At 42.8% G+C, this 144,179-nt stretch overlaps 2 protein-coding genes and 1 long non-coding RNA gene across 4 annotated transcripts in view; 1 reads left to right on the forward strand and 2 right to left on the reverse strand.

The window, feature by feature from the left end:
• Positions 1-11,965: 11,965 nt before the first annotated feature.
• ENPP3 (ectonucleotide pyrophosphatase/phosphodiesterase 3) lies at positions 11,966-80,798 on the reverse strand. Its single transcript, XM_082216103.1, has 23 exons — positions 80,551-80,798; positions 68,194-68,266; positions 64,372-64,432; positions 60,641-60,738; positions 58,830-58,909; positions 57,324-57,443; positions 55,690-55,799; positions 55,201-55,266; positions 54,725-54,797; positions 53,899-54,007; positions 52,501-52,629; positions 51,847-51,878; positions 51,123-51,250; positions 45,855-45,921; positions 45,309-45,396; positions 42,947-43,116; positions 42,192-42,243; positions 41,261-41,415; positions 18,584-18,722; positions 17,610-17,687; positions 17,303-17,435; positions 14,459-14,615; positions 11,966-12,561 (listed from the first exon to the last, which is right to left on the reverse strand). Exons 1-23 carry the CDS (start codon positions 80,665-80,667, stop codon positions 12,391-12,393), a joined length of 2,406 nt encoding a protein of 801 aa, XP_082072229.1. The 5' UTR covers positions 80,668-80,798; the 3' UTR covers positions 11,966-12,390.
• Positions 80,799-88,464: 7,666 nt separating this feature from the next.
• MED23 (mediator complex subunit 23) lies at positions 88,465-129,634 on the forward strand. Of its 2 annotated transcripts, XM_082216036.1 has the most exons (30): positions 88,465-88,607; positions 91,735-91,766; positions 91,885-91,972; positions 93,298-93,422; positions 93,571-93,682; positions 94,608-94,706; positions 95,845-95,946; positions 96,699-96,768; positions 97,765-97,877; positions 99,611-99,706; positions 100,354-100,371; positions 107,491-107,691; positions 108,638-108,781; positions 110,861-111,006; positions 112,306-112,551; positions 112,685-112,827; positions 113,940-114,114; positions 114,644-114,807; positions 115,414-115,538; positions 117,037-117,242; positions 117,749-117,929; positions 118,770-118,940; positions 120,298-120,514; positions 122,481-122,717; positions 123,361-123,526; positions 123,828-123,900; positions 124,380-124,594; positions 125,415-125,535; positions 127,353-127,484; positions 128,512-129,634. In XM_082216036.1, exons 1-30 carry the CDS (start codon positions 88,557-88,559, stop codon positions 128,680-128,682), a joined length of 4,140 nt encoding a protein of 1,379 aa, XP_082072162.1. In that variant the 5' UTR covers positions 88,465-88,556; the 3' UTR covers positions 128,683-129,634. The 2 variants fall into 2 exon arrangements, with proteins under 2 accessions (XP_082072162.1, XP_082072163.1); XM_082216037.1 differs by lacking the exon at positions 100,354-100,371.
• Positions 129,635-133,706: 4,072 nt separating this feature from the next.
• The window catches only part of LOC309528609, a 13,529-nt gene continuing 3,056 nt past the window's right edge, over positions 133,707-144,179 (reverse strand). Inside the window, exon 3 of the long non-coding RNA XR_014217839.1 lies at positions 133,707-134,744. This is a non-coding gene — a long non-coding RNA (uncharacterized lncRNA). The remainder of the gene's footprint in view (positions 134,745-144,179) is intronic.

The following is a 144,179-nucleotide window of genomic DNA, read 5'->3' on the forward strand; positions in this document are numbered from 1 at the left end:
AACACTGTGCACAGTTCTGTTTGCCTCACCTCAGAAAGGACATTGCAGAGTTGGAAAAGGTTCAGAAAAGGGCAACCAAAATGCTCAAGGGGCTGGAGCAGCTCCCCTATGAGGGAGGAAAGGTTTGCAACATTTGACACTTTGTAACTGAGTTAAAAGGGACATGGGTGGTGCTGTGATCTAAACCACTGAGCCTCTTGGTCTTGCCGATCGAAAGGTCGGCAGTTTGAATCCCAGCGACAGGGTGAGCTCCCATTGTTCGGTCTCAGCTCCTGCTAACCTAGCAGTTCGAAAGCACACAGTGCAAGTAGATAAATACAGTGGGGCGTCAGGTTAAGTACTTAATTCGTTCTGGAGGTCCGTACTTAACCTGAAACTGTTTTTAACCTGAAGCACCACTTTAGCTAATGGGGCCTCCCACTGCCGCCGCACCGCCGGAGCATGATTTCTGTTCTCATCCTGAAGCAAAGTTCTTAACCTGAAGCACTATTTCTGGGTTAGCGGAGTCTGTAACCTGAAGCATATGTAACCTGAAGCGTATGTAACCCAAGGTACCACTGTAGGTACTGATCCGCTGGGAAGGTAAACGGCGTTTCTGTGTGCTGCTCTGGTTTAGCCAGAAGCAGCTTAGTCATGCTGGCCACATGACCCGGAAAGCTGTCTGCGGACAAACGCTGGCTCCCTTAGCCTGTAAAGCGAGGCAAACACCGGCTTCCTCGGCCTGTAAAGCGAGATGAGCGCCACAACCCCATAGTCGTTCATGACTGGACTTAATTGTCAGGGGTCCCTAATTGAGTTAAAAGACAAGTAGGGGAGGGGGCATGATAGAGGCGCCTTAGTGGAGCTGAATGTTGGAAGATACAGGAGCAACAAAAAGAAAGCACTTCTTCATATACAACCTCTGGAATTTGCCCCCACAAGGTGGGAGCTTGCTTTAAAAGATTAGACAAATTCAGGGAGGATAAGGTTATCAGTGACTACTCTCCACTAGACAAAGGCAGACTGCCTCTGCATACTAGTTGCTTGGAATCACAAGTGAATAGATCACTGTTGCACTGAGGTCCTGCTCTGGGGCTTCCTATAGGCCGCTATGAGGACAGGATGCCAGTCTTGATGGACATTCAGTCAAATCCAGCAGGGCTCTACTTTTTTTAACAGCACAGGCCCTTGTTTATTTGTTTATTTACATTGCCTTGAACATTTGCAAACAGTGTGTGGGGAAATGCAGTGGGGAGATGGCTGTGAAGCTGCTTATAGCCATGGTGCAATTAATTAAAGGCTGGAGAAGGTGAAAGATGCTAGGGGAAGAACAGAGGGTTTCAGCTAAGGTCTACCAACACTCTGCCATCCCTTAGTCACTAGACTAATGCCGTTTATTTATTTATTTATTTATTTATTTATTTATTTATGCATGCTTGGTTGCTTGGAGAATTTGTTCACACCCCCCAAAAAAAAAAAAATCCTACAGAAGCTCATGGAAAAGTCTTTACATACTTCTCAGGACTAAACAAAATAGTCAAAGTCACCACATAGCAATAGCAAAGCCCCGTGCAGATGAGCAACAACATTTGCGCAAAGACTTCACATATACCACTTAAAACAATTTTGAGTCTCTCTACTACTGTTGTGCATGTATGAAAGTTTAAAACTGCAGTTTTGAAATACTTTTTCCTCAGGTTTGTAAACTTATTGACAGCCGTTTGGGAAGTGGATTTGCAACTGTATTCCAACCTTCCTAGTTTGTTCTGTCACCTTTGCACTGACGCTTGTTGCCTTCTGAAATGCATTTTTAGTCCTCCATTCATAATTTTCCCCCATCCGGATAATGGAACTAACATCCATCTTACTTAAAGCTTAAAGGGAAAGAAGCAACATAAGCCGTATTTACATTTCTCTCAAAAAAGGAAACAAAAACCCCCACACCCATATGTAATTTTCAACATTTTCTAGGTACTGGACATTTCACAAGGCATTTTAAACTTTTGAATTGTATCTTCTTTCTTTTTATGATGTTGTTCTATTTGACTGGCTGTGCTAAAATTATATTAGCTATGTTCAGAAATGAACACTGCTGGGCAAGGATGAAAACCACAGTAGCTGGTACAAAGGCCAAGCAATACATATGCAAATTCCATTTATGAAATTTCTATGAACCTTTTCTAGGAAGTTAAAGAGCACTTTGTATGAGAGCAAACATTACCAGAAATTATCTGTTTGGTTTAACATTATAAAACGATATGTTTAACATTCTAAAAATGTATATTTTTTATGTTTGACTGTCTAAAAAGATATAATTAACAAAAATGTTTTTAACTATCTGATGGCTTTTGCTGTTCAACTGACTCTCCAGAACATTAACTCTGATCTTATGTCAATGGGACTGGACTGCAATACTATGTATACTTACCTGGGAGTAATCCCCATTAAACACCATTGGATTTTCTTCTGAAAATACATGCCTAAGATTGCACTGTAGAGATATGGTTGACATTCTTGTGTGTCAGCCTAAATAGTTGTTGGATCATGCTTGCCAAACAGCACATCAAAAATTATTAACACCAATGGGCTTTCAGTAAGATTTGTAGACCAACCCCATGTTGCCTGAGGTTTCTCAGGTCACCAGAGTGACATGGTTGGAATGGTGCTATAGTGGCTTCCATACTGCAAATGTGGTATACCTGATGGTGCTTTTGTAAAATTATACGACAAAGGGCTGTGTGTGTGTTTTTGTGTGTGTGCTTAAATCCAAATCCCCAATTGTTGGAGTTTTTTGTTATCAATAAACTAACCATCTTAGTTTCGTCTATATTATTTACTGTACTTATGGGTGATGGCCAATGTTAGTCATACCCAGAGCAGCCTCGTTGAAATCGTTGGATTTAAGTGGCTCAAATCTATTGATTTCAATGAGCCTACTCTGAGTATGACTTCAGTGGAGATCACCCTATGTGTTTACTTACTTGAATAATGTGTATACTTCAGCCTATTTGGATTTCACAGTGGTGTACAACAATTTGATCATAATGCAGTAATAAAACAGCTGAAATGCTTGAACCACATTAAAACACCAGCAATTCAAAGTGTCTGGGTAAATAAGAAAGTTTTTGCCTGATGCCAGAAAGATTGCACCATCAGCAGCAGTCAAACATCTTTAGGGAGGGCAATAAGAAATGTGCATACGGTAATTCACAAAAGGCAATAATAGTGGTCTCTCTATGACAGCGATGAGGTCTCTGCTGAAGCTTCATCTCAGGGTGTTGGATTACATCAGCTCTCACTGCGTTTCTTTCTCTGTGTTTTCCTAAGGTAAACATTGCCATAACTATTTTTAATTCTAGCATAACTTCCTGAAAATGAGTCTTGTTAGGAAAATGAGCTCAGCAACTTTTATTCAAGCCATTTAGAGTTTTGCACTACATTAGACTTCCCAATTAAGCCTTGGTGTCATGGACAACTAATGCAGTATGTGAATAAATATTAAAAATATTTCTGTTAACTTGCTCAGATTCCTACAAACCCTTTTCATAGTAGTAAATGGGTCCATTGATCTTCTCAGAGGCATCATATGAGATATCAGTAGGAGGAAGGAGGCAATGATGGTAAACAGCTTTCCAGAAAGGGCAACAGCCCTTGCAGAGCAATCTTACGTATACATAAATAAGTCCCATTAAGTTCAGTACCAGTTGCAAATAAATAAATTTCAGTGGGTTGCACTCTCCTCCAGGCTCTAGGGGAAGACTCTTGTGTAAGATGTCTGCTACTGTCCTTCTATAATGAGCTCATTTCCAAGGATTGTGAGACCTTCCTTTTTGTTAGTCTTTGCTCTTCAGGTTTTCCTCACATTTGTCACCAGACGGGAGAGGAACCAATTTAGTCCGGTTGGCGCCAGCGATTAATGGCGGATTTCCCTCCGAGCTCCGGAGGGAGTCTGCTCTGTGAGTTTGGGTCTGACCGCTACGGCGAAGCGGGGACCCACAAAAATCACAGGCGCGGAAGCCTGTGAGCAAGGAGACTCGGCGGGCACCTTTGCGCTCCCCCAAAACCACGAAGGAGCCTTTTTAAAGGCTCTGGAGCGGCAGCGGGTGAGTGGCGCGGTGCTGAGAGTCGTCACCCAAGCCCGTGGAGCGAAGCCGCGTCACCATTGTCGGAGAGCGCTGATTCCTTCCTGAAATTTGGACCAAAAAGAACTACCTGTGAGTAGGATCTAAAGATCTATTGGAATTTAAAGTCAATTTAAAGACGATTTGGCCGGAAACGGGAAAGGCATAAAATAAGGAAGTCTTCCTTTCCGGACTGCAGAAAGTCCAAAGCAAAGAAAGGGCAAAGCTGTAATCTGAGAAGGACTATTCGGAAAACAAGTAAACTTGACATTAGAATTGAAATCCCCCTCTTGCATGCAGGAGCAGAGGGGGAGGAAGGTGGACTTTTAATACCTGCATGAAAAGGAATTATTGGAAAAACTTTATCCGCTGTTTCAAAGCCCTGGGAAAGGACTGCCTGGATAGGGAAGCCGAATAGAGAACTGTCACTTTGTTAAGACTTTGTGAAAGATACTTAATTACTGGACTGTTAAGTTTTAGAAACATATCTGGGAACTGTTATAATAGACCCTTTTGGAGACATTGGGGACTTTTTTAAAGAGACATTTTGTTGCAAAAGTTTTGGAGATCTCTCCCCCTAGAGGATTCTGTTGAAACAGTTGCAAAGTGGACTATAATAGCTAAGTTATTGGAAACTTCCATTTGAAAACAATCTACAGACGTGGGAACGACCTTGGCTGGGAGTGAGAGTGTTATGGCAGATACGTACTCATAAATAAGTCCCATTAAGTTCAGTACCAGTTGCAAATAAATAAATTTCAGTGGGTTGCATTCTCCTCCAGACTCTAGGGGAAGACTCTTGTGTAAGATGTCTGCTACTGTCCTTCTATAATGAGCTCATTTCCAAGGATTGTGAGACCTTCCTTTTTTTAGTCTTTGCTCTTCAGGTTTTCCTCACATTTGTCACCAGACGGGAGAGGAACCAATTTAGTCCAAATGTCAGCAAGGTGATATTTTGGTGGCAACCCTCTCAAACCTCACTTGATATAAACAATGGTATCTATTTTCATCTGGAAGATGTTGGAAAGGTATGATTAAATGGTTTGTGAATTGCAGTTTCAAGACTTCCGAGGCCATAGGGTGATATTTACTACTGAGGTGGGGAAAAGCCAAAATCTTTTAGAAGAGAGCTAAAGCCAGAAGTTCCACAAATTCAATGTCCAGTTTACTCCTCAGAAGTGAGAAAATAACATCTGGAATCACTGGGATTTTGTGGGTTACAGGGTTTTTCTTTTTCTTGAAGAGTTGTGAAACGGTACGAGGGGACATATTGATGTTTCTGTGGTGTTAGGACATCTTGTTCTGATCATCTTGTTCTCGTTTAGTTGGGGAGGATATGAGTGGCATGTTCAGTATTCATTAAGAGTCACCGTGCTGGTGAGTGCGTGTTCTGCTGCTTCTGAGTTCTGCATAACCAATGCCAGTTGTAGAAGATCCGCTTCATTTATGACACAGCTTGCTACCAGACGACTTGTTTATTGAACTTCAGGATTTGTTTGCACAAAGTATTCAGGAACTTATATGATTCCAAACAGTCATTTTGATTTTTCGGTGGGTAGATTATATTACAGTGTATCAAGCAATTGTTATCCTCCCACTTCCCCAGCTGTTTCCCCAACATTTTCGTTACTGGAAAAATTCTGATTCTTTTTGGAAGTGGGTTTGTTGCAAGTGAATTCCACCCCACAAATAGTGATATTCTGGAAGTGGCAGCAGTAGATTTAGGGGTGAAGCTAACATTAACTGAATATTTTCTGTGAACAGAATCAGTTTCAAGCACACCGTATGAGCCTAGGAAAGCCTTTTGATGAGTAAGTCATACTAGGAATTCTAAATAATTTGGAGGTCATACCACAATTGAAATGCCATGCAATTTTTTTTCCAGATGTCTCTGCCTCAATTTGACTTTGGTACAACCATAAATAAATCATCTCTGTATAGCAGAGGGCTTCCAGACAGATGTTTATCATGGGATCAAAGCTGTTAATGCATGCATTTTTTTTCACAACTTTCACATGATGTCGTTGAAATCAAATGTGAGTCCCTATTTTCCCTTCATTTAATCTGGATTGACCCTTTCTCTTGAAAATTCCATTTAAAAACCGTTGCCAGTTTTCAGATACCAGAATGATTTGTTTGCAGCTATTTACAAATTTGCAGACTAATCCTCCATCTGAAAGTACTCGTAAACTAGTGAAATAACTTTTGACACAGTGACTTTGACACAGTTGAGTCTCAGTGCACAAATAATCTGTTAACGCCTCTGAATTCTAAAGTTGCAACACAGACTTAGGGAGCATTTCATTAATGGCTTCTTGTGATTCCAGGAAACTCATCTCACCCTGGGAAAAGCTTTATGCATTGCCTACAGATAGATGCTGGTGTCCATGAAATGCTCGAAAGCAATGGCCATGCAAGCATTACATTTAAACTTTTGCTCAGTCCAGAAAAAAAGATGTGAGTCCAATCCTCTGCAACTTATTCAGAAGAAAGTGCCACTGAGTTCAATAGGATTTGCTTACAACTAGCAGCCAATTGTATCATGAGCACAAAGAAAACCCATCTGCCAACTGAAGTTTAGGGGAGGATCACACTTCCATACCACCAGCTAACATTCCTCATTCAGTTGCGGCAGTTCCTTATATCCCAGAGGAAGAGCAAAACCAAAGGTCGAATGTGACAATGTGCTCCTGGGATTCGCAGACCACAGCCAAGCAACAGGAACAGTCCCATAAATTCAGGCTTCCCTTTACAATTTTACTAGACAGATCAATGGTAGATCATAGACAGATCAAAGACTAGACAGATCATACACTGACATTTCAGAGTCCTATTTCCAGCCAATGCTCATGTAGAACACTCGCTGTCTGCTCATTTAGAGCAGAGATGGATTTCATAAACAGTCCCTCTGGATTGCCTGTGATTAGTTCCATATAATAGAGATGACAAATCAATGTAAGCTTCCTTTAGGCAACATTGCAGCTCTCTCAGCCATGCGATATGGAGGTGCTGACAGGGAAGGTGTGACAGCCCCAGGGCATGCTGGGGAAAGAGCAGCAGGAGGTCTGACTCAAGACTGGCAGATGCATCTCAGCTCTCCATATCTGACCTGCCACTTCTCTGAAAGTGCCCTGTCCTAGCTTTTACCACAATGACCTTACCTTACCTTACCTGTTGGACTGCAGCCTAGAGCAAAGGAGTGAAATGCTGATTAGGGGCTCCCCAATATTGTAAGGGTGGGGTGTTTGAGACCAGCAGGTGGGATGATACCCTTTGAAGCAGTAAGTTGCCTGCCAATTGTTATCCTTACATGGGAATGTAGACTAGAAAATGATGGGGAACATTCACTGCCATTATGCATATTTAATCAAAGAGTATTACTATTAAATAAGGAGTCAATCAAATAATAAAGGAAAAGTCCAGTTTACATGTTAGGGAACCTCACCTGGGCACAATTATTAGTGTCTCAAATCCACTGAATATCAGAATGCTGAAAATGATACTTAGATGTTGCCAACGCTCACACCTGCAATTCCTGATTTTTAGACATTTCACAATCTGGGATTGCCAGTAGTCACTTATAAATGCTGACAATCATCACATTTATGACATCCATTGCAACACAAGTGCTACAGCACACACCACTTCTATCAAACGCCATAGTGCCTGCTGCTAATTTTCTCTGCGTGGTTTTACAGAAAATAACTGGGGTATTGGATATAACAAGTTCTGAGACTTCTCCAGCGTCACTTCATTTAAAAAAGATATCAGAGACCAATGCCTGCCAACAGCCACAGCAGTCACTGAAGTACATAGCAAACAGAGGGGTTCCTGTTTATGCAAGCCACAGGGGGTCTCTGAAGATGAGGAAGTTAATTACATGAAAACATAGTGGGGGGCCTGTTTAAAAAAACAGGTTTTTTTGGCACTTTGGTAGGGTCACAAAATCAGACACTTGGAAGTAAACTCAATATTTCGCAGCACAATTCAAAGTGTTGGTGCTGACCTTTAAAGCCCTTAACTGCCTCAGTCTCCACCCCCATCATTCAGCTCGGACACTCAGGTCCTCCTCCAAGGGCCTTCTGGCAGTTCCCTCACTGCAAGAAGTGAGGTTACAGGGAATCAGGCAAAGGGCCTTCTTGGTAGTGGCGCCCACCCTGTGGAATGCCCTCCCATCAGATGTCAAGGAAATAAACAACTATCTGACTTTTAGAAGACATCTGAAGCAACCCTGTATCAGGAAGATTTTGATGTCTAACATTTTGCTATTTTTTATATGTGATGTAAGCCACCCAGAATGGCTGGGGAAACCCATCCAGATGGGTGGGGTATAAATAATAAAATTATTATTATTATTATTATTATTATTATTATTATTAACTATTTACACAGTGGAAAGCCCAGTATAGGCATGGGAAGCTGTGTCAGACCACTGGTTCATCTCGTTCTCTATTATCTCTGTAATGACTGCAGGGCTGGATTTAGGTTTGCTGAGGCCCTAAGCTACTGAAGGTAATGGGGCCCTTTATATGTCCAGCTGTCCTTTGTCAACAACAAATTGTCACTGTTTTTTGTGTTGAATATATGCTATATGGCAGGCACATCCAACTTCCAAGAGACTGAGATCTACTGCCACTGTAAAAAATACTGGCAGTGATCTACCCATTGGATTGACCAGAGTTGTTGAGCTTTTTTGTGGGGGGGGGGGGAGGGAGAGTGAGCCAAACTTTGTTTTTTTAGGGGGGCGGCTATCAGGGTCCCACGATCAACCAAGATCGACCAGGGACACTCCGCAATCAACCAGTATATCATGATCAACTTGTTGGACATCCCTGCTATATGGTAATTTATAGGCCCATTACTTACATCATAGGAGCCTACACAACACAAAACACTGTTGCTGTATGTAGGTTTCATTTTATTTGTTTTTTATCTTATATTTTGGAAATGTACATCCAGTGTTGTTTTTTTCTTTAATTTTTTGTGGGGCCCTAATCTATAGCTTGTTTAACTTATGGTATACGTAAATCCGGCACTGAATGACTGGCAGCAGCTCTGTGGGGTTTCAGGCAGCTTGCTTCTCCCAGTATTATCTGTAGATGCCAGTGATTGAAAGTGGGATCTTCTGCATGCAAAGCACATAGAATCACAGAATTGGAAGGGACCCTGAGGGTCATCTAGTCCAACCCCCTGCAGTGCAGGAATATGCAGGTGTCCCTTGTGGGTATTGAACTAGCAACCTTGGCATGATCAGCAGCACACACGTTCTACCACTAAGCTACAGTGGTGCCTCGCAAGACGAAATTAATTCGTTCTGCGAGTTTTTTTGTCTAGCGAATTTTTCGTCTTGTGAAGCACAGTGTCGGAAAAGTTTTGGAAAAGCTTCAAAAATCGCCAAAAAACTCAAAAAAGGCTACCACACCGCGTTCTATGAGTTGCTCCTCAAAGTCAAATCGCAACTGTATTAATGGTGTTAAGAAAAAGGAAACAAACTTGCAAAACGTTTCCGTCTTGCGAAGCAGCTCAAAAACTGCAAAACCCTTTCGTCTAGCGAGTTTTTCATCTTGCGAGGAATTCATCTTGCGGGGCACCACTGTATTTTCCTTTCCTGATACCTGATGGTGTCCACATTTTCTTCCAGATTTTTTTTTTTGGGGGGGTTAATACAAGAGAGGTTTAACAATCAATCCCTCTTCACAGGGAACATTGGGGACTACAGCTGCTGGAGGGGAACAGTGGTCTCCAAACAACTCTCAGCACCTTTAGCAAACTACGGCCCCCAGAATTCTTTGGGGGAAGCCATGACTGTTTAAAATAGAATCATAGTGCTTCAAATATATGGTGAGCACAGGTATGTCTGAGTTAAAGAGTTCCTTTTATTTTTCAGGATTTTGCTCTGTTCCCTTTGTGCTCTCCCTTGTCTTTTTTATTCCTAATAAATGTTATATAATTTGACAAGTGGTGTCTTGCTGCAATGCTGCCAGCTCACAGGGTTGAGGGAAACCTCTCAGGAGCCTAAGCCTTGAAGTTCTTTGGAAATGCAGGTTGATAGAGAAAAGCTCCCTGAGTAAACTGAGAGGGGTTGACTAAGCAGCATAGGGTCTGCTGTGTCTGCTCCTTTGACCTCCCAGACTTTACTCTGTAGAGGTTAAGAGGGGCATAGTGGCAGTGGTTTCTGGATCATGTGACTGGCCTGCCTTGCCAGGCAGTTGTGCAACAAATGGTGTAAGCAGGCTCTTTTAGCCTGCCCCTTACAACAGAGACTGTCTAAAGCCTTGTACTGTTACGATATTGCACAAAGCTGTTTAGCGTTCTGAGAGGAGAGAGGCACAGCCAATTTGAGTATTTATTAGCCAGGGTCTGGATCAGGGAGGAAGTAACTGAGTTAGTCTAAAAGCCTGTCTTTTTTAAATGTCTTACCAGTAAGCTGTGTTCTAAAGTTAGCTGAACTCTCTAAGCGGCCAGGAGAAATTTTACAAAGGCAGAGGATCCCCAGTAGTTGCACTGGGTTGTGGAAGTATTTGGCTGGGCTAGAGGTTTAAGGAATTTGGCCGGAGGTAAAAACCAGCGAAAAACTAGTGTCATCAAGCCACTTTAAGACCTGAACGTAGGTCTCTGTATCCCTTTATAAGCCTAGCCCCCACCTTAATAAACCAACAATCTTTGTTTAAACTTCATCCTGTCTCTTGCATAGGTGTCCATCTCATGCCTGAGCCTTCTACACAAGCTACAATGGTTTATTGAGTAAATATTGATGGCAGAAAGTTAGCAAAGCACAGACACCTAAGCTTGTGTTTATACAAGTGAGATTGAAGGGCTGGGTCTCCCTGACACAGAAGTCAACAGAAAACTTTTCCCATTAGTAAACAGTCCTCTACAATACACAGTACAGTGGTATCTCTAGATGCGAACGGGATCCGTTCCAGAGCCCCGTTCGCATCTAGAAGCAAACGTAACCAGCGAGGCACGTCTGCGCACGCACGCGTCACTTTTTGCCGCTTCTGCGCATGCGCGTGACATCATTTTGAGCATCTGCACATTCGTGAGCAGCGAAACCCGGAAGTAACGTGCTCTGCTACTTCCGGGTTGCCACGGAGCGCAACTCGAACCCGCTCATCCCAAAGCACATTCAACCCGAGGTATGACTGTACTGCATTGGAAAATCCCTGCCTGTTCACTGTATGCACTCATGTTTATGTATTTGTGTTCATCTCCTGACAATAATTAAGCTTTCAAGGTTAACACAGCATTCAAAGAAGCTACTTTTTGAAGGGTTGAATGCCGACTCAAAAATCAACAGCTCTGCATATGAACCTGAACACTGAAGAATTCAGTTGCATATCTGGCATTTTAGCCTCTATATTGCAACTAAAGGGTTGGGACTGAGTCCTGATTAGGAAATACCCAAATTTGGTGGTGTTGGCAAGTGAAGTGAACAGGCGTGCAGCCCCTCGTGATAACACAATAACATGTAGCAATATTCTTGACAGCAGCTGAAACTCTTTCTTTCTTTCTTTTGCAAGTTTGTTCCTGTTCATAATTTTAGTGGCACATTCTATTATTAGATACAAAATGCTTTAAAATCTTTATATTTTATTCATATGTTAAAAGTTCAAATTCAGTAGATTCATGTAGTCTGAAGTCCTTGTACCATCAAAAGAGAGAGGGAGGGAGGGAGAAATTCCAGGAAAACACATGGAACATGGAGCTGTAGGAATGCTGGGAGAGATTTTTCCTGTCGTCATTTACTACCCTAATCGCCTGAAGATCTGCAATTGAGGCTGAAATCTTAAACACACTCATTCCCACTGAATACACAAGTGACTGACCTCTGAGAAAGGATTGAGGATAAATTTGATCCAGTATACATTGCATGTTTGTTTGTTTATTTAAAGCCCAATCTGTCAAACAATATCGAAATACAGCTTATCCGTTCCAATTCACCCTTATCTGAATTTTCCATTGTAGTTCTCCAACCAAACAATGTTTACAAAAATGCATTCTATTAGGGGAAATTGCTTGCAAAATGTGTACATGAGTCAAAACTGTTTATAAAAATGTTTGAACTAAAATGTGGTGAATTTTCATGAGGCTTTTTTAAAAAGAAAAATAGCAAATTGTTGCAAAATGTGGACAACCCAATTTAAGATTGGAAAAAAAGAAAAGAAATAAAATTGTCATATCCTCGCATCCCTGCTTCCAGGTAAACATGCATTGGTTTGTGTTCCGGGTTTTCCAACTGGCAAGGAAGGAACCATTTTAACAAGACATAATAAATTACACACACTCATTAAAAAAGAGTTGTAAATATTGGCAAAAATGTCTTCAGTTGTAGGATTTCGGGCAGAGGTTGATTTCTCTCTGGGTAGAAATCCAGACCCGTCAGAAGCTCCACATCACGGACACGAGCTGTATGAGTCTGAATTCTTTCTTCAACCCACAGTGATTCTGGCTGCCCATCCTGACAAAGCAAACAAACACAAGAACTTCAATTGTGCATCAGCAGGCAAAAAAACAATGTTGCAGTAGTGCAAGGAATTTCTGCATACAAATGCCTTACAACTTTATTATTTTCCCTAATTAAATTTCTGTCACTGTGGACTGGGGTAACTAGGCCATGGCGATCTGCTGAATGTTTCCTTTGCCCTTGGAACTTGTTCACTATCTTTTAACAGTTTCCTTACAACAGTACAATGAGCTATGACTTATCAGAATGAACAAACACAGCAAGTCCTTTATGCCATATTTGGGAAGAGGGAGGGGCAGGCTGAAGGCAAATGCTACAAGCAAAAACTACTACTTTTTTTACTTCAGCTATTGGCACTACCTAGTTAATGCTTATCAGTATGCCAAATGCTGACCATCGGAGCAGAAATCATATACACATTTTCAGATGCTTTGAACAGCCACTGAGCAGCATATCTCCCCTCTGGATACTGTGCATTACCATCATCCAGCTGTTATGCCTTTCTCCTTTTAAATGCCACCACAGCCACTCCAGCTAGAGGAGGAGAAGTCGCTTACAAAGCACACCCAGTTATATGTGGCTTACATTGTCCTGAGACTAAATGATGCAAAAAAGCCTTGTCCAATTCCAATAATAATAATAATAATAATAATAATAATAATAATAATAATAATTTATTTATACCCCACTCATCTGGCTGGGTTTCCCCAGCCACTCTGGGCGGCTTCCAACTGAATGTTAAAAACAGTACAGCATTAGACATAAAAAAACTTCCCTAAAGAGGGCTGCCTTCAGTTGTCTTTTAATTGTAAAATAGTTATTTATTGCTTTGACATCTGGTGGGAGGGCGTTCCACAGGGCAGGCACCACTACCGAGAAGGCCCTCTGCCTGGTTCCCTGTAACCTTACTTCTCGCAATGAGGGAACCGCCAGAAGGCCCTCGGCGCTGGATCTCAGTGTCCAGGCTGAACGATGGGGGTGGAGGCGCTCCTCCAATGCCGCCTTGGTGCTTTTTCAAAAGGAAAGTATTACTTTATAAACCAGCATTAGGGCATTGTGATGGGGAGGCATAACTGATAACGCTTTTTTGCCAGCTGTGTCAGTTTCACTGGAGAGCAGAATTGGACAGCGTGTCCCAGATGCCCACAGTCAAGAAATACAATAAACCAAGCAAGAGATGGCAATGCACTTCAGATAAATTACATCTGTTCACAACTGGCACAACTCTTCTTTAGCAACCATTTAAAAATCTAATTCCTGCTTATTCAAAACTGCATCTCTGACTTTCATGCATATATACTAACACAGGAATTGGGGAATTGTAGCCCTCCAGATGTGGTGCATTCCTAATCATGCAGGCAATGAAGATCAGGGGTTAGAATTGTTCTGTTAGGGCTCATCCACACTTCCACTTGTCCAAGTGATTTTCCACTTGTGCCACGCATTCTAGGCATGGGTTTGAACAGTTTTACTTTCCCCCCACCATTTTCCCCTGGGAAACCTGCTCTTTAGTGATAAATTAGAACAAATAACATTCCACTTAAAACCCAATTGCTGTTTGTACCATTTCAGCACTAAAGATCAGCTTTTCCTGGGGAAAAGCGGTGGGAAAATGGAAGTGTAGATAAGTCCTTAGTCTCCACTATGTCACAAGTGGTCAGAATAACAGAGGGCATATGTCACCTAATTTGTGCTTTATGTGCAATTCTTCCAAAATATTTAATATTGAACACAATCACTGTCAGTACATTGAGAGTCAACTGAAATGATCTCTAGGCCTTGTGTTGGATTTTTACTGGGCACTAAAGACTTCTCAGATGGCCACATTTGTAGAAACCCCATCTCCAATAAGAAGAGCAGGGGCATGTGAAGTGAATGATGTTATACTTACACCACAGCTCTCAGAGTTGTCGGGCCGATGAGGAAGGATGAAGGGCAGGACACTCAGTGAGCCTGAGCAACTCAGTGGGGTGTTGGTTTGGTCCTCACAGCTAGTCAGTACAACAAAGTAATGGGTTGGGATGGGGATCTGTGAATTGCCTACATGCCTGTGAAAGGAGATCAATTAAAGGCTGTTTACCAAAATCTATACTTTTTGTAAAATTATACTCATACCATTTCATTCAATGAAATTACCCTACCCTGTGGAAATATTATGGAGAATAGCTCCAAAACTGGAAGCAGAAGGAAATCAGCACTCATTAGGTAGGATTACACTGTCTGTTGCATAACAGATACTGCATATACTTAACCAGCAATTTTCAGTTTCAGTAACTGACAGCACAATCCTGTACATATTTACTCAGAAGTAACTCCCATTTAATTCAGTTGGGTTTACTTGAGGCAAGTGGGTATGGGATTGAAATTGTGAATCAATGTGGATTGATATTCTGTCCAAAATTTTAACCAACAAAGGCATACAATTTCAGCAGTTTTTTAGATTGGAAAATTCCTTTGATGTGCATGGTTGTATGTGGGGTCAAAAGGCTGAAAGAATAAACCTCTGCCTTTTCATTGCATTTAACTGATTTTCTATTTTTTTTTTAGTTGAAACTGTATTAACATTTAACAAGAAACAATAATTGAAAAGGAACTGTGAGAGTAAAATTCTGATGCCCCTGGAATTAGTTTTCTTATCAATCATACAAAGAAGATTCCATTAGCTGAAACTGAAGCAGTGTCACAGATACTCATGCAAATGCAGTCCCTTAATGCATAGGGTAATTCCTGTAAGAGCTCTCTCTTCAAAAAGTGGGTAGGGTTATCTTGCCATGACTAACTTTGTACAGATTTTGATCTGTTTATAAAAGCTTTTAAACAGCACAGTGTGGCTGACAGGATATTAAAGCCCTTTGACTGGAAGGAAGCTCAAGTCTGTCATCTCATCCATCCACCTACATTGCGGCAGAAATTCTTTCCCTCTGTCCAAACCATATTTGAAAAATGTGGCATCAAGTCTAGCCTAGAAAACAGCAAATCCAGTAAAACCCAGACCATAAACCTATTTGCATAGCCAAATTGTCCAGAACCTGCAAATATTCTTTACAAAACTGGCAGCTGGCAATAATTATCCTGCGTCCATTAGAGAGCATATCAAACAGATCAGCAGAACTCCATACTCCAGAAGACATCTGAAGGCAGCCCTCTTTAGGGAAGCTTTTAATGTTTGATGCATTACTGTATTTTAATATTTTGTTGGAAGCTTCCCAGAGTGGCTGGGGAGGCCCGGCCAGATGGGTGGGGTATAAATAATAAAATATTGTTGTTGTTGTTGTTGTTGTTGTTGTTGTTGTTGTTGTTGTTGATTTGCAGCATAGGAGCTAACTCCTAGGGGCCATGGGGGCTTCAGCCCCTACAATAAAATATTTGAGGGGGCCGGGCCCCCACAAAGTTGATGGGCATTCCCATTCAAATAGTGTGTGCACTGCATCATGTGATCAAATATGTGGGGTGGGGCTTACCTGGGCCCCCACAATATTTCATTCAAGTTGGCACCCCTGATTTGTAAGTAAATTGTGGTTAGCAATGCAGCTGTTGTTCCCAGAGGAAAGATCCAGGGAGTGAGGCTGGAATTATTCTATTCTATTCAAGCCAGATGCTGATATCAGCTGGCCCACATTGGATCGTTGGCATCCATTTGTCTCGAGAGACAATGGAGGAGTGTGTCTTTGGGAGTGAAGTCAAACTGCTGGAAAGTTACAGTGCCTGCTGTGGCTGTAGATACCAATACAGGAGAGACATGTTTTGTTGCAGCAGGGCCAGATTAAAGGCGTCCAGTTGTGCTGCTGCAGATGCACCATGGCATTTCTTCTCTCTGCGCTCCTTCCAGCAGACATCCCTCCTCTGCTCCCTGCTATGGATGTACAACCTGATTGTCTGTCTCCAGGCACTGCAGTCGTCTGCAAGGGATTCTCACATGGTGAGGCGAATGTTGCCAGCCTTCATGTCATGTTTGCAGACATCTTTGTAATGCAGAACTGGTCTGCCAATGGGCCTGGTGCTTGAAGCCAGCTCCCCATACAGCACGTCCTCAGGGGTCCTGCCATCTTCCATTCTGTGGACATGACTAAGCCAGTGTAGACATTTTGAGACAAGAATGTGAACATGGTGGGAATGTGATGTCCGAAATCCTCCAGATGCAGCACATGTGGAAGGCATTGAGGTGTCGCTCCTGGCAGTGCCCACAACTCACTTCCATAAAACAATGTGCTCAGCATACAAGCCTGGCAGACCTTCATCTTTGTACTGGACATTAGCATCACATTCTCCTATACCCCTCTGGAGAGGCATTGCCGCAGCTGCCTTGCCAAAACACCTGCCTATTCTTTTCAAGCCAGACATTGGTATCAGCTGGCTCACATACAGCCAGTCATTCTACAGAGTGTAACTTGATTTCTTGGCTGACTTGTGCCTGAGCACCTGCTGTAACTCACTTAAAATCTAGCACTGGGTTTCCCAAACTTGGGTTTCTGGCTGTTTATGGACTATATATGATGGACTACAGTTCCCATCATCCCTGACCACTGGTCCTGCTAGCTAGAGATGATGGGAGTTGTAGTCCAAAAACAGCTGGAGACCCAAGTTTGGGAAACTCTGGGCAGATTGGCTATTGTTTGTAAGCCATTCTGTGATGCTTGACAGAAGAGTGGGATATAAGTTATTTAAATGAATAAATAAAAATGAAACTCGTGCCACATGCTAACATTTAAACTGGTTACCTTTTTTCTTTACTTACTGTGTAATGATATCAAGGGAATCAAAGTGTCCATCACTATTATAATCAAAAATAGGCCCACTGATCACATTTAGCCCATTTCTCTCTGTAGCATATTTTGGAAGCAGCGTATTATGCAAGTAATCCCATAATCCTGCAATTGAAAGTACAGTGAGATAGAATCAGCTACAAGGGGAGCTGTTATGCTGAATCAGTATGGCTTCTCTGTCCCATGACCACACAGACCAGAAGAGGCCAGAATGTAAGCATAAACTCTCAGGTAAATAATGCAATATCAAAGTGTAGGCCATTATCTGAAAGCACTTACTTTTGAATTCTTTGTACATGGGAACAATGTTGCTGGTAAGTAAAGCATCATATTGTTCATCTGCAGTTGAATTGAAGTCTGTGGGGGGGAAATGGGATTAATAGTTTGTAAGTCATGAAAACTAAACCAAAATTATTTTAAACTGAGCACAATTTTGTTTACGATTCTGATGGATCTATTCATTAAAATACCTCTTAAATTTTATTATTTAATACCCTTTCTGCCCTCTTGCATGAAAACATAGGATCAAACATAGTGGTAACAGAAAGATACATGTGGACCCTGCAGCAAAAGAGTGAATTTCTTCTCTTCAGGGTTTCTGCCAGCCAACCATGCCCTTTCCCATGATTGGTTTTCTGGCAACAAAGCACAATGAGATGCCATGGTTTGTTGTTGGCTTATGAACCATGGCTTGTTTTAACTATTATCTGGTGTTATGCCAGAAACCAACCATCTTGCTTAAAAATGGCTTGTTTGGCCACCTCACCCCAGACGCTCACCAAGCTACAGAGGCACAAGGCAGGAGCAACTGGAAAACAAACCAAGCTTTGGAGAAACAATCTGTGGCTTGTTTGCTTGCCTCATTGTACAATGAACAAAGCATGGTTAAAACAAGCCATGTCTCCATGTTATGTGCAAATGAATCACTGTGAGCCTGGTTTCTAACAGATTCCTTTCCATGCAACGTTTACATATCTCCTTACTCAACGTAAATCTAAGCCCGTTGAAGAAAAATATTTGACTATGACTTGAGGAGCCTTGTGGTCTGGTACTACAGAAGGCAGTGACTATAATATAGCAAAGCTATTCTTTCACAAAAGAAACACCACTGAAATACCCCCCCCCTCTCCCTTTTTAATGCCATGCTTATCCCCAGTGGGTTGTTTCAGTGTTGTGTATATGTTTTTAAACACCCAGCCACATCCAGCCGATTACAACATTATGATCTTTTCTATATAAAGAGAACTACTAACTGGGAGGGTAGAGGAAACCGTGGGTGATGTTCAGGTCTGGCTGGTAGTTGGAGCAGTTTTGGCTCTGAGCTTCAGGGATTCTAACATCGGGCCGCAGACAGTCTGGAGCAGGGGGAGGAAGAGAAGATGCATCTCCCGCCTGGAAAGGGGGGGAAAGAGAGAGTATTACACCCACAGTCGTGGCTAACCTACAGTTTTGTGACTTCCTAGCCTAGCTTTCATTGATTCTGTCTTTTCCTATTTTTATAATGAATCATGTCCGTGCTAAAAATAGAAATGGACTTTAGCCCTTCTTTCCAGTCTGTTTATTTCTTGGTCCTTCAACATTTTGATAATGGATGGGGAGGAAGGAGGGGAAGTCAGCCCAATGTAAAGCAGTTGCAGCAAAGATCAAAGCAGCTTTTGGATTAAAGATGCAAGGCATTTGCCCTATTGGCTCTAATCAACAAGTTAAGATGTGTGACTCAAACTAGAGCTTCACAGAAATTGCATCATGTATGCCTTCCTGGCCTCCTTTGGTTCAAGATCTGCAGGTAGGACTGGGGGGAAACCCCCCCCCTAGGGAACCCCAGGACCTCTGTCAGTGTAGAAACAATAAAGAAACAAAAAAAAAATCAAGTAAGGCAATGTGTTAATTGTCTTTCCTCAACTTGTAGCAGAAATACTTTCAGATGATTAAAAAAAAAAACCAACCTTTATCTTAGAGTTTAAAAAGATGGGGCCAGAGACACTGAATTTCTGCTGTTCTGTGCCTTTCCTTAGGTATTTTCTTTAACATTATGTCATTGGGCTGTGCCTTACTCTGCCACCCCTGGCCCCACCACACACACCCAGCCAACAGTCAGTTGATGAGAAGCAGAGACCAGCAAGCAAAGTAATGGCAGCCTGGTGTCTCTTATAATGCTTAGTTCAAGCTGTATGGTAGGTCAGACCGAGAGGAAAAGTACAGTCACTGCCTTTGGTAAGAAGAGCATGCTTTAAACAGGAAACAGTAATCAATGTGTCAAGAGGCATAATTTATTTGCATTTTGTGGGACTTTTAACTACAGCATTTGGAAGCAGTTGCTTTTGACTGCCAGGCCATCACTCAGCCACTTCCAGGGGTGGTGTTGGTGTTTCTTAAGTGGTATAAGGAAGAAAAGAAAATATATAAATGAGGCATTAAAAAAAAGAAGATCCCGCAAACTCATTGATCCAGAGATGCAAACCCTACTCAGTTCAGATGTTCTTCAATGCCCTTTTTATCTTTATACAGCACTTTTTAAAAAACCAACCAGTTATGGGCCCATTTTCAAAATCTCATCCAACTAGTCATATTTCTATACCAGACTCATGAATGTACCAATCCAGGAATGAGTGGCATGTGTGAATGACCCAACATGAAGCAATAGCCATAGACAGAACTTCCACAGCAAATGCCCACAGTTTTCAGTGAGGTGATTTCTGACATTCAGCTGAAAAGTCGTGGAACTGAAGTGTAACCAAGTGTTGAGGAACCAAGTGGTATGCGTCCCATGAATCAAATCTCCTCGTAGGAAAGCCTTCTGAGGGCCACATGTCAGTGGTGGACATAGGCCAACAGAAAGTGGGTGGGGCCAGAAAGGAAAATGGGCAGAGCAATGGATGGGACTCTTGCTTTTGTAGAGGAGACTGCAGTCCAACTACACAAATATACACACACACAAAACACAACATATATACACACAACACAACACAACACAACACAACACAACACATAGTGCATATCCCCAGTGAGGCAGGGAAGCAAGAGACATTATCATGGGTCAAGGGCACATCTCAGTCAGGAAAAAAACATTTGAAGATGACATCGAGCAGAGCCAGCACAAGGTGTGGGGTGGGATTAGGGCCTGAGGAGAATCCTGAGGGCCAATCTAAGAGGTCTGGCAGGCCACATTCATGACAAAAAAAATAGAACATGGGGCTCAATTACAGATCATACACTGCAGGACAATTTCAATAATCTGGAACACAAAGGTGTTTACTTTCTTTTCAAAAGAGTGAATGAGTCTATGAGTGAGTGAATGTGTGTGTGTGTGTGTGTGTGTGTGTGTGTGTAGGAGGGGTTGGTGACTCGGTACAACCAAATCTTTCCTATTCAGGAGGTGGGGTTTTCCTCATAAACTTTGCCAACAGCCAGAGGGAAAAATCATAGTTTTTCCCTAAATCACTGCCTCAGGAAATCTGGCTACTGACTCTGCTATTTCACTGACTCACGACAAACTGCTTTTTATAACCTAAAGGGACTAGCTCAGGATATGCTGGCTATCAAAAAAAAATAATGGGGTGGATTTCTGAGCCAACACTGGTACTTCAATGCCCCTGTTGCTTAAGGGCCAAACTAGATGTAGGCAGATAGATAGAGAATATGTAACTGTGGAAAAAATAACAGAAAATGTCACCTCATGGTGGTATTCCTTCATCAAAATGGATTGTATAAACATCTCAATGTAACCAAAAATTGGTCTATCATGAGATTCTGCTATAATTTTGATTCCATTTGTAGGTCTAACCTGATTGTGGCCACCTCTAGTCTGGCAATATTTTGCAGAAGGGATTAAAACACATACTGGAAACTTAGGCTTGTACGATTAAAGCGACTTAAAGGGCCTTCTCACCCTAGCGCAATTAATCCACTTTTTAAAAGAAGCAGACTTTTTGCAGTTAGGAAAGTGACAGGGAAATACACTGGCATTAGTGAGATGAATGAACGATTGACAGTGAACAAGTGAATCAGTATGAATGCTGAATAAACAGGTAGTCCAGAGAAATCCTATAATGTGGATCTCCTTTTAAGGCTCTTTTGATTTCACTGCCTGCAAAAGGAGAACAAATACCACGCAGTAGGAGCTAGAAAATAACTGGTGAGCCTTCTTTTTAGAAGGCTGCTAGTATATCTGGAGGCTACCATTCTCTCTTGTTGAAAGATAACAAGGACAGATAGCAGTTATTGGTATCCATCAGGTTTTAGCATCTACTCAAAGCCTTACTCCTAGAGCTAATGACATGTTTATTGATGTCTCAGCATCAAAACTTTTTGTACACACCCACTTCAAGAAGTGCTGGCTTCTTTTTCATACCTTATGAAAAGCATTGTAAACCTCTATCTAGAATATTTTCTCCACTGTGTTGGAAAAAAAAACAAACCCTTCAAATTATCTAGCTAAAACATTACATTGTCACTAAAAACATTGAGGGCAACCATAAAAAAAATTAAATACATCAGAAGCAAGAAACTTCTCTGACTTCTCTGACACTGTCTATTAAGACTGGTGCTTTTTAACTTGTTTCTAAGGTTAGGAGTGAACAGTGAAACAGCCACATTTGCAGATAATAGTTCTGTAAATAATTCAGGGTAGTAAAGACAAAAAGGAATGATGAAGAGCTACAAACGGTTCTTTCCAGGCTTGGTGAATTGAAAATAAATAAATAAATGGCAACAAGTTACATTGAACTGTATTTGCCATCAAAAATACAACTTCAGGATGTGGTAAAACATTATGTGTGCTGTGAGGAAAAAGTAAATTCTATGTTGGGAATCACTAGGAAATGGATTGAAAATAAAACTACCACTATTGAAATGCTGCTTTTAAAAAACTGGAGTAGTAAACCCCTGGTCAGCAAGCTGGATATAGCCCCATAAAGCCCTCACTCCCCACCCTCTCCAAACTCTCATCTCATTTGCCTGCTCTGTGGCAATGGTTTCTGTGGGAGTGGATATAAGGACCAAAACAGAGCTGCATGTATGTGAAAGTGCCACCAGGAAGCTTGGAGGGTGGCCAAAGAAGCATCCGCTTTAAAGCAGGGGGTCTCAGCAGCCTCTGGTGCCACCTCTGCAAATTTGCTTTTGCTGGACTGCTTCTAGGGTCCTCTCAGATACAGTGGTACCTCGGGTTAAGTACTTAATTTGTTCCAGAGGTCCATTCTTAACCTGAAACTGTTCTTAACCTGAAGCACCACTTAAGCTAATGGGGCCTCCTGTTGTTGCTGCTGCTGCCACACCGCTGGAGCATGATTTCTGTTCTCATCCTGAAGCAAAGTTCTTAACCTGAGGTAATATTTCTGGGTTAGCTGAGTCTGTAACCTGAGGCGTATGTAACCCGAAGTGTATGTAACCCGGGGTACCACTGTAATGTCAGAAAAGCAGACCAGAGGGCTGAGCCCTTCCGTTTGATCCAATTCTCCTTCGCTGATTCACAAGTGCTGGTAATGATCAGAAGGAAGGGGAGAGCCAAGGCAGAAAGAGGAAGGCCGGGTGGGAATGCTGTATGTTTTGTTTGCCACAGATCAGAGAGGGAGTGTGCTTCTGAATATCAGTTGTGGGGGAACAGTAGCAGAAGAGTGCAATTGCTCTCCTGCCCTGCTTGCGAGGTTCATAACATGGAACTTGTCAGGAGTACATGCAGGAGCTGGGCCCTGTGACTGGTAGGGCCTCGCAGGACTAGGGCAGGTGAGGCATGACAGAAGACTCTTAGCACCTGGTGGCAAGGGCCAGGAGGAGTATATAAGGCCAGCATTTCCCTCTGGCTCTTTGCCATGGCAACATGCTACCCACCTAGCTGTGCTTTGGCTTCCCGACTCCTGGAATCCTGACTCTTGGACCCTCAGCTTCCTGACTCCTGGTTTCCTGACTCTTGGCCTCCTGACTCCTGGTTTCCTGATTCATGGACTCTTGGCTTCCTGAACCCTGGACTGCTGACCCTGGACTGCTGATTCCTGCTTCCCAACCTCTACCCCAGCCCCGACGTACCAAGCCAGGACTCCGACTGCCCGTAACCCAGACTGTGACAGCCCTGCTGGTCCAGGCCAAAGGGCTATTATTGTCCAGCTATGTGGCCAACCCAATGCCCATGGGAAGCCCACAAACAGAACCTGAAGGCAACAGGCACTCTCCCTACTTGGGTGTTCATCTGGAACTGGTGGTGAGGCATCAGGCATAAGCCTGCATTTTATTAATGTTTGATCAGGGCTTGTATATTAAAGAGAGCTTAAAGATTTTCAAAAGTTTCAAGCCAGGCAGAAGACCAGCAGTTTACAACCTTGGTAATGTTTTTCCTAGACAAGGGGCCCCTTGATTTATAGCAGAAAACAATTCTCAAAGTCGTAAAAGCTGAAATTACAGGACACTGACCCTACATGTTACAGAAGATAAAAAAGGCAGAGATAAACATAATTAATAGTTGGTAAATAGTAAAATAATATCAATGTGCCTCCCAGTAAATGACCCAGATCTTCTTTCTAAGGTTAAAAGGCCAAGACCAAATGGGGAAGCATCTAGCTAGCAAGTCTTTTTGTCTAATGGGAAAAGCAGCTGGCTGAAGGAGGGGTTGTAAACTGGAGAGGCTTCTTTTGAAGCTGTTTTTTTACTGAGTTCCTTTTTACTTTACAAAGGCCTTATTCCTTTTAAAAGGCTACCTATGTTATGTATTAAATATATTGTCTTAAATGTAATTATGCAAAGGATTTAAGAAATGCTAGATTTCATATAGTTCTAAGAGTTGTATTTTGAAATTAAGTCAGCCACCAGTCTTGCCCCCCTTGCTAGACAAGAGACGCCGTCCTGAGCAGTCCTGATTTATTAGTTGTCAAACATTTGTTTAGAAACCTTCAAATGAGGGAGATCTTTCAATGTTGATGTGAAACTCAAGATCCTTGACATATGTTTAAGATAAAAATTTAAGATTAACCATTTGTTTTAGAAGGCAATAGGGCAAGGAGGGCAAGAGGTGAGCTGGTAATTAAGATGCCTTGTTGAGACACATGTAAGATATATTACTACTTATTTGTCATTTATAGATGTAACAATATATAGCTCTTTGTGTTCCATATAAGGACAGGAGGATATGGGTGTATCTTTTTGTGATTGGTTCTAGCAATCAGCCAATAGGAATTTCAACCAGGCTGATTGGACAGAGGCAGCCACAGGAGGAGCAAAGGGGGCTGGATTGAGGGAATATAAGTGCTGGCCATAATGGCAGGAGGCCAGGCCAGAGCTTGGTAACCATATACCACTGTGCCTCTCATTTATTTGTCTGACAAATAAATAATTATTTTAATTTCTCTATTGCTGCGTTGAATATTTCATTCCAGCTAAGCGTTAACCACAAGCAGGGTGCTACATTTTATGGTGCCGTGACTCGGATAAGTGGTCTGCTGGAACGCAGCCCCTTCGCCCTACTGGGCAGGGTACAAGAGAGAGGACCACTCACTGCCTACCCAGCGCGCACTGGAAAGTTTTTTTCCAGGGGAACGCAGAAGTCTCATCTGTCTGATACCCTGCTCACTGGCGGCGACGGACCGGGGGGAAACGGAACCAACCAAGGGTAAGTGCACAAAGGGATTTTTTGGCCCTCCAATTAACTGGGAGGAAGAGAAGTCTTGATCAAACTTCTGCGTCTCAGTAAGTGGGAACTGAGTACGCTAGGTGGTTGGGTATATCAGATGGTGGTCTGGTGGGGGAAAAGGGAAGAATGGGAGGTAGCGTGTGGTGAAGTATCTAGCGCATTGTATGTGTGAGAAAGTACAGAGCAATCTGTAGCTGACCTGAGTGTGGAGTGGGCAGTACTTCGGTTCCTGGTAAGGCGACTTCACCAGGCAAGGAAACCCACGAAGCGTGTGTGTGAGTGACTGAGTGGATACTTCACAGGGCCATACAATGGGAGTTGGGGGTTCAAAGGGGGGAAATACACCTCTTGAATGTATGTTAAATAATTTTAAGAAAGCCTTCTCAGGGGCATATGGAGTCAAAATGACGCCAGAGCGCCTGAGAACGTTATGTGAATTAGAGTGGCCGAAGCAAAATACTGAATGGCCATCTCAAGGAACCTTTGATATAAATTTAGTAAGCAAACTTTGGTCTAACATCGCCAAAGAAACTGGAGGGTGCCCAGAACAATTTTCATATATAGATTCTTGGCTGAGCACATTAAATAAAAATCCTCCATGGATAAGGGAATGCAAAGTCCAACGATGCAAATTATTGGCTGTAAAAGCCGAAGCTAGGAAAGGAATCTTGCCAAATAAACTCAAACCCATTTTTGAGGGACCAGAGGAAGAGCTGCTTCCACCTCCACCCTATGCTCCACATCGAAGGGAGCCTAATCCAAACACTCCACCAGTTGTAACCCCAAGGCAAGAAAGTGGAATGAATAATGGGGCTGGAGTCACAGAACTTGATTCCTTGATAGATTATGATAAATATCTTCAGGAGGCATTGGAGGCCTATAATAAAGCCCAAGCAGAAGTGGTTATTCCACCTGTGAGTCCCAGTAGAACTCCATCTACAGTCTCTTTTAGTGGAATAACTGATTGCTTACCCCAAACTCCTGTACATCCAAGTCCTAGAGAATTATTACAGAAGTTACAGGGAGACCTTAATCGGTCAGCAAGCAATACAGCCAGGCGTATAAGGCTGCTAAAAGAACGCCTTGGGACAAATACCATCCCCTATGATTTGAGGCCCCTAGAGCAAAGCGAAGAGAAAGATCACGTACTAGCCCCTCTCAGAAGAGTATTTGATGCACTTGAGGAGCCTGTGCTGGTTAACGGGCAACCCGGACGACGGCCACCTCGAACTTCGACCCTTCAGTACATTCCATTCACAACTACGGATCTGATGAATTGGAAAACACACACCCCATCTTTCGCAGAAAAACCTCAGGCTATGATGGACTTGGTGACTTCAATAATAAATACTCATAGTCCTACTTGGACAGATTGCCGCCAGCTCCTGAATACTCTGTTCACCACTGAGGAAAGGAGAGACATAATTGAAAAGGCACAGATATATTTGCGTGAGCAGGCCAGAGTGGGAAATGTTTTTAATATTGACCGTCATCTCCAAGACCACTTTCCCTTGGAAGATCCTAATTGGGATCCAAACAATGCAATTCATCTGGCCAGGCTTACCACCTACCGCCAGACGCTTGTGCAAGGTATCCGCAGGGCATGCCAGAAGCCCACTAATATGTCTAAAGTCTCAGAAGTAGAACAGAAATCAAATGAGAGTCCAGGAGACTTTTTAGAGAGGCTGCAGGAAGCCTATCGTATATGGACTCCTTTTGACCCTGAAGCCCCTGAAAACAGCAGAATGATTACTGCTACATTTGTGGCCCAGTGCGCTTCCGACATTCGTAAGAAAATTCAGAAATCAGAAGGATGGGAAGGGATGCTGATGAGCCAAATTATGGCCATTGCACGCCGAGTTTATCGGAATAGGGATGAGGCTGAGAAGCAAGAGAAGAAGAAGTGGCAGAAGGAAAAGATGGTAATGCTGGCCACAGCAGTGAAGCAAGACTACCGCCCCTTAAATGGAGGAAGAGGGCGGGGAAGGAATCCACCACTGGGAAGGAATCAATGTGCGAATTGCAAGAAGGAGGGTCATTGGAAGCGGGAGTGTCCTGAACCCCTGAGGTTGGAAGAAGTACGCCCAGGCCTAGGCCCAGGTTCTGGCCCAAGAAACCAGGGACGGGGACGGGGAATGATCCGAAATGGAAGATATCAGAGACCTGGACAAGGACAGAGTAGAGACAATTTCATTGGACTGGCAGAGGAGGATTTTACCCAAGACTAGGAAAGACCGGACTCCATAAAGTTAGGCTTCCAGGAGCCCACGGTCACGATTCAATTAGGAAGCCATTTAATAGACTTTATGATTGATACTGGGGCTGAATACTCAGTACTCCCAGAACTATTGCAGAAAAAGGCATCCAAAAGTGTAGTCATTAAAAGTGCCACTGGTCAGTCAGCTAAGAGGTCTTTCCTCCAACCTTTGGAATGCCAGATTGGGGGACATCGTTTAACCCATCAGTTTTTGTATATACCTGAGTGTCCAATACCTCTCTTAGGTAGAGATATGCTGTCCAAATTGCAGGCCCAAATCACCTTCACTCCTCGAGGTCCAGAAATGAAACTGCCATCAAAGGCAGCAGGAATAATTTCCCTCTCAGTACCTAAGGAACAATCATGGCGCCTAATGTCAGCCCTGCAAGTCCAACCCACATTGGAAACAGAGTTAAACAAGCTCCTCCGAACCCTACAGGTGCCACCAGGAGTATGGGCCGAAAATAGCCCACCAGGAATGGCCAAGAATATAGCTCCAATTGTAGTAACCTTAAAACCTATGGCTACCCCTGTATCTGTAAAGCAATATCCTTTACCCCGGCGAGCAGCAGAGGGCATCCAGAAACATTTGGACCGCCTATTAAAATATGGTCTGCTTAAGCCCTGCCAATCAGAATGGAACACACCCCTTTTGCCTGTTCGAAAACCTGGGACAGATGAATACAGGCCAGTGCAGGACTTGAGGCTCGTAAACCAGGCTATCGAGACCTTGCACCCAAATGTACCAAACCCATACACCTTGCTGAGTTTGATCCCACCAGAAGCAACATTTTTTACTGTATTGGACTTGAAAGATGCATTCTTCTGTTGCCGGCTGGCACCACAGAGCCAACCTATATTTGCCTTCCAGTGGGAAGACCCTTTGACAGGAACAAAAGGCCAGCTAACCTGGACAAGATTGCCCCAGGGATTCAAAAATTCCCCAACTTTATTTGGCACTGCCTTGGCGAAGGATCTAACAAGTTACCCCTCAATACCTGGAGAAAAGGTGGTTCTGCAATATGTAGATGACCTTATACTAGCAGCAAAGGATTTTGATACCTGTAAAGAAGGTACAGAGGAACTGCTCCACTTGCTCTGGCAAGCTGGCTATCGAGTTTCCCAGAAAAAGGCACAGTTATGTTTAGAAAAGGTCAAATATTTGGGCTTTGACATCTCACACCAACAACGAGCATTGAGACCAGAGAGGAAAGAAGCTATTTGCCTTATCAAGGAACCTACCACAAGGAAACAACTTAGAGGATTCCTGGGAACAGCAGGGTTTTGTAGACTATGGATACCTGATTTCAGCAGTCTGGCCAAGCCCTTACATGAAAGCACTCGAGGTGCAGAAAAGGACCCATTCGTATGGGGACCTGAGCAGCAACAAGCCTTTTTAGTTATCAAACAACGACTTATGGAGGCCCCAGCCCTTGGACTGCCTAATTCAGAAAAACCCTTTCAGCTGTATGTACATGAACAGAATGGGATTGCAGCGGCAGTCCTGACCCAGAGATTAGGAAGTTGGAACCGTCCAGTAGCTTATTTGTCAAAACAATTGGACTCAGTAGCAAAAGGATGGCCTCCATGCCTAAGGGCAGTAGCGGCCACTGCAAGCCTTGTCAAAGAAGCTGATAAATTTACCTTCGGCCAGACGATGTACGTGAATGTACCTCATGCTGTTCTGACACTCATGGAATATAAGGGTAGTTATTGGCTAACGAACCCAAGGATGGCTAGGTACCAAGGCCTATTGTGTGAAAATCCCAGGATTCATCTACGAGTAGTGAATATGCTCAATCCAGCGACTTTGCTGCCCCTACCAGAGGTAGATGATGAAGAATCACATGATTGTCTCCAAATAATGGATGAAGTTTATTCCAGTAGACCCGATCTGAAAGATGAACCATTGAAAAATCCAGATGTTGTATATTATACTGATGGTAGCAGTTACCTGCATGAAGGTGCCAGACGAGCAGGATATGCTGTGGTCACCAATGAGGAAGTTGTGGAAGCTGAAGCTTTGCCTGCTGGCACCTCAGCACAAAAAGCTGAACTTATAGGTTTAACTAGAGCTCTGCAATTGGCAGCCGGATGTAAGGCAAACATCTATACTGATTCTAAATATGCCTTCTTAACCCTGCATGCACATGGTGCTCTATGGAAAGAAAGAGGTCTAATAGGAGCCCACGGGAAGGCCTTGAAATATGGACCTGAAGTAGAAATCCTGTTAGAAGCAGTATGGGCTCCAGAACAGATTGCTGTAATGCACTGCAAAGGTCATGGACGAGGAAGGGATCCAATAACCAGAGGAAATCATGCTGCTGACAAAGCAGCCCGAGAGGCAGCCCAAAAGCCTGTGGGAGGATTTATAGCAGCCCTCATACCAGAGGTAGTTCCAGAAGAAGTTAAACCTCACTATACCCCAGAAGAGAGGAAGTGGGCTGAACAGGAAGGAGCGGTTGTGAAGGACGGTTGGATGATCCTGCCAGACAATAGGATTTATGTACCTCATCACCTAGCAGGCACAATTGTAAGAAATTATCATGAATCTACTCACCTTGGCGGTACTGCAACCAGAGAGAGTCTCAGTCGGAAGTTGTATATTATTAATCTATCACAATTAGCAACTTGCATTTCACAGAAATGTGTTCTTTGTGCTAAAAACAATCCCAGGCAGGGACCGGTACAACCTCCTGGAATCCAACATGTGGGATATGTCCCCATGGAAAGCCTAATTGTGGACTTCACAGAGCTGGTCCCTTCTAAGGGATTCAAGTATCTCCTTGTGTTTGTGGATACTCTTACCGGATGGGTTGAAGCTTTTCCCACCCGAACTGAAAAGGCACGAGAGGTAACTAAGAGACTCCTCACTGAATTGATCCCGAGATTTGGGTTACCTAGATGCATTGGAAGTGACAATGGGCCGGCGTTCATTGATCAAGTAGTACAAGAAGTATGTCGAGTCCTACAAGTGAAATGGAGACTGCATGCAGCCTATAGACCTCAGAGTTCAGGGAAAACTGAAAGAATGAATCGGACTCTGAAAACCCAATTGGCAAAATTAACCCAGGAAACGGGATTGGGATGGGTAGATGTGTTACCCATAACACTGTTTCGTGTTCGGTGTGCACCCACAAAAAGACTTAAGTTGTCACCTTTTGAGCTCCTGTATGGGAGACCGCCCTCCTTTGTTCAGGATATTTCAGTTGACCTTAAACAAATAGGAGACCATGTGACACAGGGACAAGTGCAATCTCTCTCCCGTGTTTTTGTTTCTCTTAACAGGTGGGCCCTCGAGCGCACGCCGTGCAGCATTGCCGAGCCGATTCATCAGTTCCAGGCTGGCGATAGCGTATGGGTGAAAGAGTGGAAACGTGATCCACTTGCACCTAAGTGGCGTGGACCTTACACCGTCTTGCTCTCTACTCCAACAGCGGTGAAGGTAGCTGAGGTGACCCCCTGGATTCATCACTCCCGTTTGAAGAAGTCCGAAGGCAGTTGGACGTGCAAAGGTGACCCCTCTAATCCTCTTAAACTGACTCTCTCCAAAAACCCTTGTATCTAGCCCTACCGGGAACGGGCTAGGTCACGGGCAACATTAGACGACCGGCCTGCTGCAGCCACAACCTGGAAGCTGGCTGACCTGCGCACGCCTGAAGCTTGAGGAGCATCAGAACCAGCGATTGTGAAAGGAAAGATTCTCTTATACAATTAATTGACTGCCCCCCCCTTGTGGAACAATTATCAGAGATATTACTCATTGGGGATCCTCGGGATATATGTTTTGGTCTTGGTGGTTCCCCATTTCTGTCACTGGGGGAATTATATTGGGACTAATATTTATCTGCTATCACAATAAGGTAATCTTTTGTGGAAGGAATGCATATGCTAGACATCAACATGATTTTATTATTAATCCTGATCCCTTGGAAAGGGGAAGGGTCCTTGAATCTGACCAAATTGACTAAATATGGATTCCGCCATGACCACAATATGTGGGTAGGTTTAGCTGAGATGGTAGCCAATGTTGCAAATAGGACCAATTGCCTTGTTTGCTCTCTTGGGCCAGATGATTCAGAGGGAGGTATGCCCTTATTACCGATACCATTAGATGCCATTGGTATGGTAAGCGAAATACCACAACAAACAGAAATACAGAATTTCCCCGGATGGAACTCAACTAAACCAATACGAGTTATACCTGTACAAGGGGAATTCTGTGTACATAAATCATCAGATGCAGCTGATTCTATCATGATAGGCTCTTCTCATTGTCGCTATACTTGGGATAATATTAAGAATACCTGGGCACACGGTACTACCTATCGAACTCGGAATGCCTTGCCCTGTGCACCTCCTTTTATTCATGCATGGAAAGTGGTATGGAACATAACTGTGACAGAAAAAGGCAATCTAACATACTGCACTGTGAACTCTCTACCTCTTTTGCTATTTCGCCTTCTGTACTCCACGTACCAAAAACCTCAGACCAGATGGTTGTGGTGGATATGTGGAGAATGGGCATACAAGAAACTCCCCTCCAAATGGAGTGGGACTTGTTTCCTGGGATGGGTATTACCACCAATGTGGATTATGCCCACTAATTTGGCCAAGCGAACACGAAGAAACGCTGATATTTCTCATATAGCAGGAGGAAGTACCCAAAGTTGGAGCGGTACTGATGATTGGCCACCAGAGCGCATTATAGCCTATTATGATCCTGCCTCCTGGAATCCTGGTGAGCTCATACAAGGGGCACGGGATCCTATTTATAATCTAAACAGAATAATTCGATTGCAAGCAGTAGTGGAACTTGTAACCAATGCAACGGCCCAGAGTTTGAGACTTATTGCACAACAGTTGGATGAAAGTAGAGCCGCCATTTTGCAGCTGAAAATGGGAATGGATTATGTACTTGCCAAGCAGGGAGGTCTATGTGGAGTCTTGAACTTGACAGGGAATGCCTGTTGCTTTAACATTTCAGATAATGGTGAGGCAATCCGTGTGTTGGCCACAAAGATGGAGAATATAGCACATGTCCCAGTACAAACATGGGAAGGATGGGATATGGGATGGCTCACCAATTGGTTACCTAATGTCACAGGACTCAAAGGGATACTATTGTCTTGCTTGTTTTTCTTGACAGTAGTGGTAATGGTTTTATGTATGATGCCATGTATCATTTCATGTTTTAGAAGTACAATTAGCAAGATGGTTTCAAATGAAACTCTACCTCATATCATGGCCCTATACAGAGCTTTACCTCAGGAACATGATGAAGGTCAAGCTATCAAGGACACTTGGGATGAAGGTCCTTGAGCTTGAAAGGGGGGAATGAGGCATCAGGCATAAGCCTGCATTTTATTAATGTTTGATCAGGGCTTGTATATTATCAGGGGGTTGATTAGCTGCTTGTGCTTAAAAGTGTGCCCCTTCAGAGTTTGTGCGGCTCCACAAGCCTCTGTGTGTGACAGAGCTCATCAGACATGTCTGCTCTAGTCACTGGTGGAGTCCGACAGTGGCTGTTTGCGGAAACGCCTCCAACAAAGAAGTTCCTTAACGGAAACACGTCTCCTGGACTCACGACGTGACAGCTTCCGACGAAGCATGGGTCTCCCTGCAGTTGCTTCTGACACCTCCCCACTATTTTCGCTAGAAGTGTCTCTCACCCCTTTCTCTCCCCTGCTTCCTGCCTGCGTTGCTGCGTCTCTCTCAGTATTACTGAGATTCCCCTCCAGAGACCCCGTGCTCCCCCTGCTGGTCCCTGCTTTGGCTGTTGAGTCTCTCCCAGTCTCTGGGAGCCCTACCACCTCCTTTCCCTCTGATGTCAGTTCCCTGACATCCACCTCCCCTCCAGGGCCCCCTTCCCCCCCGCCCCCTCCCTCTCCTCTGGGCGGTGAGGAGCTGAAACCCCGAAACGAATCCTCTTCATCTTCAGACGTCTCGAACATTTCCCTCCATCGGTCTTCGTTCCGACTCGCTGAATCCTCCTCCACCTCGGAATCAGCGAACCCCTCCAACTCTTCTTCTTCGTCGGTGGTGGCGAAGTATTCCCTCCGGAACCTCGCCACTGGCTGGGGTTTACGAGGGAATCTCTGATGAAAGGCTTCAATCAGAACCTCGTCATCTACATCCTCTGCCCTGACCCAGGTGTTTTCCGACTCCGGTTCCCCTTCCCACCTTACCAAGTACTCTACTTGCTCTCCCTTCCACCTGGAATCGAGAATCTCCGCTACATGGTAGCTTTGTTCTTTTTCCTCCATCGCTGGTCCCCTATTGACCCTCCCCTCTCTGTCCCCTATATACGGTGACAGCAACGATCTGTGGAACACTGGGTGCAACTTCATGTGGTTCGGTAACCGGAGTCTGAAAGCCACTGGGTTGACCTGTTGCGTGACTTCAAATGGACCCAGTCTTCTGGGTCTTAACTTCTTACAACCTCCTTTAAACGGTAACCCTTGGGTGGACAGCCACACCTGGTCCCCCACCCTAATGCTTTCCCCTTCCCTTCTGGTTTTGTCTGCCTGCCTCTTATATTCCTCCTTCGCCCGGTTTAAATTAAGTTGAAGTTGGCGGTGGATAGCTTCCATTTCTTCAACGAACTGTTCTGCGGCTGGAACGCTCCAGTTCTCCCCCTCCCCCCCTGGGAAGGCTCGGGGATGACACCCGTGATTGGCCAAAAAGGGGCTCATCCCCGTGGACACGTTCTCTGCATTGTTGTAGGCAAATTCTGCCAACGCCAGCTTCTCCACCCAATCATTCTCTCTGTCATTAACATAACACCTCAAATATTGCTGGAGGACACCATTGGCTCTTTCCGCCTGCCCATTGGTTTCGGGATGACGGGCAGTAGAGAAATTGACCTCTACATGCAATAAGCTCATGAGTCTCCTCCAGAACCTGGAAGTAAATTGTTTCCCTCGGTCCGAAACCACCCTCAAGGGGGCGCCATGCAACCTAAACACATTTTCCACAAACAATTTGGCGGTTTCTTCTGCTGTGACCGCATGTGAGCAGGCTATAAAGTGGGCCATCTTGGTTAACAGGTCTACCACCACCATGATGGCTGTTTTCCCTTTGGACCTGGGCAGATCAGTCATGAAATCTATTGCCACTGCCTCCCATGGCCTCTCCGGCGTGGGTAGTGGTTCTAATAAACCTGCCGGTGCCCGCCTCTCCCCTTTGGCTCGTTGGCATCTGTCACACCCTCTCACATATTCCCGCACATCTTCCCTGACCTTGGGCCACCAGAATTCCCTGGTGACCAGCCACATGGTTTTGTGTTGCCCAAAATGCCCGGCTGTGGGGTTATCGTGCAGTTGCTTGAGTACCTTTTCCCTCAATTCCCCTTCAGGTATGTATAACGCTCCCTTGTAGTACAATGCCCCATTTCTCTCCTCAAAACCCCCGGGTTTGTCTCCCTCCCTCCTGAGACTCCTGAGTTTGTCCTGGGCGTATTCATCCTGCACCGTTCCCTCTACCAGCTCCCTTTGCCCCACCAATGCCGCCCCACACACCCAGCGGTCCTCGGGAATGACATGGGTCTCCTCGGGTGCACCCTCTCCCTCCAAATATTCAGGTTTGCGTGAGAGAGCGTCAGCCCTAACGTTCTCCGGGCCTGGTACGTAACAAATCTCAAAGTTAAATTTGGAGAACTCCTGGGCCCATCTCAACTGCCGTTGGTTGAGCACTCGCGCAGTTCTCCAATACTCTAGATTCTTATGGTCCGTGCACACTTGCACCTTCTGTTGTGCACCAATTAGTAGATGCCTCCATCTCCGGAAGGCCTCATAAATGGCAAGAAGTTCCCGGTCGTACACCGTGTAGTTCCTCTCAGATTTGTTCAGCTTTCGCGAAAAGAAGGCACACGGTCGCCACTCTGACCCCTCCTTCCCCGGCTGCAGAAGAAGCACCGCCCCTATGGCTCTGTCCGACGCGTCTGTTTCGACCCTCAGCTTTTTTTGTAAATCCACATGTAGAAGTTGTTCGTCAGAGGCGAAGGCCTTTTTCAGTTCATCAAACGCTCTCTCCGCCTCCCCCGTCCAAACAAACTTCTTTTTGCCGCTGAGACAGTCCGTGATGGGCGCCGTCAGGTGGGCAAAGTTCCGGATGAACTTACGATAAAAGTTTCCAAACCCTAGGAACCTCTGCACATCCTTCTTGGTCTTGGGTGTTTTCCATTCCAGCACCGCTTGAAGCTTGCTGGGGTCCATAGCCAACCCCTTATCGGACAAGCGGTACCCCAGGAATTCCACCTCCTTGGTATGAAACTGACACTTCTCCAGTTTCACCCACAGTCGGTTGGCTTGCAGCCTGCTCAACACTTCCCTGACGTCTCTCACATGTTGCTCCTCGTTCTCCGAATACACCAACACGTCATCTAGGAAGGCCACGCAATTCTTGTAGAGCAGAGGCCCCAGCACGTGGTTCATAAAACTTTGAAAACACGCGGAGCCTGTTTGTAATCCAAAAGGCATCACGAGATATTCAAATGCCCCCAAAGGGGTGAACATGGTGGTCTTCCATTCATCCCCTTTCCTTATACGTATCAGGTTGTACGCCCCCCTCAGGTCCAGCTTTGTAAAAATCTTTCCTTTTCGCACCCTGGTCAAAATATCATCAATCCTGGGCATGGGAAAAGCCGCAGGCTCAGTCACTGCATTTAACTGTCGAAAGTCACATACCAGCCTCGGCTTGTCCGTGTTTTTTTTATCCACAAAAAACACTGGGCTACCCCCCGCTGCCTTAGACTCCCTGATGAAGCCTCTCTTCAGGTTCTTGTCAATGAACGCTCTCAACTCCTGCATCTCCCTGTCTGACATGGCATACAGCTTGCCTACAGGAAGCTGGGCTCCAGGGAGTAGATTAATCTGGCAATCAAAGGGCCTATGCGGGGGTAGTTGATCAGCTTCCTTCTCGCTGAACACATCGTTGAAATCAGCATACTGTGGTGGCACCTTCCCTTTCTCCATTACTTCAGTCCCTGCCAGGGTGGCTTGGGCCCCTGCTGAACCCCTTTCCCCCCTGCAGTGTTCTAAGCAATGTGCTGAACCGAAGGAAACCACTCTTTGATGCCAGCCCACCAGCGGATCATGTAGGGCTAGCCAGCTCATTCCCAAAATAATGGGAGCGCCTCCCAAGGTGGCCACATTAAACGCTATCAGTTCTGTGTGCCTTGCCACCCTCATTATCATTGGGACGGTCTGCAAGCTGACTCCTCCTCCCAACAGCTCCCTGCCATCGATTGTGGTCACCTGCAGGGGGTTGCTTAAAGGGATAGTCTGTATCTGATGTTCAGCAGCAAACTCCTTGCTCATAAAATTGCAAGAGCTGCCGGAATCCAACAGCGCCTTTATTTGTAGGGGGTGTCCATTTTGCAGCTCTAGCGACACTTCAATCACTAGGGCAGGTCGAGGAGCTTCTGGTACGGGCACTTTCACTGCTCTTGAGCCTGGTTGCAGTGCCCTGACGGCAACCAGGCGTTGGCTTTTACTTGCTCCGTTTCTCCCTGCTCTCCTCCCTCCACTGCGCCCACCATCCCTTGCCATTCCTTCCTCTGGGGGCAGACTCTGGCAAAGTGGCCTGGCTGTTGGCAGAGATAGCATTTCCGGGCTCCCTTTCCCTCCTTCTTCGCCCCCTCACTGGGCTTTGAAACTGCGCGCGCGCGGGCTGTTCCGATTTCCATCGGCTCTGCCGGCGGGAAAGCTGGCTCAGGAATGTCTGGAATGCGTAACTCCTTCCAACGTTCCCCTCTCCCTTCCCGCCTCTCCAAGGCTCTTGCCTCCTGGCGCGCTCCAATGGTCAGCGCAGACTTGGTCAGCTGATCCATCGACACAGCCCTGGGGCTCCTGGACAGCTCGTCTTTCACAGCCGAAGAAAGACCTTCTTCAAACAGCATCTGAATGGGTGCTGCCGATAAATCCCACCCCAATCTGTGAATCAGCATGGTAAATTCAGTCCAGTACTCACGGACAGATCTGCTTCCCTGCTTGCAAGCCATCAGCTGTCTGCGCACCAACCCTTCCTCAATATCGCTGGAAAACATGATATCCATTGCACGAAAGAATTTCATAGTGTCCTTTAGGATATCGTTGTGCGTTGCCATCAGGGGCCGAACCCAATCACGCGCGCCCTTCTCAAGATGCCCAATTACGAAAGCAACTCGCGATTCCTCATCAGGGAACTCATCAAACTGCACATTCAGGGCATATTGCATCTCTGTCCTAAAGGCATGATAGTCCTTGGGGTCCCCCCCAAACTTCTGCACCAATCCTGGTACCTTTCTGGGGAACTGAGTGGTTCTCCCCTTCTTGTCAGCATCCTGCGCCCTCCTCTCCTCCAGCCTCGCCGTCTGCAGCGCAAGTTGGACTTCCAATGCTCGGTATCTTTCCTCCAAGCTTGGATCCGCTCCTCCGGCTCCGGCTCCTGCTGGGTCGCTCATGATGCTTTCTCCTGCACAGGCAGCGTACAAAGACTGTCGGACTGCTATCAGGGGGTTGATTAGCTGCTTGTGCTTAAAAGTGTGCCCCTTCAGAGTTTGTGCGGCTCCACAAGCCTCTGTGTGTGACAGAGCTCATCAGACATGTCTGCTCTAGTCACTGGTGGAGTCCGACAGTGGCTGTTTGCGGAAACGCCTCCAACAAAGAAGTTCCTTAACGGAAACACGTCTCCTGGACTCACGACGTGACAGCTTCCGACGAAGCATGGGTCTCCCTGCAGTTGCTTCTGACACCTCCCCACTATTTTCGCTAGAAGTGTCTCTCACCCCTTTCTCTCCCCTGCTTCCTGCCTGCGTTGCTGCGTCTCTCTCAGTATTACTGAGATTCCCCTCCAGAGACCCCGTGCTCCCCCTGCTGGTCCCTGCTTTGGCTGTTGAGTCTCTCCCAGTCTCTGGGAGCCCTACCACCTCCTTTCCCTCTGATGTCAGTTCCCTGACATATATTAAAGAGAGCTTAAAGATTTTCAAAAGTTTCAAGCCAGGCAGAAGACCAGCAGTTTACAACCTTGGTAATGTTTTTCCTAGACAAGGGGCCCCTTGATTTATAGCAGAAAACAATTCTCAAAGTCGTAAAAGCTGAAATTACAGGACACTGACCCTACATGTTACAGAAGATAAAAAAGGCAGAGATAAACATAATTAATAGTTGGTAAATAGTAAAATAATATCAATGTGCCTCCCAGTAAATGACCCAGATCTTCTTTCTAAGGTTAAAAGGCCAAGACCAAATGGGGAAGCATCTAGCTAGCAAGTCTTTTTGTCTAATGGGAAAAGCAGCTGGCTGAAGGAGGGGTTGTAAACTGGAGAGGCTTCTTTTGAAGCTGTTTTTTTACTGAGTTCCTTTTTACTTTACAAAGGCCTTATTCCTTTTAAAAGGCTACCTATGTTATGTATTAAATATATTGTCTTAAATGTAATTATGCAAAGGATTTAAGAAATGCTAGATTTCATATAGTTCTAAGAGTTGTATTTTGAAATTAAGTCAGCCACCAGTCTTGCCCCCCTTGCTAGACAAGAGACGCCGTCCTGAGCAGTCCTGATTTATTAGTTGTCAAACATTTGTTTAGAAACCTTCAAATGAGGGAGATCTTTCAATGTTGATGTGAAACTCAAGATCCTTGACATATGTTTAAGATAAAAATTTAAGATTAACCATTTGTTTTAGAAGGCAATAGGGCAAGGAGGGCAAGAGGTGAGCTGGTAATTAAGATGCCTTGTTGAGACACATGTAAGATATATTACTACTTATTTGTCATTTATAGATGTAACAATATATAGCTCTTTGTGTTCCATATAAGGACAGGAGGATATGGGTGTATCTTTTTGTGATTGGTTCTAGCAATCAGCCAATAGGAATTTCAACCAGGCTGATTGGACAGAGGCAGCCACAGGAGGAGCAAAGGGGGCTGGATTGAGGGAATATAAGTGCTGGCCATAATGGCAGGAGGCCAGGCCAGAGCTTGGTAACCATATACCACTGTGCCTCTCATTTATTTGTCTGACAAATAAATAATTATTTTAATTTCTCTATTGCTGCGTTGAATATTTCATTCCAGCTAAGCGTTAACCACAAGCAGGGTGCTACAGTGGTACACCACAGCCATTATGACTACTAGCAGTCACTGATAGCTTTAACAGCTTCATATAATCTCATTTTGAAGCCATCCAGATTGGTGGCCAACACTGTACCTTGTGACAGCAAATTCCACAGTTTAACTAGGCAGGTGGTTAGGCAGTGTGAGAGGCTGGACTAGGCAGACCTATGGTCTTATGTTCTGATGTTTACCACAATGATGCCACCTGGCTTTACTGGGCTGGCTTAGGTCTCACAGGAGCAACACCGTCCCTGCTGCAGTCTTCCTAAAGTATGGCAACAGATGCTTCACGTTGTGGAACTGTTGAGCTGTCTAAGTATAAATGGATGCCAAAGAAAGCTCCCTCTGCAATGAGGTCATTTTCCTTGTGCCAGAAAACAAGCCTTAAGAGATTATTATCAGAGATGAGAAGCAGAAGAAACAGACACATTCCTTTCGCGTAGGTTTGAGCCAGCTGTGTATTGTGCAAAAATAATTTTTAAAATGAGAGGTTATGCATTTATTTAAGCATCTCTCCTAATGTAAACATATCGGGGTGAGAAACCTGTGCCCCACTCCAGATGTTGTTTGACTCCAGCTCCCATAGTCCCGGACCATTAGCCATGCTGGCAGGGTCTGATGACAGCTGGAGTTCAACAACATCTGGAAGGCCACAGATGCATCAGCCAGCCATGTTCTATGTAAACCCACACCAGATTAATTCAAGAATATCAGAGGTGTAAGATTCTGATCAAGACGTAGCAGGAAGGGGCCAAAGGTTTCCCACTTCTGGATTACAAGAAAAGATCAGCTCAAAAGTCCATCTGGGAATGCTGTTTCCCACTGTGGCCAGGCAGGACATTGCCTCTGAGAAGTATGCATGCAGGACATGAAGGCAATAACTTTCTTCCACTGTTGTCCCACCAGCAACTAGCATTCAGTGATACACTTCCTCTGAAAAGGGAGACTCTATGTTGCCGTGATAGCTAAAAACCACTAATAGACATTATCTCCCCCAGATTTGTCTAATCCTCTTTCATAACCATCTAAGCTAGAGGCCATTTTTCATACAATTATGCATTGTATGAAAAAGTACAGCCTTTTGGGTCTCCTGAATCTCCAGTCCAGCAATTTCATTGAGGATTAGAAGCTGCTTGCCATCTGGGAAAAGCTGTTGCCTGGTGTTTGCCGCTCTTCTCTCTCAGCTACCAGAATAACACGGTACTATTGATGCCAGGGTGGAGGTTGGACAGGAGTCCTGCTGCAAGCAGTGACTCATTCCTCTGTTCTCCTCCCCTTTGAATTTCTTCCCAGTGGTGAAGTGCTCCCCCTGCTAGCTCAAAAAGCAAAGTACACATATTGCAGAATCATAAAGTTCTGCTGCTCAGGTTGTCAGTGCCAGTTCATGTGGGCTTGGTGTTTTGACTTGCCCAGCTGCTACAGTATTGAGTGAACTGGGGTTCATGGAATCTTCCTTGTCCAAGGTGGCATGCACAACTTTTGCTCTACCATTTCATTCTCACAACAACTCTAAGAGGTTGGTTAGACCGAGACACAAGGACTGGCCCAAGGTGACCCAGTGAGCTTCCATGGCTAAGTCAGGATTTGAACTCAGGTCTCCCAGATCCTAACCTGGCTCTCAAGGTGGCTGGCAGTAGTTCTCTGGGGTTTCATATTGGGGGTTTTCCTGGCCCTATCTATGGATTGCATTCTTTCGCATGTTAAGAATGTTGCTCTGCCATTAAGCTGCAGCTTTTCCAATGGCAATTTGGTAACCCTGATCATACACTAAGTACCACCACCACCCCCCCAAAGCAGACCAGCAACCACTCAGTCTGAACAGCTGTGGCCTGGCCAATTTTACAAACACACAAACACAGTGATAACTGCCTGACATTCCTGCAATGAGCAGTTTTGCCATAGCCCTTCCCCGTGTATGGCCTTTCATTGCACTTCAAAAGGTATATAAATCTGAAAACTTACTGGTTTGTTGACAGTATATGAACTCCATAGTGGCATCCAGATGTTTTGGCTGTATCCACTCACATATTTATTCTGGTGAAGGAGGCAATAGGTATTCTCTTTCTGTAAGACCTTGGGTCTACCATAAGGCAAATTAGAAGCTTCGGACGTCTTCTCTAGAATATAAACCATAATTACTGAGTTCCACATTTATGTGATGATCTGGGGGGGAGGGGGGATGGCTTTGGTGGGTGTGCAGCAACTGAATACAGTCTTTTTGAGAAGTTATGATGAAATACATGTGTTTATTCAGAGTCTTTGCTTTCCAATAAATTTGAAAAGGGGAGCATGGGTATAAAGATTATTTGAAAATTTGGGCAAGATGCTGCCTGGTATATTCTCTCCCAAACTTAGCTTGCTTCTGGTTCTAATTTTTATTATTTTTTGCATTTATATCCCATCTTTTTTCTCTAATGAACTCAAGGTGGTGCATATGGTTTTCCCTGTCCTCATTTAATCAGAGACAGTGACTGGCCCAAGGTCACCCAGCTAGCTTCATGGCCAAGTGTGATTTTGAACCCTGGCCTCCCAGGTTCTAGTCCAGCACTCTAACCACTGCATCACTGTATCGACCACTTCATCTTTCACATTCAGCTAAACAACTTGCCCTCTACTTCTGCCTTTTCCCTGTCTGCTGCTTTCCTTGCATACTCCCCTACCCTATAGCCCAGATACTGTTGGGCCATCATCCCTGACCCATGGCCATGGTGGCTGGGGCTGATGGGAGTCCAACAACACCTTTGAGAAGGGTTGGGCTCCACAAATATTTCCCTACCCACTGTCACTATTCAGCTGCTTGAGGGGAGTTTAGGATATCGTTAATTTGAGGCCCCAATACCTGCCCTCCACTGCCGCAACAGATGGATGGAAAAGGAGTAGCAGCAATACTCACTTGCTTCATCAGTGAGCCTCAATCTTTCATTTATCGCATTAACATCTGTTATCTAAAAACAAGCAGACAGACAAAAGTGCAAGGAACTGCTGCCATTGCTTGCTTCACTTGCCAACCCCACCAAGTAGCCAGCCCATATCAAACCCACCATGCCCTTCAAAACCTCCCACCTTTATACCTTGTGAACCTGCTTCCCCCCTTCCCTTGCAGGAGCCCCAAACACCCACTGCTGCAGAAGGAAGCCTGAAAGAGAGAGAGAAACCTGCATTTCCCCCCTCCCTTCCTCCCTCCCTCCCTTCCTCCCTTCCTTCCTTCCTTCCTTCCTTCCTTCCCAACATCAGCGACCAGAGGAGTTTTCTCTCCTGTATCGGCATCCTTAAATTCTTATTCTTTGTATAGAAACCCCATTGATGCACATGTAAAACATGGTTCACATTTTAAAAGTTCAGTTTAAAAAAACAAGAATATGAAAAGAGCTTGCTGGATAAGGTCATTAACCCAGCATCCACAGTGGCCAACCAGATGTCAATGGGCAGCCCATATAAAGGGCCTGAGTCCAACAGCACTCGCCCCTATTTTGAACAGCAGAGGTAGCCCATAGACAATGTGGTTAGTAGCTTTATCCTACACGATTTTTTCCAATCCTCTTTTAAAGCCATCCAAGTTGGTGGCTATCACTACTTCTTGCTTTTGGGTGAGGGGTGGGAAATGAATGTCTAACCATTTTAGGAGTTAATGATCGTGTTCAGACTTACCAAGCTGCAGACACATCCAGAAACACCTGGTGATGCGGGGGAATTCATGGGGCATAAAGAAGGAGCTGACTCTTCTTTCACAGGTGATGGAGTGTAAAAAGGAACCTTCAGTAGGTGATTCAAGGTACCATGTGTACCATTGTTTGCTGCTGGCGTAATCTTAAGCAGATCTGTCATGGAAAGTGAAAATGATTTCTTTGGGGCAGGCTCTGTGCAAGGCTTAACTTGAACAAGAGCTAATTTCCGCTAGGTGATGTAAACTTGGCTGTTAATAAAAATGCACGAGGATTTCCTGCTAAAGAACCCAACATTGCCGTCTTTGCCAGCTGCTTTGATTCTTGAGAAGAATGCACCGGGTTATTGACTGGAATGTTTTTAGGGTCAATTTGATACAGTGGCATGGTAGTGTCTTCTCTGGTTAGACTCTGTACCTTACCCACTGTAAAATTCAATGAAAATTTGTCATGGTGCTTTTGGGAAAGGGCTGGAACTGCATGTTAGAGCAGGTTTAAAATCTGGTATATCCAGGTAGGGGTGCGAATGTCCCCGGCCTGAAACCCCGGAAAGCCACTGTCAATGTAAACAATGCTTAGCGAGATGGACCAATGGTCTGGCTCCTTATAAGGCAGCTTTGTAGTGTTCCTATGAATCACTCATGAAGAAAGCTGTCATGCCAATACTACTTTTCCTTCTACTGGTGTGGTCATTTCCCACATGGTCTTGCTGTCCCATGTTGGTTCCCTCAGCCAAACATGAGGGCCAGCCATGGTTACGGGGCAACTACATGTACTGTTAATGGGTGAATTGGGCCTGTGCCAAAAGTTGGGCTGCTTAAGTAGTACACTCCAGATTTGGCCATATCATTTCAGTACAGTGGTACCTCAGGTTAAGTACTTAATTCGTTCTGGAGGTCCGTACTTAACCTGAAACTGTTCTTAACCTGAAGCACCACTTTAGCTAATGGGGCCTCCTGCTACTGCCGCGCCGCCAGAGCACGATTTCTGTTCTCATCCTGAAGCAAAGTTCTTAACCTGAGGTGATATTTCTGGGTTAGCGGAGTCTGTAACCTGAAGTGTATGTAACCTGAAGCGTATGTAACCTGAGGTACCACTGTACATTCATTTGATTATGCTGAAGCGGGACCACCTGGAGGCATTTTACCCTTATGCTTTTCATATAATCAGTTAGCCATATAACCATATATAACCATATATCCTTATAATGATTTTTATATAATCTATGTTTGAATCATGAAGGCTTCTGCAAAGCTTAGAGCAAATTGCTTAGATTTGAAAAATCCTAAATGAACTCTGCCCCAGTTCCCTTCCCTTGTTCTTCTTGAGGGGGGAGCAATAAATCTGATGTGCTGGCACTTTCCCCGCTGTCCAGACAGGGTCCTGAGCAGCTAATAACAGGAAGGTGCTAACTGCAAAATGTCCCTGTATAGCAGATGCTGCGTAGGAGAGTGTAACGGTCAAAGTTCCTTTCACCTTAAGTTTCCTTTTCTCCTTCTTACCATAAATCAGGGGAAAGGTTACAATGAATGTTCAGACTGAAGAAAGCAGAAGTTGGGAGGGAACTCTTTACATGATAAGGAGGCAAGGCTTGAATGCGCTCATTGGTTTTATTTTTGCTGCCGTGTGCGATTGTATTCCATTATGTTATGATCTATGATGTATGTACTCAGGTATAAAGCCACAGGGTGCTAGAGCCCGGGGCCCAGTCTTTGGAAATCATTCCACTGGGTCAATTATTGCTCAGCAATAAATATCACTTTCTTTTTCTCCACTGCTGCGTCTGTCAATTCTTGGACACAATTTGAGTGGGTCACAGGTACTTTAAAAATCCATGCAACAATGCCCTCACAACTTCAGCTGTGGAAATGCTTGCCTCCCTACTGTTGACTTCCAAAACCTGCCCTCCCATCTTATGAGTTAAGCAGAACTATTTTCTCTGTGCATAAAGCTGAAGAAGAAAAACATGGCTGCCATCACTGGCAGGATGATGTCCTCTAAATACAGAGAGTCACACCATGTACACATAGGATGAAGGGCCATGGAATCTACTGTGCAGTCGCATTCTTTGTAGGTGTTCCAATCTGGAAGTCAGAGCAGTGGATATGCCTGCTTTTCATAATACAAAATACAGAACAGCTGTTCTGTTCCTTAGTACACCTACCATGTAGGAAGAAGGATTATAACCTCAGGGTACCTGTCTGAACTCCACCATATATGTTTGCATTATGTCCTAAAGTAGTACAATATGTTTTGTGTAGCAATTCAATGTTCTCTGCATACAGTTTACTTTGCTCCAATCTTAAAACTATTGGTGGCAAAACAGACAGAAGCTAGTTAATACTTACCACACATTAAATTGTAAACCTCAATGTTTTCAAAAGGCTTCACCTCAGTTTTTTCTTTAAATCCTGGTCCATGTGCTACAAAGATGGCCTGGGTAGTCATAATAAAAATGGTGTTACTAAACAGCTTTCAGAAGGTTTGTTTAAAACAATAAAATAAAGCTAGTTTAGCAAAAGTTTGACTCAAGCCATAAATGGGAGAAACTACTGATTTGAGACATGTGGTTTATTCCAGAAGAAGAAAAAAAAAGCAATTTTTAACAGTCTAGCTTAGACAATTTTGGGTGCATAAGCAACCCAGGGTTTTATGATTTGACATCAGCCTTCAAGTAGTTCCTTTACCCTCAAAGAGGACTCATAACACACTTCACATTTTGTTGGTGCATCTACTCAACACACCCTCTGGCCCATGGATTGTAAGTCATGTATTAGTGTAAAACAGCACCCATGCAGGACATGAGAAATGTTGGAGTTGATTCGGTGGCAAATGCTTACAGAAAATAACAGATAAATAGGTTTTTCTATATTTATTTTTTTAAAAACCCTTACCTGCATACTTTTGAACTCATTGTCAAAGCCATGGTTACCACCACCACAACGTGTATAGCTTTTAGACCTAAAAAAAGACAGATGTTGAACTAACATGTAAGCCTCAACAAGAAATATTAAGTATTTCAAATAAGAGCTGACTCTAGAGAGGGGCTATTTTTGCAATCAATGTCAAAAGGCACTCCCTTCAGCAATTTTTGTCAATAATTCTGCTTCGAAAGGATGATTGTATGAAAATACTCCACCTACTCAGGAAGTTGCTGTCCCCTGAATGGAATTAATTTGATCTCAATGATATATTCACACAGCCAAATAGCACTGTGGCATCATCACATTCACTAACAGCATGGTTTCTGATTGGATGGTATTATTCTAGGAAGAAGAAAGACCTAACCAAGATAAAATGATACTAAAGCAGGAGCTGATGGGAAAACATATGGAACTCTCACCAGAGATGCTCGTCTGGTGCTATGTCCTCGTATTATTTTCTTGCTTTTTTGCTGTTTTTATTTGTGTTTTAAACTTGTCATCTGCCTTAGAAACTATAAACACTGAAATGTGGATACAAATTCAAATAAAGCAGTGGCACTCTTCACATATTAGGCCATTAGTAAGTGTGTCAGGGAAGTGTTGTATTTTGAAGCAGCTATTATGTATGCATACCAGAATTGCAACTGGGTTCTGAGTAGCAAAGAGGAAGAGTGAGAACCAAAGATGCTTATCTTTATATCTCAAGGACACATGTCAGGGAGCCATGGACCAACTCCAGCTCCCAAGCACATGTGGATGGGTGTGGAAGGGGATGTAGCCGCCATTCACTTACGGGTTTATGGCAGGAAACACTACTGCAACAATGGGGTAACTACAGCAAAATGACTACAACATCAAACATAGAGTTGCTCATAATCGTCTTGGAAATAGTTGTATTAAAATTATTTAGTTTTATAAAGGTGTAGTTCATTTACATATTTCAGAACTATTTCTTTTCTTTCCTTTTTTTACACCTTTTCCTCCTTTCCTTTGAGGCATAAAAGAAATTTCACAATATTTTGACTAACAATGACTGCATTTGCCTGGAAATTTTATGCTTACTCACTGCTGTGACTTTTGGAAGGCAAGATGGAATAAACAAGACTGCCAAACTACAGGAGTCATTTACTGGAAATATTTTATGTTGACTCAATTATCATGTGTAACGATTTGGAGTAACTTCAGCACATAACTCCAACACACACGCACCCAATATTTGAAAGCACTTTTGATACTTTGGAAATTCCTCATATGCAAGGTTGAACAATGAACACATGCCCAAACAAATTATTCCCCTCTCCTTGAATTGTGTGGCTATTGTAAATTCAAACTGCATGAGATGTCAAGAGATCAGTACAATTGCTGGGCGATGGGCTCTGCGGGGTGGTGAATGCTTCCCTCCACTGAAAGAGGCGGTCATTAAACCGCTTCTTAAAAAAACATCTTTAGACCCGGCCAATATGGCCAACTATCGCCCAGTCTCAAATCTTCCATTCTTGGGCAAGGTGATTGAGCGAGTGGTTGCTGAACAACTCCAGGCACGCCTGGAGGATGCGGACCATTTGGATCCCTTCCAATTGGGATTCAGGCCTCATCATGGGACTGAAACTGCCTTGGTCGTGCTGGTTGATGATCTCCGGCGAGCTAGGAACAAAGGGTGAGAGCTGTTTCCTAGTTCTGCTGGATCTCTCAGCGGCCATAACATTCTTCTGGACTGTTTAGAGGGGCTGGGTGCTGGGGGCACTGTTATACAGTGGTTTCGCTCCTTGCTCCTGGGCTGTGTTTAGAGAGTGGTGGGGGGGGATGAGTGTTCAGACCCCTGGGCCCTCACTTGTGGGGTGCCTCAGGGTTCCGTCCTCTCCCCCATGCTTTTTAACATCTATATGAAGCCGCTGGGAGAGATCATCAGGGTGTTTGGACTGGGTGTCCATCAATATGCAGATGATACCCAGCTCTACCTCTCTTTCAAAGCAGAACCAGTGAAGGCGGTGAAGGTCCTGTGTGAGTGCCTGGAGGCGGTTGGAGGATGGATGGCGGCTAATGGATTGAAGTTGAATCCTGACAAGACAGAAGTACTGTTTTTGGGGGACAGGGGGCGGGCTGGTGTGGAGGACTCCCTGGTCCTGAATAGGGTAACTGTGCCCCTGAAGGACCAGGTGCGCAGCCTGGGAGTCATTTTGGATTCACAGCTGTCCATGGAGGCGCAGGTCAATTCTGTATCCAGGGCAGCTGTCTACCAACTCCACCTGGTACGCAGGCTGAGACCCTACCTGCCCGCGGACTGTCTCGCCAGAGTGGTGCATGCTCTAGTTATCTTCCGCTTGGACTACTGCATTGCGCTCTACGTGGGGCTACCTTTGAGGGTGACTCGGAAACTACAACTAATCCAGAATGCAGCAGCTAGACTGGTGACTGGGGGCGGCCGCCAAGACCACATAACACCGCTCTTGAAAGACCTACATTGGCTCCCAGTACGTTGCTGAGCAAAATTCAAAGTGCTGGTGTTGACCTTTAAAGCCCTAAACGGCCTCGGCCCAGTATACCTGAAGGAGCGTCTCCTCCCCCATCGTTCTGTCCGGATGCTGAGGTCTAGCGCCAAGGGCCTTCTGGCGGTTCCCTCATTGTGAGAAGCAAAGCTACAGGGAACCAGGCAGAGGGCCTTCTCGGTAGTGGCGCCCGCCCTGTGGAACGCCCTCCCATCAGATGTCAAAGCGACAAACAACTACCTGGCATTCAGAAGACATCTTAAGGCAGCCCTGTTCAGGGAAGTTTTTAATGTGTGATATTTTAGTGTATTTTTGGTTTCTGTGGAAGCCGCCCAGAGTGGCTGGGGAAACCCAGCCAGATGGGCGGGGTACAAATAATAAAGTATTAATTATTATTATTATTATTATTACAATTGTGTAGAAAGCAGTGGTCGGGATGGATGTCTGCACCTGATTTTAAAATCTAAAAGGCCCGCAAGTGTTGGGATCTAATGCAGGAAGATGGAGGAATAACAGTGTTCATCAAGGGTTATGAAATGAAGACATGGATGTTGCCATGCAGAAGGAATGGGGAGCCTGTGCCCTTCTAGACTGCAGCAACTCTCATTCCTGAGCCATTGGCCATGCTGGCTGCTGCTAGCCACAAGTTCCCCTTCTCTGCCTTTCAGGATTATTTGTATTCCAAAGGTAGTAGCCAGCCAGATACTTCTGACTATGCACAAGCAGTGCAATGAACTCAATAGCCTTCTTCTGTTACTGATCCCCAGCATCTGGTATTGAAGAGTCTGCTGTCTTTACACAGAAATGTCTGCATTCTGCCTTGATCAGAAGTTTCATCAACAGTTTGACTAAAAGCTTCCATGAGTCTAACATTCGCAGATATACAGTGGTACTGTACCTGGTTCTCAAATGCCTTGGTACTCAAACAACTTGGAACCCAAACACTGCAAACATGGAAGCAAGTGTTCTGGTTTGCGAACTTTTTTCAGAAGCTGAACCATTTTGAGTGTTACGCTGAGGTCTGTCCATTTTTGCTATTTACCGTATTTTGTGTTTTTGTTTTTGTGGCTCTTTTTGTCTGTTTTTGTGACTGTGTGGAACCCAGTTCAGCTACTGACTGACTGACTGACTGATTATGTGACTGTAGTACATTGTTTATTGCTTTCATTTTGTGGATCGATGGTCTCATTAGAGAGTAAAATTCATGTTAAATTGCTCTTTTAGGGATTGTTTTTGAAAGTCTGGAATGGATTAATCCGTTTTGCATTACTTTCTATGGGAAAGCGCACCTTGGTTTTGGAACGCTTTGGTTTTGGAACAGACTTCTGGAACAGATTAAGTTTGAAAATCAAGGTACCACTGTACTTGCAAAATCCAGATGAGACGGGCCCTCTGCGATTTGACATGGTTTGGTTTATCCTAACTGCATTCTGACAAAACTAAGCTGAAATGTCCAGATGTCAGGTCACATGGCCCTATGATTGCATTTATCATTTTATTTCTTTGGAAATATTAATGAAGGAAATCTACATTCTCAGCAGTTGTGAGACTTCAATGACATGATGAGACAACTACGTCAGTTCAGTGGAAGTCAGCGGAATTCTCAAGAGGCTCATTAATATGGAATTTTATGAGTTTCTGTTTTGATTTGTTTATGTGATTTTACATTTACTTAGAAAGTTAACATTCACAAGGTGACTTACAGAGATATTCCCAACAATCAAACTGAAAAAAATAAACTAAAATAATAGAATTGCAGAGCAGAAAAAATAGTCAAACTAGAAGCAGTTCACACTGGCTGGCTGAATGAAATGGTATTCACCTGACAGCAGAACAAAGTCTGGCTGAATGAAAAGGAAAAGATCTCAGTACCTGAGCTCACTTTTGCAGGAAGGGAGCCTGAGGAACTGAGGCACACGGGGTGACAAGATATGAAGTTCTAGGCCTAAGAGACAAAAATTGATCTGTTTCCCTGTGGCTGCAAAAGGGAGAGAAAGGACACTGGTCTCTATCACAGTGAGAAGAAGGGCTGCTGGAGAACTTGCACACTCTCCCTGCAAGTAGGTACCAGGAAGAAACTCTTTTTTCTTTGGTATGTTTCTACCCTTTTAAAATATTTTTTTATAAACCACTCAGAACATTTTATATAAAAAGGGGTATAATCTGAATGAATGGATAAAGCACCTGCCCTTTAATGATACCCCAAAATCTGGCGCAGAGTCCACCTGGCCTAGGGGGCGGGGCCCAGACTCACCCAGCCCTACCAAAGAGGCTCCTGGTGAGACTGGAGGGACATCGCTATGCCTGACAACAAACCCTAATGATTGGATTCTTTTGCTCCATCTTTTTGTGCCTGCCAAACAGCTGTGTCATGCTTATGGTAATATTTTATTCTCTTGTTAATTATGGTGTTTTAATGACATTTTATATTTGACTTCACTTAGCAATGTGTTGTTTTTTAAAATGTTTTAAGATATTTTTTGTTACTTTGTTAGTGTTAAATATGTATTCTGTAGTTGACCTTCTTTGTAATGTTTTATTTTGAAATCTTTAATATAACATTTTAGTTTTCTGTTAATTATGTTGCTTTGACTATATACTTTATATTTTACTTTCTTCAGAAATGTTTGATTCTGGATTGTTTTATTGATGTATTAATATGTCGTAAACTTGAGATTTGAGATTTTTCTTAAAAATATAAAGTGGTATAGAAATGATGATGATGATGATAAGGTCACCGTCAGTACCATACCTCACACCCAACCACTGCCGCTGCATCATAAGGTGAACTTTGTCAATACGGATATTGTTAACGTAGTGCAATCGCTTCGGCAAATTTGGAGTCAAGTAGGCTTTGAGGTGCTGTGTGGGATTTCGGCACTAAAATTGGAAAAGTGAACTTGTGAGATCTTCACATTGCAGAACACAAAGACACAAATAGATACTTCTAACCACAGAGAAGAAAGGGTATGCTGTAATTCCTTCATGAAAACACCAGACAGGAGTCACAAAAGTTCTTACTGATGGCAGTGTGCTGATTTTCCCAACAGAAATTCATGGCTGTCTTCCACAGAACAAAGTTAGGATGCTACCTTAATTGATATATACCAGTATTTGCACATTTAAAATTATTTATCCTAACCCCTATAAAAAATTGTGATCTATATATTGATATAGGTTACATGTAGCACATCTGCCAAAGAAAACAACATGAGTCTATGCAGAAATTACACTTTGGGGAAAAATGCATCAACTACCTTGTCAACTGCCCTGAAATCTATGGATGAAGCCCCCTTCATCCATAGATCTCAGGGCAGTTGACAATGTACAATATATAAATATATTGTTGTTAATAATAATAATAATAATAATAAGAAGAAGAAGAAGAAGAAGAAGAAGAAGAAGAAGAAGAAGAATATACTTGCTGTTTTTTTACTAAAGCTACAAGGAAAATGAGAGATTAAATGCTTACTCACCGTAAGATTTTTAACAATGCCTGCTGAATCAACTGTTTGGAAGAAAATCAAAACATTAGACTCTGGATTCAAAATTACATATAATTATCCAACCCCTTTAATTCGTTTTGACATTTTGTAAGAATTTAAGAACCCAATCTGGGATCAAGCTTGGCTGTGGGACTGGGTCATGCTTTTTTGCCCTGATGGGTGACTTTTCCAAGGAGTGGGATGAGGAAGTGTGACTTTGCTTCTGCTCCTTGATTTCTCTGCAGCTTCTGGTACCATTGACCATGGTATCCTCCTGGACTGATGCCATGGAATGGGAACTGGGGGAACTGTGCTACAGTTGGTTCCAGTCCTATCTATTGGGCTGCATCCAGAAAGCAGCATTGGCAGAGTGAATTTCAGCTAGCTGGCAGTTATGCTATAGGGCTGATGGGAATTGTAGCACAAAACATCTGAAGGGTACTGGCTTGTTAAAGGATGACCCAGAGGGATGTTGAGTTCTCCCTCACTCCTTTTGGTCTTTTCAGCAATGGATAGACAGCCATCTGCTGATGATGCTCTAGATTTCCTGTCCTGAGCATGGGTTTGTGCTAGATGGTCTGCAAGCCCTAGATCCCTCCCAGCTCTCTAATTCTATGGATCTATCATCCTATGTCCAAAGCTTACATGAAAAGAAGTCGTTTGGAATATTCCTTGATCGAATACGAGGTGCCGGTCCTTCGTACATATAAAAATTAACGTCCTCAAAATAATCTGTCATGAATTCCATCTGCTCACAGAATGTCTGATCCATGCCTAAGGAAAGAGAAGAGATGGTTAAACTATTCAACAAATATTGGGAGTGGCCGCCAAGACCATACAACTATCAGGGGTACGTGCAGGAGCCAGGCCCTGTGACCAGTAGGGCTTCGCAGGACTGGGGCCTTCCTAAGTTTGTTCTGGAGAGGCAAGGCGCAGGTGAGGCCACTTGGTAACTCACTACACTTGGTGGCAAGAGCCGGGAAGGGATATAAGGTCAGCATTTCCCTTCGGCTCTTTGCCACAGCAATACGTTTTCTGCCTTGCTGTGTTTGGCTTCTTGCTTCCTGATTCTCGGACCTTGGCTTCCTGACTCCCTGCTTCTTGATCCTTGTACCCTTGACTTCATGACTCCTTGCTTCTCAACCCTCGGACCCTTGACTTTGGGACTCCTTGCTTCCTGACCCTCTGGACTCTCGTTCCTGCTCCCACCCCGCCATCTTGCCCCCGGTCCCAGCATCCTCAGCTGGGACTTCGATCGCCCGTAGACCGGACCATGACAACAACACCAGTCCTGAAAGACTTACATTGGCTTCCAGTACGTTTCTGAGCACAATTCAAAGTGTTGGTGCTGACCTTTAAAGCCCTAAACAGCCTTGGTCCAGTATACCTGAATGAGCATTTCCACCCCCATCATTCAGCCCGGACACTGAGGTCCAGCTCCAAGGGCCTTCTGGCGGTTCCCTCACTGCGAGATGTGAGGTTACAGGGAACCAGGCAGAGGGCCTTCTCAGTGGTGGCGCCTGGCCCGTGGCACGCCTTCCCATCTGATGTCAAGGAAATAAACAACTATCTGACTTTTACAAGACATCGGAAGGGAGCCCTGTTGGAGAAGATTTTAAACTTTGATGTTTTATTCTGTTTTAATATTCTGTTGGGAGCTGCTCAAAGTGGCTGGGAAAACCACTTTTATTATTAGTTTGCAAGATCAACAAAGCTCTATACTGAGACACAAAAGGGGCTGGCCCAAGATATTTTGTTGACTGAGGCAAAGGGCAGGATAACGTCCTGCTCACCCTGCCCATTCCCTGAGCAGCCAACCAGATGAGAATCTTACTTCAACACTCGTGATGGGACAGCACCCCCCAGCACCCCTGTGAGCTGTAGACTAAGGTTAGGGGGTTCAGGCAGACCACAAGGCACATACAGCTCTGTCCTCTGAACACATCTTGCCATCCTTCCCTCCTCAGGCATCTGTTGTCTGAGGTGGTTGCCTCACCCTGCCTAATGATAGCACCTAATGATGGAAGAACAAAACAGTCATACCATGATCAGCCACAAGTATGATATTGACACAATTGTCCAGTTTTCTTTGTCTTAGACCTTCCATTAACATTCCCAGGGTCTCATCTGCCTTTTGTAAGGCTTTAACCGTCTAAAACAAAAGGAGAAAAGATTTCAATAGCGTTTCCCCTTCAAAGTGTGTTCAAGATCAAGTATACCATAACAGAATATGGGACAAAACAGAACAAGCATACTTTTGATTTATTATTATTTTTTTGCCTCCTGGCGTTTTTAAAGGTATTTTAGAACTGGAGTCCCATTTAGTACGTCAATTCATTCATATTCAGAGATTCTTGTGTATTGGGTTAATCAGAACAAGATATATATCATCATCAATATTACACAATCCTTTTAGGATGCACAGTGGACTATAATATACTATACTGTAACAATCTCCAGGTTCTGCTCTCCGGGTACAGTCACGCAAAGCCCCAATCCTGATTAGGACAATGGAGTAGAGGGAGAGTATTTTTTTCATCCCCATACTTGTTTTCTGTTGGAAAACCCCAACCCACTCCAGTATAGCTAGATTATGATGCTTACATCCACTTTGTCTGCTTACACCCTTACTGTCTGGTCCTCTGGTGTGTTAGGAGGTTGGATGATGGGCTGTGTAAAATATGTTAGTTCATAGAATCATAGAAGGGACCCGGAGGGTCATCTAGTCCAGCCCTCTATGATGCAGGAATCTCACCAGTTCCTGGCTGATGCTCAACTTAACCACATTGCAAGCTGTGTCACATGACTGTGGTTTGTGTATCCTGCATGTTTATTTATGGCTTATAGGATTGGAAAAAGAAAAACTTACTTCACCATGAGCTGGTCCATATGCATGTCCTGCTGAGTCGGGTTCCTCAATGTACAATGTATAGAAATCAGGCCTAGAGTTCAAAAGAAAAGTCCATTGTGACTGCATGGAAAGGAATCGTGGCCAGCCTTCACTCAAAGGAAGGTGCAGAAATGTGCACGAGGTTAAACTTTTTTTAGAACAGAAAGCACCAGCTGGATGTGTGCCTTACAAAAGTAGTACAGAACATTAAAATGAAGTATATTAACCAAAACAGAATAAGAACAAAAAAAAATACATCCAGACAGATCTAACAAATCCCACTCTGCCCAAAAAGAGGCGGCATATACCAAAAACCCTCCAGATAAAACCTAGGTAAAAAGAAAGATTGGAGAAAACACACACACACTGGCAAAAGATCCTTAGTATATAATAAATAGGCTTGATAAACATTTCACAAGAACAAAAGCACTGCCAAAAGCTTCCTAAACTGTTACCTTTCAGATTTTGGGAGTTCAAACCACTTCAGCAACTCTGTAACTCTTTGTTCAAATGTAACTGACCTGCAAAGAATAATAATAATAATTGTTATTATTTAGCCATCAGGGAAATTTATTCTGCAACAGAACAATAATGCAGACCAGGAACAGGGAACTTGTGGTGTCTAGATTTCATGCCTCCCTAACGTTTCTCACGTGAAAATAGGGACATTCTGTTCTACATGAGGAAGTTCCCCTGTATGTGTATATGGCATATACAAATACACCTGTCACCTTGAGCCAATTACAGCCTCTCAGCCTCCTTACCTCAAAGGGATGTTGTAACGAAAAAATATGTGAGGGAAAGGATCATGTACAACACCTTCAACAGATAAATAGAATGAAATGAAATTTTAGCTGTAAGATGTCTTGAGTCCCTGTCAGGGGAAAAGGTAGGATATAACAACAACAACAATTTCTTTTTCTTTTTTTAAAACTCCAACTTACTTGTTGTACACCTTAAAGATATTAGGGTATGTTCCATTGATTTTTGCATCGGATCCAGGCCAATAGTAGGTGCCAGCTTTCAACCCTTGAAACATTGCTGTATGCCAAATCTGCAAGAAGATACACAGATTCAGTATCTGAAACATAGATCTTCATCTTAATAGCACAAACTCATTTAAAACTCTCCATGCCCCAAGATCTTGAGGGAACCCCAATCAACATGCTTAAATCATGCTAATAACTATGAGATACAAGGTCTTTTTTGAAGAAGCACCTTTGCTAGGGAACTGCTTGTTATTATGGGGTTGCAATGTTGGTTCAATCATTTCAACAAAACTATTTTTTCCTATGTGGATTTCAAGTGAGCGAGCTACTAGGTCTACACATTCCCCTCCAATGGCAGATGAATCAAAGGCAAACATTCCCTTGAGCTACCTCAGAGCCTGAGGCAATCCAGGACCTGAATGGTCTGAGGTGAAGCAAGCTGGTTGCAAGGCTTCAGAAGCACCATAGAGCCATGCCACCATAGAGCCTTGGAATAACATTTTATTTTTCTTGCCCAATTTGATACATTTTTGTATCTTCCGCAAATGTCCCCAAAGGTAACTACCAGGCAGTGAAGAGGAGGAGGAGACGGTGGCAGAGAGGGCACATTTAGTGATTTATCTCAAAGCCTGGGCAAGCTCATATATGGAGATACAGTTCTTCAGATAGCCTGGACCCAAGCCAAATATAACCAGCACTTGGAATTGTGCCAGAAAATGGACACGTAGTCACAGGAAGTGTCTGTTCTGCCTGTAACCAGCTCCAGTCAGAAATCTCATCTCAGGCTTTTGGACTGAAGCTTCCAAACACTTTCCAAAGGCATCCCCATACACAGCATGTTACTGTAATCTAAATGGGGTGTAACTAAGACATGTAGTCAGATCAGACATCTTTAGGAACGGGTGCAGATGGCACACTAGTTTTAAAATGTGCTAATGTACTGCTGGTCACTACTAAAACCTGAGCATCTAGGCTCATGCTTGAATCCAGGAGTGCACCTCAGTTGTGAACTTGAGTGTAATGCAATCCAGCACAAATTGGATCCCTAATCCTCAATCAGCCTTTGACTAATCAGGATAACCTGTATCTTGCCTAGATACATCCTCATCCAGTCGATTACTGACACCACACGCTGGTTTAGCACTGAAACAGCTTCCTCAGATTGAGATAGAGTTGGGTGTCATCTGCATATTGGTGGCATTGAACCCCCAGTCTCTGGGCAACCTCTCCCAGCAGCTTCATGTCAATAGCATAGGGACAGGATAGGACCCTGATGAATACTAGAGGCCAATGACCAGGTTAGAGGCAGATTTAGGAGAGTGTGACTGGTTACAGAGCTTCAGGGGTACCACAGTGGGCACCACAACTATGTTGTAGAATGGAAGACGAGAGGTGGGGGTGCCGAATTATGGCATCACACTGGCCAGGACATTGAACAGGAGTTCCCCAGCATTCCCTGCTGGGCTTGTCCCTCCAAGAAGGACTGGAGCCACTGTATGAGAGAAAGCACTTTTATCTATCTATCCACCTGTCTGCCTCATTCACATGGAAAGTGAGGAGCAAATCGAGAAACAGCAAATGGCACTTACAGGTTGACCACCCCACCATGCAGGATTATTCTTGGTATCCAAAGAAAGCGAAAAGTTCTGGTTTAATTTTACATCGTACATGTTGTTGTCAATGATGCCATGGGATTCTGGGTACAAACCCTGGGGAAAGAAAACACAAAGTGAGAGTACTCTGTGCCTTGATATGTACATTGGGTCGCATCACTAGAAGCTAATGCTGCTAATGTCAACCCCGATGTCTGATTTCTTTTTAACATTTATTGTCCACTAACAATGAATCCCATCTCTGTGCAGCCAAAACTGCACTCTTGAAACACCAGAGGGAACTGTCAGCAGGCTTGCAGAAGGTTTTTAGATCTAAAGCAAAAACAGCAAACCAAGGTGAGAGAAACCCACGAAAACAGCCTAGCATGAACAGAATAGGTGGGGCAACAGGACTGGGGAACTGGGTGAGACAGGAGGTAGAATGGTACATCACAGAAAAGGGCATGGCTGGCTGGCTGGCTGGCTGGCTGGCTGGCTGGCTGGCTGAACTGAAATACTCTACCTAACAGCAACTTTTGGCTTCAACCTTCTGGTTTCAACAAACAGAAGTACGATTGTTACCTGATACATGCATGGATTAATCACTCCTTATTTCCTCCTAACTATCATTTTGCAAAAGAGAGCTTTAACTGTGAAGTCCTGTGAATGTTTCCTCAGACGTCTGTACTACAGATTTCTAAATGACTAGTAAGCCACCTCATGAGAAGAGAAGACTCCCTGGAAAAGACCCTGGTGTTGGGAAAGATTGAGGGCACAAGGGGAAGGGGATGACAGAGGACGAGATGGTTGGACAGTGTTCTTGAAGCTACGAACACGAGTTTGACCAAACTGTGGGAGACAGTAGAAGACAGGAGTGCCTGGCCTGCTCTGGTCCATGGGGTCACGAAGAGTTGGACACGACTAAACAACTAAACAACAAAAAGTAAGCCTGCTTAGAATTAAAGCCCTAGGCTGTATATGCACCTGCATTTAAAGGACATCCCCACACACAAAAATCCTAGGAAGCTCACAGAGCTACAATTCCCAGCACCCTTAATAAACTATAGTTCCCAGGAATCCTGGTGTGTGTGCTTTAAATGTATGCTGTGCATTCAGTCTAAGGCTCTAGAGACACAGCAGTGAAATGTCCATAAGGAGGGGCGTCAATCGCCTGTGCCAAACACATATTCCTATGTCCTGCTTCCACCTCTCATCAAACGGGCTACCATTCTAGTACCAAAACAAATCTGTTTTCTTTAGGTGGACCTTTGGGGAATGAATAAGCTGGTGTTTACTTTCTTCTGCTTTGCTGTTGTTTTAGATTCTTGTTAGATAATTATTACGGTTTGGTGGGAATCTAATGTTGTTCACTGTGTGTTCGTTAAGAGCAGAAAGGTGGGATATAAACATTTTTAGAAATGAAATAAAGCACCTAGCTTTTAAAACAATAGTGACACAGCAGAAGTAATGGCGACAAAAAAAGGCACACAAAAAAGTACTTACAGTGACAATAGTATAGTGGTTTACAAAGGTTTTGGTTGGATAAACAGCTCTCATGTACTTTGAATGGGTCCCACATGTTTCTGCAACAAATGGTAATTTGTAAATATAGTAAATTATAACCATGACATAATATGACATATATGCAAAACACAGAGCATGCACACCTCTTTTAAAACTTATTAGGAACATAGGAAGCTGTCTTACACTGAGTCAGATCATTGGTCCCTTTAGCTCAGTATTGCCTACAGTATTTGGAGCTCTCCAGAGTCTTTCTCACCCCTTCCTGGAGATGATAGGGATTAAACCTTGGACCTTCTGTGCACAAAGGAGATGTTCTACCACAGAGCTACAGCCCTTCCCCAAGGTTCCTTGCTTGTAAAAAATACTTTTCATAGAACATTTCCCGTTAGCCAGAATGTGGGCGTTTTTCTCTGGGTCTAATCCCCCCCTCCCTTTTCGACTGCAAGATGCATCTTGCACTGACTGACATTGCATAGCTTTTGCAGGTCAGTCACACCTGTTTGCTCAGGCTTGTGAAGGGTGAAGGTGAGAAGATGCTTCTTCCACTCCCTGCATTGTGTCACACTGATTTGCCGCTGGTTTTATTATTATGCTCCATTGTTGTTTTTCTTGCGGTTTTCCTTATGCTGTCATGTTATGAAACCAGCCCTGGGTCTTTGGACGGAAGGATGGATAATAAATCTCAATAATAAATAAAGGAGCAGAGAGAGGCTGGGGTTAGAAAATGAGATCACATCCCATAGCCTCTCAGCTCAAGATGGCTGCTCCTCAGCTTAAAGAAAGGGGTGGTTACAGTTAAAATAGAAATAATGGGTGATATTCATCTAGGTTTCACTCAGAAGAGGCCCATCCAAGTTCAAGAACATGACCAACTTAGCTGGCTCAGCTCTGAGTAAAACATAGTGGAATACTACCCATTTATCTATTTAGAAAACTTACAAACCACTTAATCAAAGAACCCTCCAAGCAGGTTACACATAAAATTGTAGGTGAAACATAGCTAAAATCCACAAATAATGTAAAAAGCAAATGTACACAAAACTGTCAGTGAATCCTTTGAAACAAATATAGGTAACTGAAAATCACCTATATTATTATTGTTGTTGTTGTTGTTGTTGTTGTTATCATTATCATTATTATTATTAGTTATTGAATTTATACACCGTCCTATACCCGGAGGTCTGATTTGAATACTTCATTTGAGAAGGCTTGCTGAAGCGAAAAGGCTGGACCCAGACCTCTTACTGAAGACTTCTGCTCAATATGGGAGTATCTATCAAGAGCAGTCTCCGCTTGCTTAATACAGGGCATTCGTCTAGTTGAAAGACTGTCACAGAACATCCCCTCTCTTTGAGGGACTTCCTGGTCCAACCTGGTTTCAAGATAGGGAACAAGGAAGGACAGCAGGGGCCTTGAAGCTGCAACAGTTGCATCTGGGCAGCAGACAGGCAGAGCAGGCACGCAGGCTCACTCACCTTGCAGATCTAGTTAAACTGTAGCATTTATTTATTTATTTAATATAAATCTGCATCTGCACATTCACAGTACGCACACAAATTTCATGCAAATCTGTGCCCCTTTTCCTTCTTTTTTGGAAGTGCAAAGTAGGTCATCCTAATTTAAAGTTCAAGCAGCAACTCCCTGATCCACCTCCTCTGAGACCCTTTTTTCCTCCCCCTCTGCTAAATTTCAACACTAGCAGCAATACCTATATGCAAGTAATTCAAACATTTCTTTCTACAGAATGATTTTTTAAAAAAATTATTCATCCTCAGAACAAGATGACTTACTGAGCTTTCCAATATTTGGCAGTAAATAGCCCCAAGTCTCCAAGTATTCTGCCCTGAAGCCATCCATTGAAAAAAGAATAAGCGGTGGCAGATCAAACCTGAAGGTCAAGAACACAGAGTCAAAAGTCAGGAGGATATTTGGGTGCTTGCTAAGAAACATTAGTTGTCATCTTCCTGGAAAAAAATCAAAGATTAGACAGTCCAAATATGAATGTTAGAAACACTGTGGGCAGGATTCAAGTAATGAGTCACATCAGCGGGAGCCCTGTGCAAGGACTTTCACTTGTATAATGGGGCTTCCCCCCCTCCTCTCCCTGCCACCACCCCAAAACTGGGACAGGAAGTCAGGGGGACCCCCCAGTACATTGTGCAACGGGGAAAGACAAGGAGAGTTGTTCCATCTAGCAAACTTAAATGTGTGCAAACTTAGAAGAGTGTGATGTTGAATTGTTCCCTGAATTGATTTTAGGTCACAGGGGAACTAAAAGGAAGGCTGGCTATTGAGGGAAAGTCATGTTCTTCTAGCTACCAGTATGGAAAGGGGGGTATTGCCATGGGCTAGCTCCTCAATCAAAGACCAGGAAAAGTGTGGGAGAAGACCCTGAAATTACATCATTCCCAATGTAGGAAGCTGCAGACCTCCTGAAGCTCATCCATGAACCTCCATGGAGGACAAGTTAAGAAACTCTGTTGGCATCTGTCTGTCTCAAGAGACAATGGAGAACGCCTCTGGAGATGAAGTCAAGCTGCTGAAGAATCACAGCACCTGCTGTGGCTGCAAGGACTCCACTCCAGATCTGTGTAGGCTTCGCTCTTTGGCCTTTTCTTCTCCCTAAGATACTCTGCAAAGCAGTGGGTACAGATTTTTCCTTGGGATTTACTCACAAATGAGTATAGCCACAAGCCAGAGGAGATTTAGGATCAGAGTTTTCCTTCTCCTAGATGGGCTACCTTCCCAGGTGGACAAGCCCTATCTGCCCCCCCATTTCCCTCTACAGCACACGCAGAAACCACCTTCTTGACTGTTGGACACACTGTTGGTCTTGTCCTCTCAATCCACCACAGCCTGTATTCACATGTGGAGGAAGTCCCTAACTCACCTGTAGAGTGTTATAAAACCTGCTGTAGATATTTCATAACACTTCTGCTGTTCTTCTTAAAAGGCAGACAAAATAGGACAAGAAACACATTTATGATTTTATGGAAGACTATTGATCAAATACTCAATGCACATAGACACTTACATCATACATGGTGATAAGCCAGAACTATAAGCAATCTCCTGACCAGTTGGACCCTACATGATAATATACTACTGCTTTACGATTTCATAACTCATTAACCAATTTGAAAATGATTAAAGTAAGTTGAGAACCAATGTAAAGTGCAACTATTGATTTAGGAGTCAATAATGCATTTATAAAGCCCCTGAAAAACCCTAGCATAAAACATACATGTTTAAAATTCAGAAACTCCTAATCTTTCTGCAAATGCTTTTCAGGATTGCTATTTTGCTCCCGACGTACTTTTCTTTTGATCTTTCATAACGAGTGTTCTGTTTCTGAGCCGAATCAGACTTTCCTCAAATACTGCAGTTCTTCACGTACTTATTCCAAAGCAAGTTTAAAACGAAGCTTATTCCAACGTTTGTGTGCTTTCAGCATCAGTGCAAAGCCTCTGCTGAGGAAAAGCATGCTTGGGGTTGCCCCAGTAGATAAAATTCACTACCAGGTACTGATACTATCTACAACAAGATAGCTAGTGTTTGCAGGAAAAGGTGTCAGCTGACTGTACTTAAGACTGTACTTAAGACTAAGGGTCAAGTTACACATAACATGCTAATGTCTGTAGCAAACAAAAAAACCTTGTGGCTCCTTCCAAAGAAGGGGCAATTCATGGAGGGGCAATTTGGAATGGAGAAAGGACAGGAGGGAGGAAGTGCAAATTTTCTGATGCAACTTCCCCTTCCAATGTCACTTTTCCCTCCATGGAGTTTGTATTGCTCTGTAAAGAGACCTGCATGAAGTGTTCCAGGGTTCATGGGATTCTCATCGAGAGCCAGTGTGGTGTAGTGGTTAAGAGCGGTAGTCTCCTAATCTGGGCAACCGGGTTCGCATCTCCGCTCCTCCACATGCAGCTGCTGGGTGACCTTGGGCTAGTCACACTTCTTTGAAGTCTCTCAGCCCCACTCACCTCACAGAGTGTTTGTTGTGGGGGAGGAAGGGAAAGGAGAATGTTAGCCGCTTTGAGACTCCTTAAAGGGAGTGAAAGGCGGGATATCAAATCCAAACTCTTCTCTTCTTCTTCTTCTTCTTCTTCATCTGTCTTTTCAAATTGGAAGTGTAGGTTATAGGCACTTCATAAAGGAGCACAGGTGCTCCTTAGAACCCCTTAGAGTGGGTTTCAGAGATTCCTTCTGCAGAGGGAAAGGACTAAGATCCAGCAGAGGATCTTTTAAGGAACATGTTTAATGGGTTAATTTCACATGAGTTGGTAATGCTGACTCATTCCCTACAGTGCAACTGTCTTATATCTGTTGCTGGGCAGAATTTGTACCTAGATATGGAATGAAAGTTGCAGTGTTCGGCGCTGGGAAAGTGTGGGAGATCTGAACAGTGGAGACTGATTGGAATCGTGGAAGAAAACAGAACACTTTGTGAAGAGCTACAAGGACTTTGGAAGCAGCTGAAGTCAGGACTTGCTGCGGACTTTGGGGCAACAAGAATTCTGAAGCCAAGAACCCTCTCTGGGATCAGAGGGAGATGACTACTTGTAAAAACTGTGTATGGTGTGTGTATATTGTAGTGTATGTCTGTGTGCCAAGTACAAGTGAGCTCTGCTAAACAACTGTTTCATGTGACAAGCGCAAGTGCTTGACTGAGTTTCTGTGGCTCATGTACACAGAACATACCCGAGAAGATCTCATGATGGAGGATGAAGGAAGTGCATGTTCTTGTTGCATGTTTGGGCAGCTCAAAGCACAGCAACAGAGAAAGTGTTCTCCAAATGCAATGCAGGAAATGAGAAAGAATGCCTATGCAGCAGTTACACAGAGGGTAATTGCAGTGGTGCACAGTTAAAATAGGCTGTCAGGATAGCGGAGCAGAGGCAATGCTGTGAATACCATTAGGGTACAGCACTAAACTTTTTCTCAGAAGTCGCTGTAATTATTCATGAACTTGCAGAACGATCTAGCCCATACGTTTTATATGGTCTTCTAAGCTGTGACTAAGGGATGTGGGTGGCGCTGAGGTCTAAACCACAGAGCCTTGGGCTTGCCGATCAGAAGGTCGGCAGTTCAAATCCCCGCAATAAAGTGAGCTCCCATTGCTCCGTCCCTGCTCCTGCCCACCTAGCAGTTTGAAAGCGCGTCAAAGTACAAGTAGATAAATAGGTACCGCTCCAGTGGGAAGGTAAATAGCATTTCCGTGTGCTGCTCAGGTTCACCAGAAGTGGCTTAGTCATGCTGGTCACATGACCCGGAAGCTGTCTGCGGACAAACGCCGGCTCCCTCGGCCTGTAGAGCGAGATGAGCTCTGCAACCCCAGAGTCGTCCGCGACTGGACCTAATGGTCAGGGGTACCTTTAGTTTTACCTTTAAGCTGTGACTAACATCAATTTGGAATGATGGTTCTCAATAAATAAAAAAATATTTGTGTGCTTATTTACATAACAAAACCACAAAAAATACAGACGTCCTAAGTGGACAGTTGTGAATACATTAATCTTACCCTTCTGGACACTGAGCTGTGTTAGAAGAGGTACAACTTTCTTTCAACCAGGATGTTTCTTCTGGAGGAGGAAAAAACATACAAAAAGATGCATTTGAATGAAAGAGAGAGAACTGAGTCAGTTCTTAGCTTCACCTCAGATCTTTGTGAAAGCCTGTTTGAATGTCATAAATGCTTTTTTAAAAAAATGTTTAGCCAAGCCCATCCAGATATGTAGAAGCCATTCTTTATGTGGTTGTATACCATCTGAAGGAGTGGGTGTGTAGCTTGTTGATACTTCTAGATGCTTTGCAGCTTCTTGAGACACAAGTGGCCTCAGTGGCACAGAGTGTTTTCCATCCATCTTTGGTTGGTGACCCAGCTGTCTGGATAGGGATAGCCTAATTACTATTGTCTATGCTCTGATAACCTCTCGGGTAGATTGTTGCAATGTTTAATATGTAGGACTGCCCCTAAAGACATTTCGGAAACTACACCTGGTGCAGAATCCGGCAACCAGGTTGCTTACTGAGGCAAGAGCATATTACACCGATCCTGGTTCAACTGCACTGGCTGCCAGTTAGTTTCCTGGCCCAATTCAAAGTGTTGGTTTTGACCTATAAAACCTGAAACAACTCAGGATCGCAATGCCTCAAGGACCGCCTCTGTACATATGAACCGACCCAGACCCTGCAATATCATCTGAGGCCCTTCTTCATGTGTCTCCTCCATGAGAGGTCCAACCACACCTTTGGCTGATTAACATCGTATACGCTTTTAAATATGTTTGTGAGAGAGGGTGGGGGAATGGAATTACAAGATGGTGGCATAGGATAGAATAGACAGAGAGAGCCCAAGCTATGCATGCATGAATGAATAAAGTAAATTAGAGGCACAATGAAGACTGCACACGCTCAGTAGTTTCCTGGAGTCACAGAATGTTGTGCATCAATTGGAAAAGCAAAATGGAGGGATGGAAGATGAATTTGGTTGCTTGAGCCCTTCATATCTTAACAGTATCCAGAATAATAAAAGTATTGTGGAATACAAGCATTTAGGGAGTGGGGATATAATGGAACCTGTTGCTTTCTCCAATTGCATTGCAGCTGCTTCATTTGGTCAGTACAGTAATACTCATTTCAGGAAACATACTTAGCTATGCATGGGAATGCTTTTGGAACTGTTCACCTTTGCAAGTGCATCATTTTCTCACAATGCCCAACTAGGTGACTATGAGAAGCCCACAAGCAAGAACAAAACAGCACTCTCCCCTCCTGCGGTGTCCAGATACTGGTATTCAGAAGCATAATCCCTATGACCATGGAGGCAGAACATAGCCATTGTGGCTAGTAGCCACTGGTAGTCTTTATCCTCCATGATTTTGTCTAATCCTCTTTTTAAAGCCAGTTGGCTATCTGAACCTGCTAAGCAAGCAAGTTCCTTGGTTTAACTATGCAGTGTCTGAACCAAATTTGTTTATGCTGGCTAGGGTTGATGAGAGTCCAACATCAGGGGGTACAGGTTCCCCATCCCTGCCCCACAACAATGGCAGGTATGCCTCAATCTAGTGACCTCCAGGTGTTTGGGGTTAAACAATCCTTGGCCATGCTAGGTGAGACATGATGGGTGTTGGACTCCAACAACAGGTTGAGGAAGGATAACGAAAGGAGCAGGTGCTTCAGGGTTCCTATCAGCATGTTGATGATAGAATCATAGAGTTGGAAAGTACCAAAAGAGTCATCTACTCCAAGGCAGGAATCTTTTGTCCAATGTCTCATGCTGTACCACCTATCCCAGCTGTGTCCTTGTTCAAACCTAGTCAGCACTCACCACTTGAGTTTATTATTAGACGGAATGTTGTGAACTTTAATTCCTAGGATGTTCAAAAAATATTTTAAGATCAGTGAAGGCTAAGAATTCATATTCTCATCATATCTGGAGAATCATTCATCCATGAATTATCAAATATTTTTGGTTATAGTACTTTGGAATGTGGGTGTGCTCAGATTTCAAATATTACTTCATTTCTTCTAACCTTTTACTTTTCTTTTACTTTGGCACAATGTTAGGTACACAACATTCTATGACTGGTTCGTGTAGGCTTCATGGGCATTTATTGTGCAGCTTTCAGTTGCTTTTGGGTGGAAATGCAATTTCCCCACAAGGGAAATTTGGCAGAACAAATTGATAGAATACATATAATTAGTAGCCATGACCATGAAACTGAGGAATAAGGACGAGTTAAAGATAAGAGAAGAGTGGTGTTTTGGAGATTATCTTAGAGGGTATAATATACAAATTAACCTACAAGTAGGAGTTAACATATGAGAAGCAGGTAACATCAAAAAGGAAGACTTGAAATGATAATGGGTGAAATATTAGGATATGCAACAGATCAAGATTTCCCTAGAAAAATGCCACAGAGAGATGGATCGGGAAATCTTAGGAAAAGAGATAAGTGATGGATACTGCACGGTATGTGTATAAAAGCTGTTAAAATTTCATACATAAAAGCTAAAGAAAGAAAGAAAAGCTTTTCATGTCACCTTATCTCCCTGCCTGTGGCAAATGGCAACAGCAATGATTTTCTAATATAATTGTAACATTTCAGATCATTCTGAACTATGGACACCTATAATTCTGTGCCCAGTTAGAAAACAAGTACAAAATCAATTTCTTCCCTTGTTACAAAGAAATGTTAACAGACTTCCAGCACTATTCATATTTCTATGTATAAATAGAGGATGCAATACATTGAAAGTTAAATCTGTTTTAACAAACCTTTGTTACTTCATATTCCCCCCCCCCAATCCAAATTGAAAACTAGAAGCCAAAGGGGGAAAGGTTTGTATAGAGGAACATTCAGTCATGACACACACACACACACACACACACACACCTCCAGATGTTTGATGTGGGAGAGCCTGAACAGAGTCTAACCTACCATTAGGCAAGTGAGTCAGCTGCCTTAGGTGGCAGATTGATTTTATTTTATGTCAACCATTGGTGTACTGTTTAATTTCAGTCTTGTAAGCAGTGTACAACAGACTCAATACAATAAGACTGAAAATGAGTTAAAACTATAAAATTAGAGTTCAGATAAAAAGTATGCTGGGGGGCGGGGAGTATTCCAAAAGCGCCGTAAGTTCAGCAGGGATGAGGCCTGTCTGATCTCAACTGGAAGTGAGTCCCACAAAATTGGGCCCACACTACTGAATACATGGCTTCTTGCAGATACAAGTCATGCATCTGAGCCATAGGAGACCACTAACAAAGACTGAGCAAGGATAGAAATCACAGTGGCTGGCATTCAGAGGGGAGGCAGTGGCAACAGTCCCTCTGGCCTCTCCCCTGAGCTTCCCTCAGGCATTCCCATATGATGGAGGACAGAGCTGTGTTTGCCACACGGCCTGACTTACGCACCTGCTGCCATGACTGAAGTATGATTCAGTACCAATCTGGTTGACTTCTGCTCGTGAAATGGGAAGCAGGCACCATATTGGTCTTTGCCTCAGGCAGCAAATGTATTGGGTTGCCCTTGAGCCCAGACATAAGTTTTATCATCTCACTTAAAACTAAACTTGAAGCATATCCCCTGGACAGGGCTGGCCCAAGACAGTTTGGCACTTGAGGCAAACGACAAAATGGTACCTCCGTCCCCACCAGGGAAGAAGCGGTGTTGAAGATCTATATCAGGAACAAAGGGGGAATGAAGATCAGGATCTGCTGCCACTGTGGATCCTGCCACCTGAGGCAGTCATCTCACCTTGCCTCATGAGCCCTGCCCTAGACCTAAGGCATTTTTGACCCCCTTTTAGTAAATTGAGGAGATTGTGAGATTACCTTCTCGTGTTTTCCTTAGTCCAAGTGCCAAACCTAGTCCAAGCGATACAGCCACCAAAGAAACTAGAAGAACCTGTTACAAAATAACGTATGTGTCACAGAGTATAAAATAAGCATATTGCATATATGTGGTTAACAAACGGTCCTTCCCCGTGAATGGAAACAATCTCTCTCTCTCTCACTGGCGAGAGCCAGTGTGGTGTAGTGGTTAAGAGCGGTAGTCTCATAATCTGGGGAACTGGGTTCGCGTCTCCGCTCCTCCACATGCAGCTGCTGGGTGACCTTGGGCCAGCCACACTTCTTTGAAGTCTCTCAGCCCCACTCACCTCACAGAGTGTTTGTTGTGGGGGAGGAAGGGAAAGGAGAATGTTAGCCGCTTTGAGACTCCTTAAAGGGAGAGAAAGGCGGGATATCAAATCCAAACTCTTCTTCTCTTCTTCTTCAAATGTGGGCCTCTACAGTAGCAAGGGGTTTGGGAATTGCAGCTAAAGTCAGATGAAGCTGAGCCTGCAAGCTGCAGCACACAGAGCTCAATGAAGGTCTGGAACTTATCAGGCTGTCCATTGGGGTGGCAGCTGCTGTAAATCTTTACCTTTGCTCAGCCTGTGTAATGTGCATAAATGAACCATATATCACAAAATGTCAGAAGGCTTCAATGACTTCATTCCACAGGAAACAGAACCAGAGTAACACACTGAATTTCTGGAGAGAATTGGAATACATGCAACAATGCTTGTTTGGTTAGGAGCAGAGGGAGCTGTCTTACAGTCACTCAGGTCATTGGTGTGATCTAGCACAGCACTGTCTACAGTTCTTCGAGCCAGTGAGCACATTTGAAATTTTGAGAAAGTGCCTGGGTGCCAGTCACAAAATGGGGGCATGATATATCATAAAATGGATGCCATAGGGGCACAGCACAACAGAAAATGAATTTTTGCCTTTTGTTAGTATTATTATTATTTTAAACATCTTTATTGAAAGTTCAAAAGTACATGATTATATGTGCACTAAAAATAGTAAAGGTAAAGGGACCCTTGACCATTAGGTCCAGTCGCTGACAACTCTAGGGTTGTGGCACCCATCTCGCTTTATTGGCCGAGGGAGCCGGCATACAGCTTCCGGGTCATGTGGCCAGCATGACTAAGCCGCTTCTGGCGAACCAGAGCAGCGCACGGAAATGCCGTTTACCTTCCTGCCGGAGTGGTACCTATTTATCTACTTGCACTTTGACGTGCTTTCAAACTGCTAGGTAGGCAGGAGCAGGGACCGAGCAACAGGAGCTCACCCCGTCACGGGGTTTCAAACCACCGACCTTCTGATCGGCAAGCCCTAGGCTCTGTGGTTTAACCCACAGCACCACCCATGTCCTCACTAAAAATAAATAAAAGAGAGAAAAAGAAAAAAAGAAACAGAACCCGTGTAGAAGGGAAAATAAAGTGGGGGGGGGACTGAAACTGTATACTTTACAGGGTTGTTATTGTACTTCACCAGATCTTGACCTATTACAGTATTTGTAAGAATGGATTCCAAATATCATTTAATTTGTCCATGGCAAGTCTGCATTTGTATGCAAGTTTTTCATATGTTGCGAGTTCTATTCTATTCTATTGTATTGTGGAAGGATTTTGTTTACAAAAATTGTGATACATACATTTGGGTGTTTGGAATGGTTCTGTTTCTGGTAATGTGTGTGTGTGTGTGTGTATGTGTGTGTGTGTGTGCGTGCGCTCGTGCATGCCTGAGTATAATAGTTTAAACACTCAAATTAAGTGTTTAAACTGACAGAAGTAGTTCTATGTTGCTGATATGTGAGAGTAGCTTTTAATTTAACCCTACAGGAAGTCATGTAGTCTAATCTCTAAAGGGGGACCACATGTTGAGATTTCTGCATTGCAGGGGGTCCAACTTGATGATCCTTGAGGTCCCTTCCAACACTATGATTCCTTCTGACCTCACTGATTATAGCTCAACAGCAGCGTAAAATCAGACACTGATCAATGATGGAGTGACTGGCTCTGAAGCCTGCTTGTTCTTCTGAAGATATGCTTCCTCTCTCAAGCCAATCCCAAAACTGCCAGCATAGATTGTCTGGTGTAAAGCTTGCTCATGATGCTGAACAGACTGATTGGAGGACCAGCAAATTCAGGTTACTCAATTACAGTTGATGGGGAGGCAATGCGTAGCAAACCTGTACTGTATGTCCCAAAGATGAGACCTTTTGCAATATGGAAAAGAACAGGGGGGTGCACTGGCAAGTGTGGGACAACACTTGCTTGACACAACATCATCTACCCTCCTCAGAAACAAGTCCGAATGAATTCTCAATAATTTGACAACATTTGCCTCCCTGCAAACAGATCAGGACTGGTGGGGAACTATTGTCCCACTATTGGGCATCCGTTTGGGCATTGTAGGAAACAAGATGCCAGACGAAATGGACATTCAGCCTGATCCTTATTAGCTCATGTTAATCCATATTCTCCAATGTAAAGGTAAAGGTAAATTTAATCACGGCTGGAGAGGGGGAGGCGGCCTATAGGAAGGAAGTTGAGTGGTTGGGGGAGTGGTGCAGGAAAAACAACTTACTCCTCAACTTAAAGAAAACAAAAGAGATCATTGTGGACTTTAGGAAATGTAAATTGAATATTCAGCCACTTATTATTGAGGGGAAGTGCGTGGAACAGGTCTCAGTGTATCGATTTCTTGGAATGGAGTTGAGAGACGACCTAACCTGGGGAGAGAACAGCAAAGACCTGGTGAAGAGAGCACAGCAGAGGTTATATTTTTTGAGAATCCTCCGGAAAAAGAATCTCTCAAAGGACCTGTTGATGGCATTTTACCATTGCACTGTGGAGAGCGTACTAACTTATGGTCTGTGTGTATGGTTTGGGAGCTGCACGGCCAGGGAAAAAACAATGCTATCCAGGGTTGTAAAGACTGCAGAGAGAATAATTGGGTGCACTCTTCCCACCTTAGATCAAATCTATGCTGCCAGGTGCCATATGAAAGCGGCAGAGATAGCACAGGATAGTACGCACCCCAGAAATGATCTCTTTCAGCTTCTGCCTTCTGGAAGAAGGTATAGGGTTATAAAGGCCAGGACTAGCCGCCTGAGAAACAGTTTCTATGCAAATGCAATTCTGGTTCTAAATGCAGCATAAGGGGTATAGTGTATTTTAAAATAGGGTTTTAGAGCTTTTAGGGGTTTTTGAATGTTTTATGTAGTTTTATGTAGTTTTTATGTAGTTTTATGTAGTTTTGCAATTTCATTGTCCTGCATGGGACAGTGACAATAAAGATATATCTTATAGATATATCTATCTATAAGGGACCCCTGACCATTAGATCCAGTCGTGGCCGACTCTGGGATTGCGGCGCTCATCTCGCTTTATTGGCTGAGGGAGCCGGCGTACAGCTTACGGGGCATGTGGCCAGCATGACTAAGCCGCTTCTGGCGAACCAGAGCAGCGCACAGAAAAGCTGTTTACCTTCCCACTGGAGTGGTACCTATTTATCTACTTGCACTTTGACGTGCTTTCGAACTGCTAGGTTGGCGGGAGCTGGGACCGAGCGGCGGTATGTCACCCCGTCGTGGGGATTTGAACCGCCGACCTTCTGATCGGCAAGTCCTAGACTCTGTGGTTTAACCCACAGCAACACCCACGTCCCAAGATTCTCCAAGACACTGCTGCAAAACCTACTGTTTGGAACAGCATAAGCAGGGACAGCATGGACCAGCGGCCCAGGACATCTCTGTCCAGCATGCTTCACTGAGCTCTCAGCTTCAGACAAAAGGGTGGGCAGAACAAAACACAACATTATGAAACAATTTGTTGTTTAGTCGTTTAGTCGTGTCCGACTCTTTGTGACCCCATGGACCAGAGAACACCAGGCACTCCTGTCTTCCACTGCCTCCCGCAGTTTGGTCAGGCTCATGTTTGTAGCTTCGAGAAACAATATGAAACAATAGACAGTTGCTATCACCTCATGAGGAATCCCCTAGGTCTGCACGAAACGGAGGTTACTAAAGTGAAGGGGGGGTGAGGTGACGGGAGGGAGGTTTGAGTTTTTGAGTAAGGTATGCACTGGTAACAAGAAGAGAGAACAAAGAGGACTCCTCCATGAGCTGCAGGAGGGCAGAACCATCTTGGGAAGCTGGGGGAGAGGGACAGGAATGGCATGCAGGGTGACTTGGACTGTAATGCTGTGCTGCTGTGCAGAACAAGCCCCACTTGAGATGTAACACTGTGAATTCTCCCCCTCTCCAAGGAACTCTCTTGATGCATCCAGGTGTCAAATAAACCATATGTCTTAAAACGCTACTGCCTCTGCCGTATCTGAACTCCCAATGGAAACATGGCCCTGGGTGGAACCCCCTGGAATCCCGCTGCCACTTGGTAGAGGTTGCCACTTTTGTATGGTTATCTTCCAGATGAGCAGAATCTTAAGAGCAAATTTGTCAGCTAGCTTGTGCAGTTTGAGAAAGTTTAGCTCAGAGGTGTTGAACATACATTGGTGTTTTCTTGTTAATGAAACCTCACCAGGTGTGAAATGCATTGTGCAGAGATACTGTGAAATATTTGAGGTATCTGCATTCTTTATCTCTTCAGCTGAGGAATGGAATAGGCAGAAGTTTGAGTGGGCAAATGGAGGGACATCAAGATCATTCCCTTCATTTCTCCCAGTGCCTCTTGCTTGCCCACTTCCAGTCCAATCTATCCCTTGCCAGGTTCTCCTCCTCTGCAGTTTTCTTCCCCCATCATCAGAGTCCTAAAACTGTCTCCTTCTCTCTCACTCACCTCCCTACTTCTCATATTTCCCATCTTTCCTCTTAATACCAGTTTTATTCCCACCCAGTTCCACCTCCCACAGTTCTTCCTGTCACCAGAGAGCTAATATAATCACATACAGAGACCCTTCTTCCCTCTACCAAGCCTTCCTTTAACCCTATTCCCAAGCCATTTACTATTGAGAAAAGTCCCCTTCTTTCTCTTCCTTCCCCCTTCTCCTTTCCCTGTCCCTGCCTTTCGGACATTGAGAAACACCACAGCATTATGGCAGACCAGTACAAATATTCTCTCTCTCTCTCTCTCTCTCTCTCTCTCTCTCTCTCTGTGTGTGTGTGTGTGTGTGTGTGTATGTGTGTAGACACACACAGGTATAATGAGGGTTGATAGCATTGTATAAATCATTGCCATTGTAGCTTCAAAAAATATTGTGGCTTGGGTAAGTGGTAAAATATTTCTACTGATCCTTCTCAATGTATTTGGATTAAATGTCAGGAATAAACCCATTTTAAAAAAAAAACTCCATAGGAATTTTAAATTTTGTAAGGATTTTGAAACAATATGCAAATTAGGCTATCTGGATTTCTTTGTGGTGGAGGAGGAATGTTGTTGTTGGCATCTGTCTGTCTTGAGAGACAATGGAAGAGTGTGCCGCCGGGGGCAAAGTCAAACCATTGGAGAATTACAGTGCCTGCTGTGGCTGTAGAAGAAGCTATATAAGCCTTTATACAACACCAGCAAAAATCACCAAGGATGAAATACACATATCATAGCTTTTCTCATCCCATAGATTGATTGCCATACCCAATAAGCGAAGCAAAAGCAAAAGTTTCTATTTAGCAGTGATTTCCAACTTATTTGTAGAAGACCAGCAGAATTGTGTCTTTGTAGGGGAGCCAGAGCTATGGATCCCATTCCCTATCCTCCCATGTCAGCCTTACCTTACGCTGCATATCTCCAACAGCACTACTCTGGATACTGTGTGCAGAGCTCTTCCTTCTTTCCTCCTGTGCTAGGGATATGTGCTGTACTTCCCCAAGTGGGGCCAAATTATGAAGACAGACGCAAACTTACGCAGCATGTGGGAGAAGGAATGGAGACAGGTTCAAAGGATCCCACGCCTACCTCCCAGCTTTCATCCCACCACCCCAGCTTCCATGCTTAGCTGTGTTTTATTTATTCAACTTACAATATTTAGAATTGGCACTTCATTCAATGAAGCAGAACGTAACAGTTTCAACCAAGCTGAAAGTACTTTTTCACTTGGTGCATAGTTAAACTATGGCCTTCACTCCCACAAGAGGCACTGATTGCCACCAACCTATGTGGCTTTAAAAGAGAATTCTGCCAGTCATTTCCGCCAGTTCCTGCTTTTAGAACACCATTCAAAACTGCATTCAAAACTTCTCGGCTGGCCAGGAGTGAAGAGGGCGGTCCCTGGGCGTGCCTGGCCTTAAATACCCTAGGCCACACCTCCCCAGCCCGCCGATTGGCGGGCCGGGTGGAGAGCATGCCCAGGGATTCCCCCAGATCTCGCGGGGGCAACGCTCGGCCCCCGTGCGTGAGGAAGGAGGGCCCGACCGCAACCCCCTCTCCTTCCCAAAGGGTTGGAAATGGCTTTGTATACAGTGGTGCCCCGCAAGACGAATGCCTCGCAAGACGAAAAACTCGCTAGACGAAAGGGTTTTGCGGTTTTTTAGCTGCTTCGCAAGACAAATTTCCCTATGGGCTTGCTTCACAAGACGAAAACGTCTTGCGTTTTTGGCAAGTTTGTTTCCTTTTTCTTAACACCGTTAATACAGTTGCGACTTGACTTTGAGGAGCAACTCATAGAACGCGGTGTGGTAGCCTTTTTTGAGGTTTTTGGTGATTTTTGAAGCTTTTCCAAAACTTTTCCGACACCGTGCTTCGCAAGATGAAAAATTCGCTAGACGAAAAAACTCGTGGAACGAATTAATTTCGTCTTGCGAGGCACCACTGTAATTGGTTCCTGCTTTTGGCATCTGGTTCGCCACCCTTAGAACAGATGCTGAACTAACATAATGATGGCAGACTGGGAACAGTTATGGACCACAGGTATGAAATTCACGGCATGTAATGCCCTAAGAGAAAATTTAATGAAAATGATTTATAGGTGGTACATGACACCAGTCAAGCTTGCAAAAATTTACCATTTGCCCGACAATAAATGTTGGAAATGTAATGAGACTGAAGGTACATTCTTTCACCTTTGGTGGACATGCCCAAGGATTAAGACATTCTGGGAGATGATTTATAACGAAATGAAAAAGATATTCAAATATACCTTCCTGAAGAAACCAGAGGCCTTTCTCCTGGGCATGGTCGGCCAATTGGTGCCAAAGAAGGATAGAACTTTTTTTATGTATGCAACAACAGCAGCAAGAATACTCATCGTGAAGTATTGGAAGACACAAGATTTACCCACCCGGGAAGAATGGCAGATGAAGTTGATGGACTATATGGAACTGGCAGAAATGACTGGCAGAATCCGAGAACAGGGAGAAGAGTCGGTGGAAGAAGACTGGAAAAGGTTTAAGACTATTTACAGAAATACTGTAAAATTAATGAATGTTAGAAAAATGTTGGAATAAAGTGGCTTTAGTAGAATTGTTATAAGGAATTAAGTATAAATAGATTAATAGAGTATTAAAGGAAAAAATAAGGTTAGAATGTGTTAAGATAATTATAGGATAGAAAACAGAGGAAGATGGAAAGGAATTGCTGAAACAATTAACAGAAGTGGAATACAAAAAGGGAGGTGTGAGGAGGTCGTTGAAATAAGTGAATGAAAGATAAGATATTGAAATTGTTTGATGTGTTTTAAACTGTTTTTGTCTTGTTTTGTTAGTTTAATGTGTTAGTGTTATGTAGTGTTTTTGTATTGTATTGTTCATTTTTTTGTAGTGTTTAAATTGTTGGAAAAGTAATAAATATTATTTTCCAAAAAAAAAAAAGAGAACAGATGCTGAACTAAATGGCTTGTTCCAGTTGGTTCAGCGTATGGGTGTGTGTGTGTGTGTGTGTGTGTGTGTGTGTGTTTATCACGACCAATCTCAGGGCAGGGAACAATGCAGCTGAAGCTGATACAGACTGAGCAAACACCATAAGAAATCCAAAATGAAGTAAAACAAATATAATTGAAACCTAAATCTTTAAAATACAGATCTGTATCGGCGAGTACACTCTCACAAAAACACTGCTTAAAGCACCAAGCAGATTTCCATCTCCAGCAATAACTAATTAAAATTAATATCCTGCAAACGGCTGAGCAAATAGGTTTTCACTTGGCCCCAGAATGAGATGCGGAGGCACTAACTATCTCTCCAAGGCAGATATGGGGAATCTCTGGCCCTCCAGAAGTTGCAGGACTCCAGTTGCCTTCAACCCCAGGAAGCGTGCCTAAATCATCTGTGATGATCATTGTATACTATACTATCTACCCTCAATATACTAGAATTGGGCGTGGGGTGGAGGTAAATGAGCCCCTTTTATCTTTTCTGACATTCGCCTCAACTGTTGTTTATAGCGGTTGTTTACAAGAGGGCTTGCTTTGAATATAACTGGGAGAACTCAGTTTTGTGCATTTTACTTTGTTTAAAAAACACCAAACTGTTATTGAACTTTTTCAATCCTCCTACCTCTTCTGCCACAGTCTTTATGAAAACCAGCGATTCGAGTGAAGGATTAAAGGATTAAAGTTACATAATGACTGGCTTGTAAATATAAGCCTTTGCATCTACACAAGTATTTCCTAAAGTGACGTTCCTAAATGTACTTTCTTTTACCTGTCCTGAATTTTCCAAGATTCAGTTTCACTAGATGTCCACGAGTTCAAGTGTTATGATGGGGAAAAAACTTTTCTCTATTCACTTTCTCCATGCCATGCATTGTATAAACATTGTAGAAACATCTATCATGTTGCTTTTCCCTCACCTTTTTTCTAAGCTGGAAATTCCCACATACTGCAACCTTTACTCATAGGAGAGTTGCTCAGCCCCCTTAACCATTTTGGTTCCTCTTTTCTGACTCTTTCCCAACTCTACAATATGCAGTCACACCATAGATTTATATTATGGCATCATGATTTTATTTTCAATTCTTCTCCTGATGATCCCAGGCATGGAATTGGCTCTTTTCACAGCTGCCGCACACTGAGTCAATATCAAGCTATCTACAGTGATACCTCGGGTTACATTACCTTTGGGTAACGTAATTTCGAGTTACGAACGCAGCAAACGCAGAAGCACTCTATCGTGTTGCATGTGTGCGCAGAAGCAGCGCCTCCAGATATGGACTTTTTGGGGTAAGTATGGACTCCTGGGACAAATTAAGTTTGTATCTGGAGGGTCCACTGTAATATCTACTATGACCCTAAGGTCTCATTCCTATTCAGTCACTGCTGGTTCAGATCACACGAGTGTTTATATGAAATAAAATTATTAATTTTTTGCACATGCAAACACACCCACAACTTTTGTCCAAAACCACTTCAACCTGCATGCTTGTTTTTGTAGTTCAGATCACTTTATTGAAAATTTGGGTTTTCTTTAAGTCAAGGAAAGGCAGGGCACTGTGCTCCTTGCACTGCTGCCAAACTCATGTCTGCTTAACTCATCAAATGCTAAGCTCTCATTCCGATCCTTTAAGTCCTTGTTGAACAGTTCCTCATTTCTGTAACTTTGCACTCTACTATTCTGCCCAGTACCTTGATGGAGTTTGGCTGGGATTATAATTTACCAGTGAACTCTTAAAGAGATTAAGAGACTACGTAAGTGGTCATGTTTGTCTTTTCCTCATTTATTCAGCAAAAAAAAATGTCTCAAGCTTATGCTGTACCACAGAAGTGTGCGGGTCAGTAATCACACAGTTTAAAGATGGAGTGAACTCTTTACAGTGGTACCTCAGGTTACATATGCTTCAGGTTACAGAACTCTGCTTCAGGATGAGAACAGAAATTGTGCTCCGGCGGCACGGTGGCAGGAGGAGGCCCCATTAGCTAAAGTGGTGCTTCAGGTTAAGAACAGTTTCAGGTTAAGAACGGACCTCCGGAAAGATTTAAGTACATAACCCGAGGTACCACTGTATTAGCAAAAACACAATCTCCTCAGACTTAGTTGTGTGTCGAGCCTAATGAGCAGAGAAACTCGTTCTTGCTGGTCTTCCTGCATGAAAATCAAAAGCCAAGATTGAAAGTCCCCACCTCCCCACAGCTGTTTAAGTCCCCTCCTCTCCAGGCCTTTTTCCAAGCAACTGGAGACTGCACCTGTAGGCAGCCAAACTCTCCTCCTCCATTTTCATGCCTCTTCTGGTTCTGGGAGATAAGTGGTGAGGGGAGCCTGTTGCAGCAGGAGGGGGAGACACCCGTGACACCCACCTGACTCTCTGCCTGCTGTCCACCCTCATTCCACTCTCCTGCTTCAGCTTCTGCCTCTGATTCTGGACTTTTCTCTGCCAGACTCTCCCAGCTCACTAAGCCCTGTTACCGCTTCAGCTTCCAACACCTCCTCTTCTGCATCTTCTCTCTCTGACCACTCACCATTGCCCCACTACCACTCCCCAAGCTCCAAGCCTTCTTCCCTTGGTTGTTCCCCAGCTGGTTCCTCCTATCATGCCTCTGCTACCAGCAAGTCCATGGCAAGCTGTCACAATATAATTGCCTAGATCAGGCTTCCTCAACCTCAGCCCTCCAGATGTTTTTGGCCTACAATTCCCATGATCCCTAGCTAGCAGGACCAGTGGTCAGGGATGATGGGGACTGGGGTCTTAAAACACCTGGAGGGCGAGGCTGAGGAAGCCTGGCCTAGATAAAGGTAAAGGATCCCTGGAAGGTAAAGTCCAGTCAAGCTTGACTATGAGGTTTGGCGCTCATACCGCTTCAGGCTGAGGGAGCTGGCATTTGTCCACAGTTTTCCGGGTCATGTGGCCAGCATGACTAAACCGCATCTGGCACAGTGGAACACCATGACAGAAGCATAAATAACACTTGTTGCTTAACATTTTCCCAACTTCTATTTGCTCCCTGATTTTGAACCTGGGAGATGCACATTGTATTTCCATGGGCGTTGGCATTGGGGAAGGGAGTTACAGAAACATAGAATCACAGTTGGAAGTGACTCCAAGGGTCATCTAGTTCAACCCCCTGCAATGCAGGAACATGGAAGCGTATGTTTCTTGCACTCAGAAGGTCTCAGGTATAATCCATGGTAAAGGTAAAGGTAAAGGGACCCCTGACCATTTAGATCCAGTCATGACCGACTCTGGGGTTGTGGCACTCATCTCGCTTTATTGGCCGAGGGAGCTGGCGTACAGCTTCCAGGTCATGTGGCCAGCATGACTAAGCCGCTTCTGGCGAACCAGAGCAGCGCACGGAAACGCCGTTTACCTTCCCACAAGAGCGGTACCTATTTATCTACTTGCACTTTGATGTGATTTCGAACTGCAGGAGCAGGGACCGAGCAACGGGAGCTCACCCCGTCACAGGGATTTGAACCGCCAACCTTCTGATCGGCAAGTCCTATGCTCTGTGGTTTAACCCACAGCGCCACCCGCGTCCCATAATCCATGGTATCTGTATAAAAAGATTAGCTAGCAGGTGATCTGCAGTCCTCTGTCTGGAACCTTGGACTGCCATTACCACCCGGAGTATTATTACTCCTATTACATTTCAATTCCATCCTTTCTTCCAAGGAGCCAAGGGGGCAAACAACAAGCAATGCAACTAAAAATTAAAAACCTATTTTAAACATTTTAAAAAATATTAAGAACATCTAAAAAATTGGTTTTCACATACTCTCAGAGCTCTAATTTCAGTGTTGCCAGGGACCATATCTTTCAGCCCTCAAATGCCTTGGTGAACATGAATGATTTTAAGGGTCAGCGAGGACCTAGATGAATAAACAATAATGGTTTTGGCACATTTGTAGTTATTGCCCTTATAGCACATTAGCTTCTAAAGTGCTAACCACTTGTGCAATGCATAGTGAGGAATCACGTTTTCCTGCCTTTCTATCACCATTGGGTAATCACAAGCATTGTCAAAGCTGGCAATATCATCCTTAGGATTGGGAGGGGGTGACACAAGTGACATTTAAGGGCAGTGTGGTTGTCATCTGTTCAATCCTCCCTGTATTTCAGAACACATTTTTTTCTATTATTTAGTTCTTACATGCTCTGGTTAACTCAGATTGGGATATAGCTACCATGAGCCACTAGGCTAGAGTGGGCTGTGAACAAAATAAATAACAGAAAGCAGCCACAAATGCCTACTATTTTTTACCCAATATTGCAGCTGAGGGGCCAGGCTTTCTTTCATCAACTATGAAAAAGTCAGGCATTCGTATCCGCCTTTTAGCAGACTGTGAGCTGAGAACATCAACAAGAGCTGTTGGTCTGTTAAAACGACAGTTTTATCTATGCTGCCATGCCCTGCCAGGAAATTTCCAATGGTCCGTGGAAAGTTTATACTGTTAAAACATAATGAAACTTGAGCCAATAATGCAACAAACCTTAACATTAAAAGTTTGAAAAGGAAGCAAAGGGCAATACTTACCACACAAAGTATCTGGTATTTCTTAAGAGTGCTTCTCTTAACAACGTCCTCTGTTTCTGAGCTCATCAGCTCCATCCTGCTGTCCCCCCTTATTTTTGTTTCATGAGCAGAGCTCATTTTTCAGCTTTCCAGACAGTTATCTGTGCAACTTTGTTTTCTCCCTTTTGGCTTCTGCCCTTATAGCTCTGCTGCACCCCAAGCGTGTGAATGAGTTCAGAGTCCTTGATGCCGTGGCATGAGGAAACAATCAGAACTCTGGAGCCAGTGAATTCAAAGGAAGCACATACTTCCAGTAACATTCTGGTGTTTTGATGTGACATTCAAAGGAAAAAAACAACATAGCGGTGTTCTTAGAGGCAAAAAAAGCAAGTGGAACTTAACTGAATAATGCAATGGGGATTTGGTAATACTCAAACTGTAATACTTGAATCAGAATTGATCATTGTTTTCACAGTAATCCTGGAAAGTGAAACTACTTCTCTTTGGGCAAGGTGAAAGAGGCGATGAGTGGATGCTTTAGGGTTTTCATTATTTAAGTAAGATATACCTATATTGCTGTAACCTGCCCTGGGACCTTTTGGTGAAGGGTGGGTAAGAAATATAATAAACCAATGAAGAAACAATACACTGTCTTTCTGCCACAAGGCATCTAAGCATTCATTTAAAACAAACAGAATAACAGGAACATATACTAATAACAACAGCATCTTTTAAAAAAGCAGGATTTTAAATCAGTTCCCAGAAAAGTCCACCATCTGGGTGCATTACTTACTATTATTACATTTATACTTGCCCTGTGATCTTGAGGTGATGGGTGGTATATCAATTTAATAAATAATATCCTGATCTTCCCAGAAGCCTAGGACAAGAGCTGATGACAAGATCAAGGAGATCAAGGCTGAGGAACCAAGGAAGCTGCTTTATACTGTCAAACCATTGGTGTATTGTCTACACTGATTGTCAACAGCTCTACAGGGTTTCAGACAGGGGACATTACAAGCCCTAGCTGGAAATGCTAGGGTAGGCTTCAACCTAGGACCTTCTGCCTGAAAAGGAGATGTTCTACCGCTGAGCTATTGTCCATCCCAACTCTGAGATTTGAGCTTAATCTCACACTTTCAGCACCACACCACACCAGCCATCTAACCTTTGAAGGTGATGGATACATCGTTCAATACTTATGCTGTTAAACAGAAGGGGATTTAGGACTTGGAATGCCAATGGATACTTGGTGATGGCTATAGTTATATGTTCCAAGGCAAACCATAAGCACTAGTTTTGAAGGAAAATGGGTACACATTTGTTTTCCACTTGAATCCAACTTCAACAAGATCATCCATATCTATCCACGTTCAAGCAAGGTATGCTGTAGATGAAACATGAGCAATGTGGCTATGTTGCACATATTCTGGTCTTGTCCAAGAATAAGATCTTCTTGGATGGCCATAATAGGAGTTCATATGTCAGAAGACCCTTTTGTGATCATCTTTGACTACGTTTAAGACTTGTGTCTCAGAAGATAGAAAGATGGTGATATATCTAATTGCAGCTGCCCAAATAGAAATTCACTACAACTAGGAGGAAATTAATCCCCCCACATTGGAGGACCAGATTTCAAGGGTGTGGAAAAGGTGCAAATGGTAAAATTGAGAAACATAAAGTAAGGGAAGGAAGACCACTCAGCAATTGCTTTATTGATAAATTGAGATTATTGTTATGTATTGGAGTAATAAAACACAAGACACTTAATCTTCACAGACCAGAGTCCACTTCATCTGTAAGTATGCAGAGAAAAAAAACAACAGCTGGAAACAACAGGACCAAAAGACCACGGCATGCAAGGGTAAAGATTAGCTTGTACCCATATAAATATATACTCCATATAAATTTAGGTCTTAATATCATCCAGTCCAGTCTAGATTAATGAAGCACAAGTAGGTCTTGTTTATGCAGTGTTCTCCATAAGTTTTCAGTCAGTAACAAAGAATAGAAATTCCCACTACATAAATAATCACTGTTGAACGTGACACTTTCGGTTGAACAACCTGCTGGGAAACAATAGGAAAGAATTATTGCCATCAAGTCCTGCTTACAAGCTATCCATAGGCTTCTGCTTGGCCACTGTAGGAAACAGGATGCCAGGTTAGATTTGATCTGATCCAGCAGGGGCTCTTCCTCATTAAGAAATAGGCAAAAACAATTTTTTTAATGAAGGAACAAAAGTAAAACCACGTTATCTACAAACACCAGATGAGCAATTAACTCTCTAATGCAGGAAACAATTAGATCAAGATAAGCCATAAAACATTACAACTACATATGCCAATATTTTAAAGGTCAAAAGGCAATGTAACGTAACATTTTCTGTTCAAGCATTAATTATATAAACAAGAAAATTAACCATTTATTTTCAGGCATAAGTATTAACAGGGACAGGTGGGGCCCATCTATTTGTTCTATCTTTCCTGAAAAGCAGAAAATACTAATGAAAAGTGTTAACTCTGCTTTTTCTATGATATAAATTTACATGAGAGTTTGAAACCCCAAAGGATGTTAGTTTAAGGCTGTAAATTCTAACCTAGTACTACGCCTCAGCTAGCATAGTTGGACTTCTTAATAAACATGCATAGATTAGAGCTGTCAGTCTATCTGTTTGGCACTGGTAAAACATCAGCACAAAGCAAGTTTGTGCTGTTGAATGGATTTATATCCCCCATTTCAGGCACATGCTTGTTTTATGCAGTAAGTGTTGGAACTTTTTCAGATGCACTCTTTGTCAACTCATTTGTGCAAATAACTGTTAACATTAGTGGTATACTCAAAGCCATTAGTATTATCACTGGATAAACATGTCAATGGAAATATTAGCATGGAAGGACATTTAATTTCACAAACACTTCTGCTGTGACTTATTCCACTGTTATTTGTACTAGGCTGCACAAGCTTTTGGTTTCCATCAAGCAAGGGCTTATTAACTCGTGTCAATCACATCACTCATCTGATGAAGGCTGCTCTAGGCCAGGGATGAGGACCCTCAGGCCCAGTGGGAAAATCTAGCCCTCTAGACAGCAGCCTTGCCCCCTACCAGACCTGCTTGGCGCCCTTCATGAGGGCTTCCCTTCCTTCAGGACTTACCTGTTTGTTTGTTTGTTTGTTTGTTTGTTTGTTTGTTCATTAATTCATTTCTACCACACCATTCAGCCAGAAAAGCTAAGAGAGCAACTTAAAGATCAACAAGTCCTCCTTGGGGCTTTTTGCCTGGATAAATTGTGTCCTTCAGTTCTGATCATGCTTCTTACTTATGGATGAGGGATGGAAAGTGCAAGTGTAGGAATTAGCCACCATTCAAAGCTCACGTTCACATTTGTAGATGTGCCAACTTTTGCCTCTGGCCCTGGAGTCAGCAGAAGGTTGCCCAGAAGAGAAGGTGGCTGTAATAGGATGCCCACATCTACTTTGAGCCAACTAGTTGCTCACAGGGCCAGCTGCAGTCTACCAACCAACCAAGCATAGCAACCACAAGGGACTCCTCTTTTTGCAGTGTGCCCGGAACTGCAGAAACAAAAAACAGGGGACTCATCAAATACACAACAGGTGAAAATACAATGGACTGTATCCTACACTACATAAGCAGAGTTATCAGTGCTGGATAACTCCAACCCTCTATAGCAGATTTTGAGGGTGCATGCAGGGCTGCTAAGGGGATAAAAGGGAAAGTTTCATTGAGCAAACTGAAATATATGGTGCAGGTGGGACAGCATCCTTGGATATAGCACACTGCTGCTAAGCTCCATTGGAACTGATACATCACAGTGATGTAAAGTACTGTATTATTAGTAGGGCATCCTGGATTCCTTATGGTTGGGAGTATATTCCAAGCCATAGTGATACCCACTCCTGCTTTGATGTATATTACAATTTTAAACAAAAACATTTGAAATGGAAAAACTGCCCATGAAATTCTACTTTAATAAGCAAGAAATATACAAATATATACAGGAAATATACAGTGAAGTTGTAATTTTTTTAAAAAAATAATTTTTATTAAACACTTTCAACATACCAAATTATCAATCCAAACAATCAATTGCATTATTTTTTTCCCCTTTCTCCCCCATCCCTCCCTCTCTCCCCCACCAAGGACTTCTCTCAGCTCCCCTCTGATTTCTTTGCACATATTGTTCTCTGCATGTTATAAAATTGTACATATCCTTGCCTTATCTGTCATGTGTTCAACTAATAAATTTGTGGATGTTTATTCAAAACTTGCCAAGGAATCCAAGTCATTTTGTTGTCTTTTTAGATAATTTGTAAAAAGTTCCCATTCTTCCTTGAAGTCACAACTGTCCTTGTCACACAGTTTATATGCACCCCCTCGCCCAGCTTGTCTGGAGTTTTGGGTTGGGCTGCCATCAATATGCTTATGACACCCAACTCTATCTGTTGATGGATGGCCATCCTGACTCGGCCCCAGACACACGGATCAGATGTTTGGAAGCTGTGGCTGGATGGTTACGTGGGACCGGTTGAAGTTAAATCCTTCGAAGACAGAGGTCCTTTGGCTGGGTCGGGACAATATGGAATTGGGGGGGGGCAACTCCCATCTTTTGCGGGGGCGCAATTAGTGCCAGCACCGGCCGTTAAGAGTTTGGGTGTAATCTTCGACACCTCCCTTTCCATGGAGGCGCAGATTGCAGCTATAACGAAGGCGGCATTTTTTCATCTCCGCCAAGCTAAGCAGTTGGCTCCTTACCTCTCTCGCCCTGACCTAGCCACTGTGATCCACGCGACGGTCACCTCCAGACTGGATTATTGTAACTCACTCTACGTGGGGCTGCCTTGAGACTGACCCAGAAACTCCAGCAGGTGCAGAATGCCGTGGCAAGACTCCTTACGGGGTCCTCGCTGCGGGATCACATTCACCCAGTGCTATACCAGCTGCACTGGCTCCCGGTGGAGTACAGGATCAGGTTTAAGGTGCTGGTTTCAACCTTTAAAGCCCTATACAGCCTAGGACCCTCATACCTACGGGACCGCCTCTCCTGGTATGTCCCACAGAGGACCTTACGGTCTTCAAACAAAAATATATTGGAGGTCCCGGGCCACAGAGCCAGGGCTTTTTCAGCTGTGGCTCCAATCTGGTGGAACGCTCTGTCACAAGAGACTAGGGCCCTGCGGGACTTGACATCTTTCCGCAGGGCCTGCAAGACAGAGCTGTTCAACCAGGCCTTTGGCCAGGGCACAGCCTGACCCCCTCCTTTGGCAATCCTCACAGAACTCTAGCCCAAGGTTGCCCTTAATCTGATATGAATTGATTTTATAATGAAATGATTTTAGAATGTTGTATCATTTTACTGTTGTTGGCCGCTCTGAGACCGTCTTCAACTGGGGAGGGCGGGATATAAATAAAATTTTATTATTATTATTATATGTCAATTTAGCCAGTTCCACATAGCTCATCAGTTTTTTTTTGCCACTGTTCTTTCGTTGGGATTTCCTCATTCTTCCATCCTTGTGCTAACAAGACTTTTGCCGCTGTTGTAGCATACATAAATAAGTTCTTTATTTTTCTTGGCAGGTCTTGTCCTACAATCCCTAACAAAAATGCTTCTGGTTTTTTTACAAATGTCATTTTAAACATTTTTTTTCAATTAATGATATATCATTTCCTTTTTTTTAAAAAAAAAAAACTTCTCTACATTCCCACCACATATGATAAAAAGTACCTTCTTTTTATTTACATTTCCAGCATATATTTGACCCGGTTTTGTACATTTTTGCTATCTGTACTGGTGTGATATACCATCTGTACATCATTTTCATATAGTTGTGAAGTTGTAAATATGACAATCAAGTATTGCACCTCCTAACCTGTGAACTGTTAGCATTCCAGTCCCTTCCACCAGTCCAGTATTGAACCCCTTTCCAGCAAGCACATGTATTTTATTTTAAGAAAATACTGATGTAATGAAAGTATAATGCATTTAATGATAGTAAACTCCAATTTATTTAAAATTCCCTGGTTTTTACAGCCACAAGAGTTCTAATAGCACAAGGATGGAAGACTGAAGAAACCCCAACTAAAGAATCATGGCAAGATAAATTGTCGGACTATGCAGAACTGGCAAAACTGACGTAAAAGCTACGGGACAAGGATAACTGTGACTTTAAAGATGAATGGGAACCCTTTACAAAGTATTTGAAGATGCAACAAAGTGAACTGGACTCCTTGGCAGGTTTTGAATAAACATTCACAAACATTTTATTGATAATAATCAGCTAAATAGTTTGAGGATCTATACAACTTTGTAACATGCAGAAAACAGAAGTCTCAGAGAAACCAAAGACTGGAACTGAGGGAAGTTGGGGGTGGGGATGGGTAGGTTTTGTAGGGGAGGGAGGAAAAATGGGGGGGGGGCAAGTATGATATGTTTTTGGATAATATGTTTTGTTTTAATTTTGAATTAAAAAAATTTAAAAAAATAAATAAGATAAAATTTCCTGGTTTTTATTTGTGTCAATTTTTCAATAGCAGTACTGTATTAAAATCTACAATGAAATCTCTCTAAATAGACAGTAATGCTAGGTTACTCGGTCTTTCTTGGCTCATTGTAGATTTCTGATTCATTTTGATTAATTTGATGTTTTGATAATCTTCTTTCAAAACTGGCACTTGAAACAGCGACAGTTAAAAAGATTCTTAACATCACGACAAAATTAGCCAAACTCTCTTGCAACTTCCACCTGTACATCCACCAGAGCAATTCTAAAGCTGTCCTGTTAGCAATCTGCTCATCGGGATTGATTTCCTTATTATAACAAGACAACGTGGCGCCAAGGAGATGTATTTTGGAGACCATAGCTGCAGCATTCAACTTTGTGTACTTAGCATATGGGTGCTGAATTTGCTTGTCAACAGAAAACCCCATCTTTTGAAGTATGCAAAGTCTGGATCTGCAGGAAAGCAAATCGCTGGTCAAGTGCATTCCTCTATATTATACGTTTTGTCCTTTCTCCCGTATGCCAATCAATCGCTTCAATAACAACACTTTATTATTTATACCCCGCCCTTCTGGCTGGGTTTCCTCAGCCACTCTGGGCGGCTCCCAACAGGACACTAAAAACATAAGAAAACATCAAACATTAAAAACTTCCCTAAACAGGGCTGCCTTCAGATGTCTTCTAAAAGTCAGATAGTTGTTTATTTCCTTAACATCTGATGGGAGGGCATTCCCCAGGTCGGGCACCACTACCGAGAAGGCCCTTTGCCTGGTTCCCTGTAATCTCACTTCTTGCAGGAAGGGAACCGCTAGAAGGCCCTTGGAACTGGACCTCAGTGTCCGGGCAGAACAATGAGGGTGGAGATGCTCCTTCACGTATACAGTGGTATGTCAGGTTAAGAACTTAATTCGTTCCGGAGGTCTGTTCCGCCGCACGATTTCTGTTCTCATCCTGAAGCAAAGTTCTTAACCCGAGGTACTATTTCTGGGTTAGCGGAGTCTGTAACCCGAAGCGTCTGTAACCCGAGGTACCACTGTACTGGGCCGAGGCCCAGTTGTTCTCCGCGTTTCTTGTATACTAAGGTCAAGCCGGCCTCGATTTGCGTCACACGGTCGCTGCTGGCTAGCATTTACTCCCGAATAACCACTAATAAGTCTAAGAATAATAAATAATAATTCTGCGGGAAATGCCCGTGGAGCCAAGGGAACCTGCCTAGGAACAGGTTGCAGAACGAGGCGGCGGCCCGTCTACCTGAGAGCGAGTTCCATGGAACTCGGCGGACCCACCCACCCGGGACCGGCTTCGCATCCCTGGCCCAGCCGAAAGAGCCCCGCCGCCTCCCGCCTCCCTCGCCAGGCTGGAGCCCGCGGTTCCGGAACCGAAACGCCGTAGCTGCGCCGGCGACCCGGATAAGAAAGGAAGCGGCTTCCGGTGCGCCGCTCTGCAGTTTCCTTGTTTCCGGCCGGCTCCTAGCGAAAGAGGAGGCCTCCTCCTCCGCCGGCGTCATGGCGGTCCCGATGGAGACGCAGCTGCAGAGCATCTTTGAGGAGGTGGTGGTGAGTTCCCGCGGCTCCAAGCTGCTCGCGTGGACAGTGGGTGGCTGCGTGTCGTCGGAAGGAAGGCGCTGGCGGGCTGAGGCGGGCAAGACCCGTGTCGTGAAAGGGAAGCGCAGCAGCGGTGCCGGGGGCAGGGAAGGGCCCCTCCGTGGATGCTGCCGGGCTCCAGCGCCCCTGACCACCGGCCGTGTTGGCTGATGGGGACCCGGAGGCCAGTCACATCCACGGAGGGCCACAGGTCGCCAGGAGAGAGGAAGGGGGGCCGCAGCTCCAGTGGCGCTCTCTCCCAAGAAGAACAACGCAGGGAGCTTCGCTTGGAGGCAACCCCAAAAATATTCGCTCTGGAGGCATGCGAAGGTTTAAAGGGATGGGCTGCACATGTTAGCCCTGCCTCCTATGTTACTGAGCTGGTCTGCTGCTACCTTGACGTGTGTGTTTTCAACATGGAAGTCTGAAGAGGACTTGCAAACATATCTGGTTGATCGTACTTACAAGCATCGGGAACTTGCATGTAAGCATGCCCTGATCTACATACTTTTGCCCTCCATGTGTCCTGGATGAATGCCTGAAAACAGCTTTTGGATAAGGACTACTACCCTTTTTAAAAAGAAAACCGTAAGGCTACTAGCATTTCCATGCAGGCTGTTGTGGAGAGATGCCCACTCTATAACCACCATGGAAGCATAGGCTACTAGCTTCTTAAGGTAATAATAATAATAAGCCCACTGCGTTTCCATGCTGGTTGTGGATTAAATTATTCCCCTTTCTTCCTCCATGTTAATAGGGAAACCAAGTGGGGTGGGGGTGGAAGAGGAATTGAGTGATACATCCCTCCTCCATCATCCCCCTCACCTGCATGGAATTCCTGCTTGCCCTGCAGGTTGGTAAATACAAGGATACATAATGACACCATGTGGAGAAAGTGGAGTGGTAGTAAGGCCAAGAATGTCTCTGGGGTAGAAGGCTGGGGCTGGAGTATGATGCTTTTTGGATGGTATCTATTGAAGGGAAGGGTTTACAAAGCAGTGCTGATTTCGGTTAGGAGCACCCAAAGGGAGATATCAGGAAAAATTTTATGACAGTGGAATGGAGTCCCTTGGAAGGTGGTGGGCTTTCCTTCCATGGAGGTTTTTAAGCAGAGGTTGAATGTTGTGGATGTTTTAGTTGAGATTCTTGCAATAGACTCTGATGGTTTCCCAACTGATTTCCTAGTAGCATTTGAAAAATTTGAGAAAGGAGTACCCCTAACTGATGGAGTTTTGCTCTAGTTAACTGGTTCTTCATCCTGTAACAATGGTAGAGGCCCACCAGGCCTTCCCATTTGGCCCATGAGGCCATTTTGGCCAAGCCACTGCCACCAGCTCTCAACCTGATGTCACATATGACATCAGATGTGAGACAGGTAAAGACCTTGCTGGGCCAAAGGTGGTTCTTTGCAGTTCTTTGTGAGTGCTGACAATCAGCTGATGGAGTTTGCATAGCACTGTGCATTGCACTTTGCAAGTCTGGATGATCAGCTGGCTGTTAAGGCTTTTTCACTGCCAACACAGATCACCTGACATTATTGTGATGCTATGTGATTAACAGCAAACTTTAGATGGGGTGAGGGACATAAAGGACAAACCCACTGACAGGATCCAGTTTGACATCCCTGTCATATAGTATGACATCTACTGAACTTTATTATAGTACAGTCATGCCTAGTGTTGTGTTAGGTTCATGTTGCATCTTTTCGGCTTGCGAACGCAGCAAACCCAGAAGTGTATACTTCCGGGTTTCGCTGCACGTGCAGAAGCGTTCGCACATGCGCTGAAGCACTCTATCGCGCTTCATACTTGCACAGAAGCACCTCTCTAGTTGCAGACTTTTCAGGGTGCGAACGGTTCGTGTCCACAACTAGAGGTACCACTGTAATAATAATAATTGCAACAACCATTATTGTTATTATTATTATACCCTGCCACCATGAGTGGCTTACAGCATATATAAAAACATAGGAAATATTTAAGCAGTGGGAAGACCTAGAAAGAGCTCCAAGGAATTGCAGTACACAGAATAGAGTAAATTGGTTTCATCTCTATCCAAATACTACAGTATTTTATATAATGATCAGCAGCAGTGAGTCTTGGGCCATGTGTGTGTAAAAGAGGACACCTGAACTGGCAGGTGACATTTTTATTTGACTGTAGGATCTCTTAGACTCAGTGTTCAAAATTCCCATTGTTCTAGGTGCATTTTGCAACAGGGAATTTCATTATTGCGAGCAGTTTCTGATCTCTGGGTGCAATACTGCGCCTAAGATTTCAGATTAAAACTGCAGAGTGGAAGAAAAGGAGGACCCTTTTCTGCCTCCCCACTTCTAGCTACTCTCTGGAGAAGAGACCCTCTTAAGAATATTGGAGGGTGGGCAGGGGAAGAACTAGACCATATGAAAAATGAACATAATATTTTAGCTGCAGTTCATTCATTCATTTTCAGCTTTGTCTTCTTGTTATAAAAAAGCACACCTAGACATTCCGTTGTTGCGCCCATAACCTAGTTTTAAGGTGCCATTTGGCTCCTAGCTTTAATATCTGTTTCTAACGCTGCTTGGGCCCTGCAATCCACACCTACAGTCTAGGCTTGATGAAGCAAGCTGAATATTTTGGTAAAGGTATACAGGATGCAAATCTACAGGCTTCAGATGTTGGCCACTAAAAGTCAGAGACAGACTAGTGCTATAAGTAGTGTCTAAGGCTGCTGTTGTGTGTTTGATTAGTAAAGCATCAAGATATGGGAACTTAACCTTCTTCTGTTATTTTCAGCATTTGATACTGACAACAATATATTATATTTATTTATGTAAATTTTTTATTTTAAGCCTCTTTGGGAACCAGTAGTGTCTTAAAAGTGGGGTATAGCTATAAAAATTGTTAAGGCCTCTCTTTCTGCCTGGATCTTTCAGCATTCATTTTTCTTGTGGCTTATTTTCATTTCAGCAGTTACATTTTTGATTAGTTGATGACTTTGCTTCCCCCAGTTACTGTGGAGCCTTTGATTTAACATAGGGTAGAGGAAATGTAGGGGAGAAGCCAAGTTTCATTTGTCATCAAGAACTTGTTTTGTTTTTGTTTTTTCCCCTTTGTAGAAAACAGAGGTCATAGAGGAAGCCTTTCCTGGGTAAGTGCACTGAAACTATTTGCTTGCATGATAGCAAACATCTTGTTGTATTTTCTGATGATGGAATGTGTCGTCTGCCCCCCCAAAAAAATAATAATTGTGGTTTTATTTTCTACAGCATGTTTATGGACACTCCTGAAGATGAGAGAACCAAATTGATCAGTTGCTTGGGAGCCTTTAGACAGTTCTGGAGCAATCTTTCTCAGGTGAGTAATCCATCTGTTGCTGACATTATTTAGAAACAACACCCAAAGCTTCCCAAAGCATCAACTTACAGATCAGGTTTTCATAATTCTGTACAATAATGCCAGTAACTCTGTGAGTGGAATTTCTGCTGTTTAGAGATCTCAGATAGCTTCCAGTAGTTAAAAGCCACAGGCAGGTCCTCAAGTTCAGCATATTAATAGGGTGTGCTGTTTTCTTTTTACGATGCCAGAATGTTGTCTTAGGGTCTCTGTGCACCACCCAGACAGTTCTGCTTTATAAGCTGCTATTCCAGGGTTCTGCTCATATGTTGGGCTTTGCAAGGATATAAGAATACAAGATCACTGACCTTCTGGATCAGACCAAAGGTCTATCTAGTCCAGCATCCTGTTCTCAAGTGGCCCAAGAGATGCCTGTGGCACATAAGCAGGACATAAATGCAACAGTACTCTCCCCACTTGTGATTCCCAGCAACTGGTATGCAAAGGCATAATACTTTCAATAGATAGTACACAGCCATCAAAGCTAGTACTCACTGATAGCCTTATCCTCAATTAATTTGTCAAATTCCCTTTTAAAATCATCCAGGTTTGTGGCCATTATTATATATTGAGATAGTGAACTTCATCAACTGTGCACCATGTGAATGAGTACTTTTATCTGTCCTGAATTCAGCTTCATTGGATGACCCTGAGTTCTAGTGTCAGGAGAGAGATAGAAAAAAATTCTTTCCATTCACTTTTCCCACATCTTGCCCAATTTTATACACCTCTATCAGATACCCACTTACTCACATTTTGTTCCTAAACTAGCTCAGCACAAGTGGCCAGGAAGCTCCTGCTGGCAGTTCTACCAGCAGTAGACAGGGGAAAGACCCCAGAATGGAGTGTAAGGGAGGCCCATTGGAGGCTTCAAATTCATTTGAATCTAAGCCTTGCAGATCCCCCAAGGGGCCTTGCCATTGGACCCCTGAGCTACACCAGCATGTGGCTGGCATAGCAAGAAGGATAGAACCCACCGTACCATTCTGCACTTTCCTAGGCCCTTGCTGTTCTTATGAAACAACTCCAAATTCAAATCTCAGCAGTCTCCCAACTCCCCTTCTTTCCAGTAATCTGTGTTGCTTGACTAGATTAATAGTAATGGACTTCACTGAATGGTCTTCCAGAGAATTGTTTTGAGAATCTTTTTCCATCCTCTTCACAAACAGGAATTATTAAAGATACTTGCTTGGAGGTTTTATTACTGTAAATATTTACTTCTTCCCAATCTCTTTTCAAGTTTATGAAATCTGAATTACTGACATGTTTATCTTTTTTTTTTACAGGAATCTCATGAACAGTGTGTTCAGTGGATTGTAAGGTTCATACATAGCCAGCATAGTCCTAAAAGAATTTCTTTTCTGTATGACTGTTTAGCAATGGCTGTGGAGACTGGGCTGCTTCCACCAAGGTACGTTTCTTCCAGACAAACTGGGCCTGTGGAAAAGCATGATGGAAAATTGGGTGCTTAAGGATTGTCCTCATATGCACTAGTACTTGGAGTCTGACAACTTTCTCTTAGAAAATACATCACTCACTTTTGTTTTCAATTTCTCCAGGATGGTTTGTGAATCTCTGCTAAATTCTGACAACCTAGAGTGGGAAAGGACACAGCTTTGGTCTCTAACATTTAAGCTTGTCCAAAAAATAATCGGTGGTGTAGACTACAAGGTAATGGGCTTTTAAAATCTCTGTGTTGCAATACTTCATTGTGCTTTTTATATTGCTATTATAGGCTACAAACAGTTTTCTAGGTTGTTTATTTAAATTTAATGCCTACCTTATCCTGAGGCTTGGGATTGCCCTTGCTATACCTTGTCCTTATTCAGTAATTGTATGATGTAGGCTATCATTTATTATATCTGTTGAGAGTAGAGTTGAAACAGAGATAGAAAAGTGCTTCTTGAGGACACTTAATGATTCCAGGACTTGAGCTGATGTTTTTAATCCAGATTTTCTGATTGCCAACATTGTTGGTGGTTGACCACCCAAAAATTACTTTGAATTGTAGGGTTTCCCAAACTGGTGGGATTCGCATAGGAATAATTATGCGTAGTATCCAACAGTGGATAGGGGCCATGCCTTTTCATCATCACCTCGAAAAAGGTGCAGAGTATATCAGCATAGTAACTGTGCTGTGATGATGTGGATCTTAATCATTGCATGCATATCTCATCTGTAGGACCATATTTCAAACATTGTACTTTGGTTTCCAGTGCAGCATTGGAAGCTTTGTGTACAGTCCTTATAGCTGAATTGAGGCATTCAACGATGATAAACTCACACCCAACATCCAGCAGGGGAATCAATGCACAGTAGCTTACTTCTTCACACAGTTTTCCTTACCAGCTCCTGGGAAACAATGTGTAGTTCTAACAAGCAACCTCATTTGGGCGGCAAGAGAAGCCGAACCCATTGGATGAATCTGTGTATATGGTATTCATTGCTTTAAGAAAGTGGATGACAATCAGTATAATTCTAAGGACTGGAAAATCCTATATCTGTGTGTGTATCTTCCGTTTCTATAAAATTCAAACATGTACACTATGTTTTCCCAGATTTTATCTATATAATTTTTGTGTGTTTTTTTTTATAGGGTGTGCGAGATCTTTTGAAGGGTATCCTAGAAAAAATCCTAACTATTCCCAACACAGTGAGCTCTGCTGTTGTGCAGCAACTTTTAGCAGCAAGAGAGGTAAAGTTGTGAAGTGGTGCAGGATGCAATAACACAATAAGTTATTTTAAACTTCAGACGTCTGTCAAACAAGGCTTCGGGGAAGCATTTGAAATTTACATGTTCAATTTGGTTTAAAAGCCAATTAATCTTTGGTTGCCTTAAAAGAGACCTCTGAGAAAGTTTATCTGACATGCATCTACTAGAGAAAGTTATTCTCTGTGTGTAAGATGCAGAGTGCAATAGTAGTGTATCTGCAGCACCTTCTTGACAGGAGATTTTCTTTAAGGTCTCTTGAGATATTCAGACAACACATCCAAATCTTTATGCAAAGCAAGCATTGTAACTACTAAAAAAAGAAGAAAGTGAATTAAAATATGAAGTTTGGTTCTAATCACTGTGGTTCTTTTCATGTTATGTCCTGGAAGAAAAACATTCTTTCTTGTTGTCCAGCCTTCCTGAATCTTTTTTTTAATATTGGATATAGTATTTTCAATGTGTTCAACTAAGAGTGCTAACTGCTTTAAAAATCTAGATGGTTAGCATCCTTTCAACGATTCCATTTTTAGCCTTCTGAGATGTCGGAGCACCCCATCATAGTTTGAGCGTCAAATTAAAGCTGAAACTTGTTTGCCTGAAACATTGCAACCAAATCTCCTCATTATGACCTTGTTTTATCCTTCCCTCCATTCCATTCTGTCCCGTCCCCTCTAATAACAAACACAGGTGCTGAGTGCTGGTGGCCATAGAGCCAGAATGAGGTCACTGAGAAACAAGAAGGCAGATAGTGCCATGCTTTATTTTATTTTTATTTGCAAAAATTTCTATACTGCCAGCATTAAGAAAAAATATAATGGCAGAGAACAGCATAAAATCAACAATAAAATTACATTCATAAAACAAGTACAAAATGCTTGGGGGAACTGCAAGGTTTATGAAAGTCCAAAATATAAGAGAGCACAACCAAATGAAGACTGGGCTTGTTCGGTGACTAGAGGAAGACAGAAATTTGGGGCAGATGTCTGGGTATGACTAGCTTGCTGGAACCATGAACAGGATTGCTCCATATGGCAACATTTCACTGTGTTTCACTTGCTTTTCTCTAAATTTTGTAAACAATTTTTCCCCCTTCAGTTTCCCTCTCTTTGTTGTTACCTAGGTAGTTGCCTACATTTTGGAAAGGAATGCATGTTTATTACCTGCCTACTTTGCGGTCACAGAGATCCGAAAGTTGTATCCCGAAGGAAAACTTCCACATTGGGTAAGGCTTAAGATATATATTTAAAAGGACAAAATGCCTTCATTTCCTTAAAGCCTGGAGTAGTATGGGACCAGTTTATTCCAAAGGGAAGGGAAACGACATCTAGGTTCAGTGTGCCAAGTTCTTACTTGGCATGCAGCATAGCCCTTGATCAAAAGGATTTCGTCACTATCACAAATACATACCTCAGATGTTTTATCCAGGCAAGCTTAGTCTCGGACCAATCGCTCCTTGAGGCTTACTGTAGAGCATCCTAGAACGATTGTACTGTAAAGGAAACTACAGAAATGCTTTGCATTTCCTATTTCACTGCATCTTCATTTTGTGAAGACTAGGTCCTTTATATGTCATAAAAAAAATTGTGTGTGTCTGTCATTTCCTTTTTATAATCCTGTTGTCTGGTGTTGCACTCAAGAGTTCTCCCCTTATGCATGTTTGCGGATTGCTCTTGTTTGTTTATCTTCCTTTGCTCACAGGAAAGGACAGTGGAGGTTCATAATGTGAAGAGACTTAGTTAATGTTGTTGTTGACATTTGAAAGGAGGCAGGCTAAAGACTGCTTTGCCCTTTTTTGAATAACATAATAGTGGCTGAAGCTAGTTTTGCTGACCTAGTTCTTAATTCAAATTATGATAACTTACTGGTGAAGATTTGTAGCATTTGGATTAATCTCATAGTACTGGTTAAAGTAATTTGCTTGTTGGGTGCAAATTCAACTGGGTATTTGACTTCCAGTTTTATTTATTTTTTAAGTTGTTAGGCAACCTAGTATCGGACTTCGTGGATTCCTTCAGACCTACAGCGAGAATAAATTCCATCTGTGGTAAGAGTTTCTAAATATAGCAATGTAATGTTAGCTTTGTTGGCAGCAGCTGAAGGATCTAATGTGCAATTTCTAGCCCATAATGTTTAAATACAGATAGCTTGTCTGATGATTAGTTAGATGTGCCACTGATTCCTGCGTGTCCTTAATCTGCCACTTGGTGGTCTCTGGGATCAATCATTATAGTCTGCCCAGTAGAGCAGTGCTCCAGAACTTGATCATTGTGGTGAGAACCAGTGTTGACACCACTTGTGCAATGGTGTCTAGGAGGGCCTTTTACCAACTTCCTCTGGTTCACCACCTACACCCAGGTTCCTGGATAAGGTTAGCCTGATTGCTGTCGGCCATGCATTGGTAACCTTGAGGCTGGATTACTGTAATGTGCTCTCTGTGGGGCTGTCCTTGGGTCTCGTTTGGGAGGGCCAACCGGTGCTGAATTCAGCGGCCTGATTGCTGGTGGGAACTCCTGGTTGAGAACAATGATAAATTGAGCCTTTACTGTCATTGGCCCAGTCCTGTAGAACAGCCTGCCACTAGAGATTCAGCTGGCTTCTCCTGTGCCAACTTTCAAAAGTCTGCTGAAAGCATTTCTATTCTGCCAGACCTATGCAGACAATTAAGAGTACATCCCCCACGATGGTCTGCTGCTGTTTGTTTTTAATTATATTGCCTTTTAACTTGTTTTGATTTTATCATTTGCTCTTCTGTTTTTATATTGTTGTAAACGGCTGGTAGTTCTTTACGATACAGCGGTATACAAATATTTTTTATAAAATAAATAAATAAACTGATCCTGAGGCTTGAAAAATGCAGCATCTGTAGTAACTTCACGCAGATGCCTATAGGCAGGGAACAATCAAAGCCCTATTACTAGTATTTCTATTGTATACAAAAAGAATTGGCTAACAATATCCTAGGGTTTTTATGCCTTGCAAATTTAGGGAGAGGTATACTTTGTGACTCATGGTTTCTCTCTTTGGTTTTCAATACATGTAGGGCGATGTAGCCTCCTTCCTGTAGTAAATAACTCTGGTGCTATTTGCAATTCATGGAAGCTGGATCCTACAACTCTTCGTTTCCCACTGAAAGGCCTTTTGCCATATGATAAGGTATATGTGCATGTGACAGATGTGAAAGCCATATTTCTAACTTAGAAATGTGAGGGGGAACAATTTGTGGAACTTTTTCACGTAGACCGGTTAAAGTGCTGGTGCTTATGCAATTTTGAGAATGCATTAAAATGTTGTTGAGGATTAGACCATTGATTGCATGTTCTGATTCCTAAAGTAACATACAGCTTTTTCTCAGGGTCCTAAAAAAAGAGAGTATGTTATCGTTGTTGTTTTTCTTCTTGTTGCAAAATCTCCACCCTACTGAGCTTATAAAGCAGGGGTGTGTACCTGAACATAATGCTCGGAAACTTGTGAGAAAGTGATCCTTGCACTGGCCCTTGGGGAAGCTTGAAACGAGGCAAGATGTGCCGGAATTTGAGTTGTGAAGGTGGGAGGGGCTTGTCCCTGCAGTTGCGCTGGGCCTTGCGTGCACCTGGAGCATCTGTAAAGTGCTGCATTAAATCAAAAGCAAAGCCCTACCACACCTTCCTTTCACCAGAGTAGTAGGGCTGGTACGGAGCTGGAATGTTGGCTCCCTATCAAAGCCTGTTTGGGCTCCTTGCACAGGGCTATTGAATTGAACGTGTCAACTATATACAGGCAAATCCAGTATTCTTGCTTGATAAATGTGATCTCCTGCTTTACTCTATTGCTGCCAGCTGCTTTCAGAAGCTCCTTGCACAGACCACACATCCAGTGAGGGTTCACCCATAATAGGAAGTTGCATTTCTGCCTAGTGAGCATGCAAGTGTTGCCACCTCAACTGTTCTTGATGTCACAGGAGGACTCTGCCAAAGAACAGAGCCGCCCTGGAGGGAGTGACTAATGCTATCCAGGGAAAATGGCTCCTGGGGGTGACACTTCCTTATAGTTTGGTAGAAATAGCAGCTGCTCTGGTTCTCTGTTTTGCCCAAACTTCTCACGGATCCGTACAAGAAACGCTTTGGGGTGTTTAGGTATTTTGAAAAGTAGCAAGCAAGCCACTGTGATAGCTAAAAAGTGTTGCACTTTTATTGTTGCATAAATTCAGCAAGGTTGCATAAAGGTAAGTTGTGTTGGACCACCTTAGCTCTCCCCCCCCCCCCATATTCACTGTGCCCCATTGTTCATACCTGTCGGCCAGAAAATCAAGTGGGTCCTTTTCGTACTGTCTCTGTGGTGAAGTTGGAGGTGATTGAACGTGATTGAAGCCAAATATTCTTAGTGCATGATAATAAGACTGCAAGAATAAAATAACCTGCAGGACTAGAGAGACAGCAAGAATGTTCATACAAGTTGGGAAATGAAGCCGGTGGTGATGAATTCTGCGTCACAGAAGATGAGTTTCTGTTTCTGTGAAAAGCTTCCATTCCCACCTATCTAAAAACGCTGCCATCTATTGCCTACTCTTGCCTATTCTCCACCAACCCCACCCAAATTATTACCTATCAATATGTATTGATATGTAATAATTTGGGCGGGGTTGGTGGAGAATAGTTATGGCGATAACTTGAAATAAGACTCTTGTTAAGTCTTAGAGCATTAAATCACTTACCCCAACTCCTGCCATCAGAGGTAGCAATACCTGAAGTAAGAGTCACGCAATACAAATGTTAGCGGGAAGAAGGGAGCCTGCTTAATGTCTGTCGCTGGTGATGCTTTAATCGAATGGGGAATCTTAATTTCAGCTGTTAAATGTTTTTGTGTCAAAAGGGTTGGCATTTGTATGCTTTTTTGTTTTTGTTTTCAAGGATCTGTTTGAGCCCCAGACTGCTTTGTTGCGGTATGTGCTGGAGCAGCCCTATTCCAGAGATATGGTCTGCAATATGCTAGGTCTAAACAAGCAGGTACTGTATTGTGCTGTAATGCCTTTTGTTTTGCATAGAACCTGCACTTTTCTTTTCTCTTTTTCTTTGCTATAGCTAACTAAGCAAAACAGTTGAGGATCAGATCATGATTCCCCCCCACACACCTTCAGTATTATTGCTTTAGGTTAATTGGGCACTATTATTCCTATCATTTATATATTGCTTTAAAGGTTTCAAAATTGAAAAGTAGAGACTTTAAATATATATATACATATATATATTGGCATTGCTTTTTCCCCCTATAAGGCCAGCCTCAAATATACCCTGAACCTATGGCAGACAAACGTTCCCCTCTTTTTTGGAGGGGTGGCGGCAGTGGTGGTGGTAGATGTGCTGCTTAGATCACTAGTCTATTGAATTTGTCTGTGAAATGCCTTGGCATGTTTTCATTACCGTCAGTGGTAATGAATGGATTAATGTTAAACTTTTTAATTTATTTATTTATTTTACTTTACTCCCCACCCCTTTTTTTTTCTTTCTTTCTTTTTCCCTTACCATGTGGGAGGGCCTGGTCTGACTTGGGGTACCTTGAGGCTGGCCTCATAGTCACTGTTTTGTCTTTTCTTTTTTTCTTTCTTTATTTTTGTTCTGTCCTGTCTTGTCCTGCCCATCCTCCAATGCTCTAGACCTTGAACATTGCTCAGGTATGTTCACAACCTTACTGTTGTATTGTGACTAACGATACGCTGGCTGCTTTGTAGCCGCTGATTCCAGTTCGAGAATACACGTCTGGCCAGGGCTTGAAATTGGTGGGACCATCACATGCTAAGAAACGGTTAACTTCCTAAAAAAAATCTGAGGTTTTAAGAATGCTGTGTAGTTTAAAAAGGATCTTATGAAGCCAGTTCAATAATTGGCTTGGGTTACCCATGACTTACCCAAACTGTCATAGTCAATTTTGTTCCAACTATAAAATTTCCTTGCCTTGAAAAGAAAGAAAAACTTGTTTGTATAACAATGTGAAAGAGAACTCGGTTTGCTAAATATTAGCACACTTAAGTATTTATGTAAAAATTCAACTTGACTAGGAAAGGTCATACTCAGCCTCCATTTAAAAAAACCCAATAACTCTTTTAACTTATATCTCCAAATGGGCTGAGCTAAAAAAAAGCAAAGAAAAAAATTCCTTGCGAAGATGGACATAAATTTACAACTTATTTAATACCCACACTAGTCTGCTTATATATTTCAACTTTGACCTCTTTAGTCTTTTCTTTTTTTAATTTAACAAGTTTACCCAAACTGATATTTAAGCAAAGTACAATGGCGTTGGTGTTTGCAATACTATAGTGAAGGTTGTGTCAGTGTTTTCATTTTATAAAAAAAACTCATTTCAGGGATTGTACTTGACCATAACATTTGCTTGATGCTAAAACTTTGGTTATTACTTAAAAGCAACAACAATCTTTTAGACTTAGATTCGCTGTATGTTGACTTTGCAAAGAAATTATAAAGTAGTATTCCACTTTAAAATAATACAGCTATTTAATATAGTGTTGTTTGTTAAACTTAAAAAAAAAAAGCTTTGGTGAATGGTACAGTGTCAGTTGTGGCGTTAATGCTTAAAATGATTATTTTCACAGCTAAGCTTTTATTGAGATAGAAATGAATATTTTTATAAGTTGCTTCTTTAATGCTAAATTGTAAAATAATCTGTACCACTGGAACTGCCCAAGCACGCGGAGCTGTGTAATTTGTAGCTTCCTGGCATATTTCTGCTGCACTGCCATGAATATTCAGAAATGTACAACTCTCCTTCATCCTTTTATAATGTTTAGCATTGCACAACTGGGTGTATGCAGACAAGTTTGTTGCATAAAGTATGAATTGGACCTTAAAGCTGGAAAAGCTGAGGCCAAATCCCTTGATGAATTTAACTGGGTGACTTTGGTTAAGCCACTGCCTTTCAGCTTCACTTCCTTATCTGTTAAATAACTCCCTGCTTTACTAAATTGCTGAATTCATCTTTACCAAATATAAATGTTTTAAAGCACATTAAAGCCCCTGTGTTGTACCCAAGTGTGTTGGGTTCCTAATGTGGCATATTGGAGCCCCATTTTCCTTGCCAAAGCACACACTACAGTACCACAACAGGCTCTTACGAAGAATCAAGAGTTCTCTGTGCATGTCCTGTACCTCTGTTCACTTTTCTTCCCCCTCTGCTTGGCCAAGGAAGGTTACGCAGGAGAAAACTGAGCTCTGCAAGTATACTTAGATCCTTTCTGCAAATGTGAAATTAAAATATTGTCCGGATCCACCTTCTGCCTCTTTCACCTCTACTCTAAGCCTCCCAATAGACAAATGTTTATAAAACAAGACTAAATATTTAGTGGCTTAATTTTTTAACATCATCAACAACTTCACAATAGTAGGTTTAGATATTACCATTTCGATCCATTTTACATATGTTCCTTTTTAAGTACATTGAAAGATCAAGATTGGGAGAAATAATTTCTACCTCCAGCATACAGTTCAACTCAGAGCAAACTTTTATGGCCAAGTAACAAAACTTTGAAATTCATGGTTTTTTTTAATGGAAATGCTGACAAACTATGAATTGTAGGTGTGCTGCCATAATAACAACAGTCTGTGAACTTTTTTTTGTTTTGTTCATTTGTCAGTAAAAAAAAGCATGAAAGGGTTGTGTGTGACATTGCTTGGTTGGAATTCAAAGCTAATGCTGCAAATGATATCAAATGATCAATACTGAAACTATGCAAGTTGGTTTTATTTTAGATCAATCTGCTAGGAAATCTGTATTCCCTGAAAACTTCAACAATTAAGACCTTGGCTTTGCATTACAATGTCAACTGCCTACAGCTCCATCAAAAATTTACTTGTGACTCAAAAATGATTAAATAGAATCAAGCTTCACACATACATCTCCTCCTAACATTTGTGTGTTGGACTTGACCCCATTTTGCATTGGGGCCTTTACCATGAGATCAGTTATTAAACAGATGGCGTGAATAGTGTAGTGCTACAATAACACAATTGTTTCTGCAATGAAGTGTGCTGTCAGCAGGAGCGCTTCCCCTGCTCTTTATGCTGTCCTCCTGGGCCCTGTTCCTCCTGTGTTTCTGCTGCTGCTGCTGCTCTCTTTAATTTCCTTTCGTATCTTCAGAAAAAAATCCCTCTATGGTTCCTCTTTAGGAAACTGTTGTCAGGATATGTCTCGTATGATATTCGTAATTAGCCCATAGTTGTAACCTTCACACCTACCCAGCTCATTTGAAACTGAATGATGGTTCCTTTACAACCCTCCAATATCCAAATAGGGATTCTGACTCCTTAAGAACAAACATTTTGAAGTAAGGAGACTCCCTTTCAAACAGCATTTTTGTAATTGAGAATTTAAAAAAATCAGCACAAAGTTAGTGCTGAACACTACATGTAGTCTAAATAATTCCAATGGCTCCATCCTCTCCCATGCTTTTCAACTTCTATATGAAGCCGCAGGGAGAGATCATCAGGGGATCTGGACTGGATGTTCCCCAGTATGATACCCAGCTCTACCTCTCGTTTAAATCTGAACCAGTGGTAAATGTCCTGTGTGAGTGTCTGGAGGTGGTTGGAAGATGGATGCTGGTTAGCTGATTAAAGCTGAATCCCAACAAGACAGAACTACTGTTTCTGGTGGGCAGTTGTCAAGGGCTCATTGGTTCTGAATGGGTTAACTGTGCCCCTGAAGGACCAGGTTCACAGACTTGGGGTCATTTTGGACTCATAACTGTCCATCGAAGCGCAGGTTAATTCTGTGTCCAGGATGGCAATCTACCAGCTCCATGTGGTACGCCAGCTGAGACCCAACCTGCCTGTGCACTGTCTCACCAGGATGATTATCTCCCACTTGGATTACTGCAATGTGCTGTATGTGGGGCTATCATTGAAGGTGACTCAGAAACTGCTACTAATCAAGAATGCGGGAGCTGGGCTGGTGACTGGGATTGACCATGGGGACCATAGAACACTGGTCCTAAAAGATCTACATTGGCTCCCAGTACATTTCTGAGCACAATTTAAAGTCTTTGTGTTGACCTTTAAAGCCCTAAACGGCCTCAGAATCTCCACCCCCATCATTTAACCCAGACACTGATCCAACTCCAAGGGTCTTTTGGCGGTTCCCTCGCTGCAAGGAGTGAAGTTAACAGGGAACTAGGTAGAGAGCCTTCTTGGTAGTGGTGCCCGTCCTGTGGAACAATCTCCTGTCAGATGTCAAATAGATACATAGCTCAGATTTTTATAACTATACACTTGTGTTGTATGAACAAAAGTGTCCCTGTGAGGCACTCAGAGTCAGTAAACATACTGATTTGTGAAATGGTGGCTACTGTGCAAGAAAGTCATGCTAGTACAGTAGTATTTGCTGTGTACAATTGCTTGCTGCGCACTATGTGTGCATACTGATTCTCCTAGTCTGTGGGTGCATTTGGGCATTTATAGCATTGCAGCAGCATTTCTCTTGAGAAAGCCCTTTTCCAATTGTTTCCAGAAGTGCTGGTATTGTACATCATAACAACATTTCTCAGTCTTCACTAGTAGTAGAAACAGAATGAGCAAGGGTTAGATGTGTTCCAAGTTGGAGGAAGGAAAAAAATCTGTTCCTAGGCAATCCAAATTCTGTGCCAAGAAATGCTGGATTCTGAAAGCAAATTTGCATAATTTCTCTTCTTTAATGTGCAATTATGCTGTGTTACAGATAAACTGAAGCTCTTAGCAGCCAGACCTTTCTGGCTGCTACGATTTCACTAGGCATTGTCTTCACCAGGTATTGGGAAGCTTCCATCTTCCACTGTTGCTGGAATTGAACTTCCATCAGGCCCAGTCAGTATGACTAATGATGGGTGATAGAAGAGGCCATGTGTGGAGGGCCACAGGTCACCCAGCTTGGTCTACACACTTCCAAGCATCACAGCCCACATGAGTTTCCTTCGGCCGATGTGGAAGTGCCCAGTTTGGGGTTGAGCAGAGAGAGTCAGAGAACTTCCCCCATTGGAGAAAAAATGAAGAATTTGCTTAGGGCCAAACTGGACATCATGTGAAATATATATTTGGATTGAACGCATGCAATCAATAGACTTTATTTGCGTAGCCGACAGGCCATAGCATCGAAGGACAAACACGTCTATTGATTGATAGGTCATGCACATTATTAACATGCAGATGGTAGTCACTGGGGAAGCTGCTGGTTATCCAGATTGCATCAGGTGGGGGTGGGGATGGGGATGTAAACTCTTTCTACCTGTTGCCATTGGCACCAATGGGGGACTTTCTCCGTTGCACTTGTGTCAGGATCACAGCAGGGGAGAAAGGATCTCCCCCACCCCACATATGCTTGTGCTTCTTTTGCATTGGGAGCAATAAATACCGCTCACCCTCTGATTTGGGGACAGGAGATGCACAACATGACTCGAGGACCATGACTAAACTTGATCTCAGTGCCCACAACTTTGAAGGGGAGATCAGTTTTTGTTCTTCCCTTACAGCCTTTCTGCTTGAGCCCATTTGATATTTGAGCCTGCTGCTTTCTGCATATTCCATCCCACAGTTCCATTTCCTGGTCAAGTTAAGAGTGTTATAGAAAGCAAAAACTGACCTTTATAGTTCCTTCTGAATCACTTCAAAAATATAATTGCATTCGTGAATTTATTGCCGTTAGAAACCTGCATTAACTGACAGTTGTTTCCTCTTAAATAACTTAATTCAAAACTGACATAGGTTTGCACTCTTGGGCTCTTGGAAATTTGCCCCCCTCTCTACCAAATTCTAGTGAATTTCAAGCCCTGTACACAGTAGTTTTGCATGCTGTATCATGAAATAGTTTGTAGTACTGTCTGTTGCATTCTGCTCTGCTTCATAATTAGTTGCATTTGGAAAAAAAAAGTATTCTCAACTGGTGGTGTTAATATTGCTCTTTGTAAATCTGTAACGTGGTTGATCTGTGATAATGGCATTGTGTTTTTTTGAAAGAGAGGGTCAAAAGCAACTAATGTCCTTTGAATTGGAAGTATTCCGTTTTTAAGCATGCTTCAAGAAAGCACAGCTAGATTTGTAGCTTTTGGCAATATTGAGCTGGCAAAGAGCATGTGAAGGAGAGAGTGCTGTTCTCAGAGTTTGTCCAAAGTTTTGTCATTCTTGCATTGTATTGTTAAATTGAAATCATAATCCCTTTTTCATGGCAAAAAGCTATCCACATTGCTAAGCACAGAATAAGTATCTGTTTCCAGCAACCTTGGGATTTTTTTCTCTGTTTGTTTTTTTTTAAAAAAAATCGGAAGGTTTTATTTTAGACTGCCTGCTAATCCAAGAAACCATTTGTTAAGAGGAGCACTGAAATGTGTTGAGTAAATCGTATTTGGGTATCATAGCACATTTCTCATGAAACGAAAAACAAATAATGAATTCTCTCTTTTTTGCCTCTAGAAAGGGACAAGGCATCTTCATGATTAGATTCTGAGCAGCTCCGTACCTTTTCTGTATTATCTTTTAAAAATAATACTTCTTTTCTTTTTATTAAGGCTGTGTTATGTTACAGGTTCACTATGTGAAACTCTGAAATTCTATAATATATACAGAGATGACTCAGTAACTTCAATCGTAGTGCCTAGAATGTACAATTTCTTCCAGCTGCTTGAAGAGAATTGGCTTCATGCTGTACACTGTGGAATGTTCCAATTATGCGCATTATGAAGTCTAAATAGGGGAAGAGCAAAATGAAAGGGGTCCAGCAGTTTGCCAAACATCCAAGCACACAAACAGAAGAAAGTGTACAGCTAAACAGGTGCACCACTGGAATAGGAATTGGTATTCCCACATAATGACTGTTCAAGCTGTGTTAAGAAGCTGAGATATGAACAAGCTTTTTGCCAGTATGCACTTCTCCATTTTGTTGCATGAACAAACAATCCAGGTATTCTTCAAGCAACCATAGTTTCCCATTTCATCTCAATGAAACTATAGGTTGAAGTTCATATCAGGATATTAATTTCCAGAGTTGGTAACCGTAGCTTCCTGGTTTGGATGAAATGAGAAACTATTGTTTATTAGAGGCTCCCTGGTTTGATTGCTCACACTGTGAAAAGAGGAATGAATGGGTTCTGTGCACAAGCAAAAGGCTTATTATGTTGTTCTGAGGTTTTGTAATTGGTTTCTTCATGCGTAACACCAAACCATGGCTTGGCAATATATGGCTGAGCCTCACACTCACATGCTCTCTTTCACAAACTCCACTTAAGTAGTTATTTTCTGAATTGTGGAAAACCATAGTTTAACCTCCTTGTGAAGAGGTAGAACACACAAGGACAAAGCTCTGTCTTGTAATCCAAACTATGGTTTGATGGTATATTTGAACTGACCCCATATCTTGAGTGTACCTGAATTGTTAAGGTGTCAGGAACTGCCACACTGAAGTCCATTAACTGCAGAAGGGTCAAAGTCCATTGTATTATTTCAGTCTTCACACTGTAGCCTCCAGGGCTGAAAACATACTCTTACATGGTGTTTTTCTAGATATTTGTTGGCTCCATAAACAATTGTGCCTAGGTAAGAGCGGGTATAACAAGTAGTCTATTATTTTTTATTTAAAAAATATTATGACCTGTAACATCAGACAGTTTTAATGTTTTGGCTTATCTTGTAAAGCTTTATGTTCAGATCCCATTTCATGCTTCCCAGACTTACATTAAAGTAACTGTACTGAAATGGCAGAGATTAAATGATGGATGCTAGACTGTGGAATACTTTATCTGGTTTCTGCTTTGCAGCACAAACAGCGGTGCCCTGTGCTGGAGGACCAGCTGGTGGATCTTGTGGTCTATGCCATGGAGCGGTCAGAGACAGAGGAGAAATTTGATGACGGGGGAACCAGCCAGTTGTTGTGGCAGCACCTTTCCAGCCAGCTTATCTTCTTTGTACTTTTCCAGTTTGCAAGCTTCCCTCACATGGTCCTGTCTCTCCATCAAAAGGTAGGTTACCTACCACTAGCAATAATAAAGAGTAGACGGTTATCCCGTAACCTTCATGAAATTAGCTTCTGCCCTGCCCACTCACAGTTTCATCTGCTTCCATGCCCCAAAACCAGCACCAGCCCTGAGACCTGTGGGTATGGGGTGGTATACAAATTTAACAAAGAAAATAAATAATAAATTGGTGGGTGGGTGGGTGCAGAGATTTGCCATTCTGCTGCTGCACATGGTGAACTATGATTAAGGAAGAAGCCTAGCAATGAATATTTGTTGCTACAAGAGAAATGAGGTGCAAAATACAGCCGTACCTTGGATCCCGAACGCCTTGCAACTCGAACGTTTCGGCTCCCGAACTCCACAAACCCAGAAGTGAGTGTTCCAGTTTGCGAATGTTCTTTGGAAGCTGAATGTCCAATGCAGCTTCCAACTGAGTGCAGGAAGCTCATGCAGCCAATCGGAAGCCGTGCCTTGGTTGTTGACCGTTTTCGGAAGTCGAACGTACTTCTGGAATGGATTCCGTTCAACAACCAAGGTATGACTGTGTCCTGAGGAAATTTTGATGTGTTACCCTCACTTACAGAGTCTGTCCAGGTGAAACTGAGCAATTTGAACAGTCAACTTCATTTTTGTATTGCTTATATATGAGAGAGGCAGTTCTCCTTTTGAAAGTATGTATTAACTGTCTTTTTTTAAAAAGGCAGCAGACACCTTTCAAATTTCTGTTATTTGTTGTCTTAACAATATTAGTCACAAGTCTTCGTGTGCCCATGTTATATAATTCTAATGCACCGACAGGTCATTAGTTCACAGCATCTTGCAGAAGGGTGAGAGTGTGTATTATTTCCCAAGTGAAAGTATATATTTTATAGAAAACTAGAAAAGATGTTCAGTGTTACAGTTCTTGTCTTGGAGTGTGGACTTGCTGCTCAGTGTATCTTTTTTACAGTTAGCAGGACGAGGCCTAATCAAAGGCAGAGACCATCTGATGTGGGTATTATTACAGTTCATCTCTGGAAGCATTCAGAAAAATGCATTAGCAGACTTCCTCCCTGTTATGAAGCTTTTTGACCTCCTCTACCCAGAGAAGGAAGTGAGTCTTCTATGTGAAATACGTTTATTACGATTTAGTACTCATATTTTCCCTGAAAAGACACCCCCCAGCAAATAAAACGAGTCTTTTCTTAAAATGCCTTACAGTCCCCAAGAAGGTGACAGTTGAAAGGAAAGGGGAAAAGAAGAGATTTGGGAACAAGAAGATGGGAAATACTGATTTGCTCAAATATAAGATAGTAAAACAAGTAGCTTTTTATATTTTGTGTAATGAAATTAAGAAGTAACTGAAACGGAATAAATTTTGAGACATGAGATAGTAAAAAGCAAGATCTGTCAAGAGAAACGATGCATGGCAGAAGAATATTGACATATTAACAAAAACCCAAGATCAGGGGTCAGCAAACTAAGGCCCATGGGCCAGATGAGGCCCATTTGCCCTCTGGATCTGGCCCATGGATGGTTCTGGAGTCGCTGCTTGGATTGGCGCAATCACTGTTTTATTAAAAAAAACACAATTTGGGCGCCATTTTTTTCACAATTTTCCCCCTCCACACACACCGCGGCAACCCCTCTTCCCTCCCTCTTCCTGGCTTCTCCCTGCCCAGGGAAAGCTGGCAAGGAAAGGAGAGGTGCCACCACTGGCTCCCAACCGCAGGCAGAGCAGCAGAGAAGGTAGGCAGGGGGAGGGGAGGGCTGGGGATGAGAGAGAAGCCTTCCCTGCGTGCCCATGCACATCCCCAGCCCTCCCCTGCGTGCCCATGCACACAGTCCAGCCCGCCAAAAGGACTGGGGGACAGTGAACCAGCCCCCTCCTAAAAAAGTTTGCTGACCCCTGCCCAGGATTGTAACACAAAATCAAAAAGGGAGGAGGAACATAAACAGTTCGATACAATGCCTATAAGCAGATAAGACAGTACGATGCCTGTAAGAATAACAAAGAAAGTGATGAGGGATCAAAATGAGATTGGAACAAGGTTTAGAAGAGATTTTGCTGATGCTCCAGCTACTCACAGTCCTGGAAACTACAGACCCTGGCCATGTGTTAACCATGAACAGTCGCCTTACGTTTGGGCCAGCTCAGAATAATAACCCTAAAGCAGAACTTTCCAAACTTTTCATGTTGGTAACACTTTTTAGATATGCATCATTTTACGACACAGTAATTCAGTTTTACTAGCAAACCAGAGGTTAAACTAACCCTTTCCAGCCCCAGGAGGAGTATGGGGAGCATTTGTGCAACACACCAGCACACTGCAACCGATAGACTAACGTGTCGTGACACACAATTTGGAAAGTTCTGACCTAAAGAACTGCCTTCTCCTTTACTACCCTGGCATCTTGCTCAGCTCAGTATTGGTGTCCTTCCTGCATGTTTACCCCCACCCCCACCAAAAAAAAATATATCTGGTTGGGAAATAGCCTTCTCCATAGCTGTGATTTGCCCCTCATTAGCTGCTTTTTGCCATATAAATACCTTCCTTTTTAGGAAGCCCATTGAATTTTTATGTATTAACTCTGCTGGAAACTCTTTTAATTGGGTGTTTTGAACTATATGATTTGCTCTGCTACTTTTCTTTTTTTGGTGTGTGTGTGTTGGGTTTTGTTTTTTTACATATCATTATTCTTTGGTTTTATCGTTAAGGCTCATTGAAGTTTTTGAGCAAAGGTGAGATAAAAATGTTTTGGATAATTGCCAGTCTATAAAAAAAAATCTGCAGCCTAGCTAGGATGTGAATAGCTTACACAGAAGAGAAATTCTTTGACAATGTTAATCCCCATTCCCACCACCACCACCCCTGCCCGCCCCCGCTGCAAGCCAGGACGTGTGCTTTTATTTCTGTGTTTGCATGTGAATTCTCATTGTTGCTTTTAATGTAAGATATGCCAGTCCTGTTCCTTGGTTTTATGCCAATCTACATGCAACATTTCAGTTCTTTTAACTGTAGTGCGTTAGAGAAAGTGGTTTCAGTTTTGGGGTATTTATCTACTGATTTACAAGAGAATTCCTTTATTGATGTGAAGACTCCTAAGAGTCAAACTGGGATTCACCAAGTCTAAATGCCTTAAGTTGTATGACAGCCAGTAGAATTTAACTTCATGTTTCTTCTTTCCTCAGTGTATTCCTGTACCTGATATCAACAAGCCCCAATCAACACACGCTTTTGCAATGACCTGTATCTGGATACATCTGAACAGGAAGGCTCACAGTGACAATTCTAAGCTACAAATTCCAATTCCTCATTCTCTCAAGCTTCACCATGAGTAATTGCTTTCTATATAATACCTCTTTTCAATTGTAAAGCAGACTCTTATAGCTGACAGTTAACAAATAGTATCTCATGTTGTGTGATCCCTGGTCAAGTGTGCTTGCCACACCTTTGCTGTAGCTACTGCATTATCACCATCATCATCATCGTTAGTAGTATTTTAGTATTAGTATGCTGCCCATCTGACTGAGTTGCCCCAGCCACTCTGGGCGGCCCCCAGCAGAATAATAAAAACACAGTAAAACATCAAACTTTAAAAAATTCCCTGTACAGGGCTGCATTCAGATGTCTTCTTAAAGTCAGATAGTTGTTTATTTCTTTGACATCTGATGGGAGGGCATTCCACAGGGCATACGCCACAACCGAGAAGGCCCTCTGCCACCTCACTTTTCACAGTGAAGGAACCAGCAGAAGGCAGACCTCAGTGTCCAGGCTGAACAATGTTGATGGAGATGCTCCTTCAGGTATACAGGGCCAAGGCCATTTAGGGCTTTAGAGGTCAGCACCAGCGCTTTGAATTGTGCTCAGAAACGTACTGGGACGTCTTAGACCCAGAGTACTTGTATCCTCCCAAAATCCAGTACTTGTATCCTCCCAAATCTTACTCCAGCTCTGCTTCATGTTACCTTGCTCACTTGGCTTCCTTATTGTTCACTTATGCAGCGGCATCTACACAATTGCCATTTTGCAAAGTTACCTAGGTGTCTTCCTGAAGGAGCTTAATATTTAAAAGTTGACAGGGTAAGGAATAGAGAAGGGTAACGAACACAACAGAGAATGGAGAGAGGAAAGGGCGATAAAAGATGAATGTTTTGTTTATTATAGTCATGTGCAGAATTTCTGTACTTCTTTCCCATAAAAACACACCTCAGGCATTAAAAGCCATTAAAAACACACCGTGGAAGGCAGCTTAATTATGATAAAAGAAACCACTGCAGCAAAAAGTAACAAGTGAACAGAAGCATCACCAGAGAAGTGGTAAAACTCAACAGGAAAATAGGAAGGGGCTTTGAGTTATTAATTAGCTTATGCTGCTTATCCAACTGGGTTGTCTAGGCACTTCACAGCATGTTAAAATGCAGAAACAATTGGCATTCCCATAATCAAAGACCTGGTGGAAAAGAAAAGGCTTTACGCAGCAGAGATATAGATTTCCTCTGTAATACCTAGAATGAGATTGATAGGTTGTTGTTTTTTAGATTTAGTATGCAACTCTACCATCAGATGCAAACTTCTGTTGCTCAGGCATTTCTGGGACAGTCACTCTTTTCCCTTTCATTAAACTTCCTCGCAGATTCCTGCAACAGAGTCTAAGAAATAAAAGTTTGCAGATGAATGACTACAAGATTGCCCTGTTGTGCAATGCTTATTCCACCAATTCAGAATGCTTCACGTTGCCTATGGGTGTTCTAGTGGAAACTATTTACGGAAATGGCAACATGAGAATACCTCTCCCAGGAACCAATTGTATGGCTTCAGGATCCATCACACCTTTGCCAATGAACCTCTTGGATTCGCTGACGGTTCATGCCAAGATGAGGTAGAGTATGCTCAGTGTCTGAAAGTTACAGAAGAGTCAAGTGTGTGTCTTGCAGTGCAGAAGATCTGTATTTTCAGAAAACTAACTTCAACCAAATGGCTTTGAAAATAACATGGTTTCTTTTTCTCCCCAGCCTCATTCACAGCATAGCTACCAGAGTGATCAAACTGGCCCATGCGAAATCTAGCTTAGCCTTGGCTCCAGCGCTTGTGGAAACATATAGTCGCTTGCTGGTTTATATGGAAATAGAATCCCTAGGCATCAAAGGTTTTATAAGTAAGAAATCTTGTTTGATTGATTTTTTAAAATGTCAACAGATATGGTTGAAATTTAGGCCTCTGCTGCCAAATCAATATACATAAACGTCCCTGGCTTGAGCTGCCCTGTGCATACTCCAAAGTGCTTACACTGTTGGGCCCTGCATAATGTAAATTGATACATACTTCTATGCAATCTGGTTCAGGACCAAGATCCAGTTATTATAACTTTCGTTTAGATATATGTTAAGTTATTTTGCAGGCATTCTCTATCTGGCATGATAATTTTAAATTATTTTCGAATATGTGATACCATCACAAAGAAAAATCTGAGATCAAGAAGAAATAAATAGCATGCATATTATAATAATACATATAGTACTTTCCTGAATAGCCAAAGCACTTTCATCTCAACCATTCTTATGATATTTGTAAGACAGAAACAATAGTATTATCCTTAATTACTGATAGGGGACTCAGGATAAAAAGGGAATGGCTTGCTTGGCACCACCCAGTTAGTTTGTTGATAAGCTAGGATTTGAACTGAGAACGAACCAGCTCAGCACTATGCATACTGAAGGAAATTTATCTTGTTATTTTTATTCTTGCTTTTATTAACATATTTATCCCACACTTCTTCCAAGGAACCCAAATAACATGCAGGCTTTAACCTCACAGTTAACCCTGCTGGGTTTGCCCAAGTCCAATCTGTGTTATCAGTGAAGTATTTTATAAAAGGATGCCATATTTCAACAAAATTGTCTACATCATTTGTATTACTCAGTGCATGTAATATCTTCTTTAAAGAAGAGATGACAAGCATTGAATAATAGGGACTCCTGCTTTAAGCTCCTGTTCAGGCAGCCATTATATAAATGAATAACGTAGTATTCTGCGTAATTGCATAATAGTGTATACCTATTCTACCTGAATGTTGCTAAGATCTAACTATGTGGCATATATTGTCAATGCCGTAGGGCTAAAAAAAAAAAAAAAAAAAAAAAAAAGGAAAAGGAAAAGGAAAAAAGAAACATGCCTGAACTTGCCTGATTCTATTTGTGCCTGTAAGAAAAATATATTCCTCTGAATGTTTCATTGAAAAAATAGTTGATTTCATATTTTTCTTTTCAGGCCAACTGCTACCCACTGTTTTTAAGTCTCACGCTTGGGGAATCTTGCATACTCTTCTGGAGATGTTCAGCTATCGCATGCACCATATCCAACCTCATTACAGAGTTCAACTGCTCAGTAACCTTCATTCCTTAGCCGCTGTGGCACAGACTAATCAGAACCAGCTTCATCTGTGGTAAGTGTTGCTACTGTAAATCTATTTCTGCTTTGGAAGCATCACACAGAGCAGAAAACCATGGAAGAGGGATTGGGTCAAAAATGTTTCTCGGCCAAAAGATGATTCGAACACTACAGAACCAACTACAGAAGAGAAAGGTGAACCATGTGCCCAGGTTCAGGCAACACACTAAGCTAAAAGGTTGGCTTAGCTCAGTGCAGAGCTAGAATAAGCAAGATTAGAGAGGAGAAGTGCTGCTGCTAGCTCCTCTTTGGGAGCCCACAAGTGTGCGCAGTCATGGTACGCTTACCGAGTCATGCAAACCAGGCCAATATGTATTCATGGAAATATGGGTAGTCAATTCAGGGCGAACTCGTGTAAAGTGCAAAACTGAAAACTCAAATCTCGTGATTATGAAGTCAAATGAATCTTGCCATGCTTCCTGTAATAATGCTTGAAGCAAGATGTTTCCTGCTTTGATTTCCTGCAATTATCATTAACAACCCTGTTTCTCCCTGAAAACATAGCTAATATATTCTCCTTATAGTGTTGAAAGCACTGCTCTACGACTGATTACTGCTTTGGGTAGCTCTGAGGTCCAGCCACAATTCACCCGCTTCCTTAATGAACCCAAGACAGTCCTTTCAGCAGAATCGGAGGAACTTAACAGAGCACTTATTTTGACTCTAGCAAGAGCAACGCATGTCACAGGTAACAGTCATTATCTCTCAGTTTTACAGAAGGTTTTGAATATATCAAAGGAAAGCACAAGATGTGAGCATTAATACAGTACTGTGCACTAATTTTTTTTTTTACAAGTCTTGAATTCTTTATGCTTTCACTGCATTGTTACAATGCTTGAAGGAGTGAACTGTTATGAGGCCACATCTAGCCTCAGGCTCACATATTACCCCCTCTTCCATCATAGTCACAATAGGTTTAGAAGCTTTCAGATCCACTTTAAACTAATCACAGCTTGCCATGATCTCTTAACCTGGACAAACTATAGTTATGTAAAATAAGCCACCTTCAAACTATAGTTTATACAGCTGACTTGTTTTCTCTGACCATAGCTAAGATTAACCACAGTTTAGGATTGAAATATAACGCTAAACTCTGGTTAATCTAAAAGAGAGTCTAGTCAGAATGAATAATTAAATCTGGAAAAGGAAACCTGTGGAGGTCTTGAATTGTTAAAATTACAATACCAATAATAATGCATATAGTATCTGTGGGGAATAAAGATGACTATTAATCAACCCACTGTATTTGTTTTAGCTATTTAAGTAAGTAATTACATTTAGATGTCTGTCTCAGATTTTTTCACAGGGTCGGATTCCATTCAGGGCACTTGGTGCAAGGATATACTGCAGACCATCATGAGCTTTACTCCCCATAACTGGGCTTCACACACCTTGAGCTGTTTTCCGGCTCCACTTCAGGTAGTTAAAAAAAACCAGAACCAATTATGCAAGTATGTCTTCACCTTTGAACAAGTTAGGATGGAAGAACATACTGTTTCTCTTACTTTTTAAAAGTCACCTCACAGTAAAACTACGTGAAGGAAGCTTCCCAACAGTGTTTTTTGTATATTTTGGAGGATGAGATTTAAAGGGGTACAGGTTTAAAGGTTTAAACAAGAAATCACTATCAACAAAATGTACCCCTTATTAGGGATTTTTGCAGAAGTCACATAACAAAACATGTGGCAGGTCATTTTTGCTTTTGGCCTTGTCTGGTGAAATGAGTATGAACTTTGAATTGCTGCTGCCTTCATCTGTATAGAGAAAGCACTGTGTTTCTAAGAAGGCGTTAAGAAATCAGAAAAAGAAACCAGACGTCACAGGAGCCTAATACCTTTCTTGGGACCAGCTAAAGCAGTGGTGAGGAACCTCCACCCTGTGGGCCTCATTATTAGGCCTGATTAGGAGTCCTGATTTGGCCTGCAAGGCTGTTTCCCCAGACCACACCCACCTGCCCCACACTGGACATCCTATGTGGTGTCAGGTATAGGCAGGTAAAGACATGGATGCAAAGAAACAGTCAGGACCTTAAACTGCCTTTTGCAGGGCTCCCTCTCACTAATAGGAAACCCCACTAGGATTGGCTGTACAAAGTAGTTCCCCATCTGGGATTCCCTAGTGTAGGCACTGAGAGCCATCCCTTTTGAAGTAAGTTTGCATGCCATTTGTATTCAAGAGCTGTTCCCTTTGAAAGTGAGCCCCTTTCCAGTTGTCATCTGAGGTCATAATGACATCAAGTGAGTGACAGGTGGACGGCCTCATCCACCTATGAAAGTTGAGCCACGGGTGTTGGGGGGAAAGAAAGGATTCAGCCTAGCCATGTCCAGTTCCTCCATCACGAAACAGTGAGCTTCAAACTCTCCAGAAGTCGCCTTCATACTGAATAGTTAGTGAAAGGGGTTGGAGGAGTGAAAAAGGTGGGCATGGTGTAGGACCCCTGCTGTCCACACATTGCCAGAGACTTGAGATGAGATGTGGGAGGCATTAGACATAACTGGATTAGTGTTTGCTAGTTGCAAAATGATTACAGGATGCAAGGTTTCTGAGATAATTGTTCCCTCCACAACCCGATATTCTAAAAATATTTTATCAGTTACTCAGGCCTGTCTCTGGCACAAATTGGAACACATGGCTCCCTTGTGAGAAAGAAAGCCAGAAAAGTGGCAGTCTTTATATTGGCAATGCTGGAGATTTAGGGGGAAATCAAGAGGGGTCAACTTGGGTAGCATTAGGAAGTGGCTGGAGCCCCAAAATTAAGTCCCATCTTCAGGTAGAAGATTTCTTCCTCCAGGTTTTTAAGATCCCGCTTCTGAATGTCTCTATTATAGAAGCAGAATGACTCACAGTAGTTTGCTTAATTTCAGATGAAATAGGCATTTTCAGATCTGACAACGGATAACAATTCACTTTATTACAGGCATTCTTCAAACAAAATAATGTACCTCAAGAGAGCCGCTTTAACCTGAAGAAAAACGTGGAAGAGGAGTACCGAAAATGGAAGTCCATGATCAATGAGAATGACATCATCACCCACTTCTCCATGCAGGGCTCTCCACCCCTCTTCCTTTGTCTCCTCTGGAAGATGCTTCTGGAGACTGATCACATTAACCAAATTGGTTACAGGTTAGTTATTTCAAGATGGATTGTTTCTGACGTAGTAGATTTGTGCAGAACATTCTAAGCAGAGGTACATTTCAGTTAGCACACTAGTAAAAGGAAACATTTGCCAAAGATGGGGGTTTCTGCAGCTGCCCAGGGTTAAATGGTTCATCCCCATGGCATTCATTATGTATAATGTTAATAGTCTGCTAGGCGTATCCTGAAAGACCAAATTCATTATCAGTGCAAATCAATACAAAGTGGGCTGCTGCAGACCTATCTACTAACTCCAGAGGAAATCTGTTTTAGGACAGAAGGGGCTAGAATCACCACTCTATTTTTAGCACAGGTTTTTATCAGTTCTGCCCTACTTCATGCATTTTGAGAGTAAATGTTCTAAAAATAGTAGCTCTCTAGAGGTTGGTTGGTTGATAATGGCAGCCTTAGGTAGAGTATCTATATTTAGCAGTCCACGTTGTTAAATTAATTCTGCATCTGCCACCATTGCATTTTTCTATCCTGTTTGTTAGGGTATTGGAAAGAATCGGAGCCAGAGCTCTGGTGGCTCATGTAAGGACATTTGCAGATTTCTTGGTCTATGAATTTTCCACATCAGCTGGGGGCCAGCAGCTCAATAAGTGTATTGAGATTCTCAATGACATGGTGTGGAAATACAACATTGTGACACTGGACCGGTTGATTTTATGTTTGGTAAGTAACGCCACAGCAGAGGATACCTCTTGTATGACGACCGTAAAACTAATAGTCCTAAGTTAGTGAGATTCTGGGGAGTTCTTCACAATTCCTTTTTGTTTTTACCACACTGAACGATTATGATACATAGCACCTCACTGCTCACTCCTAACTAGGTCATTTATGAACAATTTAAAAAGCTGGTTGTAGGGGCAAGTTGCATTTTTTGTTAGAAAATTAGTAATTTCACATTTGAGTTCTTTAAGTAGTCTAGTGGATGCTACCTGGACCCAGTGATTTGTTCATATTTTTACAACTGTTTCCCTCAGCTCCTCAGACACTCTGAGAAAGTACATTCAGGCACAAGGATCAACCCCACATTTTCCACAGTGACGACAGATGCAAAGAAGATACAATTGTCTCTTTGGTCGTCTCTGTCATGCCCACTATATATCTTACATGTGTTTTCTTTTTAGCTAGTGCTGATTTTAATCATCTTCTGAATATTGTTAAATATCTGTTTTTAACTGTTTTTATTGATAGTTTCAAAGTTTCGTTTTATATTTTTGTAAACTGCTTAGAGGTTTTTAACAGTCAAACAATGCACAAATTGTGTGAGATAAATAGATATCCATGCACTCCTTTAAAACCAACCATTCCAACTTGCTCATCTTGGCATGGAGGCGTCTAGCATTAGCATAGAAACGCATATGCACAGTGTGGCTCTCTCCAAACATCTCTGGCTCATGTGCTACAGATTTGACTCACAAATTTATTTATTTCCCTCCGTGAGCCACAAATATTTAATTTGTAGTATTTTGCTGTCCTCTTAGATGCTTTTTATCCTCTCCATTCCAGGCAATGCGCAGTCATGAGGGCAACGAAGCCCAAGTGTGCTACTTCATCATTCAGTTGCTCTTACTTAAACCTAATGATTTCCGAAACCGAGTGAGTGAATTTGTGAAAGACAACTCCCCAGAGCATTGGCTGCAGAATGACTGGCATACGAAACACATGTCCTACCACAAGGTACTTTCGGTTACTTTACTTAGTGGTGAAATACGTAAAGTTTGAATATTGTTTCTAACTTTACACCTTGTTTCTCAAGGCATTTATTTGTTTATTACTGCAAATTGCTAGGGGTGTATGGGGTCCTAGGGGAGGGGGTAGTGCCTCTGGTGGGGGGCATGTCATGCTACTTCTGAGGTAGTTTGTCCACCTTTGGTCCCCACCCTGCGCTCAGCACTCACCTAGGGCTGCTAAAAGCTGTCAACATGCAACAGCAGCCACACCCAGGGAATGGCTTAGACTGGCTGGTTATACCAGGTGAGGGTAGCTGATGGGTCTCAAACTCTGGGTGCTTTAGGGACAAAGACAGGCTCCAACGGATTGAGCGGACGGGACTAACCGGAGCCTAATGGTTGAGAAGGTGGTTTCTGCACATGCTGTAGAGGGGCATGAGGGGCAGATGGGGCTCATCAACCTGGAAAGGTAGCCCATCTAGGAGAAGGAAACTCTGATTCTAAACATCTTCTGCTTTGCAAGATACCTTTGAGAGAAGAAAGGGTTAAGGAGCAAACCATACACAGATCCAGAGGGGAGTCCCTCCTTATGGCAACTCCTGCAGCCAAGCTGGTACCAAACGTATTGCTCTGTTTTCCTTTGGTCCACATTAGCCTAGGACCTCCATGCACACTGCCCAGGCTGGAGGTCACTTCAGTGCTGCTAATGCAGCAGTTTGACTTCACCACTGGACAAATGCTAGCAACTGCAATTTGCTTAATACCAAGATTAGTTTTCTTATGTCTGAGAAAGGCTGGCAGTATTTCACATTTGAACTGGGAGTATAGTTCGATAACAGGCAGATCTTACAGGCAAAGACACACACAAAACCACTTCGATGCTGGGGAATATTAGGGGAGTTGGGGATGCTAGGCCAAGCCTTACCACCTAGAACACATCAGGACTTTTGTTTCCTGCATGTGTAGATATACCCAGCCACAGTGAACTGCCTGAGATGTGGGCTTTGAGGCTGAAATCACCCTAAGGCTTACCTGCTTTCATCTCACTGCTTCAAAAACCACTTCCCCAGTGGCAAAAACATGCCTATTCATTTTCTTAGCAGCAGCACCCCACCTAAGGTTAGAAATCTTTAAAAGTCCTTCTATGATTTGCTGCCTGTGTTTCTAATTACAGAGCTCAGTTTGTGCTAGAGATTTTGCAGTGAGGTATGAATGTAAAGCACCATTGCTTTTCAAGTGCACAACAGGATTGTAGCAGGGGGGGGGATCTGCATTCAGAACATTTAGAGAATAAAATATTAGGTTTGGAATATTACCAAAGCAAGGCAGATAAATTAATATTTTAAAAACTTTTCCCTCCACAGAGGTATCCTGAAAAGTTATATTTTGAAGGGTTAGCAGAGCAAGTCAACCCTCCAGTACAAATCCAGCCCCAGTACTTGCCGATATACTTTGGAAACGTGTGTCTCCGTTTCCTGCCAGTATTTGACATTGTGATTCACAGATTTCTGGAACTCCTTCCGGTGTCCAAATCACTGGAGACTTTACTAGATCATCTAGGAGGCTTATACAAATTCCATGGTAAGTTTCTCCCCCCCCCTTTTTTTCTGTAAATACCTGAATTACTTTGTAAACTGAGTGGATGATAAACAATATCACCAATGAAGCGTTGTTTCTGTCTGAGTCTTGTTCCAGCTGTGCTAATTTTGCTTGTCTCACCAGCATAGTAAAGGAGTAATTGCGTATGGCTTCGTCAGACTTGCTGGTGGTGGGGGGACCCATGCTCCTAGGAAGACTATGGAAACTGCAGGCCTCTTTAAAAGTCTGTGTCAATATATGTTTGAAAAATGGCAGCCGACCTGGTATGATAGCATCCACGTTTGGCTGAGCCAAAACTGCAGGCACATATGTGCAGATGTTAAGTTCTGTCCGTGTTGATGTTTAGTGTTGGAAAAATTCTGCATGTTACAAAGCAGATGTATGCATGCTGAGTCCCCCCCCCCGCCCCGCCCCGGCAAGCATATTGAAGCAAAGTGCAAGCCTTTGTATGTAGTCAAACGCCATGCATGCATCAAAGCTCATGAGGTTGCAGGAAAGAGCTAATTGGGGTGGTTGTCTTTTGAAATAGCTGGGGAGAGAAGTATGAGACTGGATTGTTGATGTTTCCAATTACTTCAAAAGCTGAGGAGAAGCCATAAAGATTAGTAGTTCAGTAATGAGGGACAACATGAATTGTAATAGTCACCATGCTGAGTAGACCGCTAATAACAGCCACACATAACTTCCCTCCCTTTTTGAGAACAAGGATTAAGAAAAAGGTATTAATCCCTCGTGGCTTAAAAATAAATCCAAATTATGTGATCAAACAGCTTAAATTTGAGATAAATGCAAAATAGATTATGTTGGCATTTGTATTTACTCTGCATGTGAAACTGTTTGGGTTTTTTGCCTCGTTGGTTTTTTTAAGCATTTTATGAACTAAAGGGGCATGGAAAATGAACAGAATTTTTCAGATTTTGACACTACCAGATTTCCCCTTTTTTGGTGTGCTTGTTGCTATATAGATTGCTTTAGGAAACCTCATACATTACCATATAAGCATTTAAACACTCCTGCTTAGAATCTTGCTCAAATCACTATGAAGCATATTTTGAGACTGTTCTTTATTGTCACTGATGATGAGCATATCCTGTTATAGTAATCTGGAAAAGCCAGAGACTAGCAATTCTTTCCAATGTGATTAATGTATATTGATGTTTGTCTAATTTAAGGCCTTTAATCCATTGTTGTCACTGTAAAGTATTTGCAGAATTGTCCTCTAGGATGACCTTATTCCACGTTTTGGTCACTATTACATGCTCTTTCCAATTCCAAACACCCAAATATTATTCTCTGGGTTTGGAGAAGTATTTGAGTTACCAGTGCCAATGTTGCACACTTTAGAAAAAATGGGGAAGAAATGTTTTAGCCAGAGCTGCTACTTAGAGGGGTATTAGGGTTACCACAGAGATTATCATTAAAAGATGTGATTTATTATCCCATAAAGAGAATGAGCACACAAAATTTATTTCTAACGTGAGCCTAGCTTGAGATTTTCTCTGGTTTTTCACAATCTAGGGTTAATTAAAGAGGCAACAGGTACTACTACTCATTTGAACTTCTGCCTTTGATTCTTAAAGCTACAAGCATGGCTACATGTACATACAGCGATTCAGCGAGAGTGGGAAAAAAATGCATTCTGTGATGCTGGCTGCACAATTTAGCTTCGTACAAATCTCAGCTTCTATTATGAAAACTGCAAGTTAGTCCTTGCGGTTGTATACATATTCTTGAAAGTGTGTGGGCAAAACAAGTTGAAATCTTTGAAGTTCCTGCAATGAGCGAAGTAAAGTATACAAGATAGCAAAAATTGCAGGCTAAATTTCCCCCAAACAGAGAGATGATCAGAGTGCATTATTTATATTTGGTACAAATCCCAGATTTATTGGAACAGAACTTGGATTGCCTGAATGAAGGTTTAGTTTTATAACATTTCTCCTCTTGGCAGATCGTCCAGTGACCTACCTATACAACACTCTTCACTACTATGAAGGGCACCTCCGGGAGAGGATGAACCTCAAACGAAAGCTCGTCCATGCCATCATCGGCTCCCTCAAAGACAATCGGCCACAAGGGTGGTGCTTAAGTGATACTTACCTCAAATGTGGTATGAATGCACGAGAAGATAACCTGTGGATTCCTGAAGATATTTATTATTGCAAATTGATTGCAAGACTGGTTGACAATATCCTTTTTTTATATGGAAAAAATGTGAAATATCAGGCTGCATCCAAAGAACTATTCTCATTATAATGAATTGGTAAATGGCTATGCTCTGGTGCCATTTTCTCGTGCTTCGGCCACTTACACATTTTTATCAAATTACTACTGCAAAATAAGTAGAACATGCAAGTTTTTAACTCTTTTCGTGTGTTAAATATGTGTGGCTATCATCCTAAGCATTGGCAGGTTCATCAGAAGTAAACCCTACTGAATTGAGCCAGACTGGTTTATTTCTATTTATTTTCCTTTGCTCAATTGACAATTTTAATATTTCTTGTAAACCACTTAATGTTTTCTTTACAACCAAGCAGTACATAAATTTTGTTAAATAAATAAGCACACTTGGAATTTCAGCCTAAGTAAAAATTGTAAATCCAAAAGATCACAGGACCAGTCATTTTCTTAACAAACCACCTTTAGTCCCTTGAACTGGGGAAACCGGCTCAGAATTTCTAATACACTGCATTGCATTATTTGGTGGAAAACACAAAGTGTACAACGCATCATACTCTGTAACTGTGATGCTCCTGATAGGATGCTAACTTCTTGTTCTAATGGCTGCTTCCTAGTTTCTATAACCGTTCATTTACCTTAATCGCTGTCACCGATGGCTGGCAAATCCTCTAGCCCATTCCCAAACTGTGACTGGAGGTTCAATGAATTTCCCAACCCAGCTGCCCACGCTCTCCATGTTACCTGTGTCGAACTCATGGCATTGACTGTGCCAGGAAAGGATGTGGGCAATGCCCTCCTCAATGTTGTGCTGAAAAGGTATGTGAAACTTTCTGAAAGGTGGGGGTGGGGGACACTGTTGTGAAGTTAACATATTGCAAAATATTGTCTATTATCTGTCAAAATGGAAAGATTCCCAGGAACCAAATCACAGAATTGGGGAGCTGGAAGGAACCCTGAGGATTGTCTAGTCTGCAGCCTTAGCGTTATCAGCATCACACGCTAACCAACTGAGCTAACCATATTTAGTTGATTTCAGTGTATCAGTTCCTTTAAAGTGCCTTTGCCAAAATATTAAATAAAAGAGTCATGTGTCTCTCTCCCCCTTCGTTTCTTATAGTCAGCCTTTAGTGCCCAGGGACAATATCACAGCTTGGATGAACGCAATTGGACTCATCATCACTGCGTTACCTGTAAGTCATCTTGCATTCTGAATTCTGATTTAAGTGAAGAGAAAGCATGCTAAAACATCAACGCCTGTACAAGAAGTATAATACGGAAGTTAGGGTAGCGTTCTTCATTTTTCTTAGTTTTGACTGCAAGTTTGTTCAACGGAATTTGGATGTGAAGAATCAAAGACCGAGTATGGTGCATCTGAAGCAATTCAGAAAATTTGACACCTTGAGCAGTGTAGAAATTGCTTGGGGTTGCTATTTTAAGAACTCTTAAGTGTTTGTTATTAAAACTCAGTTTCCTGCAGCAGTAACTTAAGTTGCCATTTGATGCAAACATGGTTCTCCACACATGGGCTTGTTTTTTTTACATTCCCATGCTACAACAATGTGGTGTAGGGTGGAGCCAGAAGAGAGTGGCAATCACGTTGCTCCTAAAACATTAGAATTGGGCCACAATGTCCTGATGATTTGAAGTGGCTTTGGCTCTCTTTTCCCAGGAGCCCTACTGGATTGTCCTTCACGAACGGATTGTGAGTGTTATCAACAGTCCTAGCTTGACTTCGGAGACCGAATGGGTTGGTTACCCATTCCAGCTGTTTGACTTCACAGCTTGCCATCAGTCTTACTCCGAGATGTGCTGTAGCTACACTCTGGCATTGGCACATGCGGTCTGGCACCATTCAAGCATTGGCCAACTTTCCCTCATTCCAAAGTAGGTGTCATGGATTGGCTGGATGAAGAGGAGTGGTGGGAGGCACCAGCTGGGGAAACCCCAGAGGAGGAAGGCTCAGAGCCAGAGGATTGATGGTGGGACACAGAGGAGCAGTCGGAGGGAATGGATTGGAGGGGGGAGGTTTCAGATGCTGAAGGGACAACAGGGTTTAGTGAGCAGGAAGAGCCCGGGACAGGAAGCAGCTCAGACTCTGAGGCTGGAGCAGGAGGGGGCGTCAAGGGACTGTTGAAGAACACAGTGTCTCCCTCTTCTGCTGCAACAAGCTCCCCTCTCACCTGGTCTCCAAGAACTTGCAAAGTAATGAGAAGGGCAGAACAGAGGTGCCCAGACACAGTTTGAGACTGCTTGGGAAATACCAGAGGAGGAGCCTTAGAGATGGTGAAAGCAGGGACCTTCAGTCCTGGCAACTGCTTCATAGGAGCAAGACCTACTGGGGAGTGTTGCTGAGAACAAGTATGTTCAGTTCCTTGAGTAAAGAGTTAACTTCACTGACAACAAAGATATGCTTCCTTCTTTGCTGACCTGACTCCCGCCATGACAGGCATACTCTATATGATCTCTGAATATTATTTTCAGCCAAATAAAAATGTGCTGCTTGTATATAAAGCCCACATATAGCCATAAGACATAGCTGTTAGGTAAATGTCCTCTGTTAAGTGTGTGTCAGAATATTTGATTGTATGCATCTTAATGTTATTAGTGGCACTTGCCTCTTAACCGAATTTGGTAAATTTCAGAAAAATATAAAACAAAAGGCTAATAAAAGCACTAACTTAATATAATTTCTAAAATATTACAGGTTTCTCACTGAAGTATTGATACCAGTAGTAAAGACGGAATTTCAGTTACTCTACGTGTATCACCTGGTTGGTCCATTCCTACAGCGGTTCCAGCAGGAGAGGACAAGATGCATGCTAGAGGTATGTGAGATCAAGAGAAATTGCTGCAGTGTTCATCAGAAGAGTAAGAAAGCAAGCTTTTGGACTTTGCTAAATACTGCCTTTCTGGTGAGGCTTTCCATGCAAACATTAACCTTGCTCTCCGATCCTTCCAACAAAATTAGTTCAACAAAGAGATAATTTGTATATCTTTCATTGTGTTTATTCCTCCATCCTCTTTGGAGGACTTCCAATATAACATTTGCAGTGAAGCAAGTTAGTTGGAGGTTTAATATATCCCTGCCACAGTCATAGGTGCAAGAGAACATATATCACATAATTATATAATTTTGTATAATATCTTACAAAATCTTTTGGGTATTTTCCTTTTCTTTGCTGCCCATTTGCTTTTGTCAGTTTGTTGAAAGAAACAGAGCCCAGTTCTCCCGAAATCACCACAGGCACAGCCTCAAATTATATGGACTTTGCATTCAATCACAGCAGAAAGCAAATTACAGTATTCATCAGCTTGTCTCTTCAAGCACAATAAAGGAGTTTTAAAATAAACTCTCCAGGACATTTTCAGTGTCCTAAAATTAATTATGCTTATGCCATAAGTAGCTAAACAAAGCTGACTTCAAGCTCTGTCTTTGAAGACAGGAAGGAACATCTGTGCCTTTTAAACTCTGCTTTCTGTAGTAAGCCAGGCAGAGCAAGAGATATGAAAAGTGCATAATTAGCTTTTTCTCTGCTATTTTTCCTGTCATCTTTGAAGAATAAAAATTCCTGAGTTCTTCTCCTAGAAGTGAGGGTTACTGCCATGGCGCCACCAATTTTCATTTGCCAGCTCTGAAACCCCCATATGGCTATGGATTGATGAGTTCATCTTAAATAAAAGAAGTCCCAAATTTAGATAAAGATAATTTTAAAAAATGTCCACCAGAAATGTCCTTGTGGTTCTTTGGCAGACCACAGAACACCAGTGGATCCGGCAAACACATATCCACTAAACTATATACAGTTATCTATCCCATTACCTCTCATCGTCAAAGCTTAGTCCTTTTGCAGAATGCTTCAGTAGTATATCTATATGCAAGATTCAGACCACTTTATTGTAAATTGAAAGAATGTGATCTGTTGTTTTTAATAAACTTTTACAAGATCTACAGTGGTTCTCAAAGAGTGTCAGGCGCCACTGTGGTGGGAAGATTCAAGGACAATCAGTATTATATTTTGGGAATGATTCACGTTCTTACATAGCTACATTGTTTATAATATGATCATGGGGCATCCAAAAAGTATAAAGTGGGGATGTGGGTGGCGCTGTGGTCTAAACCATTGAGCTTCTTGGGCTTGCCACGATGGGGTGAGCTCCTGTTGCTCTGTCCCAGCTCCTGCCAACCTAGCAGTTTGAAAGCACACCAGTGCAAGTAGATAAATAGGTACCACTCCGGCAGGAAGGTAAACTGTTTCCATGCGCTCTGGTTTCTGTCACAGTGTTCTGTTGCGCCAGAAGCGGTTTAGAAATGCTGGCTCCCTTGGCCTGAAAGTGAAAGAGTGCCGCACCCCATAGTCGCCTTTGACTGGACTTAACCACCCAGGGGTCCTTTACCTATTATAAAGTAGACGTGTTACAAATCTAGCACTGCTATTTGTTTCTTTTTGTTTTCCAATGAATTTTTTATCCATGAAAATTTTTAGGTTTGTTGCGAGCAAATTTTTATTCTGAAAGCTTGACCCAGAGAAAAAAGTTTGAGAACCACTGAACCGTAGGCTTTTGCCCCTGCTTGCACTGCTCGCCATCCTCAGCTCACCAATACCATGCATATTCAGTACAGTTTTTGTTTGTGTGGCAATAGATTGGAGTAGCTTTTTATGAAATGCTTCTGGAAGTGGACCAATGCAACACACATCTCAACTACATGGATCCGATATGTGATTTCCTGTATCATGTGAAGTACATGTTTACTGGAGACAGTGTAAAAGACCAAGTAAGTGATGGGAAACCGGACGTTCCTCTTTTGTATTTTTTGCCAAGTCTCTCTTCTTTTGCTTTATTTTCTCTTTCCTTTCTTTATTTCTATTGTCCCTCTCTTTCATTCTTCTGTTTTTCTTTTTTATCTTTTGTAGTAGTAATATCTCTGTATTATGGGAAAATGTCGGTTAAGAAATCTTACATACTAGAATTATGTTTTCTATTTTAAATTTTGAAGTGAGTCAACGAAAATAGCATGAAAACTGTTTAAAACCAATAAAGAATCTTGAGTCCTCTTTGTCAGATGCAGTAACATGGGGGTAGTTAGAATTATAAACAGTGAAATGAGAAATGAAATGCAGAACAGTAGAGATGGTGTTAATTACGTTATTAACGGTGGCCATTCACAAAAAACAGATTTTTTTGCAATAGACATCCTGCCATTAGTGAGCCAATTAAAACCTGTATGTAAAAGAAATCTGTTATCCTGATTCAATTAACAAGTGTTCTTCTGTAAGCATTGTGAAGCTAAATGAAGACCTTTAAATTTTTATTTTAGACTTTAAGCCAGCAGGCCACATTTGGCAGGTGGGCAGTGCTGATCACCTATCAGTCACCTGATGTTACGGAAACATCAGGTAATGGGGTGCTTTGAAGTCTGCATGAACATCAAGATTTCAATGCACAACCCAGGCTTGCAAAGAGCCCTGCGCACTGCTTTGAAGCCCTGCTGATCAGCTGTTCTTTGCCACTTCAAAATGCCAAAAGCGCTCTTTGCAAGCACCTTCAAGAATATGCTGACCGTGAAGCTTCCCATGGGAAACTCCCTAGTGAGGTCATACTCATGGAGCTGATAGAAGCCGATTTTAATCTCCGCTTTCTACTGGGATCATCTGCACCATGCATTCACCATGGCCCAGCCAATCTCCGCTGGCTTGCTTTACCGCAAGTTAGCTGACTGCTGGTGATAGCATTATATATAAATGGACCAGCCCTTTATTGCATTATAACCACTTTTTATTTTCCTTTGGCTTTCGTTAAAGGTTGAAAAGATTATATGCAACCTGCGGCCTGCTTTGAAGCTTCGCCTGCGCTTCATACACATCAGCAAGATGGAGTCTGCAACTGTTCCTCAGCAACCCATAAGCAATGTGTCTCCAGCACCTCAGCCTAGCCAGGTCCCCGTGAACGTGGCCTTGCCAGTGACACAGTAGAGGGAGCCACTAAACTACTGTCTCTGCCAAGGACATCCAACATGGACCCAGATGAAGCAGCACCCAGCATGAATTTCATTTGAGAAGAGCTGGGTGCAGGAAAGTTCCCATTACATTCTTCCTTTTAATGCATCGGAGGACCTACATATTCTCTATATGTGCTGCTGCTGCTGCTGCCCTTTTCCAAATCAAAGGAACTCCTTAAGTTCAGCAAGCAATGTGGCTCTACAAATACCCAGCTGCTTTAAACAACAACACTGCCCATTGTTGGCCTTGTTTTCTTTGCTCATGTCTCATTTTTCTTGTCAGTGGTTAACTTCTGTTTTTGGTAGCATAGATATGTTTACACCGGCAACAGTTAACATTTTGTGCTTTTTCAGCTTTGGAAAATGATGACGCTTGGGCGAATATAAAGGCTGCAACCCTCATAAGGAAGAATAAGCTAAGCTTAAGCCGCTGAGATCCTGTTGGCTTAAAGCCAAGTCTATTAAACCTACTAGCTGGATTTTCTATGAAAACTAGTTGAAGTGCTGGTGCAAAAGGCAGACACAAACAACTTCTGACCATGGTGCCAGAATTAGCTGGTGCTGTCTTACTCCGCCAGCAATCCTGCTGCAGTCAGGGATACAATATGGTGATTAAAACACTGTCTAGCCAAATCACAAATGAGCAGGCCTCCAGGTTTACAACCAGTATATTTATGTGAAGTGGTGGTGGTGGTTTTAATCAGCCACCTGTGTTTTGAATTTGTGTAATAACTACATTTTATTTTGGACTTGTACTATACTACTTTTGTTCAAGTTTTATTTTTGCGTATTGAGGTTGGTGGGGTAGAAAGATTTTTAACCAGAAAATGTTTCAACTGCTCGTGAAGATAAGATTTGTAAAATACTGCTCTTATTTCATAACAATGAAAAAAGTGTTTAATAAAAATAGTTTTTATAACTACTGACCTATTTTGCTTGACTGCTGTACTCATTTTACCAGTGCTGTAAGACTGGGAATTAGAAGGTTGTCCCTGTTTCTAAACTTTAAGCTCCCTGTGGAACATAGTGTGTGTTCCTTGTTTCAGAACAGTAAAGTTACTTCTTTAATTGGCCATTGGAACAAAAGGGGAAGTGAGGGGTGAGTTTAAACCTGCTCACAAATATGTCCACCCAGTTTGGGGTTCAGGTGAGCAGCTGGGAGGGTTTAGGTCACTAGATCACAACTACTTCCAAGAACATTCCCTTTTTGGCTCTTTCATCATTGAAACTCTGACCCTAGTTGGGCCAGGGTCTTGAACAAAACTATAAAAAAAAAAAATCCCTTTGGGGGCTCTCGGTCCTTGTTTGATCCTGTGCTGTGATCCCCTGCAATGACAACATTACAGCAAAGCCAGCTCTGACTCTTCAATTTGTTCCAAACAGTTCTGATATATATGTAGTTAAGGCTATTACCAATAAGCACCGAGCCGATAAATAAATTGGATTTTCTTTTGCTGTTAAACTTCTTAGACTTCCAGCTGCTGCAGAAATTTGGCAATTGGGCTGCTGCAGGAAGAGGTCACACGGTACACTTCCCTTTGAAGGCTATCGTAGGCTGGCATTTAGGTGGCAAAACTTCAAAAGCAAAACTAGTTCTTTTCTAGACAGAAGCCATGCTTTCACACTGCTTTACTGGCTTAACATCTAATTAAAAAGCCAAAAATTACTGCATCATTTTTTCAGCCCCTCTGAATCTGAAGCACAAGAGGCAATGGATATCTAAGAGACAGATTATTGAGGAATTTCTCCCAATAAGCCCTTTTCCTGCAACAGCTGGATACTCCTTTCTAACAGTTGTATGACACCTCCAGACTGCCATTTTTTTGTGGGAATATAATTCAAGCACATACTGGAACTTTAGCTTTGCACAGTTTAAAGGAGTCTGTCGGCCTAATGCAAGAAATTGTTTTGAGTTTGGGGGAGGGGGATCAGACTTTTTGCACTTAGGAAAGCGATTGGTAAATATGTGAGATGGAACAAAACATTAACATGCAGACATGTAAACACACTGCAAGCAAATCAGGATGTATGTTGGACGAATGCTCATTGTCACCATCTGGCAAGGAAATCAGAATGAATGCTCAATAAAGAATGGCTACAATCAAACCACCAACTAAGTTTTTTGCAAGCCAATTAGGATGAGTGCATGATAAACGGGTCATTCAGAAGGATTCATACTGAAGACAGGTTGACATTGTATGTAACCTAAAACTGCAACAACTGTTGCCAAAATGCAATTTGAAGTCATTTTCAAGACTGCAAAGGTATCATTTCCAGTCTCATCCTAAAGTAGCACTGAGGAAACTGGAGGTCCTGCAGGAGGTCCTGGAATACAAACTCCCATCATTCCCAACCACTGGCCAGGGCTATTGGGAGTTGTAGCCCAACAATAACTGGGAAGGCCACAGGTTCCCCACCCTGGTTCTTAATGCCAGTGGTCCCCAAAACACTTATTTGCTGATTTAGCTAATCTGATCTGTATTGTGTTTCTTTGAGATTTGCTGAAGTTTGGGCTCCAGTCATGGCCCATTATTGCTTACAGGCAACTATGGGTTAGATCCAGACTTGTGCCTACTGGACTACCAGTCTAGTTGGAGAAAGCAGCCAGGAGATGGTACACCATATTACGTATTCATATAGGTTTTTTAATTATATTTTTATTGCTGCTTTTATTTCTTATATGGTATTTTACTATGTCACCATTTGAATTCTACAATAAAGTCCACTATGTAATAAATAAAAGCAGCAGTAAAATACCAATACAAACCATACAGCGTCTAGCACAACACAATCATTTTTCTGCTGCTTGTAGCAGTTGCATTAAGTGGTCCACCAAGACCCTCAGCAATTGTTAAGTAGTCGTGGGGTGGCAAACCACTTCTCTGGTGTGCACATTGGCATGCATGCAGGGGCACTTCTGCAGGGAAGCTTACTGCAGACTCTGGTGCTTATGCATGCATGTATGTTCTTTGCAGCATCCATGCAATGTTGTCTTCATCAAAAAGACTGTCCAATATTTTCCCTTTTGCTCCAGATTTAACATTTCCACAGAAAATCTGATAAAGCAAACAAACTCTCTCTTTCTCTCTCTCTCTCTCTCTCTCGAACCACCCCACCCCGTGGAAAACAGTAAATCCAGATTAAATTGGGGGGGATTTTGAATTGGCATTTTTCTGAGGTTAATGTTATATGGGCACTACGATAAACTTGCAGGCATGAGCAGCACCAAGTCCAAAATCAACTGTTGTGCTGAAGCACCACAACTGTGCCACAGGCTAGGAAGTGTCCTCTGGCATAATACTTCTGCAGTAGAAATCCTTTTTTAAAAAGTCTGTCATAGCCTAAGGCCATCAGCCATTGCAGTTTATCGGGTTTCCCTATCAATCTTCACCTAGGCCATCATGGTTCCTCAAGCTTTCACTTGATAAAATTTATCACATCAACAGGCTCTGAAAAGGCTGAACGTGCCCTGCAGTAGCTTATAAATCGAAGTTCTCTGGTTTAATTACACTGCGGTGTCTTATTAAAATGCTAATGCATAATATTTCTCAGAAGAATATTAGTGGTGCATGCTGTGAGTCTGTTAACATTAATGGGACACTCAGCAATTTATAGTCAGATTCTTTTTAAAAAGAAAATTGCTCTAGACTAGTGTGGGTGAGAGACATCTTTTCCCTGCATATGCCCCTTAGACATACACATACCCCTATGCTAAGGGTGAGGAACCTCTGCAATGAGGCCATTCTCCCCAAAACAGGCCCACATCAGCTGATGGGCAGGATAATAGGGGTTAATTCCACATTAATCCAAAGCAGCAGAATTTCATCCCCATTCACCGGCTGAGCTTGAAGCCCTGTGCAAAAGCAACCTTTGAAGCAGCTTTTGCACAGGCGGCTTCTGCAAAAGCTTTAAGAGAGCCCTTATGCCCATGTTTGAGACTCTGGAGGCTCAAACAGGACTATGGGGGCTTAAAAGGAAACACAGGAAGACTTAGGAAAGGCTTTGTGAGTCTCCTCCCACTTTTAAGCATCAGATATCGGACTGCAATTGATTTTGATGGGTGGGCAAACTTGGCCCACAAGCCAGATCCCTATAGCACGCTTCTCAGGTTTATAGTCAATGAGTTTAAAGTCAATGCTTGGAAAATGCTGTGTATGTGGCTTTGCAGGCACCACCGATCAGCTGATCAGTGGTGGCTGCAAACCTATTTCATCTAAGCCCTGCCTTTACCAGCCCCACAACTGATGTCATATGATGTCAGGTGCAGGACAGGTGGGCGTGGCTTGAGTGAAACAGCCTAGCAGGCCAAATAAGGGCCCCTAGTGGGCCTTGTTAGGCCCAGGCGTCCAGAGGTCCCCCATTCCTCCCTGATTTAGGACATTAATGGGGCCGTGGATGGAAAGTGCCCCAAAGCATAAGTCTGCATTATATCAAAAAACCCGACCATCTTCTTAAAAATTTAAGAACAGCAATGTAAAATTGAAACAGCCCTTCTACAGAGACATGGAGGTAGTTCGGTAGACTTCTAAAAACAGGAGGCATAATTTCTTTGTAAAGAATTCTTTAGAAATTCTTCTGATTGACTCACAATTCAGCTATGTATAGAACCACCTCAGAGGCAGCAGTCATTACAAATGTCTGAATTCAAAACAAGCACACAGTGTTAATGAGGGGGCGCTCTCAGAGGAATGAAACAGCTTTCTTGTGTTTTAATAAGTCAAAACAGGGAAGAGATTTTTTTCTTTTCTCTCTGGCTTGGACAACAACAGGGATGGGAGTCTGTGACCTTCCAGATATTGTTAGACTGTGGCTTCCATAACCCCTGGCCACCAGACATGCTGGGCCAGCCAGAGCGGACAGGAGCCAGGAATCCATGTGAGGGACATGCAAAATAACGAAAGCATTCTGTGAAACATATATAATGAGTTGGAGGGAAATGTTTAAAATAACTTTTGTAGAAAAACCAGCAGCTTTTCTATTAAGAATTATAGCTGATGAAATACCGGAGGAGCAGAAGAGACCGTTTATGTATGTGACGACAGCTGCAAGCATGCTTTTCACCCAGAGATGGAAGGAAGATAAAGTTCCAACCAGAGAAGAATAGATAATCAAGATGATGGACTCAGTGGCGGAGAGCAGGCGGGGCGGGGCTGGCACGTGCCCTGGGGGTGTGGCGTGCCGCCCGCACTCCTCTTCCTCTGCCAGTGGATGGACTATGCCGAAATGGCAAAACTGACAGGGAAGATCAGAAACCAAGAAGATGGGAAATTTAATAAAGAATGGAAAACATTTATCAATTCTGTTACAGAATACTGTACACAATTAAAAATGTTAGCAGGATTAATATAACACTTGTAATATAATAATTCTATGGTTACGAATGGAAATCTGAAGATAATTTGTATAATATTATAAGATGTAGTATAAAATGAAGTACTATGGAAACCACAGGGGGAGGGGGGAGTCAAGTCCAAGGATTCAGGGAATCCTATATATGTATAAAATTGAACATACTGTATCTGAATGTAAATGATATTTGTAAAAACTTTTCAAAAAATTTTAAAAAGGAGTTGGGAATCCAACATTTGGAAAGCCACCAGGTCCCCATCCCTGGGATGCAAAATAAGAGTGACACAGTTCTAGTCTCAGACTAGAAAAGGATCTCCTTACTTCAAAGTGCAGAAAATAAGAGTAGACTCATTCGTAAATCTACCTCATTGTTAGTTTATTTCTATTATCATTTTAAGTTTTTAATTTATGAATTATCACCGTTTACAAATTTGTTTTAAAAAAACAGAAATAAAGTCACAAGAAGCATCCCCTTTATATAACAGAGTCTAAAGACAATTTGAACATTCATATATAAATAGCAGCATTTATAAATCTAACAGAACAATGATTACCTCTCCTTTTGAAAACAAAGCTCCAGTTATCCTAATGGAGGACTTATTCTTGAGATGCTCCCACAGTAATTCTTCTTAGCTGGATCTCCAGAAAGACTCTCCTTTGACTAGATATCATCAGGGTATTCACCTCCTGATAAATAAAATAAAAATAAAATATATTATGGAAGTTTCTCTTTTTCCAGTACCTTACATGTTTACTTTCAAGTTTTGTGCGTTTCTAGTAATTATACGACAACCTAGTTGCTTTCCATGCCTGCATCACTGAAATTGGTGCGACTTGCAATCTTAAATGATCAGAACTCCCACTGGTTACAATTTATATAAGCTTTGCTAATTTACTCTGGACTCCATCCAGAAAAGGCTTCAAATTATCTCAAAAATGAATATGCCACACAATTTGTTCTGGTGTTCATTTAATGTACTTGGAATGACACAGCTTTTGCCCGGGATCAAATACCAGCTTAACGCTTCTCATTTACGCAATTCCTTTTTGAAGTATAACCTTACATTTCCTTTAAAATGTTCCATAAGTGAAAAGTTGTTGTTGGTTTTTATAAAGGGCTGTCCTTGTTCTAGCAGCAAAATCCTGTTGAAATAAAATCAGCAAAATCCAGGCTGGCTACCCTGCCTGCTACATTTTCAGATCCACTTGGGTTGCATACACTCAGGTTTTCCCATTCTTGTGGAAAAGGAGAGAGCATAGATTGGTCTCGGTGCCTGACATACACTGGACCATTTAAGAAACAGGTGATAAGAATCCCCATAAACCTACATACCAAGGCTACTCCAATAACATGAAATTACCAAGAGGCTTTCAGCCCGGATGCTGGTGGGATGGTGCCATCATGTTACCGTAATGTTCCAGACTATACATTAGCTTTTGAGCATAATTCAGGGTGCTCGGGTTGCCAACATGCCACCTTTAAGGTCTTTGCCTGATGCCCAGTGCCCACAAAATCTCCAAGCCCCACACCACATTCATTGCCCTTTCGTTGTGAGGCATCGAGGATGAAGATCCTTCCTTCTTCCTTTAAAAATGCAATGGGTTTTATTTAACTAACCTTTACTCAGAACAGAACAATTGAAAGTAACCAGAAGGTGTGGCACACACAACACTCACTCAAAACTCCAAATATGTTCATAACCTGAAGCACCACTTTAGCTAATGGGGCCTCCTGCTGCTGCCACGCCGCCGGAGCATGATTTCTGTTCTCATCCTGAAGCAAAGTTCTTAACCTGAAGCATTATTTCTGGGTTAGCGGAGTCTGTAACCTGAAGCGACTAACCTGAAGTGTATGTAACCTGAGGTACCACTGTATTGGGAAAGGGCAGAAGTAGGACACAGCCATGTGGTGGCGGCAGGAGACTGAGGAAGTGCAGCTCCGCTCGCCTGCCTCTCGTGATACTAGCTGCATGTGAGCACCCCAAAAGACCAGGAAAAGCATAATGTGTAGAAATCTTTGAAGGCTGCCTTTTGAATCGAGCTGCCTTGTCTGGAACATGCTCAGGTTGCCTGGAAATGCTAACTCAGGCTGAAAAACAAACCCACTTTGCAAACACAGAGTCATTTGCAACTGACATGCAAATTGTGTTCACTGATGTGCAAATTGTGTTCATGTGGTGCCGGTTTTCCTGAACGTTTTCGAAAGTGAATGATTTCTAATTGGTACATTGTGTCCCCCAGCACAACTTAAAACTATTTATTTACTCTTAAAGTGAAGTTGTATAATAATACAATATTTTCTTTTGAAATGTTTGAGGGGCTTTTTTGTTAACTTTGTGTTAAATATGCATTTTGTAGTTGACCTTCTTTGTAATATTTTATTTTGAAATCTTTAAGATAATATTTTAGTTTCTTGTTCATTATGTTGCTTTGACTGTATGCTTTATATCTGACTTTCTTCAGTAATGTTTTATTCTGGATTGTTTTATCGATGTTTTAATGTGCTGTAAACCACTTTGAGATTTTTCTTTAAAATATAAAGCTGTATAGAAATGAAATGAATAATAATAAGCTTAACTGAAGCATTTCAATTTGTTACATAGCCATGGTTTTAACATTTGTATTATTTGTATCAGAAGTAATTCCCAGTGAGTTCAATCAAATTTACTTCCTCAGTCTCATTAGTGTGCTGACTCTGCTTGTAGCTAAGTGAAAGTTTATTGATCTCTGTCAAGTGATGGGAACATAAACCTTTGTAGACCTCAGTCAAATGACAAGGACCATGACATACCATATTTTTACATAGCAGCAGCGCAGTGGGTCACCTTGTCGTTACCCAAGTGATTATATAGTATTTTGGATTCATGGCCTTTGTTTTCTGATACAGGGCATGACTGTATTCCAGAAAATGGTCAATGTTCTCTTTCAGTTCAGTTTTATAGCTAATAATTTCCCACTGGGTGAGAGAAATGGTTTCATGCTGAGAGCACTCAAAATTTAATCCTTGTTATATGAGGCAGGTGCCGCTACTATCACAGAATTGTACACAGTCAGTTATTAACTATACGACTTGTTTTTTCACCAACTAATTATCCAGTGCTCAGTGAGTCACAAAATAATGTGTGTGAACTGTTGAGGTTAAAAAATAATAATGTCATTTTTGGTGTTTGACGGCTCATGCAGGAAACCACAATATACTGCAGTCATCAAGTTAAGAAGATGGATGTTTGAACCAGCCCACATAACAAGAAGAGATCCCATTGGTTTGTGGTATGATATCCACATAATGCACCATACAGCTGTGATCAGTGCAGCCTCTTCTTTATGACAAACCATTTACTATTTATTTATTACATTTGTATCCATCTTTACTCCATGGAGCTCAAAGGAATATATAATAAATAATAATAATAATAATATTTATACCCTGCCCTCCCCGACCGAGACCGAGCTCAGGGCAGCTAACACCAAATATATAAAATACATTAAAAACACAAAATCAAACAATTAGTTTAAAATACGTTTTGAATCACATTTAAAATCAAAGTAAACTTAAGTGGGAACCCACAAATCATAACCGTAGGGGTAAGGAATTAAAATTTCACCAGGCCCGGCCACCCATGCTGATCCCATACGGGCCAATAGAAAGAGCCAAAGAGGCCACTTACATACAGAGTCCCAAAGAGAGAAGGGGGTCAGACTGGGCCCGGACCAAAGGCCTGGCGGAACAGCTCCGTCTTCCAGGCCCTGTGGAAAGATGTCAAATCCCGCAGGGCCCTGGTCTCTTGCAACAGCGTTCCACCAGACTGGGGCCAGGGCTGAAAAGGCCCTGCCTCTGGTCAAGACCAGTCTAACCTCCTTGAGGCCCGGAACCTCCAAAGTATTATTGTTTGTGGACCGTAAGTTCCTCTGTGGGACATACGAGGAGAGGCGGTCCTGTAAGTACGAGGGTCCTAGGCCGTATAGGCCTTTAAAGGTTAAAACCAGCACTTTAAACCTGACTCTGTACTCCACTGGGAGCCAGTGCAGCTGGTATAGAATGTGAATGTGATCCCACGACAAGGACCTCGTAAGGAGCCTCGCTGCGGTGTTCTGCACCTGCTGGAGTTTCTGGGTCAGCTTCAAGGGCAGTCCTGCAATACTCAAGCTTGGAGGTGACCGTCGCATGGATCACTGTGGCAAGATCAGGGCGGGAAAGGTAAGGGACCAGCTGTTTCGCACGGCGGAGATGGGAAAATGCCGCTTTTGCCACGGTTGAAACCTGCGCCTCCATAGAAAGTGAGGCATCGAAGGTTACACCCAAACTCCTGACAGAAGGAACTGGAACTAATTGTGCCCCCACAAGAGATGGGAGTTGGCCCCCCAACCCCAAGTCATCCCGACCCAGCCAGAGGGCCTCTGTCTTTGAAGTATTCAGCTGGTTCCCACGCAGCCATCCAGCCACAGCTTCCAAACATCTGATCAGTGTGTCTGGGGCCAAAGTCAGGATGGCCGTCCATCAACAGATAGAGCTGGGTGTCATCAGCATATTGGTGACAACCCAGCCCGAAATTCCGGACAAGCTGGGCAAGGGGGTGCATAAAGATGTTAAAAAGCATCGGGGAGAGGATTGCGCCCTGGGGCACTCCACACACCAAGGGGTGCCACGAAGACAATTCCTCCCCTAGCGCCACCCTCTGTCCCCGACCTGAGATAAAAGAGCGCAGCCACTGTAAGGCTGTGCCCTGAATCCCCACGTCAGCAAGGCAGCGGTCCAAAAGTTCGTGGTCAACCATGTCGACCATGGTTCTCTCGCTCCTCATTTTTTCCTTACAGTGAGGTAGGTTAGGCTGAGAGACAGTGAGTTGCTGAAAGTCTTCCCAATGAGCTTCATGTCCAAGTGGGTATTTCAACCCTGGTCATCCATGTCCAACACTCTAACCACTACACTGGCTCAATGTACAATATTAACAACCCAAATAAAACAGTGATGCACTTCTTTTCTTATGCCATCCTTTCCGCTTCCTTTATCTACTCAAGGAAATGAGCTTGTAGTCAACCTGACAGAACCACTTACCCTCCAAATTTGACTGCGGATGACAAACCGAGATCAACCTTTGTCACAACAAAGTAGCTGCTCTGCTAACAGGTGACACCTGTGTGTTCCGCAAACAACGGATAAATCGATGGTTAGAGTCTCACTTCCTCAAGTGACAGGCTGCAAGGCTGTGCATGAGGGGAAGTCAAGGGAAACAAGAAGTCTGATTTCCAAATGTTAGTGCAGTTCAGAGCTTCATCATTTGGTGCCTGGGCTGCAAAGCCAGGGCCCTTTATATCTGAAATGGAACCTAAAGCCTTAGACACACCTAGTTGGGACAGCTTCGCATAATCATTCTACTCATATGAATCATATGATTCATCATCATCATCATCTTTAATTTGTATACTGTCTTTCTATCTTACAATACTCAAGGTGGTTTACAAGCTGAAGAAACAAAAAATATACATCTTATAACAATCTAATGCAATACAAAAATGTGATAATAAAACAACTTTAAAATAGGCAATCTACATCAAAAAGTAACATTCAACAATCATTATAATAGTATTAAATAATAATAACATAAAAGTTAAACACTCAGTTACAATAAATAATTTCTAAACTATAATCAATAAAACAACAGCAAGCCACAGTACATAAAATAATACAATACAAATTGAGATTCAGATTATAGTTTCCTCAAAATAGCTGTAGGTTGCAATCCTAAGCATAGGTAAAGGTAAAGGGACCCCTGACCATTAGGTCCAGTCGTGACCGACTCTGGGGTTGCGGCGCTCATCTCGCTTTATTGGCCGAGGGAGCCGGCGTACAGCTTCTGGGTCATGTGGCCAGCATGACTAAGCTGCTTCTGGTGAACCAGAGCAGTGCATGGAAATGCTGTGTACCTTCCTGCTGGAGCGGTACCCTTTTTATCTACTTGCACTTTGGCGTGATTTCGAACTGCTAGGTGGGCAGGAGCAGGGACCGAGCAATGGGAGCTCACTCCGTCATGGGGATTCGAACCACCGACCTTCTGATTGTCAAGCCCTAGGCTCAGTGGCCACCCGTGTCCCCACTTCAGTTCAAATATATGAACACCTCCACTTTAATGTTAAATCATTAGGAGATAACATTGTCTTTAATGCTTAAAAAAATGGCTTTCTTTCCCCCCCTCCACCATCTTGCCATGTTATTCATACGATAAACACAATAGCACACAGAAAAAATGGGGGGGTGGGATATTTCACAAAATGTTTTGCCTGTATGGAATGAATGTTGCCCTTTGGGTGATTTGTTGTTGTTGCCCCTTTGCAAAAAGGCAGAAAAAAGGAATAGAGTGTCAGAAGGAATGCATTCCTGTTGCCATAATAATCAGTGTAGCAATAAGCAGGTTATCACAGCATGTATGACGTGGTGATATAACCACCTCTGATTGGCAATGTAGTGATGTCATTGTTTTCACTATATGATTCCTAATTGGCTGTAATCCTGCAGTTAATGTGCCTTTTCAAGTGAAAAAAATGGCACCCACCCAAGCAGCAGCAGATAGAGGGAAATGGGTACAAAGGCATGGGGGGAAATGTAGTAACCACCTTGCAATATCACTTTGGTGAGAACTCCTGTTCTGCCAAGCTTTTGACAGGTGGTTTTTTTTTTTATGGTGAACCCAGTTTCTGGCTTTATTTGCTGCCGCCCATTTCCATTTTATTATTTTTCTGTTTTACAGTGTTATGGAAAAGGGGATTGAGCTGGATGAACTTCCAGTGTCCCTTCCAACTCAATGGCAGAGTACAAGCACATTAGCAGCTACCCCCCCCCAAAAAAAAGGCACACATCTAGAATGCAGGCTGAAAGACTAAGAGTTCCACTGCTCTCTCACTACATAACACAAAGGGCCGTTGCAAAGGGCCAGAACACAGCAAGCCCAAAGAATAGTATTTGCACAATGAACTCCCAATCAAGGAACAGACTCAGAGTAAAAGAAGAAAGGCAGTTGTACAATCTATATTTTCACATATATTTGTCCCTGCAGGTGACCTGTGGTATCCCAGGACACCAGGACACTCCGAAAAACAATAGACATTGAGGCAGGAAGCCCACAAGCCCCAGACCATTTTCTTGTCTCCAGACCCATACAGAAATTGAGATAAGATACCACTCTGCCTTTTCTTCTCAAGAGTGTCTTCTTGCTTACTAATCCAGTAAAGGACTCAAAATGGATTCACTGGCAATACAGGTGTTCTGGAATTCTAACTAGGATCAAGGTATGGCTGCTTCTTCTCATCCACTAGACCAGGCTTCTTCAACCTCGGCCCTCCAGATGTTTTGAGACTACAATTACCATCCTCCCTGGCCACTGGTCCTGCTAGCTAGGGATCATGGGAGTTGTAGGCCAAAAACATCTGGAGGACCGAGTTTGGGGAAGCCTGTACGAGACAACCACTCAGGAATTTCACCTTTATCAAGGGGTGCCTGACAGCCTATGCAGCAGTGCCTTGCAGAACAATGAAAAGCGAACAGTGGAAACAGTGAAAGGGAAGGAAAAACATACAGAGCTATTTTTGTCCTCTGCTAGTCCTATGTCCCATGAGTGGCAGAAAAATCTACTCCAGAACACTTGGTTCCATTTTCCACATTAAAGCTATTTCTATCAGGGCAGAGTACAATATGAAAACAGACTGCAAATACTGAAACGACCTTCTAGAGAATCACATTAAAACTAAAGGTAAGAATATTTAATGAAACTCCATGCTCAGATATAATCACAGATTGAGTACCAGGTCTAGCAATAAAACCATAATGTAATTTAGTTCAGTGGTGTTAATCTATTTCAGAAGACTTGTTTCACATTCTGTATTTTTTTTTAGATAAGAGGTACATAAGTTATCCTAAATGGTATTATGATAAATGACAAGTAATATCATATTTAATCCCAAATAGACATAGCCAGAGTATAGTTGAAAGAGGGCTTCATTGTGCCCGAGTGACAGCTGAGGTCAAAAAGGGCTTTGCAGCATATTTTGGATGTTTTGTCAGAAAGGTGCTTTCACAAAGCAACGTTGCTGAAATCTTGGTGACAATTATGCAGGCAGAGGCCAATGTTTCATTTTCAAGCAGTGGGAATCATTTATAAAAAGATGTTTACTAAGTCCAGAACAGGTTTTAAAAATTGATAAATGAAAGGAGTTATTTCCCATGCCATAAAAACATTTATCTTGCCCCACTTTTGCTTCTGGTCAAATTGAACTGTTTTTGTTTTGCTTCTGTATTTAATTTCCCAGGTTTTGCAGGCGTTTGAAGCCCTGTTTACAAGGGAAGTGGTAGGGTGATTGTTCTCCAGCTTTTGCCAACCTGGTACCCCTCCAGATGTTTTAGACTACAACTCAACTTAGGTCCATCCAGCCCCAGGCTGTCAAAGTCATCTTAAACTATGAACGACTGAATGAATCCAGCAGACCACAAGGAGGCACCAGAACGGCAAAATCAGACATCAATTGTTGCTCGAATTGTTATTCATTTTCAGTTTGAAAAGCAACAAACACTGATTTCCTGAACTGCAACCAAGTTTTAATTATAATCCTGTGCCATTAGGTTCCTTTCTTCTCCACTTGCCCATGCCTGCTCTGGCTAATATGCTAATAAAGCTTTGCTCCTCCTGAATGTTTTATTTATTTCTTAGATGTTTCAGTTCCCTCCCAGCATAAGGCTCCCAGAGCAGCATACAATGGCAAGAACAAATTAAATACAACAAAATGCAGTCATAAAACCAATGAAGCAGCCATCGCCTTTTTCAGATGAAAAAAACCCAAGCAAAAGCCATAAAAAGGCAAAATCAATGGGAGTAATAAAAGTCACCGAAGAAGAAGCCTTTAACCAGATGAGCAAAAATCCAAGAGAAGCCATAAAAACACAAACACAGCTATATAACATGCTGGGATGCCTGGGCAAATTTTTAAGAATCCTTCACCGGGCAGCACAAGGACATCAAAGTTGGCACCAGGCAAGCATCTCTGGGGAGAGCATTTCAAATGCAAGGGACCAGGACTGAGAAGATGCTCTCTTGCTAGTCACTGCTTACCTGACTTTGGAAGGAAGGGGGACTCAGAGAAGCCTCTCACTATGACCATGTGGTTTAGGCCAGAGGTAGGGAGTCTTCCCTCTTCCCATGGGGGAAAAAGTGAGCAGGGGCCACAGACTAGCTGGGCCAAAATATACATCCACACCTGCACACTCTCTTCAGACATTCATATATGCACACACCCCATTCAAGCAGATTCAGGTGACAGAAGGAGCTTCTTCAATATACTGACATTATTTTTGGTCTTTTTCAGTAAGATTGAATCAATGTCCTTGGGAAGTTAGCTGTTTGCAGTTAATTGTGTTGTTGTTGCTGCCACCATGAAGAATCAAAAGGAAAGGACTGACTCCTTGCAAGCAGGGTTAAAGAGAGTCTGCTGCTTCCCCCCTTCCAGCCAATGCCATGGTCCACAAGCCTTACCTAAGACAGACGGGAGACAGCACCTGAAGCTTCATTTCTGCACAGGGCTGGACCTCAGACTACTTGCTCCAGCAATCACCACAGGATATTCCACAGCAAGTGTGCTTCAGGGCTACCTTGGCTGTGAGTCCTTCTCCCTGCCCTGCAGGCCTTTTTATACCTGGCCTGGGAGTGTAGGGCCCTGATTGACTCCAGCTGCAGAAGCTGAGGCTGCAAAAGAGGCCAGAGACCATCTTGGCTGTGAGTCCTGGAAGATCTGTTCCCTGCCTTGCTAGCCCTTTCCCCACCTGGCCTGCATGGGTGGGGCCCTGATTGACTCCAGCTGCAGAAACTGAGGCTGCTGAACAGACTCCTGGGTTCAGCTGTTGTTGTGTTTTTGGGTTGTTATATGCAGGAATCAGTGGATTTAAATGAAAGAAGAGGGCAAAGTAGGATTGTCCATTTGTCAGCCCCATGATTTACTCTAGCTGTTGAGCTGCAATTAAAACAATTTGGGCAAAATAAAGACTAAAAGAAGATACAATAATATTGTAGCACTGTATGTAGATGATATGGAAAGCAAGCACCATCACTAATGTATGCTTCTCCCTTAAACCCTATAATG

Source organism: Podarcis vaucheri (assembly GCF_965113315.1).
Source record: "Podarcis vaucheri genome assembly, chromosome: 3".
NCBI classification, from domain to species: Eukaryota; Metazoa; Chordata; class Lepidosauria; order Squamata; family Lacertidae; genus Podarcis; species Podarcis vaucheri.

What these genes read in the sequence shown, in the direction of transcription:
- ENPP3 (XM_082216103.1), bottom strand. Translation starts at nt 80,667, where the DNA reads ATGAGCTCTGCTCATGAAACAAAAATAAGGGGGGACAGCAGGATGGAG. An exon ending in ACCACTATACTATTGTCACT is followed by an intron (nt 57,444 to 58,829) that starts GTAAGTACTTTT and finishes TTCTTTCCCCAG; the next exon opens with GGTTTGTACCCAGAATCCCA. An exon ending in ATGAGTTCAAAAGTATGCAG is followed by an intron (nt 45,397 to 45,854) that starts GTAAGGGTTTTT and finishes ATGACTACCCAG; the next exon opens with GCCATCTTTGTAGCACATGG.
- MED23 (XM_082216036.1), top strand. Translation starts at nt 88,557, where the DNA reads ATGGCGGTCCCGATGGAGACGCAGCTGCAGAGCATCTTTGAGGAGGTG. An exon ending in ATTAACCAAATTGGTTACAG is followed by an intron (nt 117,243 to 117,748) that starts GTTAGTTATTTC and finishes CCTGTTTGTTAG; the next exon opens with GGTATTGGAAAGAATCGGAG. An exon ending in AGGCTTATACAAATTCCATG is followed by an intron (nt 120,515 to 122,480) that starts GTAAGTTTCTCC and finishes TCCTCTTGGCAG; the next exon opens with ATCGTCCAGTGACCTACCTA.